We start from the raw sequence: 143,352 nt of genomic DNA on the forward strand, positions 1-143,352 counted from the left end.
TCACTGCATTTCTGGGATTAGTTCTCTCGGTATGGAAGCAAAATGAATTATTTCATCATCTTCTTGTTGAGGAACGTGCAGGATGGAAAACGTTTTCTTTTGGCAATATGAATGCTTTTACTATATGTTGTAATTACTGCTTTTCTCATACACTACATGAGAGGAAACCTAGTTTGTGTGTCGGTGAAATCAAGTTGGAGGAAAACTGCAATCAAACCTGGATCAAAGGCACTCAATCACTCACCTTGGAGGCAGTGGAAGGCTGAAAGCTTTTAATTCAAGTACCAGAAACATGAAATGATGTAGCAGGGTTCTGCAGAACAATAAGTGGAGATGCTGGGGATTGAACCCAGGACCTCATACATGCGAAGCATGCGCTCTACCACTGAGCTACATCCCCTCTGTGAGCTTTCACTCGTCATATCACCAACGAGCCGTTACATTAAGAGTCATTGCCTTTCTGAGCAGGACTACTTGAAACCATTGTGATTTAATGATTATCATTCAAACGTGTTGTTACATAATACATGGTCCTCTGTGATTGACTGGCGACCTGTCCAGGGTGTACCTCGCCTCTCGCCTGATGACAGCTGGGATAGGCTCCAGCCCCTCCCTTGACCCTTCACAGGACAAGTGGTGACAGAAGATGAATGAAAGCCTACTTTGGAAGTGAATTTTTGTGATTCTACACGATGGAAGCATAGTTACAACAAATGTTCTGCATAAAACTAATTTGGCTGCTACCCAGTCTCCAATTCCCAAGTGTCCCAAGGTGCTATTTGTGATTTGCACCATTTTTGACAAGCAAGGTACAAGAGTACCACTGTCTGTCTATAAAAATGGACAAACCCTCTGTGATATTACCCACAGGATTCCTGAAGAATGTTTTTAAAGCTCTGCGTGGTGTCTCAGGAAATTTCCTGGCGCCTCCTAGCTCCCTGTTAATTCAAAAATGGGCAAAGAGGTGGTGGGCTACCTGTCACTCAAAGCAGCCACGTCCTAGATTTAATTAAAAATGTGTACGTTAATAATTCTGCTCCTGTAGATAAATTGATCAGTCGTGAATTATGAATTAGGAAAATACATTCAGCGAACAAGCCTTGGGACATTTCTTCCTGGACAACCCGAACAAAAATACCAACCTTCATGCATCATTTGGGTGGAATGAAGCTAATCAAATGCTTTAACTGGAGCGTTGATCCAAATCTCTAGGCTTACCTGGGCTTAGTACAACAGTTCAGGCCCACTGCCTGGATCTCTTCCATCTCCGCCTTCAATGAAACAGCAGAACCCATTGTTTGGGGATTACTGGAAAAAGGTTTTAAGCTGTTTGTTCCATTTCCTCCACAGCAGAGGTGAGAGATGGGGGGTAAATCAGTTGGCTACCAACCAGCTGTGACACAAACACCAAGTAGTGGATATCACACGGGGTAGGGATCGACCCCGCGCTCTTCTTGTAATCTGGTTTATCCGGGGGGAAATGCACACATTCAGCAAAATATTTCCGCGGTATGTTTTTATGAGTTCCCTTCGACTGACAGCTTGATTGATAAACTCAGACGGAGGGAGGGAACAATCTGCACAGATGTTGCACATGAGATGGATTGGAAACAGGGATGTAGGGGCGAGGGAGGTGAGAGGGGGGACGCAGAGAGGGAGACGGTGTATTTTGGGTTTAATTAGGAAAATGAAAGCTGTTAACTGAATGAGTGTGTCTGTGTGTGAGTGCATGTGGCCCCGGTGCTCTTCAGAGCAGAAGTCCCCTGCCTTTTGTGACACCCCCCCTCCCTCCCTCACACAAGCTGTGACTAAATAAGCACTGAAACAGAATTAATATCCATGAGTGTATCCACTACTAACCCGGCGATTAGATCCGTCACAGGCTTGCTAGATTAGGTGCACGGACTTGACGCCAAGCAATCGGCTATTTTATTTTCTTTCTTTTAACAAAGTCACCTCCTCTGTCCGCGGTGATGTCCAAGGACAAGGTCAATGTCACGTGTGTGTGTGTGTGTGTTTGCCTGCCTGGCCCTAAAGCCGATCAACGAGCAGCTCCCTCGCTGATTCCGAGCCATATAATTGCGTTTGCTGGAGGAGGTGCCCCTCTGTCTCTACCCATCTCTTTCCTGCGTCTGATTTTCTTTCCTGTCACCCTCTTCCCTCGCAACAATCCCTCCAGCCTCGACCAGTGTCTCCCAACCCGTTAGTCACACACATGATGCGGCGCCAGAGAGAAAACCTTTTGGCCAAAGCCGGTGTCTGGTCTTGGCTGACACACACACATGCAACCACGCACATACGAACATATATTTAGAGACCACTATGTATAAACATGCATGCACGGCGACATACACATTAAGCGAAGGAGTGCAGGGTCACGGATTGCAGCTTCCTTACGTCAGGGTCTGAATATTAATGCGAGGGGACAGATAAGCAGCCGTGGCAATCCCTTTAAGGCCGTACTCCTCTCTGGTTGGTGCCTGTGCTTAATTTATGCCAATCTGTACTCCCAATTTATGCAAATGTTGTGCTTCTATTTGAGCCACTGTGTGCGGAGTGACTTGAAGGTTTCAGTCAGCGTGTCCTCATTTAATTTACTGATACCTGGAAGCAGTTATTTTTTATTTTTTTGCTTAGGAATCCCCATTTACTGTTTATTATTTGCCAGTATAATGCCGTGAACAAGTGTCTGGATGATAAATCAGAATTTGCTTCACCCGTCCAGAAATTTCAGCATCAGCCTCTTAGCATGTTTTATTCCAGATTGATTTCACTCGACGACCCAGACATGCATGCGGACCTCCACAGTGACAATGATAAATATCCTCCCCACCCAGAAAAAGCCATGGGTGGGTTCTCGTGAATCGCCCTCAGCTCCAAACGGCCGCTGCGGCCCTCGCTGATGAAGACATCCATTGTGATACCGAGTGACGTTTAGTCATTCAAAAGTCGTTGCGGCCGCGTAAAGATGAGACACGCACAGTGTGAGCTTAATCAGGCTCGATTAGAGACGGCGCCGCTCACTTCTTAGCTCCATTTGGCTTTCCTTTGACATCCCTGCCTCACCTCTGACCCCTGACCTCCTCCTCCTCCTCCTCCTCCTCGTCCGTCCGCCTCGTCTACCAAATCCTTTAATCCGGGCTCCTCTGTGACCCCTCCCTTTATCCCCAAAGTTGGGGTACATGTCTGCACCCCCGCCCCGTGAAATCGGTTGGTCGGCATCGCCGGCCTCTCCTCCTGGGGGATAAGAGCAGGAAGCGGGAAGGAGAGCATAAAATGGCTGCTGAACAGTTAATCAAAAGCATGGCTGAGCTTAAGAGGTTGTAGCTGATTGTTCCCGAAAATAACTCATCATCATCATAACAGTAAGCTTTCTGTGCACCAAGCCTGCAGACAAATGACCTCACGTCTACCTTTAATCATCTTTACTTTAGATGCCCCGCCCCCTTGTGATGTCAGATGTTTGACACGTGGATTAAGGAAGAGATTTAAAAAGGAGCAGAGCTGGAGCACATAGTTTAAACGTCCATGTACACACTTTGCATTTTTTAAACAGCCTGGTCTCATTTTCTTGTTGGAAACTGTACTGGATTGTGTGATTATTGTAATAACATGTTACACTTTAACTACAGGAGGCTTTTATGTCATTATATTACAGGGCAAACCCTGTCATTACTCCATAAACCCATCATGAGTGAAATAAATCCTTAATTCTGAGGAACATCCAATAAAAAATAATAATAATAAAAAAAACTGTGCGAAGATCGTAGTACATGTTCTGCTGAAGAAAACATAGGTGCGCACATGCACCTGTCTCTCCCGTCATTATCTTACCTGACTGTTCTGCCTCTTCCGGAAGGCGGGGCCGTACATGGCTCCCTTCTAACCAGCTCTCGCAGCCCTCCATATCACTGTGATCCTTCCTGCGCTCCGGCTCCACCGACAAAACGCGCGCCCTGGGATTGTTTTCTTTATTTTATTTTTAACGCGATCCCCCCCTGCTTTTATTTCCCCGTGCAGTTTAAACTGAAGAGCTTTGTTTCGAGGAGCGGGACAGGCTCGGCTAGTGACAGCAGGGCACAGAGCCACCGGGAGAGAGGAGCGAGGCTACCGCGGCTCATTATAGCCCAGGACGCCGGACGGTACTCCTGCACGAGAGAGGACGCCACTTTGGATTACTTTAGCGCGCAGTTTGTGACTGGAACACGGCACAGATGCCACTACCACAATTCAACCCATGCTTCTGAGCATGTCGCTTTTATTGACTGGATAATAAATCCCTCACATTTGCGCGGAGCGGAGGCGCGCACACTTCTTCTTCTTCTTCTGCGCTTTGTGCACATCGCAGCTACGGGGAAGCAGTAACCTGTAGCAGAATAACAAATTGGACGCGTTTATTTCATTTAGAAATAATCAGCGCAACGTATTTACTTATTTAAGAGGAGACTTGAGCTTTTTTTTTTTTTAAAAAAAACTCAGAGAAACCTGCGAAGCTCGGATCAAGATCAGGATGCAGCGCAGCTGAGAGCACGAGTTCTGGACTTTGGTGTTAAATCAACTCAAATCTGACTTCCACCTCTCCGGTACAGGACGGAAGCTAAATCAGGATGACTCTCGGCGGTGCGATGCTGATCCTGCTCCCGGTGTGCTGCCTGCTCTCCTCTGGCTCACTGGCAGCGAGTCTCGGCGGACTGGAAGGTGAGTGCAACCCGCAGGGTGGAGGAAAACAAAAAAAGTCAGGTGATGGATGATGATAATCAAACCTGCAGTGAGCTTTAAAAACAGATATCTATTTTTTAGAGGGGGGTGCAACATAAATCTGTCAGTGTGGGTCATGTCTCCAAGTAAAAAGGCATCTTTACAAGATTCAAAACACACACAAGAGGCTGGAGCTGCAACTTTAATGAAATTTGCTTTGTGATTTATGTCATGAACTACAACCACAAAGATGATGGATAAGCTTTTGCGGCAGTGTTGTGCCAAGAACACCCCAAGTTTAGCTGGCTCTCAGCCTTTGCTCTTTTACGCGCTCAGAGCGCGGTGCCAGAGCTCTGCCTTCTGCTGCTTTTATTGTTGCTTGACCAACAGTGATGCTGGCGAAACAAGCAGGTGCCAGACTTGGCCAACAACAAGTGCGCAGGCAGGGCAGAAACGCCGGGCTGAGCTGGTTCATCCAGACACGTAGCCGATCAGCTTTGAAATTTAAAGGGACAGTTCAGTCAAGTGGACTCTCTGCTGGTGGGACTGATGCATGTGGGGAATCTGCCTTTTTCATTTGCCCTCATCGGGAGAATGCAAAGGTCAGGATCAGTGGCTCAGCAGTGATTCAGCATCTTGCTCGGGGTCACTTCAGCAGAGGGGTCGCAGAGAGGAGATGTAGACTTGGATTGCTGAGCTCTGAAATGATCCTGCGTGCCAAAATTAGTAAATTTCTTTCTAATGTGGCAATGTGCATCGTGTTTGCCTCCATTTGTGTCATTTCTGTTTGGAGGGTTATATGGTGAGGAGGAGGAATTCAGCAGAACCAGACTCAGATTTAGTATGGCCATAAGTCAGAGCGAGGAGAGGACAAGCCCCGGCTCTCTAACAAGCTCCCTCTTTGTGCTGCGACCGCCGGGGTCAGCGGCGCAGACTTGCCAGCCTTCCTGTTTTCTGAGAAGCGACCGAAGACATAAAACGAGAGGAGACATCCATCACAACAAAATAATAAGTCCCGCAGAACTATGTTGTGACCCTGTGGAGATCGGGTTGCACTCTGCATATGCTCATACGCGTTATCCTTGTTGTTTTCTCCTCACTTGTGTTTAATGGTTCCATCTGTGTCACCACTCCTTTCAGTCCACATTCTTCCATTAATTTTTCAGTATTTTCTTCCTGATTATTTGCTTTTGGTCATTTCATTCCCTCTCTACCATGTGATGGTGTTTACACCCAGATGCAGCGAGGAGGAAAAGATTTAGAGGTTGCGTCACTCTGCTCATTGACCATTAGCCCGTACTCCAGTCACCTGACTGTTAATGGGCTTTGCCCCGCTGCTGCACTCTGCAGCGGAGCTTATTGTTCTTTAACCCTTTGTCTTTCCAGTCCGTGATCGACCTACATCTTGCACTTGCTTGCCGTGGATTCAGGCTTGTTTCCTGAATGAAAGCAGTGTCTGGAAGTCAGCTCCCTGTCCCTTTATTATTATTATGCAACTATGGCCTGTGGCATTCTGGCCCCGCGACGAATACAGTCAGAGCGAGAGCCAGTAAACCGCTATGAGAGAGAAAGAGAGAGGCAGATTGGGAAACCTCCCCACTCTTCTGCAAAGAGAGGTGGATCTCATTTTCACAATGATTCAGAAGCGCAAAAGTAGTTTGGATTTCTTTGCAGCGCTGCTGATTTTCTGCCCAGCCAGAAACATCAGAGATTGTAAGATATGCGAAAAGAGGCATAACTCCCAAACTGATTAAAATCACAACACCGTGTCGCTCGGAGAGTGAAAGTAGTCATGCGTTATAATAAGTGTAGAAAGCCTCTTATATAAGACAGAGGAGTTGCAGCCAGTCAGGTGACGTGTGTTTGTGTTGAGCTAGGTTTGGATGTTCAGTAACATAAAAGCAGCATCCTGATACTATCCTGCCTTCTGATTTTATTCTCCTAAAAGATTATAGATGCAGACTGACATTTAAGGTCTCCACGGAATGAATCCTAAACAATTATTACTTTTCATCTAGCTCGTTCTAAAGGTCAGAAATCCAGGCAAACACGGCTTTGGACCTTTGTTTTTGCATATGCTCCATATTCTCCATCTGTGTTGCATCAGAAAAGAGTCGTTAGCTTTTTCTCTGGCGCTCACGGCGCTTATGATACATCTGTTTTTATCGCCCTTGTGTTTATATTAACTGTTGGTGCGGCTAATTACACTGACGCGGAACTGTACCAGCTCCCCGGTTAAGTGTTTGGGGAAAAGTCATAAAGCTGCTCGGCTGAGTTAAAAGCGTCGGGATTTAATTTGAAGCAATCTCATACACGCCTGCTTTGATGGTCGTAATTCTTATCTTGCAGTAAATATTAAGGAAAAAACTTTACATTGTGTTTATGTATAGCAGCTTCTCTGCCACGTCCAGTCAGTTTCACTGGTCTAGCAGCAGTTTTAATGCCTCTCACGTGAAACTCATTAGGGTGTCGGCACACATCGGAGGGCGTAGCGCCTGCATGGATCAGGCTCCATTTACAGTGAGAGGGAGAAGAGCCGTGTCCAATTTGATTAGCTTGGTTAGTCAGAAACTATGCAGGCATATAGGCCACTCGGTGTCCACCTACTGCGCCACCTGCCCGTCTCGCCAAAACTATACTTTTTCTTTGTTTGCAGTCAACAAGAGCTTAACAAGAAGTCTGTTCAAACATTTCTCGCTCCAGCAGCTTTTAGTGATCGAAGATGTATTGCTCTATTGTAGTTTTGGTTTTCAGTGCTGGCATTTGCAGTTGGGCCGGCGGTGCAAACACAGTTTACGCCATCGTTTCATTGGAAACTGTTGTATGCGTCCGCTTCAGACATGGATGTGGTGAGGGTCAGATTAACCTAAAACTGGTCTGGTCGGAGGTTCTTTTGAATTCCGCATGCAAGATGTGAAACTACCGCTTTGCACCAAATGACAAGGAAGTGTTCAACTGTGGCACTTAGTGATGTGTGTGAAAAGTACAACTGTTGCCAGCCTTTTTTGGCTACCAAGCTTAAGTGGATTCCACGGTTTTCCTGCTCGTCCAGCTGCCCTACTTTTGAAGTCAGATTTAAGAGACATTGTAATCCAGAAGCATTTCTTGTGTGTTTGTTTATGTAGTCGGAAGGCGGTAAATTCAGAATATGTTCAAACTTGACACAGGTAAGTGTCTTCAACATATTCTGAATTTACTGCCTTCTAGTGATGCTTCCTTCGATGATTCAGGATGTCTTTTGCATGCATTCACAGTGTTGTATGTCATAAGATCTTTTCCGCGATTCTCAGGAATTGAGATTAAAATGCGTTGGAGGGATGAGGGGCCTTGTGACGTGCAAAATTCTCAGTATTTCAATGATTTCATGTCTGGGAAATGCCTGGGGATTTGGGTTGAGGCTGCATTGTTGTCTCCCACTGGGGAATATGACGCGGTTATGCAAAGACAAGAGAACAGCTTCCTCTTTCTCATCCGTGCATCCCATTGTCTATTTCTGTCATTGTTTTGCAGCCCCTCATCTATCTCTTTTTTGCCAAGTGTAGCTGAGAGGGGCCTTGCCGGAGTTGAGTGGTGCCATGGGACCGGAGAAAGGCATCCGAAAGGCTTTTAGCGCTTCTGTCACTTCCGTCTGATAACCCTTTGCCGTGGCCATAGCTTGAGTGCATTTATGGAAAGCTGCTGCTTCTCCTTATGCGTATCTTTCCTTATCTTCATCAGGAATACGTCAAGTGTTGTCTCTCCGTCGCTTCTTCTAAATCTTCCCATATTCACACCTAAAATGGGCTGTGTTTTGATCCGATACAGGGTGTAATATGACACAGTATTGTTGTGTTGTGATTCGATTCATGTTCACCGGGCAATTGAGACAGAACAGCCGAGATAAAGTTCTGACATGCCCTGAACGGTGGTACGTGCTTACCAACAGGTTTACGATTGCTCATCTTTTTGCAGGAAATTTGGAAATGAAGCATGAGCAGCGAGTGTGGGCGCTGGAGTTTATTGCTCTTTTGTGGTTCGTGTGCCAGTGTCCTTCGCCTGAACGTAATCTCCTTTTTTATAAATTTATGGATAGTAGTACCCATAAATTGGTGATTGCAGTTGGGTGGAGACCATCTTCTCTACACCCACCCAGTTGTTCTGAACGGAGTGTGATTATTGTGCCCGACCGGACCGACCTGGGTGGGGAACGCCCCCGGTTTCGCAAGAACAAAGTAGGTGTTCAAGCACCCTGAGCTAATGCTAAAGCTAAACGTCAAGCTAATCTAAAGCCTCTCTCAAAACAAGGCAACAATCAGGTGTGAGTAGGTTTTGCTTTTTTTAAAAAAACTGTCCTACATATTCCCCTGTAGCATTTATTGCTGCATTGGATATTCCTTGTATGGAAGGCGAAACCAGAACATTGTTTTGGATCGGCGCACATTTGATGCACAAAGTAGGAAAAAAACAATCGGTATTTGTTTGTTGCATTGCTTTTCTTTGAGCAGAAAGAGGCATGTTGACGTGGAGACGATGTGTGGGTTTTGAAACCTCACCTTCAAAGTAAATTTCTGAAATCAGAAATTCCCACTTGCCATTGAATGCAGCATTGGTTCCATAAAATCAGTGAAACATTCAACCAGAGAAAAGAATATTTAATTTAACTGAAACCAAGGAAGGGAGGCAATAGAAGAAAAGAGATGAGGGGTAAATTCCCAGCTGCCATCAGCCTCCTACAGAAAACGCTCTCTCACTCCTTCTTGCCTACATTCATCAGAAGAAGTTTGTGAGCTTCTCATACTCTTTGAGTCATAATGCCGCCTTTATGAAACTAAGACGTCGCCTCCGATTCAGAGAATTACATTAGCGGCTTGCACGTACGTAATTGTTAATGCGCGCCCTCGCATTGTTTGTCAATGGTCAGCCCACACGGGCCCTTCTGTGGCTGGAGTCTGTCAGAGTAAAGGTCAAAGCCAGTCAGATGTCAAAGGCCACACACACTCGCTCTGTCTCTCTCACACACACTCATAGATAGACTAAGGTTCACTTTGATCACCAAGATGATTTCATGATTCCTCTTGTCGTGCATCCCTACCTAGTCTGACCACCGTGAACTTTTAAAACTGAAAGGTCAGCAGCTTGGTAGGTGGATATTGTAGGCGGGTCAGTGGAATTCTCCTCCTTCTTCCATTCATTCATTCATTCATTCATTCATTCATTCATTCCTCCTCCCTGCCTTGTTCTCACTCCCTCGTTCAGAAAAATCCCGCGAAATGCGCCGTGTCACGTCGTGAAATTTTTTTTTTCGCAAAAAGCTGCTGAGTATTCTGGAGTTAAAGCCTGGGAAGCTTTAGCAAGGAGGGCATTAGTGCGTGTGTGTGTGTGTGTGTTACCTTCAGAGGGTTTTCAGTAGAAGAAGTGTCAGCGCACAGCTCAAGCATATATATCATCAACTCATTGGGATTCAAACCCACTTTCGCTCCTCATCTCCTGCCTCTTTAGCCCTCTGTTGCGTGAAAATCCCTCCTGATAGAAGTCAAGCTGGAGCCTAATATAAGGCATGGAGGATAGATTTCAGCATTTTAGACACATACAGAAGGGGTACACTTAAGGTGTCAATTTTTCTCTAGTACCTCTAATTAATTCCAAGCTGAAGCGAACCCTTTTTTTAATTTTATTTCCCCTACAGTTTTAATCAAAGCTAGACGAACCCAGAGGCATTATGCATTCTGCTGGAGGCCACGCTCTCCAATATTGCTGACTGCTGTCTGTGGCCGTCGTCAGTCATATAAATCAGTATTGATCGTATTGGTCACCAACTCAAGGTGAAGCAATAGAGAAGATAACCTAGAGTCAAGGAGAGGGTTGAATTTTACTAGAAAAGGACGCTATTTAAAACATGTGATACAAAAAGAGACTAATAGGTATTGATGAAATTAAACGGAGACGGAGGGAGTGATTGATCTGCCTCATTCGGGGTGAAACGAGCAGGACAGGACGGGACGAGATGGGACATCACAGGTTTAAGATAAGGTCAGAGATCGCGCGGGGTCACCTTGCACTACGTCCACTTAGCGTGCTAGCATCTTTGCACGCACACGGCCGCCGCGGCATTGAGATGTTTCCTCAGAGAGCGGGTGGCTGTTTGCTCAGACAGATTGGAAGTCTGGAATCAACAAAAGTCGTCCATCGATTGACCTGTCCATGCGTCTGTGTGTGTGTGTGTGTGTGTGTCTGCTGGCCTTTCTGTGCTTTCAGGTCAGCGAGTGCCGTCATTGATGGAATGAATGTGAAGACACGCTCCATCTATTTACCCCACTTCTTACATTCTGACGTACAGTAAATTCGGATTCAGGTGGTGATTTCTTGATAACGTGACGAGCTGGGACCCTCGTGTTACTGTGTTTACGTTGGGAGGTGATTGGTTTGAGCATGTGTTCATGTTGATGTGAGTGTTTTTTCCCTGTGCAGGATCTGTGTCAGCACTAAGGCTAAGGGACGAGTGAAAGAGGGGGGGTGAGGAAGGAAACACATGCACAAGCAGAGCAGGAGAAAGAGGGGGAGCGCTGTCTTTCTCCTCTCGAGCAGAATACTACACTTCCCTTTTCCTGCTAGACACACAAACAAACAAACAAACAAACACACTCCTCATCTCTTCGCGCTTCTCTCTGGCCTTTGATTTCCCACATCCAGTCGTAACTCGGCCCGGAGAATATCAAATATAACGCTACATGAGCGGTATGTTGCCGCCCCCCCTAGTGTTCGTGTCGGAAGACGTTTAAAAGGTGGACACATTAAACTCCCCCACGTCAGCTCCTGCAGTGAGGGGTCAGCTCTTTACAGATTTGTGCCTGCTGGCGTTTTTTTTTTTTTTTTTTTTTTTTTACTCCCAGTGACAGATGAAAGCTGGAGAAAGTCAATGCGTGGAGCGTTTGAGCGCAGAGGAAATGTCTCGTAAATTCCACTGCTGCTGCTGCTTCTTCACGTGGCTGCTCCATCTGCCTCTGAGCAATCAGGGTAAAAAACATTTTTACCAGTGACATGTGGGGCAATGTCCTGCAGAATACCGACCGTGCTAATGGGTTTGAAATGACTGGAAACTACTACTGTGCGGGTAAACTTTCTTCCAATCATGTACGGGGACATCAGGGTCTCTGCGGATATCACGTGTGGACCAGTGTCGGCTGCGTGTGTGGGCCGCCCTCCCCTGCAAGACTCTAATGGCAAATGTGGCTTGTTGACAGTGAATACAACGTTAAGGGAGCCGAAGAAAATCTCAGTAATCTGCCGCGTTTCAGACCTCTTGCAAATCTGTTTGTCCTGCAAACACATTGATTGCACGGCACTGGTGTCAAAACAGAAGTCACCTGATTGTAACTCGGGGTTCTGTGAAATAGCGGACGCATTAAGGTGCCAGATATTGGCCTAAATTTTGGATTACCAGCGACTTAACTCCCCCTCCAGGGTCTTCATGAATCCCTGAGACATCGCCCCACAGAGGAGCTGGTGGCAGGTAGTGTTACAGCGTAGTAAAACTAGTAAAAAAAAGAGCGAGCGAGGAATGAGTGTTAATAGAAGAGCAGCTGTTATGTGCGTTTAGCAAGCTGTATCATTAGCACTTAAGCGTAATGTATGCAGCACAGTCTTTATGAAGGTTATTAGCCTGGTGATGACTTAGTAAATATATGGCATACGTGGATAATTGCCCTCACTCAGGCGGGAGAACTGCACCATCAGGTCGGACCGGCCTACAGTAAACACGAATACCTTTGGTGCAACCAGTTTTCAGAGTAAATACGCGCTCACCTTAGGAGGTGTTTAGTGAATTCACAGCGCAGTGAAAGATGGTGAGCGTGAGAACGTATACACACATGCACGCTGCAGGGTGTTTGCCGTGTAATGCGGAGTAAGTTACCGCTCCTGCTATGATCAAGGTAACGCACCGGGTCGTAAAGCCGGCGCGGCGACTCCCGTCTGGGACGCACGCACTCGCAGCCTTCAAAGAGAAGCTGGGTAATGGATCTCATAAATGAAACGGCTGAAATGATAAGACTGTCTGAGGCTAGTGTGTGTGTGTTTGTTTGTGCGCTGAAGATACAGTATCTGTTTCCTCTCGGTGCATTGTGCTCGGTCTCTCCCCCTTGGCAGCCCGGTAAATCAAAGCACCTCTCTCTCCCTCCTTTTGTGCATGTGTGTGTCTTTTGGCAGTCTTGGCTGGCACACAACCACGGGGCCCATTTCACCCTCACACACACTTAGACACACACAAAAGCGGCCTGACAGGAAGGGCTACCCTGCTGTGCCTACTTTGTGTTTATTGATTGATAGTATCTTCCGCTGCTGAGAGTTTCTTTGGTATCATTTTCTGTGTGTGTCGGTCAGTTTTGAGAGCGCGTATCGACCGTCTCTCTCGCTCCGTGTTGCTGCCACGACTTGTTGATCTCCAGCTCTCCACGTTTTTTTTTTTTTTTATCATCCTTTTTCTGGCATATTGACCTTCTGTCTCTTTTTTTTTTTCTTTCCTGTGTGTGTGTTTTTTTTGTGTGTGTGTATATGAGGATGTGTGCATCTGTGCGCATGTGTTTATGCCGTTAACGAAGGCAGAGCAACTTTGGGAACCTTAATGGCAGGAAACGGGCCGGGGCAAACACAAAGGAAAAACTGTCAGCAGCCTCCTCTCCTAGACACACACACACACACATATATATACACAAACAAACACATGCACGTTTATGTGGACGTTTGCGCCGAATTGCCTGCAAATGCAAAGTTTTAAAAAACTTTTTAAAACTCATGCTTTGAAAAGCCTTTAAAGTCACCTGCATTGACTCCCAATTTTTAGTGTGTGTGTGTGTGTGTGAGTGTGTGTGTGTGTGGACAAACTTCTCATTAAATTCCCCCCCTCCGTCTCTCACCGCCGTCCTCTCTCTCCTTCCCTTATACCGCCCCTCAGCCTCCCTCCTCTGCTCTCTTTATTGTGGTTTCTTTTAATTGGAGTCTGAGGTGGTAATTACAGGGAGGGAGGGAGGGAGGGAGGGGAGTCTGGGAGAGGGGGAAGGAAACAGGAGGAGGGAGGAAGACAAGGAAAAGAAGGAGGAGGAGGAAGAAAGAAAAGGGACGGCGGGGCTGCGATGAAAGAGGTGCACAAGAGATGAGGGGTCGAGGCGCCTTTTCTAAGGGAGCAGTGGTTGAGAACTGACCCGGTGGTGTTTTCTCAGGTGAACCCTGTGCTACTTTACACTTTTATCTGCTGCATATTCTTGGCAGCTCTGTGACTCTTGATCTACTTCAATTTCCGTTCTTTAGTTGCTATAGTCTGAGCTGCTGCAGCACGTCTGGACCGATTTACAAACAGAAGCTTCTTGAGGCCTGTGTGCTTTTGAAATAACACCCCAAAGTCCTCGCGTGTCTTTGTTTTCTCTTGCTTTGTTTCTTTTTACTACTTTCTGCCGACGCGCACTGACTTCAGCACTTCTCGGGGGCCTCGCGTCTTTCTGTTCGTCCCCGTTTTCCTCTGCGTGTGCAGGCCTCCGCGTGCGTTTGTCCATAAAGGCCTTTGCGTTTCCCGCGGGGAGTAACCTGTGTTAAATGAGATACAGTAGCTGCCCCTCCTCTCCTGCTGTCTGGGACACACACACACACACACACACACACACAGAGCGACGTTGAAAGCCAGCCGTGCTGTAAGGTTACATTAATGCTGATCCGCATTATCATAATTGAGGTGTCTGCTGAGCCTGTTTGTGTACTTTGTGTGAGTGTGTGTGCTCGTCCAGGGGGAATACAGACAGAGAAAAGAGAGGGTCTTTAGAGCCAGACAGACACCATACTTTCATCTTTTAGCTTAACATCACAATGGAGGACACACTCCCACAAAATGTGTGTGTGTGTGCGTGAAACATTACTCAGACTGGAAAAGCCTCCTAAAAGCATTATCACACTGATCTGGGAGGCATGTCGACATTACAAAGCACTACAAGGACATGGATGGTGGCTTCGCAGCAAACGAGCGCACTAACTGGGCGCTTTGTTTTGAACCGGAGAGAGAGAGAGAAAGAGATGAAAGCTCAGACGACTGCCGCCCAAAAAAATGACAGAAAACAGAGGACGTCTGTCGGGACGCGATGTGAGACGGCTCCCGATATTAAACGGCACGGCGCTGAGCTGATCACAGGCTATAAATAAAAGTTCCCGGTGACATCACACCTCGGATTGTGCAGTCAGACGGCGTCATGACATCACGGCGGCCTCCGTCTCGGCCGATCTCATCAGCTTAAGTGCTTTTATATAACGCCCCCCCCCCCCCCCCCCCCGTCCACGTGGAGCAGGATGGATCCGAGATCCCGGCAGTCCAGATTAGATTAACATCGTGCTGCCTAATGTGTGACGAAGGCCCCGCGGAGACGTGCACACACACAAATGCGTGCACGGGGAAATTTGCCAGTTGAATCTGGAAAAAAAAAAAACTTGAAAATTGTTTAATCATGTAAGCATCAAGATGAATTTGTGTGAGTCAATGGTTCTCTTTTATATTTTGTTGGTTTTTAAGTGTTTTAAATGACATTTTAAAACGGCTATCTAATTTGATAATTTGCAAATCATTTCAGTCATTGACTAAGTGAGGGGTTTGGTACATATGGTTCAGAACTATTACAATGGATATTTGTTTCAAAGGAACTTCAGGATGAGATGCCCATGTCATGGAAATCGTCAGGGGAGTAAACGGACAGGGTATCTGTACTTTATGCTCTACCACTGAGCCACATCCCCTCTTCTACCTGCCTGTGGGAGCAGAACAGAGATGTGGTGGTTAGAACTGATGACTCACATCAAGAAGGTTCTGGGTTTGTGTGGAGTTTGCATGTCCTCCCTGTGTCTGCGTGCCCTGCGATAGTCTGGCGACCTGTCCAGGGTGCACCGCCTTTCGCCCGATGACAGCTGGCTCCAGCCCCTGTGCAAAGGGTCCTTATCCCTATCCCAGGATAGGCTCCAGCCCCCGCGTGACCCTTCACAGGACAAGCGGTTAGAAGATGTGCTCGTCATCTACCTATCTGACAAACTGAAGACAGCTCTGAAGCAATCATGAAGCAATTTTATGTTGCAAAATAAAAAACACAAACTGTACAGAAAGAAAAACATCCCAATATTTGGATATTTTCCAGCTGCTACGGTCTTGCTAAAACCGAACGGAACTGAAAGCGGACTGTAACGTAAACTATGGACCGCAGATGAAGTCTGCATGTCCGTGCGCTGTCGCTAGTCACTCTTTGGCCGTTTAACTCGCGATCGACTGCCAAAAAATACCAGATGCAAGAACAGAACATCTGCTAAGATGTTGATATGGTTTAAATACATTTCTGAATCTCATTCTTACACACTGCACCTTTAAGTGAGCCTAACGTACACATAGAGCGTTCTTTCTTTAACGTCACCGTGACAGTGTTTTGTCTACCGTCGGCTCTTATGCAGCTTTAAACAGATGCTACTGAACTAATAGAGAAGTGAATGGAGCAGTCTGTTAGTGGATCTGCTGGTGTGTGTGTGTGTGTGTGTGTGTGTTGAGTAGAGTGTGGCTGTCGCACTAATAGGGGGGTTGAAAGAAAAGACTTAATGCATTAAAGACACTAAGAGGTGATTTGGACTTATCCCACCCAAACATATGGGTTAAGTCAAACTGTGTGTGCCTAAGAGGGACTTCGGGGGTGTGACATGGGGCTAATAAGCTTGTAGTTTGGGACCTAATGTGAACTACTTTGGGGTCTTCTGAGACTTGTGTTTACTTTGATCTTAATATAGTGCTTCGGGTCGTACCAACGCGCAACCTTTTGTCTCGTTTTTGTGCTGGCAGGATGCTGTGGTGCGCTCATAAGCTAAATGTGAACAGGAAGTTAAGCAGGTGAATTATACGCAGTATCTCAGATGTGATAACAGTCTGTGTTGTGTTATTTGCCTTCAATTTCAAGTGTCAAATGAACGATTAGCAGCATTAGCGGCTCATTCGCGTGCACCAGGGAGGTGCACATTAACCTACCTGTGTAAACAATCTTCTCAGCGGCGAATAATGAGGCTCGCCGTACTGTACTGTGCCTTGTAACAGGATTTCCAAAGCTCCAAAACATCCCATTACTTCGCACAGCTTGCACATGCTACGTTTCGACAGGCGGAGGGGGTTTATTGCACGGAGAAGCTAGCGAGTGGAGACCAGCGAATAAAGTGATATCGACGGGAAACGTGAACTTTCCTCATGAATACTGTTAAACTAAAAGTGTTTCAGGTGCTTGAAGTTACACTTTAAACCAAAACAAGAAGTTAAATTCCTTCTCCTCCAGTCTCTCTGTCAATAATAAGTAAAAGCTTCCTGGTATTTTTTTTTTTAAATCAAATAAGGGCATGTTTGCTTTAGCAAGTGCACTTCACCCTTCCTCATGAGTCATTTTTATCACTCAAATATCCTGACACACATATGCAGCGGCAGTTGAAGGTGAACGACAGGGCATGCAAAGTGCCCGTTTAGTTTTAAAGGCGCAGTCCCATTAATAGCTGCTATAAATGTCACCTGAAGAGTTAGGGGGAGACGCCAGCATGCCAAACGAAGGTTGAACAAGGATTAAATGGACAAATTAATCGGTTAGCCCGAGTACGTTTTAAACTGCATTTATTTATTCGTTTTAAAGGGAGGTTTTGAGTTTTTGTTGCAGGTTCATGTGCTCTGACAGTGAACTGAAGCCAGCCTCCCAGAAATGTTAAGAATGTCCTATGCTGTTTTTCTTTCTTTGCTATACTGTACCTGTGTCACGTGTGTTTGCTTTAGTGTGCCTGACTGGTTTGCATTACGAATGGGCAACGAGTTTGCAAATCGTCACGTGCTGCTGCGCTCCAAACAGGGATGCACTCGGAGATACTTGCACACGCTCAAGCCAAAGAGCGAGACAGAATAGAACCGTTAAATAATGTGCAACAGTCTGCTTTTTAAAGTTGAACTCTGCAGGTTTGTAGTGAGAACGGAAAAGGCGAATGGTTGCCGAGCATCAACAGTCACACGTCTGACATAATCTCACACGCCCTGTGACTTATTTCAGAGGTTTGCAACTCTGTGCGCAGTGATGCAAAGAAAAGGTTAGTTCCTGTGAAGCCGAGTGGCAGTTATTCTTGTTCCTGAAGACTTTCCGTCTGCCAGAGAAGCATGTGACTGTCAAGTGAGTTGTCGACACGTTCAGCCGCAGTAAATGTGCCAGTAAGACAACACAACCTTGCAGAATACATGAAATATTTTAAAATGCTGTGTAAAGACTGCGGGTTAACAGGAGGAGGACGTGTAGACTGGAACATGCTGAGGCCGACATGAGGCAAAGAGGGAAAGCACTGGTCAATGATTCACTCCTAATCATTTTACCGTCTATTATTTTCTTACTATCGATTAGAATTATGTTTGCATGTCCCATATAATGTGTCCCTCATACATCTGTGAAGAGTCCCAATGATGAATGCATGAATAGATTTAACTGTGACCTTTGAGAAATGCAACTTGTGAATCATATTATTTATTCAATATAATAAATGTTGTGCGGCCTCTTGTTTGGACGCGTGTGTGCTTTGCTTGGGTGTGTGTTTGCAGACCGCCTTGTCACTTCGCCAACGCGGCCACTGTGGAGCGGTCAGCGCCATTACACTGGCCTCCGAGCTTTCGGTCACTTGATAAAGCTGTCAAACGACATGCACGGCTAATGTTATGAAAATAACTTTGCAGGGAAGAAGCGGCTTCACAGATGATTTATTTCAGACGCAGGGAAGTGAACATGAAATCTGACACGTATCCTTATAAGAGCACGTAGCTGATCCGAAATATTTGCACGTAGCAAATGTGCCACTGATGTCACTGCTCTGTAAATATATATATATATATGTATCTATATATAAATACTAATATACGATCTATGATTCTTCCTGTATTTGCACAAACACAGAGAAGCTGATCATCAGGTTGATGTGCAGCTAAAAGCCATTACACAGACAAAGCTTTCCTTGTTAGGTCAACGGCACACACACACACACACAAACGCACACATGCACACACAAACAGAGACAGTATTTGCCAGGAATGAGCTAAGGGTCATTAATCTTGCTTTGCTGGGAGAAAACAGTCCAGCTTCAACATGACACACGCTGAATATTCATGTACGTGCACACAAGCTGACACGCAAAGAAATAAAAAAACCACGCTTTCTCTCCCTTTTTATTTATTTTCTTTTAAATGCCTCCATCTCGTTTTTCTGGAGCCAAATTCTCTCTCGAGCTCCTCCCTCCAGGTGCGTGCCCACATTCAGGTGCAACCACATGTCTGCATGCTGGCTTGTGTTGCAATGTGTTAAACTAAAATCGACCCAGACTGGGCGGTGCAGCTTCGATGGAAAACCACTGGTTTTTGTTTTGGTCACACACACACACACATACAATAATTATTCCATCTCTAAATGTCTCCGCGTTATGAAACGTGTGTTTTGCACAAATGCGCACGCAACAACAAACAACGGCGACCGGATGGTTGTTTCGGCGGCAAACGGGGATTTTCTGGTGTGAAGCCACAGCAGCGAAGAAGAGGATTTGTGACCTTTTGAGTGATTATGGAAGCAGGGGGTACAGAGGATTAAATGAGCTCCCTCTTACTGTCTGTGCTGATTAAAAGCTTTTCTAATAACCACAAAACAATACATTGATGTTTTTTTAATGTACCACGGCCCCTGGTTAGTATTAGTGTTAGTATAGTAGTATATACTACCACTGATGGAGTAATATGTAAGCAGTTGCACAGGTTTATTTGATAGAGGCAGAAATAATTTTTACTACTCCATTTACTGTAGTGTAATCTGCACAGCAGGGGAGAGATTCATCATCAGCTGGCTTTATATTGCATTAATGAAATGTACTTGGTAGCTGTTATGTAAATAAAGTGGAGTAAAGTGACCCTAGGGTTAAGGTTTGGTTTAACTGACACTGGAGTAACTCAACACATTTAACAGATTTTTACATGTTTATGTTAAACAACTAACATGCAATATTGTTTTAAAGACATGCATGGAAAGAGTTTCCATATTTCTCAACTGAATTTGATTCAAACCTTGTGAAAAAACATAAATAAATGCATGTCAGCTAGTTTGCGGCGCAGTGGTATGGTGGCCTCACAGCAAGAAGGTTCTGGATTCGAATCTATCGGCCGACTGGTGCCTTTCTGTGTGGAGTTTGCATGGGATGTGTCTCCCTGTGTCCAGAGACATGCTCGTTAGGTTCATTGGTGATTCTAAATTGGGCAAACCTACGGTAGGTGTGAGCGCCGGGGCGCACCCCGCCTCTCGCCCAATGACAGCCGGTATAGGCTCCAGTCCCTCCCTTCCCCCGACCCTCCACAGGACAAGCGGTTGCAGGAAATGAATGAATGATGTTGTTAAAGACGTAAACGAAGAAATGCAAGGTTTCTAATGCATGCCGCAACGACCAAATGACAACGACGTGCAGCTTATGACGCACAGGAGAGACGTTTCTCCTCCTTGAGAAGCTGAAACCGCTGATCAGACACTTTGGTTTAACGTGTCTCTTAGGTGTTTTACCACATTCAATGAGCAAACCACATCAAGCGATAGTAAAACTTTTTTCCAAATTTTGCTGTTCAGTAAACTTTTTCTAATTCACAAAAAAAGAACCACGTCTATGGCGTCCTATACCCTGGAACACACAATCCTTATAGAAGACATGGACAGAAAATATGTTGAGCGTGCCTTAAAAGGATGAGACGAGGTGTTTCCAGGATTAGCCCGTGAGAGGAGAAGAAGAAGAAGAAGAAGAAGAAGAAGAAGAAGAAGAGAACACACAGCCAGGGGATGAAAGAAAATGAAAGAAACATTTGGGCTTGTTTTTCACTGGAATAAACCGGCGCTTGTGCCCCGTGTACAGAGGGAGGATAAAAGTAAGATGAAAGAAAGAGGTGAAAAGGACATTTTCTCATCAATGGGAGAAATATGAAAGTGGATGGGAAGAGAGGAGAAGGATGAGAAAGACGGGCAGGAAGTCGAGGCGAGCTGTCACGTCCTGTAAACTGATGGTAGCCTGAGAGGAGTTTTCTCTCTCTCTGTCTCCCCCTCTCCCTCCTCTCTCACACTGCTTGACCCGCTCTGCCTCTCCCTTTGGGTTTAATCATGCAGACAGTTGGTCCGACCCGATCCGGGGGGAGATTTATCACCAGCGGGTATTAATCTGTGTGACAGGGGCTTATTAGATGAGAGCGACCACCCCTGCTGGCTCGCACAGTGGATGGAGCTGGCCCTGACGGGGAGAGGCGGCTGGGCTGAGGGGAGAGTCGCACCGAGGCGACGGCAGAAGAAGCAGAAATGGCAGTTTGACTCCGGGAAGCTAGCTTCTCCCTCGGAGGCGAGGAGAAAGTGTTGTGTTTGCTGTGGCGTGAAAGAAAATTAAAAGCACGGGAGAGATGTGCCGCTTTTGTTTGGAAGGTCAGCATCCGCTTTATGTGCAGAGATGTCCATGTCAATATCAATACACAATCTGTGTGTGTGTGTATTCCAAGTATACACTCTGCACAGTGTCCTCACACATGAATGACTGATCTTTAGTGCTGATTACGTAATGACACAGCAGCTCTCCAGAGTTTTTTTTTTTTGTTGCAGCGCGGCGTCTCCTGGAGCGAAGGGAGGATGTAAGGACACCCTTCCTTTCAATACTTTATACGCTCCTGGCTGCTTCCACTTCTTGCACTTTTCAGACCAGCTGCAGCTCACCGCGCTCCCCCTCGCTTGAGAACTGTTGTTGTGCTGCAGAAGGCGGCCGAAGGGACCATAAATCAGCTGTGATGTGACGCCTCACCGTGCTGACTCACGCTTAATTATGCTAACGAAGGAGGGTGAACCGGTGTGACCAAGGACAGGGTGATCTGAAGAGTCGTAGCGTTCATCGCTTTAAATAGATTTGCGCTGTTGTGGTTTGATTGGTTGAGGGTAAAGATTCAGCGTCTGCTTCAGGGCACTTCAACAGGGCATGCATCCCCTCTTAAATTGTTTTATTTATGCTCTGTTCAGCAGATTTTAAATTAATTATGGTTCTTTCTCTTGGGTCTGTTTTGCCCTGAGTTTAGCCTGCGTGAACTCGCATAAGTTTTAATTTTTTGGGAGGGGAAAAAAGTGAATTTTTTTTGGCTTTGCAATTGTAATATTCTCCTAAAAGACCCTAAAAGTCATCAGAAATCTAATACATGCAACTACCATCTACACTGACTTCTATTGACCAATGCAAACCAGATTCTAAGAGGGGCTTGGTGTATGTGAACAACCACCTTTGCATCCTGTTATTAAGTTGTAATATAATATACATACTGTAACTACAGGAACTGACACTGGAGAAACGCGTGCCATGTTCAACGCTATCGGGGACGCAAATGCGAAAAACCTCAAACGGCTGAAACCTGCAGAGGAATGTGTGTCGGCCGCTTGGCTGTCGGGAGGAAACGTGTGCAGGATGTTGCCACTGTAAAAGCTGCATTCCAGGAAAAGACTCATGCTAATGCAATTACCTTATCCGACGGCCTTATACTACATCCCCACAGCCATAAACCGTCTGAACTCTCTCTCTCTCTCCCCCTCTCTCCCTCTCCCTTCCTTCCTTATGCTGTTGCTTGGCACTGCAACAAGCTGGCAGGTTGTGGCTGATGACTGACCCCACCGAGCTGACCCAATTTTAGTGTTTCATAACACACACACACGCGCACGCACACACACACATATACGTGCACGGTGCAGTAATAGAACAGGTCCTGCATGTTTGTGTGATTGGCAGGAAAGATGAGGGGGCGGGTAGTACCTGGGGATACGGGTTCTCCATAACAGCCTGGAGGCAAGTGTACAGCGTAGCATGTATCTCAAATCTCCTCGAATCTTATCTTTGTGAGTATGTATATATTTTACGGGTGGGTGGTTTTCTAAATAGATATATTTGGATTATGAAAACCTAAATTTCTGGTGTTAACAATACATTTTGCAATGCAGCTGTTGCACAGTTTACCTTTTCTTTCTGGGGTTCGTTTTAACCTTGTGTTACCGAGAACTGGGCAGAGCTTGGCGGAAATAAACACCGTTCATTTATGTGTTTTGGTGCACACACACACTGACGCTCCTGCATCATTATAATGTTTCTCAGAACATCCCGAGTAAACATATTTCAAGAGAAGCACAACAGACCAGCTAAACCCGTTTCCTGCTCCTATACCTGCGAAGATCACCTTACAGGAAGTCCATATGCTGCTTCCAGTGATGTGATTTGCATCTAACTGTCTGACTAAAATGCGTGGCAGAACAGTGATTACATGATTGGTATTGGTTCCGTATTTTTCACTTTCTCTGGATGGGTTGCGGTCAGTTGAAGACATTTAACTTCTGCTGTCTGACTGATTTCTGTAGCCACCTGCTCTTCAGATTTAGTTTTACTTCCTGCTGCGCGTGGAACTGCTCCCGCCGAACTTGCTCGGCCTCTTTGTTTGCATTTATGACTCCCGCTCACAAACGCAGCGGAGTTCATAAAACAGGGAAGACAAACACACACACACATTTACATACACGCGGGTTTGCCCGAGCCCATCCAAGAGCTTTTCCTGCGCTACTCTAAAACAGTGTGTGTCTCCATTGTATCGGAGACGGTGTCAGGAAGGAAAGCCCCGCCTCTTTATTTCCCCTTCTCGCCCAGAGTGACGACGACGTCACAGAAGACCCTGGAGCTGCGGGGCATCGTGGGAAATGACCCTTAGACCTCCGCGCATGAAGATGCACGCAGGCGCACAGACGTTTACATTGTTTGCGTGCATATGTGCAAGGGTGTGACCCACGAGAGCGAGGCAGAAAAAGAGAAAGAGATATATGAAATCAGATTAGAGGGGGGTTGGACTCATGGGACTCTCATCTCCAGACTCTGTAAAATTCTCCCCATGTCAGCAATTTGTCACTATCTGTGTGTGTGTGTTTGAGAGAGAGAGAAGGGGTGAGGGGACAGATAAATGGACGGAGGCTACCCCACTGACATGATTAACGACTAGACGTACTGTGTTCAAGTGTTTATTATGTGCTGCTACTGTGCTGCTGCTGCTGCTAACCTCAATCTGTATGTGTCAGGATCCTATTACCAATTATTGAAGCTCATGAAAATAAACTCCTGCTGTGCACAGCAAGCATCATCCACTATGTACGGAGCGGGATGGATGTGCTAAATGTACTCTTAGCTAAAGTGTGCATGAAAAATGGTTATTTTTCTCTCTTACGCTCTCTATTGATTGTAGCTGCCAGTCCTTTAATGTGTGACCAAAACGGCCGACCATTAACTTAGCACGTACGGTATTATCGCTATGTTTCAGAGACTTACTGCAGACGAGGCGATCAGTCACGCGTTTAGCGTCTTTTGGCAAAATGTGAAGCTACAGCCAGTAGACAGTGAGATTAGCTTAGCATGAAGGCTGGAAGTGAGAGAGAAGAAGGTGCTTCTGTCTGAAAACTGGGGTGGAAAAACATGTTTGTTTGTCTTTTAAGAGGGTTGTGTGTGTGCTGGGCTACTTTTTGGGCAGGTTCCTGGAGGTCCCACTGTTGCCTGGCAACCTCCTGGTGATGACAAGTCCTGTCCAAGATTTAGACCAGTACAACCACCCCCCCTTGAAAACATGTCCTTTTTCACAGAGTGTACAGCTCTAGAGGTGCTGGTAGATAGATTTTGTGTCCACAACCAAGCTAGTTCTTCTTACTCAAAGCTAAGCTAAGCTAAGCTAATTGTCTCCTGGGTTTAGCTTCATGTTTTGCATGAATGCACGCATGAGAGTAAAGGCAAATGAAAGTATTTCCCAAAAATGTTAAACAATTCTTTTGAAGTAGAACTCTGCTCTTGTTTGAAATGTTTAACTAGTGACCATACGAGACAGAGTCTTCTTATGTTGTTTTATTTGTTTTTATTCCAATTAAAATTCATTAATTTATAATGGATGAGAAGTTTGGTGTCAAGAGACGTACTGTTTTCAAATTCAAAACAATATATAGCTGTAATCTGAGCGTTTGAACCCGACTCTGACTGTGTTGCTCTGACTTTCAGGCAGGAGGAAGGTTAGAAACATAAAACAAAAAAGACACTAAATCACATCTGCAAGTTTAAAACAACCAAAGTCAAACTCATCTGAATGACACCTCCGCCGCTGCGTGTCCTCTGTGCTCAGTACGAGATGGATTGAAATGCACCTCAAGCATTTCAGCAGGGGAGTTGTTAATAAATTAGGTGACAGATGTATACGGCTCAGTTTGTGTGTCGGTGTGATTTGTTGGAAGCATTAAAACATTGCAAAGTGTGCAGAGGAAGATATGAACCTGTGTACAGGGTCTGAGTGTGGAGGAGGGAAAGAGGTGAACCCCACCACCTATCTAAAACACTCCACAGTGTGTGTGTGTGTGTGTGTTAGAGCCATATATATGCATATGTATATGCAGCTGATTGCATCTTACTCACTCCCTCTCAATAGCTGATATTTTGTAAATGTCAGGCCTAGATTATCTCAACCCTGCAGACAAATATAGCTTCTATTAGCTTCATTGTCGTATCGGTATTTTGCAGCTGAATGGGATAAAACGAAAGCATCCTAAAGGAGGCTGGTCACAAACACCTATGCATCTGTGGTATTTTCGAGCTCTCTCACTGTCAGATTCATGTCTCGAACTTACTATTGTTTAGTCAAGACTGTAAACGGAGCATGTGCATTCCACGCCGGGAGTAAATGAAGCACGCCTTGCTCTCTCCATCCACCCATATGTGGGAGTGGAGGTTATTGATTTCTGGTCATACGGAGGCCAAAGAGGGAGAGAGAAAGAATATCTTTGATTAATGGGATCGTTCAGACTCAAAGCATCAGAAAAATGTTTCAGTTTAAAAAGGGAAGGAGATGTGTTTTCCTAATATTAAGAGCAAGTATGAGCCTGGAGGCAACACAGGAGGATATTCATTAACTCGCTTTTAAGCGGCAAATCAGGGACTCTTTTCATTTCCGCTCTACGGTAGTTAATCATTTTTGAAGAAATGTTCATGAGGTAAATAATTACCTTCTTTGAGGTGGCAGCTGGAAGAGGAATCGTTTAAGACTCGTCAGATCAGTAGCGAATCTACGTGTCACGGTTCTGAACAGCAGAAGAACTCCACGGATATAAAAGCTGATTAGATATTCTGACACGGTTCAAGCCACAAAAACACTGAAGACTGTTTCTGAAAATGCAGCAGCATGTGTTGAATAGACCCTCAGTTTCTGGTTTAAATGCTCACACAGTATCAGTTAAAATAAATTGCTTGGGGTACCTTAAGTCAAACGCCACCTATACACGCGGTATAGTAAGGAATGTATTGCAAATTGGAACAAGCCAGTGGTCCGCTCCACTCTGATTTAATGTCCTCTTCCACTCCACCACCTCCTGAAGTGGCTTGTTTGCTGTTTCCCGGCTGGAGGCAGTTTCAGGCTGACATCTAATCAAAATGAGTGACAAGAGCTTTGAGCAGGAATCTGACAGACAGGTGAAGGTGGAACTGACAATGCTCCTTGTCTTTTTCTCAAGCTCTTCCTCCATCTTAGCGGTTGTTTGTGTGTAGGGTGGATAAACCCTCCGCTGAACCTCATGCATACAGCACAATATTACTTCCATTTGTCCCCCGTGCGTGTAAGAGGCCGGCGTGACGACGTTTCCTAAGTGTTTTGCTGCGCATCAAAAGAAAAAAACACTAATGTCGTTAACCTGGAGCCGCTCGCTCGCCAGCTGCAGGAGGCCCGAGAGCTGCGGCGCCGAGACTCCTAGCTGGCTGAACTTCATCTCCACTCCCTCGCCCTGCCTAACTCGAGAACTTTCACATAAACAATCTTCCATGACTTTTGCATCACCCTTTGACTCCCTAACCCCTCACCCCCATCCCCACCCCTCCCCTCCGCCCACCTCTGCAAATGCTCTGAATGCTTAAAATGTGTGCATGCCGTTAAATGTTTCAGTGGGACTTGCGTGTTGTGTGCATGTGTGTTAACCCATAAGGCTGTTTCTCAGAATGTGTGTGTGTGTGTAGTTCTTAGCCCTGACAGTGCAGTGAATCAGCACATGAACTTCAGTCATGTGGAAATAATACACATCATCTATTTTGCATCGACTGCGCTTGTGTGTGTGTTTTTAGGTTGCTGCAAGACGCACAAGTTCTTATCGCTGTATTTTAAAGGGCGCATATCGTGTGTTTTGTCTGTTTTTGGTGAGTTGCTTTCTCACGTGTCTACAATTACCATGCTTGCAAAGTTGACGGCTAAACAAAGGTACTCATGTCACATAACATCCTCTCGAACTGGAAAGCGTTCGCGCTCGCACGATACTTAGAGACAAAATGACGATGTGCAGTTTTTGTGACACCGTGGTGGCATTCGGATCTAATGCAAACATGAAAGGCTCGCAAAACAACTCTGTTCTCACGTAGACAAACAGATGTGTTCCCACAGAAAGGCTCGATGATAGTGATAACGCCTTTTGTGCACGTGCTTTATCAGAGGTAAACAAGGTGCAATTGATGATTGATGCCGGTTAGTTAGACATAGGGTGTCTGTTATGAGCAATTGTGCTGTTTTGCTGTTGTTGTTGAGCCTTTGTTGCAAATTAAAATTGGTAACGATCGATTTAACTCTGGTGCCGTAAACACTGTGAATGTCTGTGAATGTCGCACATTAGGAGATGAGTATGCTTGAAAGTGCACGCCTTGTCATCGGTTCATTGGAGAAAGAGGATCAAAACAGATTCCTCCAGTTACGGCTGAGTTTCTGGTCGTTACAGACCCTAATTTCAAGTTGGGGCCAATCACAGATGTTCCAAATGAAAACCTAAACTCTCCATCAGTCACTCAGGACTCGAGAAACCACTTGGATAAGTGGCGTAACATCACTTGTTGGGTTTCTCGTTTTTTTTTTTTTTTTTTCCCAGACTTTCTGACGTCTTTCCCAAAACGAACGCGTTAAGTTGGCATGTTTCTCAAATTCCTTTCAGACAGCCTAACATAAACTTTATTTGAGGCTCACTGAGGCGTTTCGCATGTGCATCGCTGCAGCAATGTGGGAACTTTGACCGTAACACACGGTGGCTAAATAAAAGCCTACTGTAGGTGATAGATATTTGAGGGCGCTCATCCCTGGACACTCTGCACTGATTTGTTGTTATGACGCATTGTCTCTCTCACACACACACACCCTGATCTTTGTTGTATCTATTGCATGACTGTGTGTGTAAGAGGTGTGTCTCCGCAATCTTTCAACTCTGACAACAGATCCAGGGTGGACAATGATTTGTGGTTGGAGATTCCTGCCTTCATTCAACTGCAAACAAAGGCAATCAATTATTAGCTGTTCCTCTTAGACTTAACAAGTAATCTTGTTTTGCTTTTCTTTTCGTCGCCTCCCTGGCGCGTGTTTTTTTTATTTATGTTTTCGCTTTAGCCGAGAGATTATATCATATAAGTTCCATAACCTCTGGGGACCAGAGCTGAATCCATCTAAAATTACATTTCCGCTGCGCTTGGTTGTGCAGCCAAATTAAAGGCTGTGTTTCATTAATGTCCTGGAAGGATGACATTTCCATCCAGCTGCACATTTTTCGTCTAATCTACACTAGACATTTAAAACCGAGCATTTGCTGTTCATCACCAGAAAAAGCACATTATACCTGTCACCTGTAACATCCATCATCAGGTGGTGGGTGTTTATAATTGGTTATTACGTCCTCATAAATCTTACAGCCCTGGATTTTGGAAGACTTTTTAAATAATTTTCCCCAGAAAAATAAGCCTCTAAGAGAGTGATGGCTGGAGCCGACGTTCATGATGTACGAGGCTCCATCTGCTGATTCGGTTTGGTCTCTGATGAGAGTTGCCTGCAGGACGGACAGAGGAATCAGCTCTGCAGACGCAGAGAGGACCTCAGCGCCCATTTCACAAGAACAGGCCACTTAACCCACTGACCTTTGCTGCTATATATCACTTACAAGCACACTGAACCACAGCAGCACTTTCGGTAAGATGAGGGTTCAGAAAACAGCCCTGGTTTCGTATGCTGGTTATCTGTCCCCCTTACACTTCCCGTCTCTCTCTCAGATACACGTTGATCAGATAAATATGAAATCTATTTGTGAAATCTATTTTCTTCTGTGCCTAGTGTGAGAATTAGAAGAACAATTAATTAGTTAATGTGTAGATGAAGCTCGCTGCTGATTGCTCTCATATGTAAGCTGTTAAATTAAAATCTGGGGTAAAAAGTGTTAAAACTATACCTCGGGAAACCCAGCTGGGACTCCAGGAAACTTGAATTGATTAGGTTTTGGTTATCCGTGGTCACCCATTCTTGTGAATGTGATTGATATGTCAGGATTTCCTTGAGTTAATGAGGTTCAGACATTCTCTCGGACTTGAAGGATGTTTAGAGTTCAGTGGTGAAAGGCCAGCGTCACTGTTGTATCCCACTGACGTGAAGGCAATGTCCGAAGAACGCCTTATGGGAATTTTTGGTCACATTTGGCACAAATGTCCACTTGGACCCAAGGTGAGGTGATGAGAATTTGGTGTTCAAAGGTCAAGGGTCAAGGTCAGTGTAACCTCAACAATTCACACTCTTATAATGACACAAATTAGGCGTAAATGTCAAGAAAAGGATAAGATAAAGTGACTTTTTTTGATTTTTTTTTTTAAAGTCTTATAGTTTGCAGAGCCACAAAACCACCAGCTGGTACTTCTAGTTTTTGTATGACTTAACAAACAAGATAATTACAGAGTTTTAGAGGCGCAACTTGGCGTATTTTCTTTTCTTCAGTCTTTTTTATGCTATCTGTCATTTAAAGCTGACATACAGAGGTGCATTATATAACAATAAGAACACTTAGCAATACCGCGTGTAGTCTCAGTAGGCTCTTAACAGTCTTCATTGCAAGTCTTGTAATTGGTTTGCACTGCCATTTAGTCATTTCAGATTACTGTTTTTACGTAACTTGTTAATTTCTTTTGCTGTTCATACCTAGACTTTTCCATCTCCCTCTCTCCATCTCTTCCAATTTCTACCTCTCTCTCACACGCTCAGTCAGTCTCTTCCCTCTTTCCTTTCGGTCTCTTTAGGGCCCTTATTTATTCAGATTCCCCAGTGCCTGCTCCTCTCCCTCGCTTTTAACTCTCTCTTTCTCCTCCCCTGTGGAGTTCCTGTTGTGTGATTTGGTGGTATGCTAAATAGCTTCTAAAACTGCTCTCTCCCTCTCTCTCTCCCACACACACACACACACACACACACACACACTGAGCGAGGGAGATAGCAAACTGCTAACAAATGCAATTTGAAGGAGCATCAAAACAAACCGGGATGCAACTGACCTTGATAATGCAGCCAAGTATGGAGGGAAGCACAGGTAGCAGGGAAGAGGATAAGGGTGGAAATAGAGCAAAAGTCGGGTGGAAGTGGGGTTTTGTGTTTCCAACAGGAAACATTTATTTCTCCCTCTTCCTTTCTGTATTGGTGCCTCTCTGTTTTGGAACTCTCTCCGTGTTATCACATTGTTTCTGTGCAGCTGGAAGGTCATTGTCCTCCCACCGCAACCCCGACACACACACACACACACACACACACTGCTGACGCTGATACTGATTCCAAGGCGTTATCATTTGCAGTAAAAGTGTGTGAAAGGATCAAACTGCATGGAGAGAGGGGTCACGGGTCAAAGAGGGTGCCATGTTTGTGTCAGTGTCTGGTGAGAACCAGTGGAGTGGAACCTCATATATAAATACAGCCGCATGGTGAGCTGTGTGTTTGTGTGATTTTAGCTGTGTGACATGGGTGAGCTTGGCCTGTACAGTGCAGGAGGAGGTAATTATTTTGGCAACGTGAGACAGAGGGAGAGCCACGGACACAATGCGCTCATTGTTCTTTACGCTGAATAAAAAATGAAAGGAAAGGAGTGGAGAATCGGGGCGAGGGAGCTGCTGAGGGCATCTCTCATCTACGAAGAGCACCAGCTACTCTACCTGATGAAAGGCCAGCGAATGACGGCGAGAGGAAACGGGAGACTGATTTACAGCTCTTGGATAATAAGACGCAACATTATAGCATATTAATAGACTTTTCGAGGGTTATCTAATCAGCATTTCATTCAACACTGACTTGGCAGCTTGTCCACAACGCAGTAATGAAGGATTCATGAAGCTCCCTTCCCAAACACATCCCCTCAGTTGATAGTGGTTAAATGTTAGTCGCTTTGATCCGTGGTCTGTGTCGGTGGCCAAACTCAATTCAGCACACTGGCTACTTTGTTCAGTACCAAGAATAGACATAGCCCCTGACACCATGAACAGAATGGGAGCTAAAATATGTTGCTGTCGAAGCCATCTTCTGCATAAAGAGAGTGCTGTTGTGGTTTTTATATCCCACTGTCCCAAATGGAATCATGTTCACACTGGACGCATTTTCATCTTTTATCTAATGTCTTATAGTGATGATCAATACCAGCGCATAACGTGGCTGCTCAAACCCAGAACAGCACACTGTCTACTTCTCCTTTTCACTGCTTCTCCTTTTCACGTCACAGATTTAACAGATTTGAATTCTGAATTATGCCTACAGGCACCAGAATCATACTTGAGTCCTGCAACTTTTCTTTTTTGCTTAGACCACATCCTTTCTCTAACTTTATCCAAGTGTTTTTGGTAAAATCGCCCAGTGGTTTTCAAACTAGACTGCAGGCCCCCTTTGGAAACCCCAGAACTGCTGCAAGGTGGGCTTGTTTAAAAAATATTTAGCGGAATGAATATGATTTCTGTTTGCCAATGTCACCCTGCGTGCCTTTACTTCATCTTTTTATATGGTTTAGTCAATTATTTGATAAAAATCAAATAGGTTTATCTTTGGTGCGTGGGCAGGAACTTTTTTTGGCTTCTGACGTTGGGCAACTTTAGGGAACTATTCTGCCTTAAACCAGGTATGTCTTTGTGAAAGATGGATATTGTAGGAAGAGAAACGCGAAAACCCAACTCTGATACATCCTCGCGGTGTCTGAAACAGCTTTCTAGAACATCTAAGGGGAACTGATCTTGATATTTTTAAAACTAAACTCAGGACGTACTGTTTTAGTCTGGCTTTTTAATTAAATTAGTTGTGTTTCATTTATTCACTATAAAAAGGTGCCGCAGAAATTAAGTCTGCGTAGCTGGTTCTTCAACGCTCATGTGGGGTTTATAGACATGGTACTAATGTTGGGTTTTCTAAATTGACGTGTAATGGAAATGTGGTCGGTAGAAACAGACTACTGCATTTAGCATTGTATAGGTCTGCGTGGAGGGTTAGGTTGTGGTGTCTAGGATGTGGCAACACTTTGTATATGCTTGTGGGTCTCTGTGGATTCTGTGGATGGAGCTGTTTTATTTTTATTTACCAGATGAGAGGTAGACATTTGCTGGTTTCTGCCAGAGGTAATGAGACATTTGCAGGACTGTTGCATGTCCTTGCGTTTCACTTCATTCTGTATTTTCATATCTCCGATCTCAGCTCAGTCATGTGCTTTGTCATTAGCCCTAGTTATTAAAAACATTGGTGTTAAATTAGTAAACAACTTTGCACTTCATCATAACACTTCCCTTTTTTTAACAAGTCACTGATATACAACGAGATCACTATCAATGTAGTGACCTTTTAGTTCTAGTTCTAGACTCTGGGCCCAGTGGCGCCATTAAAGGGGAACTACTGTTTTTTTACAACCTGGACCTTATTTCTGGCATAAAATATGATCGTTTACTCACCCATATAACTTTTGTGTAATTTGTATTCCTTCGGAAGATATTTACATCTGCGTATATCCATATAGTGGGAGTGACTGGGGCACCGAAACGCAGCCTCTAAATAATGCATTTTCTGCCGCAAAACTCGTTCTTTTCACCAATATTTTGTTATGATATGGTTCATCCACAACCTCAGAATCGGAATAATATTCAGCCATGTTGCAAAAAACTAGCAGTAGCAAATTACAGGTGAACAAGCCGACTGTCGCGGCTGCGCTCGGTGCTCAGAGATGACATCATCCAGGTCAGAAGACATCATCCGGTCAATCTATAGACCCCGGACGATGATAACAGGTAACTCCGGACTCAAAGGGGAATAGCACTAGCGTACGATAACAAAATATTGGTGAAATGAACGAGTTTCGTGGCAGATGATGCGTTATTTAGAGGCTGCGTTTCGGTGCCCCAGTCACTCCCACTATATGGATATATGCAGATCTGAATATCCCCCGAATGACTACAAATTACACAAAAGTTATATGGGTGAGTAAACGGTCGTATTTTATGCCATAAATAAGGTCCAGGTTGTAAAAAACAGTAGTTCCCCTTTAATGAAACAGAGAGGGTAGGGTGCATAGGTGAAGAGGGGAAAAAAGGAGAAAGGGAGATATTGACAGATAACTACTATGTAGAGAGAGAGATCAGAAAGCCTTTCTCCACTCCGCTCCTCTCAGCCATTGAGGCCAACAGCTAACTGATGTATCCATTATTGATTAGCTCCGTCTCTCCTCTCTATTAGCGCGTGTAGCTATCTGGTCCACTAATGGACGATGGATGCTAGGTGTGCCACTAAAAGCTGTTTTCAGGCCAAAGCCCGTCTCCCTTATTATGCTGTTGTCCTCACAGAGTCACAGGACGAACAGTCATGCAGCACTGTCATCATCAGCAGTTGACAGGAAGTTGGCTTGGTTTAATTTTTAAATAATTGTGGTCTTAGTCACTGTGGAGAGTTTACAAAAAAAAAAACCCTAATTGATTCCACCGAAACAAGAAGATCTGTTTTGAGGCTTTGCATGTCACTGTCTGTGCTGGTGGAGACCATTACTCAGAACATTTGGGTTTTCTGTCGTAAAACCAACATGGCCTTTTCATCGAAAGGAAGTGTGTGGTAATAGTTAGAGAATAACGTCACGACGGACCTTTGCTCAACGTTTAGCTTTTAAGTCATCAGCGTCATATACATCCAGGACCTGCAAACAACAGATTAAACTTTTAGAAATCCCACAGAAGAAGATAACTTTGATTAAGACTAATCTACGCCTGTGTGTGTGTGTGTGTGTGTGTGTGTGTGTGTGTGTGTGTGTGTGTGTGTTTCGTGTGCGCGCATATGGCTTTCGGTCCCATTGATTTTTGCGTCTCGAACAGCATGTAATTGCCGACCTTTAGCTTGTCACCCCAGAGGTCATCAGCGACGCTCGTGTGACGCTGACCATCTGTTGCACAAGTAGCATCAGCCCTCTGTGTGTGTGTGTGCGTCTGAGTGTGCCATCGCATGCGGCTGTGGGGCACAACTGTGTGGTTTCTCCAGTTTTAATGAGAAAACATGTGGGGCCTGTGTGTGGTTGTGCGCAGAGCGGATAAAGAGGCATAGTAAAGTTTTAAGGGAGAAGAACTGCAGGAGAAATGGCAGCATGGATTTTTCCAATTACACAGCGGCTAGTGGCCATTGCACACAGTCTGGTGGCAAAGGCAGACACACGTATACGGGCACCGCCAAATACATCAGGTGCGAAACATCTGTGTGTGGATGCATTTCTGTTTGTGTGTGTGCGTTTAAAGTTCCCCGTCGGCACAAGTGGGTTAATCTCACAGTGTTTGGGTTTCGCTCAGATGCCTCTCTCTTTCGCTTCTCTGCCAGTTTATCTTGGCTTCTTCCTCTTTGTCTCTTGTTGTTTTCTCTTCACCCAAGGGAAAACATCTGTAGCTGCAGTATTAGCCCGCTGAAAACACAGCACAAGTTTCGTGTTCATTCAGTCAGAAAGGAGAAAAAGCTTCCTCCTGTACTGCAACTCTCCGGGGGACGCAGTTGATTGCGAGCAGTGCTGTTAATTGTTTCTCACATCTTTTTAAGCGCTTCAAACGCCAAACACGTGGCTGATCCCCGTGCGGATGTTGTCTTTTGTATTAATCCCTGCACGGGAAGGTCAAAGGTCAAGCACAGCTGTAGAAAAGCCGCCCTTGAGCCGAGTGTCTTCAACTTCAACTCAGTGGACGCTGGTGTTCATTTACACTTGGACATAGTCCCGTGAATAAAGCCCACGGACCATACAGGGATAAATACTTAGCAGCAAATGGAAAGAGCTCAAGCATTGTTCTTCCCAGCTATAAACAATCTTCTTTCAGATGAAACAGTCTGAGAGGTAAACGATTACTTTGAGCCGCTCATGATTTACACAAAGGCCGTAGCTGGTTATGAGGCTTCACGCGTACCTTCTGCGTCACTTTGAGGGCTAACGAGCCGGAAAGACTCGGAGCAACGGCTCTGGTGTGACAGATATTATGGCTGCAGCCTGCTCTGTTTGGCTTCGGAGACACAGGTTCTCTCCTTGTTTAGTCTGAATCCACCGGCCCGAACTTAAACACAGCGAGCCAGGTGTGTCTCTGTGTGAAAGACGGCCCTGTGTTTTAGAGACAACAAAGGTTTCCAGAGAGATTTACCTACTGTTTAGCTCTTTGTTCATTGTACAAGGCCAGACTTTATTTTTACTTGCGTTAAGGAGCCGGTACTGTGCAGGTTCTCAATATAAATGTATAATTTCTTTAATAACATCTGTTCTTCTTCTCACAGAGGTAGTCTTTAAAAAAAAGTCCTGGCATTTCTCATTATTAAAAGATTCCTGACTGCACAGGATATTATACTGAGATACTTATTATATTATGCAAGGGGATACTTTTATTATATCTAGCGATACAGTCTTACTGTAAGATAAAAATAGCCAGATTCTGTTGATGCCATGACTCATTCATGAAACTTACTCTCTTTCATACACACTGGGTTTTATGTACACACACACACACCGCCTCCTGTGTGATGGCTGCTGAATGCTGCCGGCTTCAAAACCAACACACACACACACACTCTGCACACATGCTAATCCTGCAGGGCATGGACGAATTTAGGGCAAGCCTGATTAGTAGTGCTACTGCTTATCACCCAGAGCCAGAGAGAAGGAGAGAGAGAAGGAGAGAGAGGGAGACAGAGGTTGGGGGTGGGAGAGAAATTAGGAAATTGGGGAAGCGGAAGAGGTAGTGGGAGGCAGGGAGAAGGAGGCGAGCGAATTGAAGGTATAGCGACATGGATTCGCATAAAGGAATTTGTTTCTTAATGCCGTTCCTGTAAAATCATCCACATTTAAACACACAGCAAGAGACACCACAAGGAAGCGGCATAATAAAAAGACAATCAATCAGTCACCGCAACCTTGGACCCCCCCCCCCCCCCCCCTCCTCCTCCCTGGGTCTTTATATCATTTACTTCCTGATGCTTTCTTTTCTTCCTCCTACATCTTCTTCCGTCCTCCTTTTTCTCCCCTGTCAACCCTTTCTTTACACTTGGTAATCCTCCATTTCCCCCGGGGCCTTGACTTTGTGCGAGTGTGTGTGAAGCAGAACCTCAAAGACGAGGCCAGAGTCGTGCGTCGGGGTCATTTCACTTTTTTTTTTGATGTCTTCACCTCTCAGAGTGGAGAGGAGGACAGCCACAGAGGGGACATGCACCATAAAGGAGGCACCCCTCTCTAATAGGGAGCTGTACAAAGGGTTTATGAGTTGAAACTAATGGCTGCCCCTTGCACTCAAACATGTGTTGTGCTCATTGTTGCTTCACTGCAGAATGATAAATGTGCTGTTTTCTCATCAAATGAGGCTCGCCTTAAAGATATTATACATGGAATTTCCACAGTAAAACGTTTAAAAGCAACCAGATCAACGCTATACATTTAGTTCACTTGTGTGCCTGCATGTCGTAACCCAGAAGAAAGACGTGTTTCATTTTGGTTGCCTGTTAATGGCGTCATCTACGCCTCCCATGACCAAAAGTGGGGGTTGACAATAACTCCCATTTGAATTTAAATTGAAATTTTGTTCATATGGTATGAGAAGAATATCAGTCACCAGTCACGGTCCAAAAATACAGCTTGCACCACTGTGATATGCATTTACCCCGATCAGGCATAACATTATGACCACCTTCCTAATATTGTGTAGGTCTCCCTTGTTGCCTCTAAAACAGTTGTGACTCATCAGAGAATGGACATGGGTCTTCTGAGGGTGTCCTGTGGTGTCTGGAAACAGGATGTTGTTAGTGGGGGTCTTTGGGTCCTATGGGTTGAGGGGAGGGGCCTCTGTGGATCATCCCACAGATACTTGATCAGTTTGGGATCTAGTGAATTCGGAGGCCAGGTCAACATCTTGTGCTGTTCTTCATGTTTTTTTATAGTTGTTCCTAAACTGTTTTTGTGTGTGTGCCTGTATCAGACTGCATCCTGCTGGGGATGGCTGCTGCCATCAAGGAGTGTCATTGTTATGGGGTGGGGGTATCTGGTCTGGTCTGGGTGGGTGCTACATGTCTAAGTAACATCCACAAGAATTGATGCCAGGTCCAAAAGTTTCCCAGCAGAACATTGTATTGTCACAAGATGGTCAATGTTATTTATCTCATCTGTCAGTGGTTTTAATGTTGTGGCTGATTGGTGTATGCAAAAGTTCATGTTTTAATTGAAAATCTAATCTTCTATGTGAATGTGAAAACTTTTAACAGTGGACCGCTCGGGGCGTAGCGCCCGGGGGTTTGGTGCTCGCACAGCGGGGGTAATGCAATCCTGAAACTGTTCGGTTACAAGCTGCTTCTCTAACCACAGGAGACGGGAATTATTATAAAATTCTAAAAAATTTTATCAGGAAAGGTTTTGTGGCTTATAGGTTGTGAAATATCCCTTTGGTTTTAACCAAGGAGACCACTCCAGTGCACCAAAAACTAGAATTTTATATTCTTATATATATTATTATTATATTCTACTTAACTACTTTGGCTCTTTGCTAAATATTTTTTCTTTATTGTGGCTGGTTCCAGTTGATGTATTAGTAAATCAATATTTAACAAAGTAGTTCCTTACGAATCACAAGTGGTTTTCAAAGTGCCCCCTATTTGATAATGCGACTGCAAACAAACACTTTGGATCGTAACTTCTGTTGCCGCCTCCAGTAGTTTTCACATGAAATATTAACTGGTAGAAGCCTACTGCAGCGCTGTTAAACACACTCCATTTAATTTTTAAAGGTCCAGAGATGTTGTGGTTTCTCAGTAAACTGTTTTCCAACGAGGACAACTCTGACACTGAGCTGTGTGATGGGAACTGATTTTTCATTTAGACGTTCATTTCAGCGGCAGGAGTGGTTTTATGCTTTGTTATAGCAGCCATTTTAAAGGCCTTACGAGCCGTCGCGTTTGACTTGATGAAATTTGCAGACGGGCTGGCACACACGCCGCTCTTTGCTGTGGCTCTAATATAGCTAACACAAAAGACGGCGTTGCCACAAGACTCTATAATGAGTGAGTGAGCAGCTGTGGGTCGACAGCGACCTTGTTTTTCAGGCTCTTGCTTCTGGAAAGTGTCTTGAGACAGTTTTGATTGTTATTGGCACTAAATAAAAAAAAAAAGGGGATTGGAAGTGGATTAGTTTGTATGTGGCGAATGTGGCTGTGACACTGGTGTAAAATTAATCGTGATTTTTCATTTTGTTCTTGCAAAAAATGAAGCAGCGACTTCATAACGCATACTGCCTTTTCTGTCTGCAGCGTGTCTCTGTGGTGTTGTGACGGCTGGCATGCACACCAAACTGCTGCAAGCGCTTCAGCAAAATTAACTTTCCCGACTCAAGTGTGTCCGTACATAGGATGTGTCACAGCCGTTGTAGCTTTCAGCTGCGTTGCTATGTGATGACTGATGCCGAGAGGAGCTGAAATCATGACCAGCTTCTTTGTATCCCGCGAGCGCGCCGCTTTGATGCTTTGAAGGCTTTGTGAGGCCGTTTATTGACCAAAACGAGGCGCAAAAATTCACCATGACCACCATAATAGGAGGATTGTCAATCTCCCTTTGACCCGCTGTCTCTTGATGTCTGTCACACACACACATATACAACTTATCAGACCATGTGATGTCGATCCAACGCTGGAGACAAACGTGTAGTCTATATGAAGATGCAGCCAATCCATTAACACCTATTGCTGAAATCTCTGCCTCCCTCTCTTTTCCTTTAACACCCTCTAGAAACGGCTCTTGACACAGGATATGCCTGAATAGCTGACTTCTGTCATCAATCAAAGCAAAGACAATGAACCACTTAGGAACAATAACAAGGGGTTAACCAAACATTGCACACACACACACACAAACGCCATCTCAGTAGCCATTTTCATTGTCTAGACGCTCTAACAGACAGACACTGCACTTTTCTTGCTGTAAATTATAATATAAGTGTATAAAATAAATTATCGTGTCTGCAAAATTTAAGCAGAATACTGTAATCAGCCATTTCCAGTTATTGTCTCTGTATTTTAAGTGATGATAAACCTTCGGATATATTTGCCCATAACTACACGCTTGCACGCAGACGTTTACCATCTGCATGTGTCCGTTAGGGCGTTGGTCGTGTCCGTCCTCAGACGTTATTGTGACATTTGCCCGAGAGAGCATGGACACCGTGTGGCCGCATGTCTAAGTGTGTTGTAAGAAGTAGTGTGAATGAAATATGACCTCAACGTTGACAATTATGTCAAAATTCGGCAAAAAAGTTTCAACAAGGATTTGCAAACCTTGCTACGTTTACAAGAGCAGTAGTACTGAACTAAGTAACAGAATAATAGCCCGGCTCAGAAAAAAAAGGCATGATGTAACCACCTAAATTGGGACAGACTGGATCAGAAGCAGTTTTTTAATTAAGAGAGGTGGTGGTCCGTTAAATAGGGGAATATTAGATCCTTTATAGCCAGTCGTTTCTCTATGGTTGGAATAAATATGTTCTTTCTGCTCATTTGCCCCTCATGGAGTAAACATTAGGGGAGCTGATGAGTTTCCTGGAGGGACATGGCTGTAGCAAAATAATAAGGTTTAAAACAAGTGTTCACATAGATCAGTGATTCCCAATCTGGGGTACGCAAGGTGACGTAGGGAGTACGTGAAAGAGTTGATTCTGAACTCTGGCTAAAATGGATAGATTGCCCTTCCAGAGAGACCTCAACTACTACCACCAGTCAGCCCACAGGCGAAGATGCACACGCCAGTGACAACAACCCAGGCTATTCCTCAACTTCTAATATCTAACTTTGACCGGGATGCTAGAAGCAGTGCCGACGTGGCTAGCGAAGCTGCTAGCATAGCCACGGACAGCGATGAGGAGTGTGAAGTGCGTGAGAGTACGGGGGGTACAAGGCTGGAAGTCACAGAGCTGCCAACTCTCACGCTTTCGCCGTGTGACACACGGTTTTGCCTGTTTTCACACGCACTCACGCCACACATCCAATTTCTCACGCAGAAAAAAAAAAATCCGATCTTGGTCCGAGACTCTTCCGTTCCTTTTCAAACTCCACGACGGTAGATGGCGCTGATGAGCGCCCCTGAACCTTTGCGCTGCGCTACACCTGCAGTGCACCCCTTTACTATCTATGCCTGCACCCCGAAGTACACAGAAGAAGAGATACAGAGACCGCCAGGACAGCAGGAGAAACCAGAAACTACTTTGAGAAGTCTGATAAAGAAGAGAATCTGAGCTGAGACTAGGCCAGTATAACCATGCACACAGATCATAGACAAGGACTTTACCCAGCTTCTGATCTGCATCTGATACTGATTATGCCTCATTTTAGCTATTTTTTAATGCATTCATCAGTTTTATTGCTTTAAAAAGTTGTACTGTTTAAGCACTTTATTTGTTGCACTTTATTAGTCTCTGATGGACCGTGTGGTGGGAGACTTTGAATGAAGAATAATGTCCCTCCCTAACTAATCTTGTGTCGTTTTTGGCTGAACATAAATCATTAAGTGCTCTTAAGAATACATTGGTTAGGTTTTAGTTAAGAATTAGTTTAATACCATTTTAATCAAAATATCAATCAACCTACCGAGGTCAAATCTTAAACACTGATCTATGAATAAGGCTTTATTGTCATTTAGGCACACCGATAGTTTTCTGGTTGAATGTTCAGCTCAAGTCTACAGACTAAGACCTACAAGTCATGATGCCGAACATGAATCAGAATAAGTTCAGGTATTGCACATCTTTAGCAGACCGCCCAAAAATCCACTAGAATGCTGGAAACCACATCTACTTAATCCAAAATCTCCTGGGGGTGGACCTTCAGCTATGTCTGCTTCACAGAATGTAACCAATATTGTCCATCTTCAGTGGGCTGCCCCTATCAACAGCTTTGGACCTCCCCACAAACCACCAGAATGCAGGGTACAACATGGGTACAACATCAAATTAATTCCAGTTATTTTATATCTGAGCCACCAATTTGTGTGACTGCGTGCGCGGCCTAATTTTGGTCACCCACGACAAAATCTCACTCCAAGGTTTTTTGAAAAGTTGGCAGGTATGAAGTCAAATGTCTGAAGGGGTACGGGCAGTGAAAAGTTTGGGAACCACTGATATAGATGAATGAAAACGAGGCTCTGTCTTGGTCATCTTCTTTAATTAATTCACTGGAGGGTTCTTCTGTTAGAGAACCACTTTGCATGTTCTTAGCCTCTGTGTAAATAGTTCATTGGAGATCTGTCTGCTCAGAATGATTGCAAATGTAAACATAACGCACTCCAGGAATTTGTGGGTAAAAATCAGATAAAGGACATCACAAAACCTGAAAATTATGTTTAAAAAACTTTATGTGAAGCCATGTTTCTTGCAAAAAAATCAGTGTATAATTAATATGAGACAGCACAAAACAGTTTACATCTAAAGTAATTGCACAAAGAAAGAAAATGGGCTCCCTTATCTGAAATACTAAACCCTATTTCTTTTTCTATTGTCTTTGAAAACAAAAGCCCAGCTTTATAGCTGTGCATAAATGACAAGAAGATTTTCACCCTTTGGATGGCACTAGCTGTCTGCTGTCATTCACCATAATGCGTGCTGAAGTGTTAGCATGGAGTGGGGGAGCCTGCTAATGGACACGCTGTCTAACAGGACAATCTGCCTGGAGCTGGCGTATTCTTTTTAACCTGTGAGGTACCCCCGACCGCTGCAGAACAATTCAGAGGAAACAGCAGCTGGAAATATTGAAAAAAAAAAAAAAAAAAACGGCATTGAGTGGATGATGGCGCTATAAATGTGTGTGTGGGATTGTGTTGATCATGCAGCTGTGTCCTGTCTCACCGTAGGGCCTCTGTGTGTGTGCGCGCGCTGAGAGACCGTCTGGGTAGGAGCGCGTATGGGTGTGTGTGCGTGCGAGAGTGTGTGCGCGCCTCTCTGCATCTCTTCTCTCCATCCCGTCAATTTTGACTGACAGATGAAGGAGGGAGGTGTATAATTTATCACTTCCTGGTTGGTCCAATCCCACAACGCCCTGCAGCAAGGGACCAGGTTTGATCCCCCCCGAGCAAAAGTCAGTTTATTAAACCATTAATGGACGCTGCCCCCACCCAACACACACACACACACACATACACACATGCATGACGCGTGCACCCACACACACTTACAGACACACACACACACACAGACAGACTCTGCTGGTCTCCCTCCCAGGATGCCTCGCTGTCATGTTTAATGTATAATGAATGAATGATTCATGACAGGGGAGTGAATTTTATATTTTAGGACTACTTATTCATTTATACTCACACCAGTCGCCTTTTACTCTGGGTGTGATTTTTCATAGCATGTTTAAGGTCACCAGGTTTTCTAAACATATCATTTTTATTGTGCAGTATACCTCCATCTTCTCTATTGACCCAGTTATACCCATGCCAGCGTTTAAAAAGCATCTCACCTGGTAGCTTAGAGTAAATGTTTCTAATATTTACATGGACTAGGGAAGCTTATATTACTTATCCACGGTGCGCAGTAAAGGTTTACGAGGGATTCATGTCCTCTTACGCAGTGACACCCTGCTGCACGTTTACACTTAAAGCTGCTTTTACTCTTATTTTTATATTAATAAATGATCAAATCCTGCGCAGCGTGAAGTATGTTCCCCGTGGTGGCGGCGTAAACGCAATCATCACCCGATAATATGCTCCTGAGATCGGTTTGGTGTTCTACAGCATCCCGGCTCGATACCCTGCCTTTTCGTTGTGAAGCAACTCTCACACAGTTTCCAAACACAACAGGCTGCGTTGCAAATACAATAAAAGAGTGCATGTGAACGGGATTTGACCTGGTTGAAAGACTATATTGCCTCAAGTTAATTCAATCATATGCACTTAGTCTGTGCGGAAGCTGCAGAGCGGCTGGACATGAGACCCACTTTACTAACCTCTTGCCATGTTAATCTACTAATCTATTGTATTACACAGAGCATGGATTTGAAAGATTATATGCACAGCCTCCTGTTGTCTGCTGCAACATGTGTCCTCTCGGTAATGTTGCACACGGGCACGCTTTAAAAAAAGGCAGGCAGGCAAGGGGGAGGTAAGATCTGATACGTGGCGAGCTGCAGGCTCCTGCTGTCGCAGAGGAGGCATTTACCCAACCTGCAGAGCATCCCCTCTTCCCCTCGTGACGCGCGTCAAATCGAATTTATTCACAAAGTCCCTCGAATAAACAGCTGCGCGTGTCACGATGAAGATAAAAGACAAATGCTAGCTGAGAAGGAGTCGTCGTGCGTTATATTCCTTTAAGAGTCGTGCCTTTATTAATGTGTGCCTGGATGTGTAGGTTTAGAGGTGTGTGTGTGTGTGACTCTGTGACAAGGGCAGATGGTGTAGCTCTAGGATTCATCTCTCTACATTAGGGTGCACAGCAGGTGGTGGCCCCGTGTGCATGTGTGTGTGTGTGTGTGTTTGTCGTGTCCTACACAGCCAGTTTACAAGGACATCTCTGCAGACCTTGCCTTTGGCCTGTGTCACTAACACTCATGTCTTCTTTTACTGTACGTGCGCGTATCGGTCCGGCGAAAGGGAACCGGGCGGTAAAGTGGGTTAGAAGAGGTGGATGAGGCCGCAGGGCGACAAAAAGACGGATGTGTGACAGAGCAGATGAAGAGAAGTGACGAAGAAGACGACGGAGGGAATTGCCTCCCTTCACATCTCCTTCAGTTCTCATTTGAAGTCAGCTCTGACTGGCAGATTGAGGAGGAACGTGTTTATTTCACCAGCTCGGAGTGTGAAAGTGAAAGGACGCCACAGAACAAAAACTTTTAATCAAGGACAACATGGAGATACTTCACTGATATGACACCCATGATATCAGCAGCTGTGCTGTCTTTGAGGAACATTTAGAGAAACCCGCGCGCACCTCCTTCAGTTGTATTGATTCCGTCGCGTCGTCACATTGGCTGCTTTTCAGGAGGTGCCGTCCCTCTGCGAGCGAATCAGAGCCACTCTTGGTATTTGAGCGCCTGGAGGCTTTTAGCTGAACAGATGGCTCCTTAGTGAATGAGAAATGGCATCGACGTTGAAATGTTGCGGGAAAACAGGCACAGACTGACGGGATGGAGGCAGGGGGAAGAGAAAATGTCTGCGATTCTGTTACGGGCAGATGTCAGCGTGCAAAAAAAAACAAAACAAAAAAAAAAAACACAGGCGGACACACAGGCTGTGGCCCTAAGTGGAAAACCATGTCAGTGCCGAGTGCCATTTAGCCGAATGTCCTGACGTTGTCCCACCCACCGTAACGGAAACAGAGAGCGACTGTACTAGTTTAAATCTTTTAGTGGACGGCTGCCAAATTGGGGCTCATGCTCCCTCCTAACTTCATTTGTAATGTGTGTGTGATTTCATTTTAGGAGTATTTCTTTCATGCAGTTTGCGGATTTTATCAAGCCCTTATTTAGTTCTTATTAGACCGCCGTCTTCCTTAGGTCAGGTCGTTGTCATCTTGTTTGTTTTTGTCCGTTCCGCTCCTCGGTTACTGCGTCTCAGGGTCACCTTCTCAGCTCCACCTGCAGAATAATAAATGTATATGCATGTGTTCGGATTTGTATGCCTCTCTCTAATTTCCCGTGTTATTTCAAAAGGCTCAGAGGAATGCTGCCTGTTTCCTCGCCTTATGTTTATGGCGCTGTTAATCAGTTGGAAGCCCGAACATTAACGAGAAAAGGCTCCTTGAGCGACGAAGGATGAAACACCTTGAAACATGTCAAACATCTAACACCGACTTCCTCTTACACGTGAAAAAGTAGGATCCGTATTGGCACCAAAATGCAAACACTTGTTCCAGTCGATAGACGTGTGCAATCTTGTTGATAAAAGGCTAGGCACTGTTGGCAAACTTTAGATAGACAGTGACAGTCTGAAATCGCTAATCATTATATAAAACACTCATAGTAGTTGTACATTAGTGAGCAGGAGTTTTAAACACTTCTACATCATTGTAGTTTTGCATCGGACTGACAGGAGTCACGCTACTGTAATTTTTACTGGCTTTCTTTCATTCAGAGAGTTTGTGAAGGCACTATTAAGTGTATACATTGTAAATATTGTGCACAATTCAGTAATTTTTGGAGAGGCTGCCATGTTGTGTGTCAGTTTGCTGACATTTCTCTGGTTGTACTGGGGGTTTTAGTTTTGAGCGCTGTGTTCGCTGTGGTGATATTTAGCAATTCTAATCAACAAAAGGCACAACAACAAAATAAACAAAGCAATGAATTCACTTTTATATACCTCTGTGGCCGTAGGGAGGTCTGTTTGCTGCACACATGACTGAAGTTGTGAGTGGCAGTATTGAATACTGGCCACTGGTGGAATAAACAAATGTGGCACTGCAAGTCACATAATTCTGCAGACAAAAGCATCAAACTGTTGTCATTTTAATTACAAAGTCTGGCAACTACTGGCCTTTTTCCATCTGCAGGTTGCATAAGTGGGTCACCTCTAGAGGTTGTAGACATGCAGCTCTACATCTACTCCATTACTTCCTGCAGTATTTTCAGTTGTCTCAAGCTCGACACCATGGTCTTGTCTTGTTTTTTGTGCTGAGTTCACTGAAAAAAACAAAAAACAAAGTTGCATTTGCTGTACTCATTCATGATAAATGTCTGCTCGTGTTTTGACAGGAATGTTCGTTCTGCGTGAGCAGCAAACGTTGAAATTGTTTGATCTCTTGCCCGCAGATATGCGATTACATCCCAGCTGAATATAAGTCAAAATCAAACGTTTTAAGTAATTCATCTAATAATTATATGCCTCTTTGTGTGTGTGTTTGAGATGATTAACACGTAACTTAGTAAGAAGAAGCCCGTGTTGTTTGTCACGTGAACGAACATGGGCGTAGGCTCTTTTAGTAGTCACGGTTCATTAATTGTTTAATTGTGCAAATGCGTAATAAATAATATCTCTTTGTTAAATGGACATGCTTTACTCATCAGCATTTAATCTCTCCCCTGATCTGTCATCTGTGGCACAACATGTTTTCATCTTTGTTAAACGTGTGTTTGTGTTTGACTGTATGTGTGTGACTTCATATTTATTGGAAATGCGACTTTTGTTCTCTCCTCTGAACACGTTTCTTGACGAAGATAAAAAAAAACAACAACAACAAATAAATCAAATAAAACTAGCTAAAGGTTTGCCGAGTGAGAACACACAGTCTTTCAACAGCACTCTAAAGAAACTCAACACACAGCTGTGCTCTTTCCTCTCAGCTGGGACATGAACGCACACACACATGCTTTGTCCTGTAGTAGAAAGAGTAGGTGGGAGACTGACTGACTGACTGAGAAGGCAAACAAGAGCTGGAACACAATTCAAAGGCTCATGTGATATGTTTGAGTCCAAGAGACAGATATAGCTGATATTACACACACACACACCATGTATTATGAAAGGATGATTCATTCATTATATATTATGATGATACATCATTTACTTCCATTCTGTTCTCAGAAATGGTTCAGACACAATATTTAGTGTAGTATATATAGAGATATTTATATATATCATAGGATGGAGAGAGATAAACCATGAATCAGCCATGAGTTCATCTGTGGCTGTGACTGTGTTAGGGTGGGGGGCAGGGTGAATCAAGGGTCATCTTTATTCTCTCCCTCTTATTCCCATCACTCCATCCTCATGTCTTTAGTCCTTCTTCTGAGAAAACTGAATGTGTTTGATTGATCTCATCCCGTCAACTACTTTTAATCATAGTTATAAAGGTAAAAGAGGATGTAAACGCATGTATTTTCTTCAATTTTGTTTGCCAGCCTCAGTTCCTTGCAGCTGTCCGAGTGCTTCACTCAGAATCCCTTTTAGATCCTGTGACTGGCGGCTGCACTAACTTCTCTTGACTCTCGAAAATCTCACTCCCTCTCCGTCTCTCTCTCTCTCTCTCTTTGTCCACAGACATCGTTCTGGGTGGAGACACGTTCAAGGACGTGGGCAACTTCAGCACCTTCCTGCTGAACCGCTCATCCGGCATGCTCTTCCTGGGTGCCAGGGACACCATACTGGCCGTGGACACCAATAAACCGAAGACACCTCCACACGTGGTAGGAGGAGTGTACAAGTGTGTGTGTGCATGTATGAGTGTGTGGCTGGATTCACGAACAGAGGTATGGGATGTGTACACGTTCAGGACTCTGCGGGTGTCTTGTCTCTGTTGAGTTTCTATACCAATTATGTCTACAGGAAGCAGGAAGAGAAACTTTTAGGTGATGAATCAAACTAATTACTGATTGCTAATCAGCTACAGATGAACACCTGACAGTGACTTATCCAATTCTCTCTGTGTCTCTTTTTTGTCTGTTTCTCTAGATTGTTTGGAATGTACCAGATGAGAAGAGGGCGTCTTGTGTTGCAAAGGGAAAGACAGAGGTAAAAACTGTGTGCATGTTTCAACCATCGACAGTATAAAGATGGAGGGTGCAACTCCTCCTAAAAGGTGAAGCCAAAGCAAGTAGAGCTCCCCCTGGTGGCTGGCTGCAGTATAGGTCCTAAGCTCCACCTCCTCCATGTTGGTGGATGGGACTTGGCCCAGACTAAAACACTAAAATACACGTCAGTTTTTTATTTTATTTTTTTCAACGATGGTGTCTGTCATTTTATGTAGTGAATATGCATTTTTATGATTTTTTTTAAATTAGTTATAGAAACAGGATGTGACATAATGGCGACTACCAGTTGCCATGCTAACCACTCCATAAAGCGGTCTCGTGGGGGCCGTGAGAGTTTTAAAAAAAAAAGTTCCAAAGTCACAAGATGGCACCGCCCGTATCCCTGGGAAAATAGCGTCAGTTTGACCAATGCAAGGAAGTGGAGACGCATTGTACATATTTATATACAGTCTATGCTTTCAACCCACACACATTCTCTCTTTTGTCAAATTAAGGTCAAATAGTATAATCAGTTGGGACTCATGCAAACAAACTCGAACACACATTCATGCCCGTATGTTACAGTAGCTCTGCCTTTCATTATTCCTGTTGCAACCCAGGAACATCCTGAAAAGCACAACAAAGCACCAGTATACTGTACAGTATATCCAATATTCCTTCAAGAACCAGTTTTTGAGTAAAACGTGATTATAAGAGATTTAAATATTAAATTATTTATACTAGAAATCCCATAAAAGGAATAAATAAATAAAGTTTTCTCTGTGTATCCAAAGCCACCGGGCGCTAATCATAATATATTGCGGCGGCACAGTTTTCATTGTGTAAAATATGAGCATTTATTTATTAAAAAGACTAATTTATATGAAGAAAATATTAAATATCACCTGAGATAATATTTAGGTATGATTTATTAGATTCATTTAGCCTGAAACTTTAAATTATGAGATACATGTGCAGTTTATTGTGCAACAGCATGCATTTGTATGTGTGTGTATGTTTCACAACCCCATGCTGTTAAGCATTGGAGGAGAAGTTCTGGGACTAATGCCAAGGCTTCATCAAGGGTGTTTGAGTGTGTGTGTGTGTAGAGACGTAAAAACTGTTAGAGTAAAAGAGGGTGAGTGTGTGTATGAAGTCGCAGATGTCCAGTAACTGTCTATGGAAACTGATTAAATAGAGCGTACCGCACGCTCGAGCCGCACATCTCGTTCTGCCGTGGCTACAAACTAACTGTACGCTGGAGCTGTGTTTGTTGAGTTGTGTTTCGTTGGTTTTAAGAAGCACCGCCAGACTGAAAGCGCTTCAGCATCACAGTGGAGATCTGAGATTACTATAATGGAGGCGGGAAATTTCAACTATGTTTCCTCAAATGACCGGTTAATGCTCAAAAAGGCCGCAGTCCAGAAAAATGAGGTCAAATCAAAAGATAAACAAAGCCCATGGAAGGTCAGTGTTTCAATAAAAGGAAGTGCAATTAGATTTGACCCAGTTTAAACAACCGTCACCAGCATGTTTTTTTCTGCCCTCCACTGGAAAGAGGCGTAGAGGTGAAAGACTGATAACGGCAGGAAAGAAAAGGGTTGTGTTGATTACAAGATTTCAGGAGTGAGTCAGGAGGACTAAGGAGAGTCGGTGTGAATCATGCAGAGACCATAGACTATAGACAAATCTGGGTTAACTGGGTTACACAATGCTCCTCTACTATCAGCAGGAACTTGGTAAGCCCAGGAAATCAGGGATGTTGACATTATGAATAACATCTCACCGGGGTTTTCTACACTCACCGTGAGATGGAACAAAGCTTTTTACAAAAAAAAGAAAGAAAGTTGTCACTGGTACAGACAGATTAATCATACAGTTATCAGCCTTTGTAAAAAAAAAATAAAAAATCTGATATAGAAGTTCCTAAAGCATGCCCCATCGATGACTGGTGAATCATTTGAACTTTGATATGCTGCACTCTAGTTTTCTGTGGGTGGCGGTCATCAGTTCTAAGAGTGTTTAATGAAGATGGTGAGTTTAAGTTGAAGTTGTGTAGTGCAGAATCATGTTAAAATACACACTTTAAGGGGAACTACCATTTTTTTTTACAACCTGCACCTTATTTCTGGCATAAAATACAATCGTTTACTCACCCATATAACTTTGGTGTCATTTGTAGTCGTTCGGGAGATATTTAGATCTGCGTATATCCATATAGTGGGAGTGACTACTGCTGTGGTTCATCCACAACCTCAGAATCGGAAAAATATTCAGCCATGTTGCAAAAAACTAGCAGTAGCAAATTACAGGTAAACAAGCCGACCGTCGCGGGTGTGTGCGGCGCTCAGAGATGACATCATCCAGGTCAGAGGTTAGTAGATCAATCTATAGACCCCAGATGATGATAACAGGTAACTCCAGACTCAACGGGGAATAGCACTAGTATACGATAACAAAATATTGGTGAAATGAACGAGTTACACGGCAGATAATGCGTTATTTAGAGGCTGCATCTCGGTGCCCCAGTCACTCCCACTATATGGATATATGGATCTAAATATCCGAATGACTCCAAATGACACAAAACTTATATGGGTGAGTAAACGATCGTATTTTATGCCAGAAATAAGGTCCAGGTTTTAAAAAACAGTAGTTCCCCTATAAAGTGGCAAGCTCAAGGGTTTTCATTTAAATAAAAAGCTGTTAAGTGTCACCAAATGAGATAAAAGTGACTGAGCCTGGCCCAAAGATGAAAGTATTGCAAATTTTGGCTATTTGTACTTTTATGAACTGAGTGTCTGTGTTGACATTCCTGGGAAAATGGTAACGTTATCTCTCTAAACAGACACCTCGTTACGAATGCAGAATGTTGAGAGATTTCTGCCAACGTAAATTCCCAACAGCTGCAGCTTCAAAAAGTATTTAACTGGCAAAACATGTGCTGACTTCCAGTAAAAACAAGATCAGTTTGAAATATTGCAGGGAGTAAAGGAACCACGAGAACCAGCCGTGATAAGCTGTTAGATGAAGAGCTGCAAGCGACACGTTGCAGTCCTCATTTACAGACTCATTCCGTGCAGCACATTATCAGTTCGCGGCTGCTTACAGAAGGGTCCCAGCTGGGAGGGTCGCTGGGCGGCAAATTAACCAGGACTGAAAAGTTTGAGATTGCCACTTTAATAGAAAATAGCAGCTGGTTTGCTTGAAGAGTTTACATGTAATCTTTACTAACCAACTCTTCCAGTTTCTTGACTAGCTAGGTAGGTAGCGTACAAAGATGAAGAGCTAGAAAACACATCCTGAAAACCAAAACTGAGTTGAAACACAGTTAAACCGTTAACATTATGAGTACTGCAGCTCTGAAGGAAACAAAATCAACGTTACATCTGATCATAGCAATTAAAGTCTGCTTGTTGTTCTCTGGTAATATCACTTGCCATAGAAATATTTGGTGTTGAAGCAAAATGTGGTTGAAGAAAGTTCTGTGAGCAGTTAAGTTTGCAGGCGATAAAGGGGTCTGAGAGCGGAGCATTAGGTGAAGAGCAGAAAGTTTCGCCTTGTCCACACACATCTCTGTAATTACTGGAAAATTGCAGTCGGAAGGTAAATGTCAGCGAGCATGAAAAGCTTTTAGACGTTTTGGTGGCAGGACGTTTAATTTCCACGGTGAGCACTGAAGTCACGGAAGCTTTTAGCATAAAAAAAAAAAAGAAATGAGACATAATTATGATCAAGAACACAACAGAATCGAATAGAGCACAGCCAATCCATCAAACCCATGCCAGAGTGTGAATAAAGCTTATTAGTGTGAATGAGGTTAATTTGAGCCAATGGAATAGCTAATCCCAAGATGATCCCATTGTCACCAGCCTGAGCTCCCGTTCTCTCTCTGGTCGTGTCACGTGGAGTTGTACCAGCACGACGAGGGGGGGGCGGGGTTTGTGTGATGCAGGTGGGGAGGGATTATTTAGGTGACATGATCTGGGCAGTGGAGAGGATCAAGTCTCCGGGGGAGTAGGTGACTCAAGCCTGGAGCCGATCCAGGATGGCACGCAAAGCTGCACACACACACACACGAGCTTAATAAAAAATTGCTTGCGTCATGGTTTCATGGTAACCGCAGCGGGACAATGGGGGTGTTTTTTTCCATAAGAGTTGCTGACGGAATATATATACGTGTAAAAGAGAGGAGAGAGGAAAAACAATACTGTACATCACGTAGATTGTGTATCTGTGACACCCATTGAGAAAAATACTTATTTTATGTGCATTATATGTGTTGGTCTTAGCTTTCAGGAACTGTGTGTGTCTGAGTTAGTATAAGGGTGGTCTCTGCCAGCAGCCGGGGGGATCTCAAGTGTCACTGCCAGCAGTGGGGGTCTCCAATTTCCAGTCAGAATCATTGATGCTCCAGCTGTTCTCAGAATCTTCTTCCACCTTTCTCCAAAACCCCCCAGTGTGGGTAATTTAGGATTCTGAAACTAGATGTCTGGATGTTTTTCTGAAATCTACTAATATAGCACAACATAAATAAACAGTTTAAAAAAAAAAATCCACATGTGCGAAGGTATATACTGTAAAATTTTTGTTGATAAAGTATGTTTTTTTTAGATACTGTATAGTTTGATTGGAAGAATTAAACATACACTCTACATCTTGTTATAAACTTGAACCTGGATGTAAGACGCTTGCCGTAGCTTTATTTCTGTGTGTTTGTCTCCCCCTGCAGATTGACTGCAATAACTACATCCGCCTGCTGGAGTTTCTAGGAGACGGACGCATCTACGTTTGTGGAACCTACGCCTTTGACCCCCAGTGTGCCTTCTTGGTTAGTGCCTCCATCGTACCAGAGTTGGCTTTGTGTGTTCGTGCCGGCAGCATACGTGTTAATATCCTCTCACACGCTCATTCATACTGCCAAAAAGGGTTTTGCAAAACAGCACGGACTGACTGTCGCTCTCGTCTGTGTTGTATTATCTGCTTCTGTGAATTTATTCACATTTTTTTTCTTTTTCACACTTCAGTCACACATTTTTTTTTTTCAGGAGCTGTTAAAAACTGTCAAAAGATGTTTTGTTTCCTGTGCCGTGCACTATTAGTCCTAATGTCACTAATGCTTTCAGCATAGAAGAGGGCAATTAGTCAGTTATGGTGACATTTTAAGCAGCACAACTGCAACCTGTAAGAGATCAAATGCAAACTCAAGGCCTTTTAAATTTAAAATCAGTTGAGAAGAATGTCCTTCGTTGCCATTATTATTGTACCTATGCTTCTCTTTTCCTGTCGTCCTGCAGGATATGTCTTCCTACACCCTGGAGGAAGCCGAGGATGGAGGGGTGAGGATGGAGACGGGGAAGGGCAAGTGTCCCTTTGAGCCCAGTCAGCATTACACAGCTGTTATGGCAGGTAAGAACCGACTGATTCACTGAATGATTCGTTTTCTGGTTAACGTTTTTTTAAGCTTTTGTTTGATCTCATTGTGCGGCGCGTAAGTAAAACATATTTGTCTTTCTTTTGTGTAGGTGGCACCCTGTACACAGCAGCCACCAGTAACTTCCTGGGAACGCTCTTTGACATCTCCAGGGCAACGGGCCCCGAGCAGGATCGCATCCGAACCGAGCGATCCGGCAACTGGCTCAGCGGTGAGAAACACATGCACGCATTCACACGTGTTGACAGTTCAGTACAAAGGCACTTCCACCGTGACTAAGTGAAGCTGCGTGTCTGTGTTTGTCCAATCAGACCCAGAGTTTGTCAGCTCAGCCTTTATAGAGCAGTCTGCCGACAGCAACCCGACGGGAGACGATGACAAAATCTACTTCTTCTTCACTGAGGTGGCCAAAGAGTATGACCTGTACACCAAAGTCAAAGTGCCCAGGGTGGCACGGGTCTGCAAGGTAACCCAACGCCTTGATTTGAACGATTGACTGATTTCTGTATTTGCCTTCGCTGACTCCTCTTCGTCATGTCCTCTGTTTTTTCAGTCTGACGTGGGAGGAATGAAGACTCTGCAGCGACGCTGGACCACCTTTCTCAAGGCCCAGCTAGTGTGTGAGGACAAGCCCAGCGGTCAGCGCTACAACATCCTAACCGACGTCTTCACCACGCAGCACACTCCGGGCGACCCAAGCAGCACTCACTTCTACGGACTGTTCACCTCCCAGTGGTGAGCTGAGGGACAAGCAGGCCTGCAGCCCAAACCAGAACCAATACCTTATATACTTGCCTTAAAAGTACAAGAAATATAGCCAAGAGACAGTTAGCCTAGCAGCTTAGAGCCTTATAGTGACTGCACTAAAGGCAGGCTAGCCGTTTCCCCCTGTTTTCAGCCTTTATGCTAAGCTAAGCTAACAAACTGCATGCGTACTGTGCAGGTTATGAGTAGGTCAATGCAAAAACTATTCCTCTTATATTGATCTTAAAAAAATGATCTCTTGTTATGACTTTGACGTGTCGACATGCAGTAACGGCAAAATGTTAACACTTCTTTTCTTCTTCTTTTTTCATAGGGAGCGTGAAGAGTTGTCAGCTGTGTGTGTCTTCAGTCTCTCTGACATCAACAAAGTGATGGACGGTCCCTTTAAAGAGCTGAAGAAAACATGTGATGCCTGGATCAATCCTGAACCTGTCCCTACGCCACGGCCTGGCCAGGTACAACATGTGTGCTACCACATACCGCCTCCAAAGTCATACTAGTAATATTTAGAAGAACAAGCCATGACAAGGGCAGCTGAAGGAGTCCTTTGAATGAATAGGACGTCTTCAAGAAAACTCAGTTGCATTTGTTTTAGATCACTTAAACATTTTTCCTCCTTGTTTTCAGTGTTTGAACAGTGCATTAAAGGCTGAAGGATTTGAGTCCTCCCTCAAGCTTCCTGACAAAGTGCTCACTTTCGTGAGGGACCACCCTCTGATGGAGAACAGTGTTACTGCAGCGCCCCTGCTCGTCCGGAAGGGAATCAGATACACCAAGCTGGCTGTTACTCTGACGGACAGCGGAGATGAGCAGAGAGGAGCAGTGCTGCATCTTGGAACAGGTGTGTAGAGAATGAGATAAAACGAAGAGAACAGAGGAGGAGAGTGAGAACCGACGATGCAGATGGAAACGGCGGAACTGACATATACGGACGTCTAAAAATAAATTATAAATTCGGAAATCAATCCAAATTGACCTACACTGATCAAAGTGTTTAATGTGAACTAAACTGAATAAAATAGAAACAGAAATATATATGCTTTTTGATAAAAGATAAAATACCTTCTCTGTGTTTGTTACAGACCGTGGAGAGCTCCACCAGGTGGCAGTAGTGGACCAAAACACCACCTTACTGCAGGAGATTCCTCTGTTCTCGTCTCTGGAGCCCGTCAACAATATATTACTGCACCAGGTAGAGCACTGTATATTCATACACACGCAGCCATGCATACGCATTCATCTGCGGCGCCCTCGAAAATCTGTTTTATTGCTCGGCAAATCTGTAACTGTTCTCTGTGCTCCCAGGGCCGGGCCCTGGTGGGCAGCCCTCTGTCTCTGGCTCGTGTCCAGGCTGAAGGCTGCGCTCTGTATCGCAGCTGTGAGGTGTGTGCCAGAGCCAGAGGACTAGGCTGTGTGTGGAGCCCCAAAGAGGAAGCCTGCAGGCCCACTACGACACCGTGAGTATGACGGGAATATCAAAATGAACTGGAAGATATCCAAAAGTGAAAATCAAAGGCGGCCAGCAGACATTTAATAGACTGTCCAATTACTTGCAGACACTTAGAAAGCACCAGAGAGATTAAAGTAACTTATTAAATCCTCTATATCTGTTAAGTGACAATAGATACAACACAAGGACTAAATCTAGGCCAGAGTAAAGTGTGTTTAGTGTAACCACCAGCAAAACGGAGAGGAATACAACTATTAATGATGATCATTTTGTGTGCGTGCCCAGGCCTGGTCCAGGTGACGTGGTAGACAATGCCTTGAGGAAGTGTTCTCAAGAAGAAGGTAATTATATCCTATTTTTATATTTTACTTATGTTGATCTCAGACTAAGTTATCAAGCCTGTGTAAAGCGACTGAAATGGAAAACATCCCAGTTTTGTTTCTCCTTTTATTCAGCTCCTTGTTGTCTCTTTCCATGTCCTCTACTTTAGGGCGCTGCAGCCCATCCACCAGGGTGTTGCGGGTTTCCAAGGACCTGCGCCTCTTGTTGCCATGCGTCCAGCTGTCTCCCAGGCCCTGTAGCTGGGAGCATCCTCCCCACAGACACACCAAGCAGCACAACTCTGACTTAGAAGTGACTGTCACAGATGACAGTCTGGGAACGTACATCTGCACTTGCCAGGTACACAGGTCACACAGGCAGCTATTTCCTTGACCGCTTTTAGAACATTTTTACCTAACTGCAGAAAAGCATGGATTGTAGATGAAAATAACTTCTTCATGTGTGGCCTGTCTCTCTCCTCCAGGAGGCAGGGCCAGGCACCAGAGACCCCACTCCCTGCCGCAGAGCAGCCTATCAGCTGACACTGGAAGACCCCACAGTTGGAGGAACAGCTGCGACAGCAGGAGGTCGTCAAGTAGTGGCCATCTACATCCTCTTCTTTTTAGGAGGTGTAGCGCTCGGTGTATTCTTTCTCTACTTCGTGTCCCGGCGGCGTGCCATTGCCCACCAGGGCCACCACCTGCCAGATAATTCGCTGTCATCAGAGAAGGGGCGGGAATTGCTGGGCTCTTCAGCCACTCCGCAGTCCCCTAGCAGCGCTAGCCTTCTGTCCGAGGGTTTCCGGCTGGCAGAAAAACGAAACGGGACGGCAACCACAACCACAACCGCAACAACTCTCCTCAGCCATCAGGGTAATGGTGGTCACCATGGCAACAGTTACAGCGGCACCCTGATGAACAGTAACTCCAGCAACGGCCACGGGAACTCCATTTATGTCAACTGCAACACAGGTAGCGGGCTCAAGCTGGCCTCCGAATTTCTAGCCGCAGACCTGCTGGATGGAAGGACGGGGGAGCGGGAAAGGGTGAGGCACGAAGGAGGAGAGAGGGAGTTGGGGATCGGGGATGAAGTTGATCAGGGACTGGGGGATGGCTTTGGGGAAGGAATTAAACGACTAGAGGAGGAGATCGCCAGCTTCCCCATGTTCAAATCACCAGCACCACTGGCTCAGTGTGAAGAAAGTTCAATATGACGGAAATGTACTCTTGATTGCACCCTTTCGCATCCTCCACATAAACTGAATCCTACTGGAATGAATGCAAAGCGGCTACTGCCAAATGCCTTTGAATGGGAACTGTGGCATGATGAGAGACTACAGAGATTTATGAGAAATATATAATAAGTTAATCTAAGTATTTGAGAGAGACCTGTAATATATGGGAAGACCGGCGGCAAAGTAAACATTGTTGGGAACGACTGCTTAATATAAGTCACTCAGGATGAGAGCCACAGCTAAGTAACTGAGTCAAGTGTAAATAGAAGATGTAAATATAAACATGAAAGTCGCGTTATTTCAAATGTTACAAGAAAAAAAAATAATCAAAGATGAAATATCTACATGTGTAGATGTGGAAAAGCCATATTGTCCTTCTCTCGTTGTTGTCCGCTCTCTCGTTTTCCTGATGGCACTGCAAAGAATAAGTGCACTTTTCTCTCAGCACCTCTGTCTGTTTCTCACTATTTGAATTTCTCTCTGTGACACGCCACTCAAATCCCAAACCTTGATGGGTCCAAAGGCACCAAAGGACTACTGAGCCATAGACTGCCCAGTCAGACTGAACCGGTACTGGGCTTCAAACACGGAGATGTCACTGTCAGAGACTGAAGCAGCATAAATTCACTGCAGAGCCCTCGGATGGCCTACAGTGACTGTGACGGAGCTGTCCATGCCTACACTGCTGCAGAAATCAAAAGTCTGATAGGTTCAAGGTAAGGCATCAGATATGCGTCATGGAAAACTGAAGATGCCCGGCAGGTGCACAGATCCGTCACTGTTCACGTGTACCATTGCTGAGACGGAATATGAATTTCCCCTGAAGGATGTGAAATTCACAACAATGGACCTTGCCAAGCTGACATCACCTCATTTTGTGAGTGTGGATTTAAGTATAAAAATGTATTGTTTTTGTCATGTTGTTTTGTAATAAAAAAAAAGAAAATGTAAGAGTTGCTGCTATCCCGTTGCCATAATGTCTGGTGAGAAGCTGGTTATGGGAAAATTTAAAGACATGTAACTTATTTTATAGTTTTAATGTCAAGAATCACAACAGAGTCTTTGGGAACATCACACATTTCTTTGAAATAGTCTACACTGTCAATTTATTCATGGGTTTCACCAGGTCCCTTTCCACAGGTGTTTAAAATCAAGCACCTAGATTATGAATGTAAACTGCATGGTGCTTGATTAAAACACCTGTGGAAAGGGACCTGATGAAACCCATGAATACCAGGCTAAGCGAACTGCCTGACAGGGGTCAGTCACCCTATCATAAAAGGCTTGTGGTGCGATCTAATGTTCAACTAGAATTGACAAAAGTTTAATATTCTATTTTTTTTTTTTTTCGGTCTAAAAAAATCTGAAATTCATCTCAATCATCAAGCAATTCACTTGGCTTTCTATAGCCAAAAAGCTTGAAGTCTCCCTCATAGAGCTTGTACAGCTTCCTCCTGTCCTCTAGGGGCACTGTTCTGAACCAGTCCAACACAGATTCAGGAGAGGTCATGTTTTCGTAGGCAGAAGGGAATTTAATGTCGTGCTCCAACTTCAAGGTCTTCAGCAGCTCTTTAGCATCCTCCTGAAGAGTCTCCTGGTGGCCAACAAAATCATACCTGAGAAGAAAAAAACAAACCAACGTCAAATGATGATGCGTGATTAATGAAGTTAAATTAACTGCTAATTTGTGATACACTGCCTGGCCAAAAAACAAGTCACCACCTGGATTTCACTAACCAAATAGATACGAGCCTCCTATTGGATAATTACTGCATGGGTGATTATCTTTCAGCTGGCAACAAGTTACTTAACCCCAGCTGATGCAATGAGTAGCTTCTCATTTCTTAAACAACCATGTCTAAAGACACATCCTGTGGTCGTGGAAAAGATGTTAGTCTGTTTGAGAAGGGTCAAATCATTGGCATGCATCAATCAGAGAAAACATCTAAGGAGATTGAAGAAACTACTAAAATTGGGTTAAGAACTGTCCAACGCATTATTAAAAACTGGAAGGATAGTGGGGAACCAGCACATCAGAGTAAGAAGAGAGGCAGATGAAGTGATGCACCCATCATGCCTAGTGTCTACTGTACAAGCCTGTGGGGGCAGTGCTATGATCTGGGGTTGCTGCAGTTGGTCAGGTCTAGGTTCAGCAACATTATGTTGCACAAAGAATGAGGTCAGCTGACTACCTGAATATACTGAATGACCAGGTTAGTCCATCAATGGAGTTTTTTCTTCCCTGATGTTCACGGACATATTCCAAGATGACAATGCCAGGATTCATGGGACTCAAATTGTGAAAGAGTGGTTCAGGGAGCATGAGGCATCATTTTCACACATGGATTGGCCACCACAGAGTCCAGACCTTAACCCCACTGAGAATCTTTGGGATGTGCTGGAGAAGGCTTTGTGCAGTGGTCAGACTCTACCATCATCAATACTAGATCTTGGTGAAAAATGAATGCAACACTGGATGGAAATAAATCTGGTGACATTGCAGAAATTTATCGGAACAATGCCACAGCAAATGCATGATGTGATCAAAGTTAAAGGTGGTCCAGGCGACTTTTCTTTTGGCCAGGCAGTGTATATAAAAAAGCAGTTTCAAAGCTATTTTTGCGTCATTGATGTTGGCCTTTGTGGATGTTAACCTTCTAAAAAAGTGGTCTTACTCTATGAGGCAGGGGTGGCACAGGCGGTGCATTTGCCTCCAGTGCGGCTCCAAGGGTTGCTTCATTTCTGTCCGTGGATCCAATATGTACTGAATAAAATTGTGGAAGGAGGGGCGCACACCTGATGCAAACGCCTCATCCACCGTTAGTGGTGGATCAGGCTGGTTGCCATACAGACGCAGAATTTCCCTACCAAAGTTTTGGTAGTAATATTCATTATATTTCTGGAACTTGTTCCGGTAGGCAGAGATGAGACGGACAAATGGATCCCGAACGAACAGGAACTTGGTGTAGTGCTTGAGCCTTGCCTGTGATAAGCAAATAAGTACACATCAATCATCTGTCATATGAACACATGTCTGACTGAGGTCATTTTCAGGACACAGTTTGAACTTACCATCATCTCTGGTCTTGAGAAGTAGCTTAGGAGCGTGAACTTTTTGGGCAGGTGGACCACGTCACCAGGGATGGACATGGGGTCAGGATATGGCTCGCTTTGGTTCAGGGCCAACATAACCCTCTTCCAGTTGGTACATGCCACCTGTAGATACGAAAAAGCTTGTCAAAGCTTACTTGGACACTAAATGGAACTGAACCATCATTAATACACCTATGCATTCCCTGGTGTGACACATCAAAATGTCTGCGGCAAAAAAGGTTTATGAGCAGATGATAGGATTTCAATTAAAGTGGCAGGAACCAAATAAAAGTCAATTCATCATACAAGGCTCAGTGAAACACATCACTTTAGCACATTCCTGAAAGACAGCACTTAATGCCCAGACTGTGTACTAAAAGTGTCCTTCTGCTCAGTATCACCTTGGGAATGTAACAGTAGATGATGCCATGAGTGTCGTCCACAATGAAGTTCTTCAAGTCACTGTCTTCTAAACTGTGCTTCCCTGCAGAAATTGCCTCTTTGTCAACATCACACGTCTCTCTCAGCAGCCGCTTTCTCTGTTCCTGCCGTGGATTGAGGCTCTCTGTTATGACAAGAAAAACAATCAGACAAAAAAATAAATAAAAAATGGGCAGAACAAATCTCCCTCAGGGTGCCATTTTTCTTAAGATGGCAGGTATAAGTCAGAGGCCAAACCCTTGCTTTAGCAAAGCTCTTTCAGCTGAAGAAATTAACCGTGTTACATTAAAGCTAATGCATGATAACCCAAAAGTAAGCAGGGGTGGGGTTGGAGCTGCATTACGAAATACAACACCTATTCCATAGGCAGTGGAGTGTAAACTATGGACAGATCAGGCATCTGTTAAACAAAGCGCATTTGTTCTTAAGTAGAAACCGGATTCCATGCGGGCACATAGTGGTACCTTTCTTTTCTTGTGATATGTTCCATTGGTAAAGGGAGAGCATAACAAGAAGCACAGTTCCCAGAAATCCAAGGGGCAGGAATCCTCTGCATGCTGGCATGGCGTCTGGACCTTTACGATGTGCCACCCTGTACCGCTGCACCAGAAACAATGGACGTGCACTGAATGTACAAAATTCTAAGAAGGATAAAATATTTGGCAATCATTTCAAAATCCACATTTCCACACAATATTTCAAAGCCCTTCCTTTCAGAATAAATAATGACAACAAGCTCACCTGATTGGGTTCTCTCAGAGAAAATCAGTAATCAATGCCCTGGCCTACAGGAACATATCTGGATACTGTAGTCTGCTCTCCGAGTGCAGTGTGATGCGTGAGCTCCATAGAACAGACAACAAAACAAGTGTGAACATCAGAGGTGGAGCTGGGAGGCCTCACCCAGGCTGTACAGTCCTGCCACACCTCCTTTCTAATCTTCTGACTGTTTAGCCACATAAATGATGGACTTTATTTAGTACAGTTTTCAAATGATTGTAAAAAGAAACACACAAAAAAAAGCCAAACTAAATGAAGACCATATTGGGTTTCTCATGTTCTCCAGTCTGTCAATCAGCAGGTCATTCTGATTGTTTGAAGGATTCGATCAGCAAGGCATTTTTTACAGCTATAAGTCATCCCAGAGATTTTTATTAACGCCACCTAGTTGACATATATGTGGTTCAGAGTGCAGTCCTGTGGGATGGATTTCCAAACCATTGGCTACAGACAATAAGGTTCCCAGAGGATGAATCCATCTAGCTTTGGTGATCTGCTGACTTTTCTTCTTGTGCAACCAGCAGGTTTACATAAGTTAAATATCTGGACTGCTAAAATAATTCATACAGACATTCTTGTTTTCCACAGGATTAATCCTGCTGGGCCTTGGTTTGATCCCGACATCATAAAAATGGTCTACAAACACCCTGACTTTATTGGGTGGGTTTGGACCGAGAACAATTTCCAGTGGGGGTCGGTCACAAGGCTTGGAAGTCTTCCCATCCCTCAGCATCAGGACAGCGTAGCCATTTCTCAGACAGACATCAGTTTGTCCTTTTCTGTCAACTGTTTCCAAGGTGACCCCAATGTCCCATGCAACCTTGCCTTCCACTTGCACCTATGGAAAACACACACGTGACACTGCATTCGTATTCTAAACAGACATACACAGGACAAATCTGGAAACTGAAATACAACTGACCTCGAAGTAGAAGGCACCAGAGGAATAGCCTTCTTTACCCAGGACTCCAAGGAGAGTGTCAAACCTCTCTGGGCAATCTGGGAGTATCTGAGGAAAACCTTCATTTCTCACCTCTTTCCCATCATCAGACACAACAAGGAGACTGTTTGCTGTGTCAGTGTCCAATGTTACATCGACTGACAGGGATTAAAAGAGCAGCAGGAAGTTGAGTTAGCCTTAAGAACTATGAACAGAAGAGGACTCCTCATGTGTTTTTCAGTAAACTCATCAAATTTACCTGCATATTGCTGGATTCTCTTTATCTCTATGTTGGGATTCGTGAAGAAATAAAAGAAAATTGATGAACATATTCTCAAATAGAGCTCATATATATGTCCTCAGAAAATAACAAAACCTGCCTTTACCTTTTGAAACCAGTGCTTTCCTTTCTTCATTCACCTTGTCGCGAAGATCACTTAGCAGCCTGGTGACGCCGCTTCGCACAGTCCCCACCGCTGAATCACTGTAGGCACTGATCTCAGACCAGTCTTTAGTAATAGGTGGGTCACTCAGAGAGTGCAAACTCTGTATAAAGAATTCAGGATAAATAGTTCAGGTGGATGTGCACACGCAAGAAATGATTACAATGCCAACCAAAAAGGAAAAGACCTGTAGAAAGCGCAGGCCGTCTCCTATCTTAGAGAGATAATCCAGTTCATCTTTTCTCTCCTCCAGCGTAATGATTTCTTCTTGAAGGTTTTCTTTCATTGCCTCTCTGTGTTTTTCATTTTTTCTTTGTAGCAAGGCGAGGGCTGTCACAAGTCCTGACTCACTCGTCTGTAGCACACTTTTGAGTTGATTGAAGATCCTCCGGACGTCTGCAATGTCGGTCCTCACATTTTTCTGTGGTGGAATTATTCGAATCAGTCACAAATGTATAGTTTTCTGCTGCAATAATGTTTTTTGATGTGAAAGCGCTGTGGGATTAATGACAGAATTGAACACAGCACAGCGGAGTTACTATGTTCCTATCTCAAATTGTATACTTTCACTTACATCTGGTGTTTTGAGTGCATAAGTTTTCTGTCGCAGTTGAGCATAGCGCAATACAAATTTACATGCTCATCTACACGAAGTCTTTCAGAAGCCATCCGTATATTTGATTGGGTATACGTATTTAGCAGTCTTTAATGATTTAGCCCTGCAAAATGAAGCTGCAAATGCTACTAGCGTTGGCACTGTTGATTAGTCAGTGAAATGTTGGTATTGTCATTTCCTCCATTAACGCCTGAGGACAATATGTGTGCTGTTACTCTTGCATAGGAACATTTTTAGGACTTTCTTATTCTGTTGGGTTTTTTTTTTTTCTGTTGAAACATGTTACTGTTCACGTGTACCATTGCTGAGACAGAATGCAAATTTCTTCTGAAGGATGTGAAATTCGCAACAGTGGACCTTGCCAAGCCGACATCACCTCATTTTGTGAGTGTGGATTTAAGTATAAAAATGTATTGTTTTTGTCATGCTGTTTTGTAATAAAAAAATAAAATGTAAGAGTTGCAGCTTAACCGCTGCCATAATGTCTGGTGAGAAGCTGGTTATGGGAAAATTTAAAGACATGTAACTCATTTTGTAGTTTAATGTCAAGAATCACAACAGAGTCTTTAGGAACATCACACATTTCTTTGAAATAGTCACAAAGTTTACACTGTCAACTTGTATTTACACGAGGCTTAGCTAACTGCCTGTCAGGGGTCAGTTTTCCCCATCATAAAAGGCTTGTGGTGCAATCTAATATTCAACTAGAATTGACAAACTATTCTATTTAAGTTTAATATTCTTTTTTTTGGTCTAAAAAAAATCAGAACTTCATCTCAACCATCGAGCAATTCACTTGGCTTTCTATAGCCAAAAAGCTTGAAGTCTCCCTCATAGAGCTTGTACAGCTTCCTCCTGTCCTCTAGGGGCACTGTTCTGAACCAGTCCAACACAGAGTCAGGAGAGGTCATGTTTTCGTAGGCAGAAGGGAATTTAATGTCGTGCTCCAACTTCAAGGTCTTCAGCAGCTCTTTAGCATCCTCCTGAAGAGTCTCCTGGTGGCCAACAAAATCATACCTGAGAAGAAATAACGACTGATTAAGTTAAATTAACTGCTAATTTGTGACACACCGCCTGCCCGGAAAACAAGTCACCACCTGGATTTCACTAAGCAAATAGGTATGAGCCTCCTATTGGATAATTACTGCATGGGTGATTATCTTTCATCTGGCAACAAGTTATTTAACCCCAACTGATGCAATGAGTAGCTTCTCATTTCTTAAACAACCATGTCTAAAGACACATCCCATGGTCGTGGAAAAATGTTAGCCTGTTTGAGAAGGGTCAAATCATTGGCATGCATCAAGCAGAGAAAACAACTAAGGAGATTGAAGAAACTACTAAAATTGGGTTGAGAACTGTCCAACGCATTATTAAAAACTGGAAGGATAGTGGGGAACCAGCGCATCAGGGTAAGAAGAGAGGCAGATGAAGTGATGCACCCATCATGCCTAGTGTCTACTGAACAAGCCTGTGGGGGCAGTGCTATGATCTGGGGTTGCTGCAGTTGCTCAGGTCTAGGTTCAGCAACATTATGTGCCCAAAGAATGAGGTCAGCTGACTACCTGAATGTACTGCATGACCAGGGCATATTCCAAGATGACAATGCCAGGATTCATGGGGCTCAGATTGTGAAAGAGTGGTTCAAGGAGCATGAGACATCATTTTCGCACATGGATTGTCCACCACAGAGTCCAGACCTTAACCCCATTGAGAATCTTTGGGATGTGCTGGAGAAGGCTTTGTGCAGTGGTCAGACTCTCCCATCATCAATACAAGATCTTGGTGAAAAATGAATGCAACACTGGATGGAAATAAATCTGGTGATATTGCAGAAGTTTATCGGAACAATGCCACAGCAAGTGCATGCTGTGATCAAAGCTAAAGGCAGTCCAACGAAATATTAGAGTGTGTGACCTTTTTTTTTTTGGTGGCAACTTTTTTTTTTGGCCAGGCAGTGTATCTAAAAAAGCAGTTTCAAAGCTATTTTGCGTCATTGATGTTGGCCTTTGTGGATGTTAACCTTCTAAAAAAAATGGTCTTACTCTATGAGGCAGGGGTGGCACAGGCGGTGCATCTGCCTCCAGTGTGGCTCCAAGGGTTGCTTCATTTCTGTCCGTGGGTCCAATATGTACTGAATAAAATTGTAGAAGGAGGGGCACACACCTGATGCAAACGCCTCATCCACCGTTAGTGGTGGATCAGGCTGGTTGCCATACAGACGCAGAATTTCCCTACCAAAGTTTTGGTAGTAATATTCATTATGTTTCTGGAACTTGTTCCGGTAGGCAGAGATGAGACGGACAAATGGATCCCGAACGAACAGGAACTTGGTGTAGTGCTTGAGCCTTGCCTGTGATAAGCAAATAAGTACACATCAATCATCTGTCATATGAACACATGTCTGACTGAGGTAATTTTCAGGACACGGTTTGAACTTACCATCATCTCTGGTCTTGAGAAGTAGCTTAGGAGTGTGAACTTTTTGGGCAGGTGGACCACGTCACCAGGTATGGACATGGGGTCAGGATATGGCTCGCTTTGGTTCAGGGCCCACATAACCCTCTTCCAGTTGGTACATGCCACCTGTAGATACGAAAAAGCTTGTCAAAGCTTACTTGGACACTAAATGGAACTGAACCATCATTAATACACTATGCATTCCCTGGTGTGACACATCAAAATGTCTGCAGCAAAAAAGGTTTATGAGCAGATGATAAGATTTCAATTAAAGTGGCAGGAACCAAATAAAAGTCAATTCATCATACAAGGCTCAGTGAAACACATCACTTTAGCACATTCCTGAAAGACAGTACTTAATGCCCAGACAGTGTACTAAAAGTGTCCTTCTGCTCAGTATCACCTTGGGAATGTAACAGTAGATGATGCCATGAGTGTCGTCCACAATGAAGTTCTTCAAGTCTCTGTCTTCTAAACTGTGCTTCCCTGCATAAATTGCCTCTTTGTCAACATCACACGTTTCTCTCAGCAGCCGCTTTCTCTGTTCCTGCCGTGGATTGAGCCTCTCTGTTATGACAAGAAAAACATTCAGACAAAACAAAAAAATGGGCTGAACAAATCTGCCTCAGGGTGCCATTTCGCTTAAGATGGCAGGTAAAAGTCAGAGGCCAAACCCTTTCTTTAGCAAAGCTCTTTCAGCTGAAGAAATTAACCGTGTTACATTAAAGCTAATGCATGATAACCCAAAAGTAATCAGGGGTGGGGTTGGCGCTCCATTATGAAATACAACTCATATATCCACTCCCTATTAAATAATAATAATAATAATAAAATGTATAATTATTATTATTATTATTTAATAGGGAGTGGAGTGTAAACTATGGACAGATCAGGCATCTGTTAAACAAAGCGCATTTGTTCTTAAGTAGAAACCGGATTCCATGTAATCGATTTTAAACCCTGTTTTACCTGTACGGTGACCTTGGGCGTTCTGAAAGGCGCCGAGAAATAAAATGTATTATTATTATTATTATTATAGTCGCACCTTTCTTTTCTTGTGATATGTTCCATTGGTAAAGGGAGAGCATAACAAGAAGCACAGTTCCCAGAAATCCAAGGGGCAGGAATCCTCTGCATGCTGGCATGTCGTCTGGACCTTTACGATGTGCCACCCTGTACCGCTGCACCAGAAACAATGGACGTGCACTGAATGTACAAAATTCTAAGAAGGATAAAATATTTGACAATCATTCCAAAATCCACATTTCCACACAGTATTTCAAAGCCCTTCTTTTCAGAATAAATAATGACAACAAGCTCACCTGATTGGGTTCTCTCAGAGAAAATCAGTAATCAATGCCCTGGCCTACAGGAACATATCTGGATACTGTAGTCTGCTCTCCGAGTGCAGTGTGATGCGTGAGCTCCATAGAACAGACAACAAAACAAGTGTGAACATCAGAGGTGGAGCCGAGAGGCCTCACCCAGGCTGTACAGTCCTGCCACACCTCCTTTCTAATCTTCTGACTGTTTAGCCACATAAATCTTGGACTTTATTTAGTACAGTTTTCAAATGATTGTAAAAAGAAACACAAAAAAAAGCCAAACTAAATGAAGACCATATTGGGTTTCTCATGTTCTCCAGTCTGTCAATCAGCAGGTCATTCTGATTGTTTGAAGGATTCGATCAGCAAGGCATTTTTTTACAGCTATAAGTCATCCCAGAGATTTTTATTAGCGCCACCTAGTTGACATATATGTGGTTCAGAGTGCAGTCCTGTGGGATGGATTTCCAAACCATTGGCTACAGACAATAAAGTTCTCAGAGGATGAATCCATCTAGCTTTGGTGATCTGCTGACTTTTCTTCTTGTGCAACCAGCAGGTTTACATCAGGAGGTTAAATATCTGGACTGCTAAAATAATTCATACAGACATTCTTGTTTTCCACAGGATTAATCCTGCAGGGACTTGCCTTGATCCCGACATCATAAAAATGGTCTACAAACACCCTGACTTTATTGGGTGGGTTTGGACTGAGAACAATTTCCAGTGGGGGTCGGTCACAAGGCTTGAAAGTCTTCCCATCCTTCAGCATCAGGACAGCTTTCCTGAGACAGACATTAGTTTGGCCTCTTCTTGTGCATCTGGCAGGTTTACATATTAATATGAGTTAAATATCTGGACTGCCAAAAATAATTCATGCAGACATTCTTGTTTTCCACAGGATGAATCCTGCAGGGCCTTGGTATGGATATTTGTGGTTTCCAGGCAATGATTTGTAATAACTTTGATCCGTTGGTATGTGGCGTCATACCAAGGGATGTAAAGTAAAAAAACAAAACAAAAAAACGGTCGCAGTGGAACTGTTTATTGCAGATTAGCAACAATATAATACATCACACATTACTCCTTATTAATTCACAACACGCTGGTGTTATTATGGTGAGGTATTAGCATGCAGACGTTAGCACCACTACTTTTCCGCAGTAATGAGATTCATTATGCATAAACCCAGAATACAGAGAATGGGTTAGGGTTAGGGGTTAGGGGTAGGTTTGGGGACAAGGAAGTAACCTTACTCCTAAAGAGAAGGCTACTTATGCGCAGGCACAGGTTGTACCTTCTACAAGTTAGAACCGGGTTAGGGTTAGGGGTTAGGGTTAGGGTTACTGCAAGTAATTACAGTGTCTGCCACAGTCAACATATATGAGCCCAAGACCATATGAAACTCTATTAAATGAAGCCCCAGTTACAATTATTTAGCGCCCCCTCAGCAACCAGGATTTGGAGGAGATGAACATATCATGGTGTTTTAGTATTTCGCGACACAAATCACTGGTTGGAAATCGTAAACAATACTGATTAATGTTTTCTTTTACACACGTGCAGGATATCCCGTCATCTCCTGCATGGTAACAGGATGTTTAAAAATTTCCATTTGATCACTACATTTATTGCACAAAGAAAAATATATACCGTATATATAATCTTCATTCGTCTGTCATTCATTCGTCGTAACACTTTTTGCAGAATTTGTTACTTAAACCAGCTGTTTAACTAACAGGAGTGATTATCATTGGGGCGTTGTTTTCCTCATGGTGGGTGCAGGTGTTAAAATACGGGAGTAACTTCCTCTTAGGAAATCTGCAGCGAGTAAAGGAGTATATATGAGCCTTGTTCACCACATCATAAAAGCAGACCTCTCCCTCCTCGTGGTCTACAAACACCCCGACTTTGCTGAGCGTTTGGCTGAGAACAATTTCCACTGGGGGTCGGTCGCAAGCCCTGAAAGTCTTCCCATCCCTCAGCATCAGGACAGCGTAGCCATTTCTCAGACAGACATCAGTTTGGCCTTTTCTGTCGACTGTTTCCAAGGCGACCCCAATGTCCCATGCAACCTTGCCTTCCACTTGCACCTATGGAAAACACACACGTGACACTGCATTCGTATTCTAAACAGACATACACAGGACAAATCTGGAAACTGAAATACAACTGACCTCGAAGTAGAAGGCACCAGAGGAATAGCCTTCTTTACCCAGGACTCCAAGGAGAGTGTCAAACCTCTCCGGGGAATCTGGGAGTATCTGAGGAAAACCTTCATTTCTCACCTCTTTCCCATCATCAGACACAACAAGGAGACTGTTTGCTGTGTCAGTGTCCAATGTTACATCGACTGACAGGGATTAAAAGAGCAGCAGGAAGTTGAGTTAGCCTTAAGAACTATGAACAGAAGAGGACTCCTCATGTGTTTTTCAGTAAACTCATCAAATTTACCTGCATATTGCTGGATTCTCTTTATCTCTATGTTGGGATTCATGAAGAAATAAAAGAAAATTGATGAACATATTGTCAAATAAAGCTGATATATATGTCCTCAGAAAATAACAAAACCTGCCTTTACCTTTTGAAACCAGTGCTTTCCTTTCTTCATTCACCTTGTCGCGAAGATCACTTAGCAGCCTGGTGACGCCGCTTCGCACAGTCCCCACCGCTGAATCACTGTAGGCACTGATCTCAGACCAGTCTTTAGTAATAGGTGGGTCACTCAGAGAGTGCAAACTCTGTATAAAGAATTCACGATAAATAGTTCAGGTGGATGTGCACACGCAAGAAATTATTACAATGCCAACCAAAAAGGAAAAGACCTGTAGAAAGCGCAGGCCGTCTCCTATCTTGGAGAGATAATCCAGTTCATCTTTTCTCTCCTCCAGCGTAATGATTTCTTCTTGAAGGTTTTCTTTCATTGTCTCTCGGTGTTTTTCATTTTTTCTTTGTAGCAAGGCGAGGGCTGTCACAAGTCCTGACTCACTCGTCTGTAGCACACTTTTGAGTTGATTGAAGATCCTCCGGACGTCTGTAATGTCAGTCCTCACATTTTTCTGTGGTGGAATTATTCGAGTCAGTTACAAATGTGTAGTTTTCCGCTGCAATAATGTTTTTTGATGTGAAAGCGCTGTGGGATTTATGACAGAATTGAACACACAGCACAGCAGAGTTACTATGTTCCTATCTCAAATTGTATACTTACACTTACATCTGGTGTTTTGAGTGCACAAGTACAAGTTTTCTATTGTGGTTGAACACAGCACAGTACAAATCTTCATGCTCATCTACACAAAGTCTTTCAGAAGCCATCCATGTATTTTATTGGGTATGTTTAGCAGTCTTTATTAATTTAGCACCGCAAAATGCAACTGCAAATACTACTAGCGTTGGCTCTGTTGATCAGCAATTGAAATGTTGCTATTGTCATTTCCTCCATTAACACCTGAGGACAATATGTACGCTGTTTAGGGCTTTCTTCTTCTGTTTTTTTTGTTGAAACATGTTGCTCGTCTGGACAAACTATCTGGAAACAGCAGCAGCTTACCTTTCCAATTTCTCCTGCTCCCTCAATCGTCGCTAACATCTTCTTCCTGTCCTTGATCTCATCCTGCACCTCGTCCAGTTCTTTTTCTATCTTGGTCTGAACGTAATGAATAACAATTCACTGCAATTCAGATTTGAGTACCTTTTCAGCGGTATGGTCGGATATGGGAAGCTGTTAGAGTAGATTAGTCCTATTTCATTGTTGTACCTTTTTCCTTGTCAAGTGGCTCTTCAGAGGGACACACAGATGGTTCTGGTGGTTTGATTTGACGCACAACACACACACGCAAGTCAGATCCTCACGGCAAACCACTTCCAAAACTTTTTTGTGATTCTTACAAACCCTGGTGGAGAAATTAATTGTGGACACATAACATCTGCTCAACATAAAGTTGGTATAATGCTGCATGTTATATGGCATGGTTAGGGTTACATGGACCGTAACATCCCATGCCTTATAGTGTAGTGTAAAAGTGTTCTCATTCATACACCTGTCCTCACCTCTCCTTCAGTCTGCTGACAGGATCCAGCAGCTCATGAGTCTTCAGCTCAGCGTCATCATGGTGAGGTTTCACATGTTCACAACACAAAGACTGCTCACAGTCCAGACAGGATTTGGCTGCTATCGCCTTCTTCTCTCCAGCACACAAATCACACAAAATAGCTTGCGTTTGGTTCGTTTCCTCTGAAGCATTCTGGGTTTTAGTCTGTTTTTCTTCAATGAGATCTCTGAGCAGGATGTTAACTTTTAGTTGCAGCCCTTTCTTGAACTCTTGTTGACAAATCGGACACTGAATAATGTTTGTTGACTCCCAGTAAGTGTATATGCAGACTTTGCAAAAGTTGTGCCCACAAGGAGTGGAGACAGGGTCAGTGAAGTCGTCAAGACAGATGCAGCATTTAAAACTGGACTCCTGAGAAGTGGATGAGGCCATCACCTGTTCAAAGATAAGATCAATTTCTTGAGAGAATGTCTTAAAAGTGTCTTTCCTGTACTAAATCTGAACTGGTGGACATGTGTATGCCAAACCAGCAAAGCAGTTTGTACATTTTTCATTCTTTGCACTTGGTTTAACTCATCGATAAGCATGAAAATGCTAATTTCTATTTGTATTTCAGAAATGGTTTTGATGTTCAAAGGTACTTTATAGTACTATGAACTTGGGGTTGTAACGACCAGTCGACTTTACTGCTATGCCGTGATGCTTGAAGCAGGAAGTCGACTAGTAGTGACAATAACCATGACAAAAACAACATGGACGCCTCAGAGAAGACAGGTGAGGAGCCCAGTGGGTCACTGCAGCAAACTAGCAGCGGCTCATCAAGTGAGTGGAAATACTTCACTGAAGATGAAGCCCATTCTGCCGTGACATGCAGAATATGTAAGTCAGTCCTGAAATACAACAAAAGTACTACTACAATGCACACTCATCTGAAAAGGCATCCACTCACATTATCAGAGGAACCGTCCCGATCCTCTGAACAACTGTCAATATACAACTTCACCTGTGGTAACAGAGAGAAGGAGGCTGTAAAACAACAATTTGTTGGTGAATTTCATTGTCTAAAGTTATTAGACTTTTAGCTGCTATACACGGAAAAAGCTTTGGAGATATAGCGCTTTTTTTTATCCCGGCTACATTATCTTATCTAACAACACCCTGTGAAGTACTATTAAACACTATTGACGGTGCCAATTTATATAGGCTATACATATCGTCAGTGCACAGTATTGATAAACTCATGTGTTTATATTCAGTTCTGTTGCGTTCTATTAGTTGACATTGTTGCTGTGGTTGTAGAGCGTGTTTTTGTCCTTGATGTCAGTGAATGCACCGTGCAAGAGTCGGAAGTTATGGTAGAGCTGAGAGTTTGATGAGCGAGAGCGGCATATTAGAAATGTCAGACTGACGATGTTTATGGTGTTGATGTGGGCTACGGCCGACAGTAGCCTATGTTCAACCTTGCAAAAAAGCCTCTGTAGCTTCTTTTGTGTGAGACGCTGCAATATGTATCCAGGTCAAGAACATAGATTTCAGTTCTTGCAAAGCATTACTTTCTAGTGTGTTTTTATGTGTAACATCATCGACTAGTCGACGCTGACTCGAATTTCACCACATATTAGTCGACTTTAAAAAATCAGAAGTCATTCAAACCCTACTATGAACAATAATGGTAGCCTTTTGTTTATACAGCACTTGCACTTGCGATTAATTTTTTCACACTTCAAGTAGAATATTTGACAAAATATACAGCTTTTTTTTTTTTTTTGATTGACAGAAGTAGAAAGAGAAAGTAAATCATATGTTAATTCAGCATTTACAGCTGGCTGTAGCACATGCGCACAGAACATAAAGTTCCCAAGAGTTTCAGAGACCAAAAGACTTTTGGACGACAAGGCTGATTATCTCCCAGGTTGAATTAATCTGAGAGAACAGTGAAGTAGGGTGGATTTACTGTTAATATGAAGTCACATTAGATATCATTACATACACAGTTTGGATTTTACCTGAATATCATGGAAAATGAAAGAAATCCTTCAAAAAAAGAACCCAAACAGAAGAGAAGGAAGAGGAAAAAATGGTTAAGACTACGAAGAAGAAAAGTCAGTCATTCAGAAGACAAGGGAGGCGTTGAAGTTGAAAAAGAAAAAGAAATGAATGGTAATTGAAACTCATGTCATGGTATGGAGTTTTGAATGTTTTCTGTCATGATCTTGTGATTATTGGTACTTCTGTTTTAGTCCTGTCTGCTGTTTCCTTTTTTTATACTGTAAGCTTTTTTCTTTGTGTTTCATTTTTTTTCTTTGACTTCCTGTGTTTGCCCCAGTATTGATTGTTGGATTGGTTTCTCCTTGTGTGCTCCGCCCTCATTAGTTTCACATGTGTCTCGTCACCCCCTCTGCTCACGTGTGCTTATATAGTCCTGCCTTTCGCTTTGTTCTTGGTCAAGTCATCTGTTCTGTTACCCCTGTCATGTAGTCTGTTTCAGTTCCTTGTGCTTTCATGTTTTGTTGAGTTTTTGTTTAGCTTTTGGGTTTTAGGTTTCTGATCTGCTCTGATGTACCCTGCTTCATTACTTCTGTGCTTTTTGTTCTGTTTTAGTAAAGTTACTCTGCTTTCAAGAAAGAAATGGATGGGCCTACATTCAGAAAATTTTAGCGTGCCTTAAGCATCGAAAGAAAGATTATATGTGACAGGAGAAGGTAGCGATGACAAAAGCTTACATTCAAGAAAAGACAGACATCTACAGGATAAGGGAGCCTTGTATGCAGAGTGGCCGTTGAAAGAAAAAATTAACGATGAAACGCACAAACTGTACATTAGAAATGGTTTAAAATCTGCCACTTGCATCAAGTTCACTTGGAGCTTTGTTGAAACTACAGTTTGTACTGAACTAAACAGCTGATACTGAGAGGGAACTACAGTCCAACTGTAGACAGACACTCCTTAGAGGACTTTGCTCACACCACTGTGAAATGACAGCAACATGTAGGAGGCAATGAGTTTCTCCTGCAATGACAGCGGTGCCTCCACTGTGCTCCAACTAAAGGTTTAGACCCATTCAATCACAAAACATAGTTTGTGATATTAAGCAGGGGGACTTCCTGGTGCAAAGGTTTCACACTGACATCCTCTTTTTAAGTGTACGCTTTAAGTGGAGACATGAATCAGACATTTTTAAAGGAAATTAACTGTAAAATATGGTCAGGGCAAAAGTGAAAGTGAATAGATTTACACCTGCTCCTCGGTACAGAAATGAATCAGTATTGTGCAGGCACCAAAATATAATGAAGTACCGTAACCTTGATAATGTTAGAATAGTATATGGATAGTATTTATGTGATTGTGTTCCATATAATATCCTGTATGTGCTTTAATCAAATACATGACATGGCATTACTGTGCAGAGAGAAACTGACTGACAGATGAGGAAAGCACGGCAGAACAGAAGCTGAACAAAGTTGCATTTAAAAGTTTTATTAAATGATTTGTCCATAATTTCATAACTCACCTTGTTTTCCTCTTCTGTTTGTCCTCACCGTGTGTCTATATCTGGTGCTTTAGCACGACAAGAAGGAACAGGAAGCACTGATTCGCAAAAGAAGGTGTGGCCAGAGAACAGGATCATTCTTGAAACTGAAAGCACTCAGGAAAGTTTTTATTTTAGATTTATTATATTTATTTATCCATTATGTCTACATGCACCAGTACAGATATTTGCTATACTGTAGATTTCCTCAGTAGTGTGATACAACAACCTTACTTCATGATAAAGAAGTACTATGCAGTGGTGGGGGAGGAATGCAGAGACTGCTCCTTTAGAAATGAAAGATATTCAAGATTCCTTCCTGTGGTGTGGCACAAATGTTGAATCAAGTCACGAGAAAAAAACAACATAACGCCACAGTGGTGCAATGACACATTAATAGTGAGCTTAGAAGGAAATCACAAACTGTTTCCCTAAATTCGCAGCAGAAGAAACAATGCAGCTCCTTCAGGGTGAACGTGAAACCTCACCACGAAATTGTTTTAAATGTGACACGCGCAAAGAACACTCACAGGACTGACTACAAACTGTAACGGCTGAAAAACAGTATATCAGAGTCTCCTAAGTGGTTCATATCAAAGGGAAACTCTGTTACTATCATCATAGGCTGCCTCCATGTCTGTGGAGCGCAACTTAAAACGTGAATGAATTAGTATAATGTCATTGGTGGCTCCTGAAGCAGCCGTGAAATCTGTTTAAAAAGCAAACAACACTCAGCCATTGTTGATTTGGCGACACCTGCAGTTACAGGTGGTAACAGCACACGTTGTCTCACACGACAGGCCATAATATTTATATTATACGAAGTGAAAATGTTTGTTTTCTAAAATACGTCTGAATATGCTGCAAAAAAAATAAAAGCTGTGTATAAAACATTTCACAAGAAATACCAGTATTTAAATTTGTTTATTTTACATTGTTTTGCATAAATGTTGTTTCCATTTCTCACATTTTTAATTGTTACACACTAAGTATTGCCAGTATATCAACATATTTCACATCTGGGTGAATAATAAGGAATTCTCTAACATGTTTCCTTAATGTCGAACAACTAAAAAAGGAATTCATGAGTTAAAAGCTGCGTCCAGAAACATCATGATGAAGCTGCACCAATAGAAAGAGCAAGTTAAAGAGCCAACAGACATGGATGTTTACAATTCATCGTGCAGCTCCTCAAGAAATTTGATTAATTTTGCCTGTTTTCCCAAATCCTTGTCCAAGTCATCTATTTGTCTACCAAGCTCCTCTTTGTTTTTGTCTAGATAAGCTCTGAGGTTCTCCATGAGAACCTTAGCGCTCTCCAGATATGCGTCCATTGAGGGAAAGTCGTCAGGCAGTTCCTCCATAAGCATCTTCTGCAGTTCCTCCACAGCGTCCAAGAATCTTATTGCTTCGCTAATTTCTTCTGAAGTGTCGTCCATCATTGACTTGAAGTCAGCCTGAAGAGGAAAATATTATTTAATATACTGTATATATTATTATTATTACATCATTATTTATGCAATGGCACACACACTCAGTTTACTATTTGTTTCCTTCACTAAATGTAATCAGAGACATTTTATTGAAGTGACATTCAAACTGACCTTCAGTGTGTCCAATTGTTGTAGTGATTTCTCATGAGTTTCCTTCATCTTTTCCTAAAAAATACATGGTACACCATGACCTGTAGTTATACAGTATGACAACAGCTGTAATATAGTGAACATTTAACCAACTGGACATGAAGAAAATTGAAAAATTCAACTGTTAATTTGCCTGTGATGGCTTGCAGTGACATAGCTTTCCCAATTAATTTACCAGTTCATGCTTGTCAGTCAGGGAACTGGCAAACCCAACCAAACACAGCAGGCTGAAGATGAGGAACAGGCCTTTGGAGGTCCCGACTCTGCTTCTGGTGAGATCTGCTGCTGCCATCATGGGTCTTATTAAAAGTTATCTAAGAAAAAACAGAATTAAAAGAAAATGCTTAATTTCAAATATGCCAGCAACATTTTACTTTTTAAAATATGTTATGTTCTGTAGCATTAAAGGTATTGTTTCTGTACTTACCTGTGAGGTAAAATGAAGGTGATCAAAGAAAGAATGAAGTGATGACACACAACAGCATGCTTTATATACAACTGGTGTGACATTCCACATAACTTGACTTTTGTGTGTGCACGTAAATGGGCATGTAGGTAGGTATTTCCAATTGCGTGTTTCTTGGTTTCTTGGTATTTTGGTATGTTTATATACAGAGCAAATTTTCCCTTAGCTCCCAGCCTGCGTTGTAGTGACCTAAGGGTCTCTCCTTTGTTTCACTTTTGCTGAAATGGTATTGGTTTGTTTCACTTCACATCTTGACACCAACATCAGTTAGAGTTGCTACATATTGTAAAACACAAACTAATTCCTAAATCACAACCCCGGAATAAAGGTAATTAAATACTGTGCAAAATGAATTGCACAAAAATATTGAACGCCAAACTGAGATAATTGGAATATGTCCTAATTTACTTTACACTGTACATGAACAAATACTGAGACAGTACCAGAAACAGTATCACGGACAGAAAGGATCTACTTTCATCAACACCAGTCGTCTCAGTAGCACCCAAACAAGGTGTATGCATTTATGCCCCCTTTTTAAATATATTTTCATCTTTTTCCTCTGACGCGTTGGTATTCAGTGGCCTGGGTTTTAATAGTTAAAATGACAGAAGTTATGATATGACCATTTGTTAGATTTTTGTTTCAGGGGTATGTGTAAACCTTGCTAACATGCTCGTGTAAATTGTCTAGATATTTCAATCATGTCGGAGAATTCACATACAATGCAAAGATATCACGCAAAGTCAAAAGGAGCATTCGTGACAAACACTTGGGCAACACTCCAGTCCAGGAGCTTATACAACTTATCATGACAACAGAGATGTCATTGTCCATTGTGTTAGTCTTTTAATACGTTTTGTGCAGAAACAGTTAAACTTTCTGATAAAGAAGTTGCACCTGTAAAACCCTGTCCCAACACTATAAGACGGAGACAAAGGGTTACCAATAATTCTTCCAAATCAATGTTTGAATGAGAACACATGATGCAAACACATATTCTTCTCAATATCATTACACTGTTCCACAGATTTATAATTGTTGGTCATGGAGCGGTGTTCCCAGCAAGCAAGGGAAGACTGTAAGCTTTTCAGTGTCGGTGCATGTCGAAGTACACTATGCAGTATTCAAGCTTTTAATAAAAATGGACTTTCTAAATGTTTCTGTTTTCTAAAATACGTCTGAATATACCACAAAAAATATTGCATATAAAACATGTCAAAAGAAATATCATTATTTAAATTTGTTTATTTTACATCCTTTTGCAAAAACACTGTTTACATTTCTCACATTTTTTATTGTTACTCTCTAAGTATTGCCAGTATATCAAAATATTTCACATCTGGGTGAATAATAAGGGATTCTCTAACATGTTTCTTTTATGTCAAACAACTAAAAAAGGAATTCATGTGTTTAAGGTCGCTTCCAGAAACATTATGATGAAGCTGCACCAAAAGAAAGAGCAAGTTAAAGAGCCAACAGATGCAGACAGAGGGATTAACTGACATGGATGTTTACAATTCATCACGCTGCTCCTCAAGGAATTTGATTACTTATGCCTGTTCTCCCAAACCCTTTTCAATATCATTTATTTCTCTACCAAACTCCTCATTCTTGTTGTCTTGATAAGCTTTGAGGTTCTCCACATGAACCTGAGCGGCCTCCAGAAATGCGTCCATTGAGGGAAAGTCATCAGACCGTCCTTCCATAATCTTCTTCTGCTGTTCTGCCGTTGTCTCCAAGGATCTCATCATTTTGCTATTTGTTTCTGAAATCTCATCTATCTTTGATTAAATTGTTTATGCCATGGCACACACACAGTTTACGATTTGTTACCTTCACTAAATGTAATCAGACATTTTATCAAAGCAAGTGAGTGAAATTCAAACTGACCTTCATTGTGTCCACTTGTTGCAGTAATTTTTCATAAATTTCCTTTATCTTGTCCTAAAAAATACATGGTGCAACATGTCCTGTAGTTATACAGTATGACAGCAGCTGTGATACAGGGACGATTTAACCAACTGACCCTGCATGAAAATTAAGAAATTCAACTGTAAATTTACCTGTGATGGCCTGAAGTGACATACAAATAAATGTGACATAGCTTTCTACACAGGAAGGTTAAACTACAATTAATTTACCAGTTGATGCTTGTCAATCAGGGAACTGGCAAAGCCGACCAGACACAGCAGGCTGAAGATGAGGAACAGGCCTTTGGAGGTCCCCTCTCTGCTTCTGGTGAGATCTGCTGCTGCCATCATGGGTTTCACTTTTGCAGAAATGGTATTTGTTTGTTTCACTTCACATCTTGACACCAACATCAGTTAGAGTTGCTACATATTGTAAAACACAAACTAATTCCTAAATCACAACCCCAGAATAAAGGTAATTAAATATTGTGCAAAGTGAATTGAACAGCTCCAAACTGAGGCTACCCCATCTTCTGCTGTTATCATGAAAACAGTGCAGTCACAATATTTGGCCTATCAGATGTGAAATGTAACAACATTTTGGTCAAACCTTAATGGACCATCCCTCTTGTGGATTGTTACCCAAATGGAAACTGCAAAAACAAAATTCAGGCATACTGTCACGTCTAACTTTCTCTGTGTGACCAGCTGTTGTCTGTAACACACTGCATGTGTGTGATGATATAGTCAGATGTAGTGGTGGTTATAAAATCAGGATTTTACCAGTGAAGAGCAGCAGCCTGGAAGAGACTGCTGGTTAACGTAGTTTTAATAGGCCATGTTTCAGACACTATTTTATACTAACTCTGTTGTCGCACAAAATAAATAAATAAAAAAAAAACATCTGTAAATGAAAATACGTTTATTTGGAATTTATCTGTATTTAAATACAAATAAAGTGTATGTGAACACAAAGAGTAGGAAAGAAACAGACGGATGTGAAGTCTGGACACCAAGCAGAATTCAAATACGATGCAAAGATATCACGCAAAGTCAAAGGAAGCATTCATGACAAACAAACAAATGTGGCTAAGACTCTGTTTATTATTATCATCATTTCAGTTGATATCCATGTTCTCTAGACAGGGTTGTAGTTCTGCACAATATATGATCATTCCTTTGATTCATTCCTTTGAGTGATTTTGATAAATAAAGAGTAAATATATTTGTTCCCATGATACCGTGATTTAACCCAATACCATTTTTGGAAAGTTTGTCTAAAGGACGTATCTGAAGTGTAGCCAAAGTTAATTTAAATCAGATCTTGGAACATGGACATAGTATAGATTTCTTTTGAAGTGCTCCACCCTGAAGCTTTGTCCAGTGTGGAAGTGTCGGCCTCTTCACTTTCATTTCCTCTGAAATAGCATTTGTCAGGTGTCTGAATATACCACAAAAAATATTGGATATAAAACATTTCACAAGACATGTCAGTATTTAGATTTGTCATCATTTTGCAAAAATATTTTTTCCATTTCTCACATTTTTAATTGTTACTTTCTAAGTATTGCCAGTATATCAAAATATTTCACATCTGGGTGAATAATAAGGGATTCTCTAACATGTTTCTTTCATGTCAAACAACTAAAAAAGGAATTCATGAGTTAAAGGCCGCTTCCAGAAACATTATGATGAAGCTGCACCAAAAGAAAGAGCAAGTTAAAGAGCCACAGATGCAGACAGAGGGATTAACTGACATGGATGTTTACAATTCATCCTGCAGCTCCTTAAGGAATTTGATTAATTTTGCCTTTTCTCCCAAACCCTCTTCCTTTTTGTCTTGATAAGCTTTGAGGTTCTCCATGTAAACCTTAGTGGCCTCCAGTAACGCGTCCATTGAGGGAAAGTCGTCAGGCAGTCCTTCCTTAGCCATCCTCTGCTGTTCTGCCGCTGTCTCCAAGATGCTCATCACTTTTTCATGTATTTCTGAAGCGTCGTACATGTTTGACTTGAAGTAGGCCTGAAGAGGAAAATACTAAATTGTTTATGCAATGGCACACACACTCAGTTTACTACTTGTTTCCTCCACTAAATGTAATCAGAGACATTTTATCGAAGCAAGTGAGTGACATTCAAACTGACCTTCAGTGTGTCCACTTGTTGCAGTATTTTCTCATGATTGTCCTTCATCTTGTCCTAAAAAATACATGGTAGAACATGACCTGTAGTTATACAGTATGACAGCAGCTGTGATACAGGGACCATTTAACCAACTGACCCCTGCATGAAAATTAAAAAAAATCAACTGTAAATTTGTCTGTGATGGCCTGCAATAACATACAAATAAATGTGACATATCTTTCCACACAGGAAGATTAAACTACAATTAATTTACCAGTTGATGCTTGTCAATCAGGGAACTGGCAAAGCCGACCAGACACAGCAGGCTGAAGATGAGGAACAGGCCTTTGGAGGTCCCGACTCTGCTTCTGGTGAGATCTGCTGCTGCCATCATGGGTTTTAGTAATAGTTATCTAGGATAAACACAGAATTAAAAGAAAATGCTTTAATTGCAAATGTGCCAGCAACATTTTACTTATAAATTAAAATATGCTAAGTTCTCTGCATTAAAGGTATTGTTTCTGTACTTACCTGTGAGGTAAAATGAAGGTGATCAAAGACAGAATGAAGTGATGACACACAACAGCATGCTTTATATACAACTGGTGTGACATTGCACATATCTTGATACTTGTATGTGCACGTAAATGGGAATGTGGGTGTGTATTTGCAATTGGTTGTTTCTTGGTATCTGTTGAAATACAGAGCAAGTTTTACCTTAGCTCCCAACCTGCGTTGTAGTGACCTAAGGGTCTCTCCTTTGTTTCACTTTTGCAGAAATGGTATTGGTTTGTTTCACGTCACATCTTGACACCAACATCAGTTAGAGTTGCTACATATTGTAAAACACAAACTAATTCCTAAATCACAACCCCAGAATAAAGGTTATTAAATACTGTGCAAAATGAATTGCACAACTCCAACCTGAGGCTACCCCATCTTCTGCTGTTATCATGAAAACAGTGCAGTCACAATATTTGGCCTATCGGATGTGAAACGTAACAACATTTTGGTCAAACCTTTGTGGACGATTCCTCTTGTGGATTGTTACCCAAATGGAAACTGCAACTGTCACTTCTAACTTTCTTCTTTTACCAGTGCAGAGCAGCACCTTGGAAGAGACTGCTGGTTAATGTAGTTTTAATGGGTCATGTTTTAGACACTATTTTATACTAACTCTGTTGTCTCACAAAAGAAATTAAAAAACATCTGTAAATGAAAATAAGTTTATTTGGAATTTGTCTATATCCAAATACAAATAACGTGTATGTGAATGTGTATGTGTACGCAAAGTCAAAAGGAGCATTCATGACAAACATGTGGCTAACACTCTGTTTATTATTATCATCATTTCAGTTGATATCCATGTAGGGTTGTAGTTCTGCACAATATATGATCATTCCTTTGATTCATTACTTTGAGTAATTTTGATTTAAACCAATACCATTTTTCAAAGTTTGTCTAAAAGACGTACCAGAAGTATAGCCAAAGTAAATTTAAATCAGGTCCTTGAACATGGACATAGTATAGGTTTCTTTTGAAGTGCTCCACCCTGAAGCTTTGTCCAGTGTGGAAGTGTCGGCTTCTTCACTTTCATTTCCTCTGAAATAGCATTTGTCAGGTGTCTGTTACAGAAACATGTCATCATCAGATATAAACACTTGGGCAACACTCCAGTCCAGGAGCTTGTGCAACTTATCATGACAACAGAGACGTCATTGTCTCCCAGTGCCGCCCATTATCACATTCATATTTTCAAAAATAACATAACGCAACAGTGGTGCTATGACACATTAATAGTGAGCTTAGAAGGAAACATCACCACGGAATTCTTTTAAATGTGACACTGAACCTGAACAAAACCTGAACAGTGAAGGAACATTCACAGGACTCACTACAAACTGTAACAGCTGCAATAATAATAATAATAATAATAATACATTTATTTATAAGCGCCTTTAAAGACTCACAAGGACACTGTACAGAAACAAAAAGACACAAAACAAGACAGAATAAAAAAAAATGGAATAGTGCAATCACGGTGAATAATCATTCTGGAACAGGTGGGTTTTGAGTCTGGATTTAAAGAGAGGGAAAGAGTCAATGTTTCGGATGTCCGGTGGGAGTGAATTCCAGAGTTGGGGAGCAGAGCAACTGAAGGCTCTGCTCCCCATGGTACTGAGGCGGGCCGAGGGCATAGAGAGGTGGATAGAGGAGGAGGATCTGAGGGAGCGGGAGGGGGTGACAATATGGAGGAGATCCGAGAGATAAGGGGGGGCGAGGTTATGAATGGCCTTGAAGGTGTGGAGAAGAATCTTGAAGTCGATGCGGAATTTGACTGGGAGCCCGTGGAGATGCTGAAGCACGGGGGTAATGTGGTGAAATGAAGGGGTTTTGGTGATGATGCGAGCGGCTGAATTCTGGACCATTTGAAGCTCATGGAGGGATTTGTGGGGGAGACCGAAAAGGAGAGAGTTGCAGTCGTCAAGGCGGGAGGTGACAAGGCTGTAAACAAGGATGGAAGTGGTATGGGGGCTGAGAGAGGGGCGGAGACGATTGGAAATAAGCAGACCGGGTAACGTTATTGATGTGAGATTGAAATGATAGTGAGCTGTCAAGGATGACACCCAGACTCTTAACCTGGGGGGAGAGGGAAACTAAGGAACTGTTGATTGTGAGGGAAAAACTGTCAGCTTTGGAAAGTGTGGATTTGGTTCCCATGAGGAGGAGGAGTTTTGGAAAGTTTGAAGTGAACCAGGATTTTATTTCAGATAAACAGGTGATGAGGGAGGGAGGGAGGGAGGGAGGGAGGGTGGAAGTTGGTTTGGTGGATAGGTAGAGCTGGGTGTCATGGGTGTCACATGTTTCTTTTATGGATGTTTACAATTCATCCTGCAGCTCCTCAAGGAATTTGATTAATTTTGCCTGTTTTCTCAAATCCTTGTCCAAGTCATCTATTTGTCTACCAAGCTCCTCTTTGTTTTTGTCTAGATAAGCTCTGAGGTTCTCCATGAGAACCTTAGCGCTCTCCAGAAATGCATCCATTGAGGGAAAGTCGTCAGGCAGTTCCTCCATAAGCATCTTCTGCTGTTCCTCCACAGCGTCCAAGAATCTTATTGCCTCACTAATTTCTTCTGAATTGTCATCCAACATTGACTTGTAGTCAGCCTGAAGAGGAAAATATTAAATTGTTTATGCCATGGCACACACACTCAGTTTACTATTTGTTACCTTCACTAAATGTAATCAGAGACATTTTATTGAAGCAAGTGAGTGACATTCAAACTGACCTTCAGTGTGTCCAGTTTTTGTAGTGATTCCTCATGCCTTTCCTTCATCTTTTCCTGAAAAAATACATGGTCCACCATGACCTGTAATTATACAGTATGACAGCAGCTTTGATACAGGGACCATTTAACCAACTGGTCCCTGCATGAAAATGAAAAAATTCAACTGTAAATTTGCCTGTGATGGCCTGCCTGTGATGAAGGCCATCACAGGCAATTAAACTACAATTAATTTACCAGTTGATGCTTGTCAATCAGGGAACTGGCAAAGCCGACCAGACACAGCAGGCTGAAGATGAGGAACAGGCCTTTGGAGGTCCCCCCTCTGCCTCTGGTGAGATCTGCTGCTGCCTTCATGGGTTTTAGTAATAGTTATCTAGGATAAACACAGAAGAAAATGCTTTAATTGCAAATATACCAGCAACATTTTACTTATAAATTGAAATATGTTTTAAAATATGTTAAGTTCTCTGCATTAAAGGGATTGTTTCTGTACTTACCTGTGAGGTAAAATGAAGGTGATCAAAGACAGAATGAAGTGATGATACACAACAGCATGCTTTAGACTTAGACTTAGACATTAGACAGACTTTATTTGTCATTTTGATTTTCATCAAAAAGAAATTTCGGTACAATGGCTCTTAGTACATCAGGAATATTTAACAGAAACAGTATGTACAACAGAAACGTTATGTACAATATACAACTGGTATGACATTTCACATAACTTGACTCTTGCGTGTGCACGTAAATGGGCATGTGAGTAGGTATTTGCAACTGCATGTTTCTTGGTATTTTTGTATCCTTTTATATGCAAAGCAAGTTTTCCCTTAGCTCCCAACCTGCGTCGTAGTGACCTCAGGGTTTTTCCTTTGTTTCTCTTTTGCAGAAATGGTATTGGTCTGTTTCTCTTCACATCTTGACACCAACATCAGTTAGAGTTGCTACATACTGTAAAACACAAACAAATTCCTAAATCACAACCCCAGAATAAAGGTAATTAAATATTGTTGAACGCCAAACTGAGATAATTGAAATATGTCCTAATTTACTTTAAACTGCACATGAACAAATACTGAGACAGTGCCAGAAACAGTATCACAGACAGAAGGATCTACTTTAATCAACACCAGTCATCTTAGTAGCACCCTAACAAGGTGTATACATTTATGCCCCTTTTTTATATGCCATCACAGAAGAAAAAATCCATTGATAGAACAACCTGGTCATTCAGTATATTCAGGTAGTCAGCTGACCTCATTCTTTGGGCACATAATGTTGCTGAACCTAGACCTGAGCAACTGCAGCAACCCCAGATCATAGCACTGCCCCCACAGGCTTGTACAGTAGACACTAGGCATGATGGGTGCATCACTTCATCTGCCTCTCTTCTTACCCTGATGCCCTCATCACTCTGGAACAGGGTAAATCTGGACTCATCAGAACACATGACTTTCTTCTATTGCTGCAGAGTCCAATCTTTATGCTCCCTAGCAAACTGAAGCCATTTTTTTTTTAGATAGATAGATAGGTTTTATTTGTCACATGCACAGTTATACATAGTACAATGCACAGTGAAGCCTCACTGATTAGTGGTTTTCTTAAGACTACACAGCTGTTCAGTCCCAATCCATTGAGTTCCCTTCACATTATATGTGTGGAAATGCTCTTACTTTCACTGTTAAACATAGCCCTGAGTTCTACTGTTGTTTTTCTTCCATTTGATTTAACCAAACGTTTAAGCGATCAGCAATCACGATCAATCAGGATTTTTTTCTGACCACATTCTTCCTCTAAAGACGATGGTTCCCCACTATCCTTCCAGTTTTTAATAATGCATTGGACAGTTCTTAACCCAATTTTAGTAGTTTCTACAATCTCCTTAGATGTTTTCTCTGCTCGATGCATGCCAATGATTTGACCCTTCTCAAACAGACTAACATCTTTTCCACGACCACAGGATGTGTCTTTAGACATGGTTGTTTAGGAAATGAGAAGCTACTCATTGCATCAGTTGGGGTTAAATAATTAGTAATTATCCAACAGGAGGCTCGTACTTATTTGCTTAGTGAAATCCAGGTGTTGACTTTTTTTTAGCCAGACAGTGTACATCACTGCATATGGATGCAGTGATGTACACTGATTTAGAAATCAACCTCTATTTAGGCTACCCCATCTTCTGCTGTTATCATGAAAACAGTGCAGTCACAATATATTTCAGGCATACTGTCACTTCTAACTTTCTCTGTGTGATCAGCTGTTGTCTGTAACACACTGCATGTGTATGATGATACAGTCAGATGTAGTGGGAATGAAATCAGGATTTTACCAGTGCAGAGCAGCAGCTTGGAAGAGACTGCTGACTGCTACAAAGAGTAGGAAAGAAACGGATGTAAAGTCTGGACACCAAGCACAGTTCAAATACGATGCAAAGATATCACGCAAAGTCAAAAGGAGCATTTGTGATAAACATGTGGCTAAGACTCTGTTTATTATTATCATCATTTCAGTTGATATCCATGTTCTCTAGACAGGGTTGTAGTTCTGAACAATATATGATCATTCCTTTGATTCATTACTTTGAGTGATTTTGATAAATAAAGCGTAAATGTATTTGTTCCCATGATACCGTGATTTAACCCAATACCATTTTTGGAAAGTTTGTCTAAAAGACGTACCAGAAGTGTAACCAAAGTAAATTTAAATCAGATCCTTGAACATGGACATAGTATAGGTTTCTTTTGAAGTGCTCCACCCTGAAGCTTTGTCCAGTGTGGAAGTGTCGGCCTCTTCACTTTCATTTCCTCTGAAATAGCATTTGTCAGGTGTCTGTTACAGAAACATGTCATCATCAGATATAAACACTTGGGCAACACTCCAGTCCAGGAGCTTGTGCAACTTGTGACAACAGAGACGTCATTGTCTCCCAGTGCTGCCCAGTATCACATTCATATTTTCAGAAATAACATAACGCAACAGTGGTGCTATGACACATTAATGGTGAGCTTAGAAGGAAACATCACCATGAAATTCTTTTAAATGTGACATGCACAAACCTGAACAGTGAAGGAACACTCACAGGACTGACTACAAACTGTAACAGCTGAAATACAGTATATCAGAGTCTCTTAAATGCCTCATATCAAAGGGGAACTGTCAGGATTTCCTGTGTGTCTCTCTGATGTTTCTGTTTTCTAAAATACGTCTGAATATACCGCAAAAAATATTGCATATAAAACATTTCACAAGACATGTCAGTATTTAGATTTGTTTATTTTACATCATTTTGCAAAAATATTTTTTCCATTTCTCACATTTTTAATTGTTACTTTCTAAGTATTGCCAGTATATCAACATATTCACATCTGGGTGAATAATAAGGGATTCTCTAACATGTTTCTTTTATGTCAAACAACTAAAAAAGGAATTCATGAGTTAAAAGCCGCATCCAGAAACATTATGATGAACTGCACCAAAAGAAAGAGCAATTTAAAGATCCAACAGATGCAGACAGAGGGATTAACTGACATGGATGTTTACAATTCATCCTGCAGCTCCTCAAGGAATTTGATTAATTTTGCTTGTTTTCCCAAATCTATTTCAAGGTTATCTATTTTTCTACCAAACTCCTCTTTCTTTTTGTCTTGATAAGCTTTGAGGTTCTCCATGTAAACCTTAGTGGCCTCCAGTGACGCGTCCATTGAGGGAAAGTCTTCAGGCAGTCCTTTCATAGCATTCTTCTGCTGTTCTATCATTGTTTTCATGGAGCTCATTGCTTTGCTACTATTTTCTGAAATCTCATTCACCATTGATTTGTACTTAGCCTGAAGAGGAAAATATTAAATTGTTTATGCCATGGCACACACACTCAGTTTACTATTTGTTACCTTCACTAAATGTAATCAGAGACATTTTATCGAAGCAAGTAAGTGACATTCAAACTGACCTTCACTGTGTCCAATTGTTGCAGTGTTTTCTCATAAGTTTCCTTCATCTTGTCCTAAAAAATACATGGTACAACATGACCTAGTTATACAGTATGACAGCAGCTGTAATACAGTGAACATTTAACCAACTGGACATGAAGAAGATTTGCCTGTGATGGCCTGCAGTGACGTACAAATAAATGTGACATAGCTTTCTACACAGGAAGATTAAACTACAATTAATTTACCAGTTGATGCTTGTCAATCAGGGAACTGGCAAAGCCGACCAGACACAGCAGGCTGAAGATGAGGAACAGGCCTTTGGAGGTCCCCCCTCTGCTTCTGGTGAGATCTGCTGCTGCCATCATGGGTCTTATTAAAAGTTATCTAAGAAAAAACACAGAATTAAAAGAAAATGCTTTAATTGCAAATATACCAGCAACATTTTACTTATAAATTAAAATATGTTAAGTTCTGTAGCATTAAAGTTATTGTTTCTGTACTTACCTGTGAGGTAAAATGAAGGTGATCAAAGACAGAATGAAGTGGTGACACACAACAGCATGCTTTATATACAACTGGTGTGACATTCCACATAACTTGACTTTATGTGCACGTAAATGGGAATGTGGGTAGGTATTTGCAACTGCGTGTTTCTTGGTATCTGTTTATATGCAGAGCAAGTTTTCCCTTAGCTCCCAACCTGCGTCCTTTGTTTCTCTTTTGCAGAAATGGTATTGGTTTGTTTCACGTCACATCTTGACACCAACATCAGTTAGAGTTGCTACATATTGTAAAACACAAACTAAAACTAAATCACAATCCCAGAATAAAGGTAATTAAATATTGTGCAAAATGAATTGCACAACTCCAAACTGAGGCTACCCCATCTTCTGCTGTTATCATGAAAACAGTGCAGTCACAATATTTGGCCTATCGGATGTGAAACGTAACAACATTTTGGTCAAACCTTAGTGGACCATCCCTCTTGTGGATTGTTACCCAAATGGAAACTGCAGGAAAAAAAAATTTCAGGCATACTGTCACTTCTAACTTTCTCTGTGTGATCAGCTGTTGTCTGTAACACACTGCATGTGTATGATGATATAGTCAGATGTAGTGGTGGTTATAAAATCAGGATTTTACTGGTGCAGAGCAGCAGCTTGGAAGACACTGCTGGTTAATGTAGTTTTAATAGGCCATGTTTCAGACACTGTTTTATACTAACTCTGTTGTCTCACCAAAGGAAAAAAAAATAAATCTGTCAATGAAAAGAAGTTTATTTGGAATCTGTATTCAAATACAAATAAAGTGTATGTGAAAGAGAGTAGGGAAGAAACACACGGGTGTGAAGTCTGGACACCAAGCAGAATTCAAATACAATCCAAAGATATCACGCAAAGTCAAAAGAAGCATTCATGACAAACATGTGGCTAAGACTCTGTTTATTATTATCATTATTTCAGTTGATATCCATGTTCTCTAGACAGGGTTGTAGTTCTGCACAATATATGATCATTCCTTTGATTCATTCCTTTGAGTGATTTTGATAAATAAAGAGTAAATGTATTTTGTCTAAAAGATGTACAGAAGCGTAGCCAAAGTTAATTTAAATCAGGTCTTTGAACATGGACATAGTATAGGTTTCTTTTGAAGTGTCAGCCTCTTCACTTTCATTTCCTCTGAAATAGCATTTGTCAGGTGTCTCTTACAAAAACATGTCATCATCAGATCAAAACACTTGGGCAACATTCCAGTCCAGGAGCTTGTGCAACTTGTCATGACAACAGAGATGCCATTGTCCATTGTGTTAGTCTTTTAATGCGTTTTGTGGAAAAACAGTTCAGCCTTCTGATGAAGAATTTGCACCCGTAAAAAACCCTGCCCCAACACTATAAGACGGAGGAAGAGTGTTTAAAGGATTTCCAATAATTCTTCCAAACCAGTGTTTGACTGAGAACACATGATACAAACACATATTCTTCTCAGTATCACAAGATCACAAGCGGTGACAGAAGATGAATGAAGATAAATGTTTTATGAGAATTAAGGTCATTATATGTGTTAGATGTTAGTTGTTTCCATAAATTTATAGCAGGTGAAACAGTAGTAGTGTAAAGGAATGCTCCTTTTGGCTTCACATGATGTCTACGCATCGTATTTGCATCCTGCCCGTTGTCAGCTCTTTACATCTTTACATCTGTGAGAAACGCTCACAGGACTCACTACAGACCTTAGGGGCTGAACTGAATAACACAGACTGTGTCTCATGTTAAAAGGGAACTCCACTAATTTCATCATGGTCTGCTTACAGGTCGTTCAGAATATAACTGCATATGTGAATAAACTAGTATGAAGTAGTTTAAAGCTGTGTGAAATCTGCTTTGAAAAGACAAACTACTGTCACGTTGCATTATGGGAACTGTAAGCACCAATGTTTGATAAACAGGAAAGGAAGTGGGAGAAAAAAGGACAATATATCTGGATCAATTTTGATAATTTGTAAAATCCTCTTGGTGCAGCTTAGAGTGGATTGGTTGATTTGATGATACCTGCAGTAACTAATATTAATATACATACTGATAGAAGGTTTTTTAATACGACAGATCACACACTTCTGGGGGAGCAAGACACACTATTGTTGTTTTCTCATAATTGTCCCTTTTCCACTATTCTGTGAGAAACCATTATCTGATTTAACAAGCAAAGGAGCTCAAAGCAGATGTTAACTCACCAACATGGCATTGACTACAGAAAAAAACAAAAAAAGATGATCACAAAGTAAGAAGGCGATACACAAACATTTTATTAGATTTTTATTTATTAACATCACAAGCATTCTCTCCAAGTTAATTATGACAAAAGTAGCATAGTAATGTAGGCTAGAATGTATGTGACAGTACTTTAATGCGTTTATATCATCTTGCAGAAACACTTTTATTACCCTTCTTATTACTATTATTACCCACAAAGCATTGCCAATATATCAGAATATTTCACATCCCTATCAATAATATGTCCTTCTCTATCATTTCATGTCAAACAACTGAAAGTAGTTTATGAGTTAAAGGCTGCTTCCAGAAACATTATGATGAAGCTGCACCAAAAGAAAGAGCAAGTTAAAGAGCCAACAGATGCAGACAGAGGGATTAACTGACATGGATGTTTACAATTCATTGTGCAGCTTCTCAAGGAATTTGATTAATTTTGCCTCTTTTCCCAACTTCTTTTCCATGTCATCTATTCTTTTCTCAAGCTCCTCTTTCTTTTTGTCTTGATAAGCTTTCAGTTTCTCCAATTGAACCTTAGCGCTCTCCAGAAATGTGTCCATTGAGGGAAAGTCTTCAGCCCGTCCTTCCATAGCCTTCTTCTGCTGTTCTGCCATTGTGTCCAAGGAGCTCATTACTTTGCTAATTTTTTCTGAAGTGTCGTCCATCATCGACTTTAAGTCAGCCTGAAGAGGAAAATATTAAATAGTTTATGCCATGGCACACACACTCAGTTTACTATTTGTTGCCTTCACTAAATGTAATCAGAGACATTTTATCGAAGCAAGTGAGTGACATTCAAACTGACCTTCACTGTGTCCAAACCTTGTAGTGATTCCTCATGAATTTCCTTAAACTTTTCCTAAAAAATACATACATGGTACAGTATGACCTGTAGTTATACAGTATGACAGCAGCTGTAATACAGTGAACATTTAACCAACTGGATATGAAGAAAATGGCAATATTCAACTTAAAAATTTTCTTGTGATGCGTTATGTGATGCACACAAAATGTATAGTCACGTTTTATGTAATATTGGTTTATTTTATTGTGCAAGTAGTATTTCTGTAAGAGTAATATTCAAAAAATTTGCCATAATGGCCGTTTATTGTCTTTTGGTATAACTACAAGACTTCTTTCTAATAAACTGAGTTTCAGTTCTGCCAGCAGGAGGCAGTGTGGTGATTTCCTTCTCCCAATGTCTCTCGTTGATTTCTCAGTCTGCTGAGGGAAGCTGCACTGAATAGAAGCACTTGTCGCCTGTCTCATTCTTTCTTCTGTTTCTACGGGTTGGTGAGGTTTTAAAGTGCATAATTACATACACAGGTTGTTGGCATTAAATGTTAAGGGTGATTTTGTAAGGGTAACTCGCACATATGTGAAGTTGTAATGAAAATGTGCTTTTCCTTTGTGTTGTGCGTGATTTGTAATCTTTCTGTTAAGAGCAAAGGAAGGCTTAAGCATGATACAGTTTATGGCTCCGGTGCATTTGATTCTGGGTTAAATAAAATTTTGCTTAAGTTTGTTCCAAGTGTATATGTGCTCGTTTAACTTTGCAAGTCTTAAGCTCAGGCATCCTTACCTATGGAGTGAAATTAGTGTCAAAATGGTCACAACTGCGTGATCCACGCGTGGAACGTGAGATTCATAAATGCGTACAAAGATTGGTGTGTGAATTTGGGTACCGAGCAACCTGAACTTGTGTGATTGCAAATTCACAAATTTGATCTTTCAACTAAACAAAGGTCATCCTTTTCGTTTTCAAAAGGCTTCCTGTGGTTACGAGCGTCTAACCGTGTCTAACATTGACATGTAGATCGGACGGACCCATCAGGCTGAGTTTTGAGACTATTTTCATGCTGCTCAGATCTGCAGATCCACAGATACATGGTGCCTTTGTCAGTGCAGTTGTCGCCTGTCTCATTCTTTCTCCTGTTTTTACAGTACTCTTATCTGTCTATGGGTTCTATAGTCTACAATTAATTAATTTACCAGGTCATGATTGTCAATCAGGGAACTTGCAAAGCCGACCAGACACAGCAGGCTGAAGATGAGGAACAGGCCTTTGGAGGTCCCCCTGTTGCTCCTGGCCAGGTTTGCTGCTGCCGTCATGATTCTGATTAAAACCTATCAAACACCAACACATTATTGAAAAGGAGATGCTCACACTGGAAAAGCACCTGCAACATTTTGACTTGTAAATTACAATATGTAAAGGCCTGTAGAATGAAAGTTATGTTTCTGTATCTTACCTGTGAGGTGAATCAAAGATGATCTATGAAAGAAGGAAGAGCTGACACACAACAACATGCTTTATATACAACTGGAGTGACCTTGAGCATTTCGCAACTCCCGTGTGTGTGTATGTGAATGGGCGTGCAGGTTAATGTTTACAACGGTGTGTTTGTTCCTTATGGTTGTATTTGTTCCTCAGGGTGTCTCTTTTGTTTTGATTTCACAGAAATGGTACTTTTTGGTTTGACTTCACAGGAATAAGCCAACATCAGTTAGTGTCGGTGCATACTGTGAAACTCAAAGTGAATTCCTACCAACAACCCAAGATAAAAGATGGAGTGTGGCAGGAAAACATACAACAACCAAACAACCCAATTCATACCATAAAACAGTCCAGTACAAAACATAGAAACATAGATATAAATAATAAATGTCATCAGGTGCGTTATCATGACCACATATGTAGACAGTGCAAGGACATGTCTAACGCTTATTTAGAAACCCTACAGTTGAGGGAACAAATGATCTGAGATATCTGTTTGATTTGGCTCTCTTAGGGATGATATACCTCTTTCCAGACGGCAAAAGTTGGAAGTCAGCATACAGAGGGTGATGTGGGTCGACTAAGATTAGGTTTGCCCTCTGAATGGCTCTTGCTTGATTAACATTGTCAAGCTGCTGCAGGCTAGTGTCAGTGATTTTTGAAGTTTGATAGTACTCCCCAGCTGATTTTTATTAATGATGCTAAGGTTCCCGTATCAGCAAATCAGTGCAAAACTTAGGATTGACTCAATAAAGGATGAATAAAACATTTTTAAAAGTGCTCTGTCAACATTAAAATCCCTTACACTGTAAATTCTAACTAGTTCAGTTTACTTAAAAAAAGTCGGGAAACCGATTGAATCATTTTTTTAAAGTAAACTTCCAAGCCAAATTAAAGTTAAACTAATAAACAACTAAAAGTTAGGTGAACAGATTGTTTTTAAGTAAGTTTACACTTAGATTTCAAATAAGCTTACTGAATGACGACAAGTAAGTTTACTCTTATACCTTCATTTATCTTACTAAAGACAAGCTATGGTTACTTGGATAAAGTGAGGCAATCGGTTTCCCAACTTTTTTTAAGTAAACTGAATATGTTACAATAAGTAGCCACAATTAGCTTCAAATTTCAGTGGGTAAGCAGTCACAAAGTACAACCTTGAACTTTGACAAGAGTTTATTAACAAACAAACAGATGCATATGTGAACAACCTGTGCAGTGCTGTAACCAGTACAGTACATCAGGAAGTCCAATCACAGTAATAAAAAAAATCATAGAAGTAATAACCGTCTCTCAGTGTAACAGTGAGGTAGATAAAACATACAAATAGTTTGTTTTTTTCCCCTAGCTCCGTATACAAAAAGGATCAAATGCAGGTACCGTTAGACTAGAAGTTTCAATTGTAGTGCACCCAAATGGTGTCACCACATTTATGTGAATTTAATTTAGTATATGGGGAAAAAATATTTCCTTCTTTTTTTATTTTTAAGGGTCGAGTAAATTCCCCTGTTAAATATGTATTAATCACATTTTATTTACATATCTTGTGAGATATGTGGAAAAGGGATGCAAGCGGAACCTTTGTGACCGGAGCTGTTGCGGTTCGGGTGGTCTTAGGTGTGTATTTCCGCCCACATCTCAGATGCGTCCTGTACGCTAAAGTGAATGCTCCGCGTCTTCATTACCGCTGCATTATATCTGTTCCAACAGGTCAATACTTCAGGAAGAAATTATGTTTCTGAGCCGTAAGTTGTATACGTGTCTGCAGGCTGTGTATTCAGGCCATTTCAATGTGTTTCGTGATGTTTATGAGTTGTGGAAAAGTTAAAAGAACCGCGCTGCTTCGCGCGTACGTCTAATGTCGTTTTGCCCTGTGTTTTGTCGAGCAGGCGGGTAGGCGGAGGTGTTTTACACCGCAGATGCACTTACAGATCCTCACATTTTTGATTACTTACCTTGCAACAGAATTTTGTAAGCCGTTTGACAGAAATATAGTGATCGAGAGATTCAGATAAAATATGTTTGATTGTATTTCGAATCTGTGAAAAGAATAAAGATGCGACCTGTACGCTAAAGTGAATGCTCCGCGTCTTCATTACCGCTGCATTATATCTGTTCCAACAGAACTGTATTTGATACGTGGTCAAACACTGTGGGACCCGTAACACAATGCAATAGTAGATAGCTTTAAAAAAAAAAAAAAAGGTCTTGAGTACCGATGAATACTAACAAAACATATTTACAAAAAACGACAAAAAAAACTTCAAAAAGACCATATAAAAACTTCAGTTAGGTCCTATGTAGTGCCTTACAACATTGGAGCGGCAATGTTATTCTTCAACTTAAAGTAGTGCATTTGTTTGCAACAGCAGGTAGCACGATCACATTCCACTTATTTGGCGTGAACAATCTAAGTCAGAAGCAGGTTTTTCAGTGTTTGTAGTTTGGGTTTCAGAGACTTGCCTCCTAATGAAACAAACACCCTCTGAATAAATTCAAAGCTCTTCTGCATGGCCTTTGGATAGTCCAAATTCAGAGCATAGATCAAATCAAATAGGAGACATACAGCTTTTGGCAGATCTGGCAGACCATCGACGACAACCCGTCCCTCCAGAATGATGGCTTTTTCACCTTCCAAGTGTAAGGAGTTTGGAGTCAGGCCTGGTTCATCTTCCGGGATTACAGAGAGCACTGCAACTGCAAACTGGCTGATATCTGGATCTACATCGTCAGCCTAAGAAACGAAAAAGGATAGAAATCTGTTATCCTTCATGCACCAGGTCACCAATCTTGACACACTATTGTAATTTAAATATTCATTGGAGTAACCATGAATGTGCTTTGGCCTCCAACTTTTATTAGCACAACATCCTTGAATCACAGGTAAAACAATGAGATTTTAAATTTTTAAACCTTGGTTGTCTCGTTCGCGCTCAAAAATGTCGTTTCCTCCTCTTCGACAGTGTAAGCTGTGCATGGTCTGTGTGAGTCAGTACGGTCAGTACAAACGTGAAGACGAAGCTACTTCTTCTGCAGCTTCTTTAACTGCGATTTACCTCCATGAGGGGCATTATCGGCACCTACTGTTCATTATTCCAAGTGACAACTCAGACTCTGAGTAAGTTAACTTGAATAATACCATTTCTGTGAGATAGTGCCAACCTTTATGTTCACAACACTTAGCCACTGATAGTAAACTCAACATTTTGGTTAAAATCTATTAAACTTACTTTGTTATTTCTAGTAAAGTATACTATTTGCTTTTACAGTGTAGCTTCCTTAAAAAGAACAGTCCCGAGCTGTCATTCTTTTCAGATATAGTCTGTGTTGGCTTCAAAAGTTTGTCATTCAAGATTGTGCCCAAATACTTGTATTGACTTACAATCTCCACAGCTGTACCATTAATGAAAGTGTTTTTTGGGACAGGTGGAGTTTTTCGAAAATCGATTAACATTTCTTTAGATTTACTGACGTTTAGTTGTAAGCATGAATTATCGCACCATTCAATGAAATTGTCTATCACAGGGCCGTGCCCTTCTTCCTGGTCCTGCAGGAGGATGACAATAACCCAATCATCTACAAACTTTACAATGAACCTTGAATCATCTGTGCTCTGACAGTCATTCGTGTGCAGCACAAAAAGTAAAGGTGACAAGACACAGCCATGGGGTGAGCCTATAGAACGTGTCAAGGCATCAGACAGGGTGCCATGGACGCAAGTTCTTTGTGACCTCGTAGTCAGGAAGTTGACCAGTCAACATATAGTACCAGAGGCAAAGCCAGGTATTTCAGAGAACCTGTTAGCTAAAATATAAGGCTGCATACAGTTAAGAGCTGACGAGAAATCAACAAAACATGAACAAGCATGAGTCTTCATTCTTTCCAAGTTCCAACCACCAGATTTAGCAAAGTTGCTGTAGCATCCTCCACGTCTTTATGCTGTTGATTAGCAATTTGGAGAGGGTCAATAACACCCTGAGTCATCGACAAAATGCTCCGCTTCATGGTTCGTTCAAATCCTTTCATTGCTAAGGAAGTAAGTGTCACTGGTTGATAATCATTCAATGTTTTTTGGCACTGGGACCTTGGCCACAGGGACAACAATGGATTCTTTCTGTAACATGGGAACTTTCCGTAATGATAAAGAGAGCTGGAAAATGAATGTGAAAATCTTACTCAAAAATGGAGAGCAACTTTTGAATAGCTAATCCCATCAGGCCCACAACTTTTCCTCACGTTAGTTTTTTTAAACATTATTGTGACTTCAACTTCATCAATAAGGATCTGGCTGCACTGAAGCAACCCTGACTTCAGCCAATTTATCAGTGTTTATGTGTGTCAAATCTCACTTAGAATTGGTTTAACTCATCTGCCAGGACAGAGTCAGGCTTATCAGGATTGAAAAGTTCCCTTTTTTATCTTGCATTCTCACTATTGATTTAATTCCCCTCCAGGCATTGTGGGAGTTGCCACTCCTGAGTTCAACCTCTGCTTTCCCTTTAAATATCATTTTGGCCAGCTTCATTTCCTTCTTCACCCATCTTTGGGCCTCTTTTAGTTGGTGAATGTCTCCTTGGTGGAAAGCCAGCTTTTCCTGATTTAGAATAGTCTTAAGGGATTTAGCGACCCAAGGTTTATTATTTTGGTGTATTCTAATTGTCTTTCTGGGGATGATCATTTGTTCACAAAAGGAAATAGATCCAGATACAGTGTTCGTCAGCTCGTCTACATCAGCGCAAATTTCTTTGAAAACATTCCATTTCGTGCTGTTAAAACATCCATTCAGTTGGTGAACTGCACCCTCTGTCCTGCTTATCAGGGTCCAGAGAGCAATCAAGTACAAATACAAGACACTCATAAAAGACCTCATAAAATTTATGATGACTCCACGTAGTTAAAAGGTTTTTAGGTAAAGACGGATCAAATGCACACCTGTTGCTTGTTGCTGCTACAGAGGCAACGCTGTGTTCCTTTTCCTCATAATGTGGTGTGTCTAGGGCACCACATTGTGAATATATTTTGTTACTACTCATTGCATAATAGGATAGAACCATGAATAATGAAGGTTTACAACTCCTGACATCAGGAAGAAGACAGCCTACTAAAAGGATACAGCTTGTTGCACATCATTATATGAAGCTGCGCACACTCTTTACATCTTCACATCTGTGAAAAACGCTCACAGGACTCACTACAGACCTTTGGGGCTGAACTGAATAACACAGATTATGTCTCATTTTAAAAGGGAACTCCACTAATTTCATCTTGGTCTGCTTACAGTATAACTGCATATATGAATAAACTAGTATGAAGTAGTTTAAAGCCGTGTGAAATCTGCTTTGAAAAGACAAACTACTGTCACGTTGCATTATGGGAACTGTAAGCACCAATGTTTGATAAACAGGAAAGGAAGTAAGAGGAAAAAGGACAATATATCTGGATCAATTTTGATAATTTGTAAAATCCTCTTGGTGCAGCTTAGAGTGGATTGGTTGATTTGATGATACCTGCAGTAACTAATATTAATATAAATACTGATAGAAGTTTTTTTTTTTTTTTTTAATACGACAGGTCACACACTTCTGGGGGAGCAAGACACACTATTGTTGTTTTCTCATAATTGTCCCTTTTCCACTATTCTGTGAGAAACCATTATCTGATTTAACAAGCAAAGGAGCTCAAAGCAGATGTTAACTCACCAACATGGCATTAACTACAGAAAAAAAAAAAAAAAAAAAGATGATCACCAAGTAAGAAGCCAATACACAAACATTTTATTTGATTTTTATTTATTAACATCACAAGCATTCTCTCCAAGTTAATTATGACAAAAGTAGCATAGTAATGTAGGCTAGAATGTATGTGACAGTACTTTAATGCGTTTATATCATCTTGCAGAAACACTTTTATTATCCTTCTTATTACTATTATTACCCACAAATCATTGCCAATATATCAGAATATTTCACATCCCTATCAATAATATGTTTAACATTTTATGTCAAACAACTGAAAGTAGTTTATGAGTTAAAGGCTGCTTCCAGAAACATTATGATGAAGCAAAAGAAAGAGCAAGTTAAAGAGCCAACAGATGCAGACAGAGGGATTAACTGACATGGATGTTTACAATTCATCGTGCAGCTCCTCAAAGAATTTGATTAATTTTGCCTCTTTTCCCAATCTTTTTTCAATGTCATCTATTCTTTTGTCAAGCTCCTCTTTCTTTTTGCCTTGGTAAGCTTTCAGTTTCTCCAATTGAACCTTAGCGCTCTCCAGATATGCGTCCATTGAGGGAAAGTCAGGCAGTCCTTCCATAGCCTTCCTCTGCTGTTCTGCCATTGTGTCCAAGAAGCTCATTTGTTTGCTAATTTTTTCTGAAGTGTCGTCCATCATCGACTTTAAGTCAGCCTGAAGAGGAAAATATTAAATAGTTTATGCCATGGCACACACACTCAGTTTACTATTTATTACCTTCACTAAATGTAATCAGAGACATTTTATTGAAGCAAGTGAGTGACATTCAAACTGACCTTCAGTGTGTCCAAACCTTGTAATGATTCCTTATGATTTTCCTTAATCTTTTCCTAAAAAGTACATGGTACAACATGACCTGTAGTTATACAGTATGACAGCAGCTGTAATACAGTGAACATTTAATCAACTGGACATAAAAAAAAAATTTGGCAATATTCAACTTTAAATTTGCTTGTAATGGGTTATGTGATGCACACAAAATGTATGGTCACATTTTATGTAATATTGGTTTATTTTATTGTGCGAATAAGCCATAATAAGCCATAATAAGCCATAATGAGCCATAATGGCCACGTACTGTTTCTAGGTATAACTAAAAGACTTCTTTCTAATAAACTGAGTGTTTCAGTTGTGCCAGCAGGAGGCAGTGTGGTGATTTACTTCTCCCATGGTCTCTCGTTGATTTCTCAGTCTGCTGAGGGAAGCTGCACTAAACAGAAGCACTTGTCTGTCTCATTCTTCCTCCTGTTTCTACAGGTTGGTGAGGTTTTAAAATGTATAATTACATACACAGGTTGTTGGCATTTGCATTAAATGTTAAGGGTGATTTTTTAAGGGTAACTCGCACATATGTGAAGTTGTAAAGTAGAGAAAATGTGCTTTTCCTTTGTGTTGTGCGCGATTTGTAATCTTTCTGTTAAGAGCAAAGGAAGGCTTAAGCATGTTACAGTTTATGGCTCCAGGACATTTGATTTTGCTAAATATAATTTTGATTAACAGTTTGTTCCGAGTGTATGTGTGTGTGTCAGTTTAACTTTGCAAGTCTTCAGCTCCGACATCCTTACCTATGGAGTGAAGTTAGTCCCAAAATGGTTACAATAGCGTGATCCACACGAGGAATGTGAGATTCATAAATGCGTACAATTGGTGTGTGAATTTGGGTACCGAGCAACCTGAACTTGTGTGATTGTAAATTCACAAATTTGATCTTTCAACTAAATAAAGCTCATCCTTTTCATTTTCAAGAGGCTTCCTGTGGTTACGAGTGTCTAACGATCATGTAGATCGGATGGACCCATCAGGCGGAGTTTTGAGACTATTTTCATGCTGCTCAGATCTGCAGAGCCACAGATACATGGTGCTTTTAAGTATCACCCAGTAAATGGGAAATCTGTGCTTTGGGCGAAGCGAGCTATATTTTTTTTCCTGAAATGAAAAAAAATTAAATTTCAGTGGTTGGTAGTCGTCACATCACCCCGCCATCACAGGTGCTCTCTGAGGTTTAGCCTACTTTTAGCCTGTAACAACGACTTATTGAACCAAAGAAAAAAAAGAAAAAAGAAAAAAGAAAAGCAGCGTAATCTCAAAACTTCACAGCCTCACTGGTCCGTATCTGGTGATCTGTATATCAACACTCATAAGCACAGGAATTCTTTTGAAATCGAAAAGGATGAGCTTTGTGAAGTCAAATTTGTGAATTTGCAATACAATCACACAAGTTCAGGTTGCTGAACTAAATAAATGTCTGCAGGGTGAAGCTGCACTGAACGGAAGCAGTTGTCGCCTGTCTCATTCTTTCTCCTGTTTTTACAGTACTCTTATCTGTCTATGGGTTCTATAGTCTACAATTAATTTACCAGTTCATGCTTGTCAATCACGGAACTTGCAAAGCCGACCAGACACAGCAGGCTGAAGATGAGGAACAGGCCTTTGGAGGTCCACCCTTTGCTCCTGGCCAGGTTTCCTGCTGCCGTCATGACTCTGATTAAAACCTATCAAACACCAACACATCATTGAAAAGGAGATGCTCACACTGCAAAACCACCTGCAACAGCTTGACTTATGGCCTGTAGAATGAAAGTTATTATGTCTCTGTATCTTACCTGTGAGGTGAGTCAAAGATGATCAACGAAAGAAGGAAGAGATGACACACAACAACATGCTTTATATACAGCTGGTGTCACCTTCCGCATGTCGCAACGTCTGTGTGTGTGTATGTAGATGGGCGCGCGGGTGAATGTTTGCAACGGCATGTTTGCTCCTTGTGGTTGTGGTTACTTCAGGGTGCCTCTTTTGTTTCAATTTCACAGAAGTGGCACTTGTCGGTTTGACTTCACAGCCAACATCAGTCAGTGTTGGGGCATACTGTGAAGCACAAAGTGAATTCCAAACAACAACCCAAGATAAAACTGTATAAAATAATGTGCAAAACTAGGAAATTATCTGTAGTTTGCTATACATTAACTGATACTGTGCAGCAATAGTGGTGTACCCACTAAGATAACAGGAAACCATATTACATAATATGACTTAGACTTAGACTTAGACAGACTTTATTTGTCATTTTGATTTTCATCAAAAAGAAATTTCGGTACAATGGCTCATAGTACAGCAGGAATATTTAACAGAAACAGTATGTACAACAGAAGCGGTATGTACAATTTTCAGGAACGTATATACAGAATATAATAAATATAAATATCTAAGAAACTTGAAATGTCGATAAATATTATTGCACGTTTTTTAATTACAGGGTAATGGGAGTGGGTGGAGGGGGGTACTGTTTGTAGTGCGTTGAGCAGTCTTATGGCATATGGGATGAAACTGTTTTTGAACCTGACTGTTCTGCTCTGTAGGCTGCGAAACCTCCTTCCAGAGGCCAGCAGTGAGAACAGTCCATGTTGGGGGTGTGAGGGGGCTGAGGTGATGTTTTTGGCCCTTGTCAGACAGCATCTCTTAGCAATGTCCTGGATGGAAGGAAGTGAAGTCCCGATGATTTTCTCCGTTGTCCTCACCACCCTCTGTAGGGACTTCCTGTCAGAGGCACTACAAGCCCCTGACCAGACAGAGATGCAGCTGGTCAATATGCTCTCTATAGTACCTCTGTAGAAGGGGGTGAGAATGGGAGGGGGCAGGTTGACTCTCCTCATCCGTCGCAGAAAGTGCATGCGCTGCTGGGCCCTCTTTACAAGGGATCCAGTGTGTTCAGACCAGCTCAGAGTGTTCATTATCTGCACCCCCAGGAACTGCTGACGATCTCCACTGCTGAGTTATTGATGGTGAGAGGAGTGTGGCTGGACTGGTTCTTCCTGAAGTCCACGATCTCTTTAGTTTTTGAGACATTCAGGATCAGGTTGTTGGTCTCACACCAGTCCACCAGATGTTTCACCTCCTCTCTGTAAGCCTGGTCATCGTCGTTGCTGATGAGGCCCACTACTGTCGTGTCGTCTGCAAACACACCGGTGGATCAGAGAGGCGGTTGAAATCAGGAAGCGGGCCCCGGGGACTATCAACCGGGATGAAGGAGCCTACCAACTATCCCACACCTGGGACACAGTCCTACAGGGCCACCCCCGGATGTATGGAAAGCCACCAGACGGCAGAGGGCGCCCGCCCCCCCCACGGAGCACTCGAGGGGACACGGCCATCCCACCGCATCAGGTGGGATGGAAAGCTCCATATAAACCACACAGACGACGTCACACCAACATCACGTGACACCTCTGATGAAGGCTACAGAGACAGAGCAGCCGAAACTTGTAAGGTACAATTAAAATTCACTTTGTTTGCCTTTGAGAAAACGGGGCGGTGGGATCCCTCAAGAAACTGATTTCGCTTGTGTAGCGATCACTTTATATCAGGTACAGAATCCAGTGTTTTCCAAGTGTAATGTCTTGTGTATTTAGCATGTTTTTAACACGATGTCCAACAGATTTCTTTTCGGTGATTAGCTAGTTACGGTATTCTGCCATTATGACAGCGTATCTGTGACGAAGAGACACTTGCCCTTCCAGTGATGATGTGTTGGAATAAATGCATATAAGTTATCCCATATTTACTCTATTACCTAAAAGTATTACATTACCTAGAAGTATTACCACTGATCTATTTTAGTATGTGTGTGTGAGCAGCTTGTTTGTGTAAGAGTTGTTTCCTCAGGAAAGCAAAAGTAAGACGGTGCAACGGCTGAGGAATCATCAAGGAGTCAGATGTGCGGGAGAGCCCTGACCACAGAGCTGATGGAGACGGAACGAGCCGTTCCGAGGTCAAGGATAGAGCAACGTGTGCAGACAAAGATACTAGACATATAGATTGAGAAGTTGCAGCTGTGTGTCCCCCCTTTCCTGTAGTGCTGCAACTCTTCTTCTGTAACTAGGGACCACCCTAAGGAAATAAAAAGAGAGGAGACGGCTGAACATGCTTCAGAACGGCATGAGATTGTAACAGCGTGTCTCTGTCCGTTCTCCTCGCGAGTAAGAAATCTAACCCTCTTGTCTTTCTCTTCTTTGTGGTGTTTTGAATGTTTCAGGTTAATTGAACCAGGCATTAACTTTGTGTATAAGACTTTGTATGTCTTAGGCTGGTTGAACCTGACATGATGACACTGTTTTTAACCGACAAACTCCAAAGCTGGATCAGACAAATGACTGCGTCCATTTGTACCCCTCCAGGCTCTTGTATGCTTTCAGTGATTCTCCGGAGTAGGATGAAGGAGAGTTAATGAGGTAGTTATATCTGGATACTGCAGGTCAGGCACATTGTCCACTCTGGCTGTTTCAGTGCTCAAAAAAAATCACACCTGGGGCATGATAAGGGTCCGTGGTATCTAATCTGTCGAGTTTTGCCTTGTACTGGTCAATTTCTATTTCTTTAAAGTGTGCAGTAAACTCTGACGACCTGAAATCAGCACTGGCTCCATTCATTTTAACTCAAGAGTTTTGGCAGCGTCAACAAAAAAAATTCACGTGACGTCCGGAGCTCTATTCCTAGAGATGAGAGCAGCAGTCACTGATGTCATCTCGTCTAATCAGACTAGGGTTGCCCCAGAAAGTGTTCCAATTATCAATGAAGGCCACGTCGTTTGCTGGACACCACCTAGATAACCAGGGATGGAATGATGACATGCGACTAAACATGTCATCATTGGTCAGATTGGGCAGGAGTCCAGAGAAAAATACGGAAAGTTGATGTGAAAGCTTTCTCATATTATGCAGTGATACATTTTCTCTCTAGTGTGACCATTCTGATATTCTTGCAGGTGCAATATGAAAGTTCTCATATTGCCCATAACGACAAAGGTTTCTACCCATTGTAAATGCTTTGGTGATCATGCAGACTCCATATGGTGATGTGTTGAAGTGAAAATTCATCTCATATTGCTGACAGTGATTTAGTTTCTCTTTGCTGAGCAGGAGGTGTTGAGTTCTTACACTTCTTACACTGAATGAAAGCTTTCTCATACTGCTGAAAGTGATACTCTTCTCCAGGTCTGGAGTTAAATCGTGTTATTGTTGAGTTCATTGACCTCACACTGATCAAACTGACAGAAATGACAAATAAAGACACCTTGACCTTGAACTCCTTCTTCTTCTTTGGTTTAATGTCAGCTGAGAGAATTAGCGATTTTGAGGAGCTGAACTTCTACTATGTTAATGTTTACAGCTGAAGTTCAATATTCACTACAATGGAAAAATCATTAATCATTTTAATTTTTGTAGCAGATTGTCATCAAATAAAAAGTCTTAAAGTGACAGCGTAAAGGTTTGTCCACACTGGAAAAGACGATCAGCGATATGTCGATCAGAGAATGTTGATGAAACTGATTAAGTGATGTGAAGTGGGCGATACCAGATTGAATTAATGTCGACCAATGGGAACGACTAATCCAGCTCACTGAAATATGACTCAAACACAGAGTTCTTTAGACGTTGAGCTGAAGGAAACGCCTTTCACCACTTTGGTTCCTACCAACAAAATCCACCATGATGAAGAACTCGCTGTGTACACATGCTATAAACATTTTTATGTTCTGCTTGTTTCACTGGGGAATATACAAGAGGGTTACCTAGGCCAGTGGTTCCCAACCTGGGGTACGCGTACCCCCAGGGGTACGCAGAGTGACGTAAGGGGGTACGCGAAAGAGTTGATTCTGAGCTCAGCCTGATTACATTTTGAAACTGAAAAAACGGATAACGGGTTGTTTTCTCATAGGGCTGGGCGATTAATTGAATTTCGATTTTGATTTTGATTTTGGCTTCCCTCGATCATGAAAATATGATATCGTAATAAAACGATCTTTCTGCCGCACGACGTGTCTTGGTAAATGCAGCGGACCCTTCCATCTCCACCTGTGCGCTCCGCTCTGCCCCCGTCGGGAAAAAAAGTGTAGAAGAAGACGATAGAAGATGTCAGAAAGGCAGCCTTTGGTCGGGAAGAAAGGTAAAGCCAATTCTGTGGCGTGGAAACACTTCGGTTTCGAGGAGTCTGACTCTGAACAAACGAAGATATTGTGCAAGATATGTCACGCTACTAAGGCTGCCAACCGTCCGTTGAAAAACGGAATCGTTCCGTATTTACAAACAAAAGTACGTGTCTCGTATTAAGCTGTCACGGGACGCACTTTTTCCCGTGCTAAAATGTCAGTGGATTTAAGGAATAACCAGGCGATTTATATGAACATGTACGGTAAATTTATTCCCAGGCCGTCTCCTGCTCTGTGACCAATGAGCTGACAGCGGAAATCCCGCTCACCTCATTGGTCGAGGTACTGTTGCTTGTGAATCTTGCATTAAAAATAAATTGTTGGAAAAAAAATTCTCCATGCTGGCCCTGCCAAAGTCTGGGATAGTGTTTATTTTTTATTTTTACATATTATTTAATTAACTTTATTAATATATTTTTCTCTTATTTATTTGTATTTTTCAGTTCTTATTAAAAGAAATACCAGAGTTAAAAGTTCAATAAATGCTTCTCAAATCAATGAATAATCATCTTTAATAATCGTGATTATGATTTTTACTATAATCAAGCAGCCCTATTTTCACATTTTCTGATTCTCCACCTAAATGAAAAATCGAAAGACTGTTTTTCATGTGAGTCAAGTATGTTAGTAGCTGGATTGTAGGATAACTGACTTTGAAGCTATGTATCAGTTTGCTGCTAATGTAGCTAGCGCTAGGTCACCTAAATAACATTCAGTAATACACAGGATAAGATGTTATAATCCCTTGTGCCAAAATCCCAGGCAAAACACATTTAGAGGCCCTGTTCAGCTAAGAGACCCTACCAAACCTATGGTCATATAATATGACAATTAACCTATAATCTACATAAACTAAGTAAAAGCTGCTGGCTTGTAAGCCCATTGAGCAGCATAGTTCAGACATTGTAAAACATAAACTAACTAAACGCTGCTGGTTTGTATGGCCCGCTCAGCAGCTAACCATAGCTACCACGTAACAAGAAGACAACAGCAGTATGCAGCATGTCATTGGGGTTTTCAAGTGGGCACCTCCCTTCACCGATGTTTTGTTAAGTTAGGCCCACGACACCTCGAGAAGGCTTAACAGTGAATTCCAGCGTCCTGGAGTCACCCCCCTCCCATAAGAAAGACACAGATTCCCTGAAATGTCAGTGATTGGTGGGCAGGTGAAAATCTCCTGATGTTATAGCTATACGAAATAAATAGCTAAAACGAATAGATTGCTCTTCCAGAGACCTCAACTGCTACCACCAGTCAGGTTCACAGACATTTCTTTTTCTAGCTGCTACGTGCGTGAGAGTAGGGGGTACATGACTGGAGGTCAAATGTCTGAAGGGGTACGGGGCTGTGAAAAGGTTGGGAATCACTGACCTAGGCAACCAGAATCTGGGGTGTCCACTAGAGCAGCGGTTCTCAAACCTTTTTGGCCACGCACCCCCTCCCCTTCTATGTCCCAACCAGGTTGACACACCCCCAGTCTCCCACACCTTAAAAAAAAAAAAAAGAAAGAAAAAAAAAAAAAACGCAACAAGCTTTTTTTATAGCCATATTAAGGCGGCATGTTTAATCATGCTCAAATGACCAGAACACATATATAACAAAATAATCACAGCAATAGCAATTTGCTCTCGCATTTGAATTAAACTGAAAACACTGGAACATTTTCAATATTTAAAGAAAAAGAAATTTGTAATTCAGATATTCTAAAGATTGCTTAAGAAAACGTATTAAAGGTTTCAGCAAAATGGAATGAAAAGAAACAGGGCCCTTGATCGTGTATGTTGACATGTTGGAAGTGCTGCATTAATGTTACTCATGTTTAAGTAGCCTTTTACCAGCAGAGCTGCTTGTTAACGGCCAGACAGACAAAAAACTATGACATGTGATTGGACTTGACTTCATCTGAGGTTAACAGCAAATGTCCCTGACTCCAGGAGCCCTGTAACTTTTTCAGAGCAGAAAGAAAAATCACATGACTCTAAAGCTCATCACTATGTGGTCAGTTCTCTGAAAAGTGGGTGGAGCTCTGGAAGGACAGAGCAGATTTACTGAATGCACATCCTTCAGAGTCTCAGAATAATGTTTCATGTTTCAAACCTCAGCTTTCAAGTTTTCACAACTTTAAAAATAAAAAAAAAAATGAATGAGAAGCCGTCTTCAGATTTACTTTTCTCACAAAAATGAACCAGCAGAGGAAGAATCAGTCTTAAGGAGTTACAGTCAGTCTTTTGAGGTGACCCGAGACACCTTAATCTTAAATCTTAAATCTTAAATCTTAAATGTTTATCCTCCTGCTCAGCAGTGAAGCAGCTGATGATTTCTCCAGGATCCACATTCAGATGGAAGCAGGAAGAGATCCGGACGGAGCTGAAGATGTGAGGAAGTAATGAAACCATCTGGACACGCTGGAAATCCACAAACACTGATATGAAAGAAGAAGAAAGTGTTCAGCTGATCAGGACAAATATTTGGAGCTCAGCTTTCCTGATCTATAGTCTCTAAGACCGATGATCAACACTGATCCTTAAAGAGTCTTCAGACCAGGACTAGGAGCTGACAAAGCATCCCCCTCTCTTCATCCATCGTCCAGCAGATCATTCACTGATCAATAATCAAAGAACAACAACCTGATCAAACTGACTCATCAGCCATCAGACGAGACGTTACACTGTGGACCTGGACTCTGCCTGTGGAGGAGACACAAATCAAATCAAATCAAATCAAATCAAATTTATTTATATGGCACTTTTCATACCTTTTAAAAGCAATACAAAGTGCCTCACAGAGGCTAAAAACAGCAATGACAAAAATCCAACCCTCCCACCCCCATAAAAACACAGAGACACACACACCCACCCACCCCCTAACAAGACAGTTAGAGACAAAGAAAGAAAGAAACAAACCTTTGACTTTGAGCACCACTGTTTTCCATCTCACGATGTCTCTGTCCTTGTTGTAGACTCTACAGATGTATTCTGTACTGTCTTTCTCTGTGGGGTATTTCAAGGTCAGACTGAGGTCTCCAGTTTTCAGCAGGTCTTCATTCATCTTTGTTCTGTTTCTGTAAGTCTGGTGCTGGTCTTCAAGCTGGTCAGAGCCGTTCTGATACACATGGACCTTCCTGTGGTGTTTGTCCTTCCACTCCACTTTAGCATCTTCAGGCAGCTCTGTGGTTCTGAAGGGCAGCTGGACAGACTCCTCCCCCTCCTCCACCTCTACCTCACAGACTGAGAGGACAACAAATCACATCATCAGTTGTAGAAACAGCAGCATCAGGTTTTCATCACTTTATTGAATGATTATAGAGAAAGCTGAAGGACAGAAGCAGATGAGAGCAGAAGGGAACATGACAGAGCTCTAGAAAGGTGTTGATTAGAGTCTTGATGGTTGGTTATTTGTCCATGTGCTGCTTCATAGTAATGTCTCCTGTCAGAGTGGAGCTGCTGTCTGCTGCTTCTCTCTGTCACATTTCTATCTGTAGATCTAACATGTGACCGTGAAGAGAAGAAGAGTTCAGATCCTAACATGTCTTCAGTCTCTTTGTCTCTCTGTGGTGTCAATGAATCTCAGCTCCACGCAGCATTTCAAACACAGAGCCCTTCATCTCATCAAAATCTCAGCTCAACTCTACATTAGTGTTGGATCAATAACGTCAAACTCTGATCACGTTTGCTGCTGAAGGATCACTGTCAGTGTTTCTCATCTTCTCTCTTTCTATTGATGCCATTGATTAGAAAGTCTGGCTCCAACACTGACTGGACATCAATCAAACACTGCAGCTACTTCACCAGACTCCATTCACAATCCACTGGATTCAAATGGAGGACCTTCTCACATCAGAGAAGGAGCTTTCCAGCCTCGGTTCTTCAGAGAGCATTTAGGATGAGACTGGAATCAAAGTCTGATCCAGTTCACTGAGAACATGAATCCAAACCAATGACCTCACATCTACTTGGACTGATCTGACAACAGTATGAGATGGAAAAGCTCTTTCAGGACAATTTAAGTTCCTGATAAAGTTCAACAACTGTTAATTAAACTCTTAGAGAAACAGCGTGTGTGATAAGATGAAACTTCTTCATGGATTCAGTCAGAAGTTCATTTTCTTCATGTTTCCTTAACCACTAACTTTCCTCTCACAGCTCAAACACAAACACAAATCACTTTCTACATTAAACTCTCCTATGATCAGTCACACCAATGGTGAGGTTTCTCTGAGTCATCACCAGGAAGTGATCAAGACTTCAACATTTTACTGATGTCTGACAAGTATCTACAGTACTGATCTCTGACCTCTGACCTCTGACCTGTATCTACAGTACTGACCTTTGACACTGAGCTTCACTCATTTCATCAGGGTTCTTCCCTCCTAGTTGTGGAAGGAGCTAAATTTGGGAAACATCAATGAGGTAACTCACTGTACTGTAGTCATAGCAACCATTCAGATGGAGTGGCTACTCTGTTGCACAACTTTAAAGAGGAGGTGTTCAAGGTGACTGAGTCAAATGATGAAAGATACAGTATATCATTATTGCTATAAAGCAGGAAAATTATTGTTTAGTTTTAGGCAAAATGTATGCTGAGAAACATGACCTCTGACCTCTGCATGTAGCTACATCACTGACCTCTGACCTGTATCTACAGTACTGACCTCTGACTTTAAGCTGCACTTGGTTCTTCATCAGGATGTTTCCCTCGTTGTTGTACACGGTACAGGTGTAGATCTTATTGTCTTTCTCTGTGGGGTTTTTCAGGGTCAGACTGAGGTCTCCAGTTTTCAGCAGGTCTTCATTCATCTTCGTTCTGTTTCTGTAAATCTGGTGCTGGTCTTCAAGCTGGTCAGAGCCATTCTGAAACACATGGACCTTCCTGTATCTCTGCATCCACTCCACTTTAGCGTCTTCAGGCAGCTGAGCTGTGGTTTTGTAGTCCAGCTGGACAGACTTGACCCCTGAATCCACCTCCACCTCCACCTTGGGGACTGAGAGGACAACAAATCACATCATCAGCTGTAAAGACAGCAGCAGCTCTGAGCACATTGAAGAGAAATATTTGGATTGAAACATGTTTGACTGGTTCCAGTCTGAAATATGTCCCATTCTCCATTGAACAGAGACAGTGCTGTCTTTGGTGTCTGTCTATTTCTACAATCAGATCATGTACTACTTTTTAACGTTTGATGACTCCTACATGCGTTCTTCATGTGTTCTTAGCATCAAAACATCTCCAAGTGAGAGGCTTAAAACAGACTGAATATCAGAGTAAAAAGAAAAGAAAGGAATGATTGAAGATTCACACTGAACTCCAGGCTGATAGTGAACACAGTCTGAGACACATGTCCAACAACTGGAGTTGGTTCATTTGTTCAACATGGACAGAGACTGGAAAGTGTTCACTGTGGACCCACATCAGTTTCCTCAGTAAACGTTCAGTGATGTTCAGTTCAAGTCTTTGCTCCAACTTCCAGCCATGAGCATGAATGAATGAATAAGTGAATGACTGAATTATTTGTGTCAAGAAGAGCAGATGTATTGCAGCTTGGTTTGCTGTCAGGATATGTCTGCCCTCGGTGGAGAAGAATCTTAAAGTTTAAAGAAAAAGAAATTTATAATTCACATATTCTAAAGATTGCTTAAGAAAACGTATTAAAGGTCTTTTCAGCAAAATGGAATGAAAAGATCTTGAGAAACAGGGTCCTTGGTCGTGTATGTTCACATGTTGGAAGTGCTGCATTAATATTACTCATGTTTAAGTAGCCTTTTACCACCACAGAAAACTATGATGTGTGATTGGACTGGACTTCATCTGAGGTCAACAGCAAATGTCTCTGATTCCAAGAGCCCAGTAATTTTTCAGTTACAAACCAGAGCAGAATGAAAAATCACATGACTCTAAAGCTCATGACTATGTGGTCAGTTCTCTGAAAAGTGGGTGGAGCTCTGGAAGGACAGAGCAGATAAACTGAATGCACATCCTTCAGAGTCTCAGAATAATGTTTCATGTTTAAAAACTCAGCTTTCCATGTTTTACAACTTTTTTAAAAAACAAATGAGCAGCAGTCTTCAGATTTACAAGGTTTCAGAAAATGTGTTGGAGAAACTCTGTGAAGAGAAGAAAGAAAACTTGAATATGAAATAACATTAAGAGGTGGAGGAAATCCACACCATTTTTTTAAACAAGTTAAAATATTGTATACTGTATTCATTCATCTTCTGTAACCGTTTCCTCCTGTGAAGGGTCACTGGTGGCCTGGAGCCTATCCCAGCTGTCATTGGGGGAGAGCCAGCTGTCAGTGTTGGAGCCAGACAGACAGCCAGACTGACTGGACATCAATCAAACACTGCAGCTACTGCACCAGACTCCATTCACAATCCACTGGATTCAAACAGAGGAGCTTTTCACATCAGAGAAGGAGCTTTCCAGCCTTGGTTCTTCAGAGAGCATTTAGGATGAGACTGGAATCAAAGTCTGTGAATCCAGTTCACTGAGAACATGAATCCAAACCAATGATCTCACATCTGCTGGAGCTGATCTGAGAACAGTGTCAGATGGAAAAGCTCTTTCAGGGACATTTGAGTTCCTGATAAAGTTCAACAACTGTTAATTAAACTCTTAGAGAAACAGCGTGTGTGATAAGATGAAACTTCTTCATGGATTCTGTCAGAAGTTAGTTTTCTTCATGCTTCCTTTACCACTAACTTTCCTCTCACAGCTCAAACAGGGTCTGCTTCAACACAAACACAAACCACTTTCTACATTAAACTCTCCTATGTCCTATGGTTTCTCTGAGTCATCACCAGAAAGTGATCAAGACTTCAACATGTTACTGACCTCTGACCTGTATCTACAGTACTGACCTCTGTCCTCTGACCTGTATCTACAGTACTGACCTTTGACACTGAGCTTCACTCATTTCATCAGGGTTCTTCCCTCCTAGTTGTGGAAGGAGCTAAATCTGGGAAACATCAATGAGGTAACTCACTGTACTGTAGTCATAGCAACCATTCGGATGGAGTGGCTACTCTGTTGCACAACTTTAAAGAGGAGGTGTTCAAGGTGACTGAGTCAAATGATGAAAGACACAGTATATCATTATTGCTATAAAGCAGGAAAATTATTGTTTAGTTTTAGGCAAAATGTATGCTGAGAAACATGACCTCTGACCTCTGCATGTAGCTACATCACTGACCTCTGACCTGTATCTACAGTACTGACCTCTGACTTTAAGCTGCACTTGGTTCTTCATCAGGATGTTTCCCTCCTTGCTGTAGACGGTGCAGGTGTAGATCTTATTGTCTTTCTCTGTGGGGTTTTTCAGGGTCAGACTGAGGTCTCCAGTTTTCAGCAGGTCTTCATTCATCTTCGTTCTGTTTCTGTAAATCTGGTGCTGGTCTTCAGGCTGGTCAGAGCCGTTCTGATACACATGGACCTTCCTGTATCTGTCCATCCACTCCACTTTAGCATCTTCAGGCAGCTGAGCTGTGGTTTTGCAGTCCAGCTGGACAGACTCCACTCCTGAATCCACCTCCACCTTGAGGACTGAGAGGACAACAAATCACATCATCAGCTGTAAAGACAGCAGCAGCTCTGAGCACATTGAAGAGAAATATTTGGATTGAAACATATTTGACTGGTTCCATTCTGAAATATGTCCCATTCTCCATTGAACAGAGACAGTGCTGTCTTTGGTGTCTGTCCATTTCTACAATCAGATCATGTAGTACTTCTTAACGTTTGATGACTCCTACATGCGTTCTTCATGTGTTCTTAGCAGATGTTTGATGCTACACCTGGATAAGTCACGTAGCATCAAAACATCTCCAAGTTAGAGACTTAAAACAGATCAGAGTAAAAAGGAAAGAAAGGAATGATTGAAGATTCAAACTGAGCTTCAGGCTGATAGTGAACACAGTCTGAGACACATGTCCAACAACTGGAGTTGGTTCATTTGTTCAACATGGACAGAGACTGGAAAATGTTCACTGTGGACCCACATCAGTTTCTTCAGTAAACGTTCAGTGATTTCCAGTTCAAGTCTTTGCTCCAACTTCCAGCCATGAGCACAAATGAATAAACGAACGAATGAATGAATGAATGAATGAATAAGTGAATAAGTGAATGAGTGAATGAGTGAATTATGTGTGTCAAGAAGAGCAGATGTATGGCCGCTTGGTTTGCTGTCAGGATATGTCAGTTCTAGCTGGAGAAGAATCTTAAAGTTTAAAGAAAAAGAAATTTATAATTCACATATTCTAAAGATTGCTTAAGAAAACGTATTAAAGATCTTTTCAGCAAAATGGAATGGTAAGATCTTGAGAAACAGGGTCATTGGTCGTGTATGTTCACATGTTGAAAGTGCTGCATTAATGTTACTCATGTTTAAGTAGCCTTTTACCACCACAGAAAACTATGATGTTGGACTGGACTTCATCTGAGGTCAACAGCAAATGTCTCTGATTCCAAGAGCCCAGTAATTTTTCAGTTACAAACCAGAGCAGAATGAAAAATCACATGACTCTAAAGCTCATGACTATGTGGTCAGTTCTCTGAAAAGTGGGTGGAGCTCTGGAAGGACAGAGCAGAAAAACTGAATGCACATCCTTCAGAGTCTCAGAATAATGTTTCATGTTTAAAAACTCAGCTTTCCATGTTTTACAACTTTTTTAAAAAACAAATGAGCAGCAGTCTTCAGATTTACAAGGTTTCAGAAAATGTGTTGGAGAAACTCTGTGAAGAGAAGAAAGAAAACTTGAATGTGAAATAACATTAAGAGGTGGAGGAAATCCACACCATTTTTTTAAACAAGTTAAAATATTGTATACTGTATTCATTCATCTTCTGTAACCGTTTCCTCCTGTGAAGGGTCACTGGTGGCCTGGAGCCTATCCCAGCTGTCATTGGGGGAGAGCCAGCTGTCAGTGTTGGAGCCAGACAGACAGCCAGACTGACTGGACATCAATCAAACACTGCAGCTACTGCACCAGACTCCATTCACAATCCACTGGATTCAAACAGAGGAGCTTCTCACATCAGAGAAGGAGCTTTCCAGCCTTGGTTCTTCAGAGAGCATTTAGGATGAGACTGGAATCAAAGTCTGTGAATCCAGTTCACTGAGAACATGAATCCAAACCAATGATCTCACATCTGCTGGAGCTGATCTGAGAACAGTGTCAGATGGAAAAGCTCTTTCAGGGACATTTGAGTTCCTGATAAAGTTCAACAACTGTCAGTTAAACTCCCAGAGAAACAGCGTGTGTGATAAGATGAAACTTCTTCATGGATTCAGTCAGAAGTTCATTTTCATGCTTCCTTAACCACTAACTTTCCTCTCACAGTTCAAACAGGATCTGCTTCAACACAAACACAAACCACTTTCTACATTAAACTCTCCTATGTTCAGTCACACCAATGGTGAGGTTTCTCCGAGTCATCATCAGGAAGTGATCAAGACTTCAGCATGTTACTGACCTCTGACCTGTATCTACAGTACTGACCTTTGCTGTTCAGCTGGACAGTCTCCACCTCTGAATCCACCTCCACCTGGGGGACTGAGAGGACAACAAATCACATCATCAGATGTAGAGACAGCAGCAGCTCTGAGCACAGTGAAGAGAAATATTTGGAGTAAAACATGTTTGATTGGTTCCAGTCTGAAATATGTTCCATTCTCCACTGAACAGAGACAGTGTTGTCTTTGGTTTTTGTCCAATCATGTAAGTTCAGTAACGTGTTTACATCATTAATGTTCAGGAAGATACTCCCTCCCACCCCCCCTACTTTACCACAGCTGGATTAGCAGCGGACTGATGGACTTATTAGAACATGGGCATTATTTCTAAGGTCAGTCAGCTGATCAGTCTGTTGGAGAGTCATCACTTCATGGAACAGAATAGAATAGAACAGAATAGAATAGAATAGAATAACCTCTGACCTGTATCTGCAGTACTGACCTTTGACTTTGAGCTTCACTTGTTTGTTCATCAGGATGTCTCCCTCCTTGTTGTAGACTCTACAGATGTATTTTCCACTGTCTCTCTCTGTGGGGTATTTCAGGGTCAGACTGAGGTCTCCAGTTTTCATCTTTGTTCTGTTTCTGTAAATCTTGTTTTGCTCTTCAGGCTGGTCAGAGCCGTTCTGATACACATGGGCTGTGCAGTCTTTTGTGTCCATCCACTCCACTTTAGCGTCTTCAGGCAGGTCAGCTATGGTTTTGCAGATCAGCAGGACAGACTCCACCCCCTCCTCCACCTCCACCTTGTAGACTGACAGGACAACAAATCACATCATCAGCTGTAGAGACAGCAGCAGCTCTGATGGTAACAGGACATCTCTGTCCATCCAAGTCTTTGTGTCTCATGTTGGTGGAGGACTCAGTGTTCAGTTTGTTTGAAGACGTGGATCAACCAAGTGACCTGAGCTCACCTGATGTCTGTCACACCTCTGACACAAACCAGTGGAAACTAGTTTGTGACTGAACACCAGTTTTCTTCTTCAGGACATTTGGAACAGTTACCAAAGAAGACGTTAGGCACTAATGAGGAACCAGTCAGATGAATGGATGAGGAAGTCCTAACACTCTGCTCTGGTCTCACTCCACCACATGACTGAGCACCACTCAAGGAGTTGTCACCACATGTTTCCATGGTAGCAGTTTACAATCATAAAGAAGTATTCACACACACATTTACACATTGTTTAGTTCAGTCATGTTGCAGAGCTGCTCCACTGATCAGTGATTCAGTCTGAATGAGTTTCTGACTTCTGTAGCTGCTGGAACAAATCTCCTCCACAGGAGGGATGTTACTAACAGCATTATAGGTAGTGTAGTAGTAGAGACTCACCTGACATGAAGTAGTGTCGAAAATGAAACGAAAGACCCCCAGTGACACCAAGAACAACAGCAAAAAACAGGAGAACCAGGAGAACTATGGGCCAGATTGGAGATCGTTCTGTGGAGAAACATAAAGAACAACATGACCTCTGACCTGTATCTACAGTACTGACATCTGACCTCTGACCTGTATCTACAGTACTGACCTCTGACCTGTATCTACAGTACTGACCTCTAACCTGTATACCTCTCATATTCATTATGTAATCATTTAGTTTCTCGAGATGTTGTTACCTTGGTCTCCAGTACCACAATATGTCCTTTAATTCAAACATAAAACAAGTGAGCAGGACTGGTTTCTCTGACCTATGTGATATTGTCTGAATTAGGAACATCCTGACACATTCTGGTAGTTACATTATTGATTAGAGAAAGTATTTTCTGTTAATAGTTATGGGAATCATGCATGTGCTCAGTAATGTCATTGCTGTTGTAGTTCTGCAGTGAGACTATGAAACTGAAAAGTCTCAATAATAAAAACATTGACAAGACAGAAAAGTAGCTTCAACTTCAGTGTGTGGACAGAATGAGAGAGAGACTGAAGGAGTCTGACTCAGACAAAAAGGCTTAGAGATGGCAATCCTACAAATGTCAGCAGTGTGTGATTATACAGTATACTGCTGTTCATTCATCTTCTGTAACCGATTGTCCTGTGAGGGGTCATGGGGGGGGGGGGGGCTGGAGCCTATCCTAGCTGTCAGTATACTGCTGTTTACAGTGTTATTATTTATTGCTGACCTTTGACCTGCAGCTGTACGGCTGCCAGTATCCGTTCGTTCCCAAGCACTCTGATGGAGCAGATGTAGGTTGCGTTATCATCGAGGTTGGGTTTCGTCAGATTCAGGCTGAAGTCTCCAGTTGTCAGAGCGTCAGTCTTCATGGATGTTCGTTTGCTGTAATGCCGGTTTTGGTCTTTCAGTTGATCACCTGTCGTCTGACGCTGGTGGACGGTTGAAGGACTGAGGTCGTAGCGGTTCCACTCCACCGTGGGGTTGACAGGAACGGAAGAGACTTGACAGGGCAACCAGACTGATTCCGACCCCTCCAACACCTCCACGGCCAGGGTATGCTGGAAAACTGTGAGAACACAAGAGACAGAAACGTCAGTCAGCTGGAATAATAATGCTGCTGTGTGTGTGTCCTTGAGACTTCCTCTTGTAGACAAGAATGAAGTCCTGCTTGTTGGATGAGATCAGAAATATGTCTGTGACTCCAACAATGGAAAGACCAGGAACTGTGTGGCCTTCAGTCTTTGTTTTCCTGTGAAACCACATGTTGAGGTTTGTTTCTGACCTTCGACCTTTAGATGTACGTCTGTCACTCTCAGTTCTTGTGTGCCATCACTGATGGAGCAGGTGTAGTTGCCACTGTCAGAGAGGTGAGGTTTTCTCAGAGTGAGGCTGAAGTCCCCAGTGTCTAGAGCATCAGGCGTCATTGATGTCCGTCCACTGTAAACCTCGTTCTGACCTTCATCTTCATCTGTTTTTCGTCGTTTGTGGACAGATTTGGGATTGAGATCGTTCCGTGTCCAAATCACTGTGGGGTTGTCCGTAGGTAAAAAACCTGAGTAGTGGCAGGGTAGCAGGACAGACTTCACTCCCTCACTCACTTCCACCACACCTGCCAGGACATGCTGGGAAACTGAGAGGACACACAAAGAGAAACACAAATGAGCTGCATGTGGGTGTGACTTCACACGTGGCTGACTGTAGGTCACATTATCTGCAGGGACCAGAGAAACCAGTTTAACTGGTTTCAGTCAATGAAAAAAAAAATACAGATCATTGAATGTGTTTCTACAATTTTCACAGATTTGGCTGAGTAACGTCCTCTCTTGCATGAGTAATGACGTTTGTAAGATTGTGTTGATCAAATCTGTCCTCTACCAGTGTTGTCAGAACTCGCGAGACAAATAAGCAACCAGGCCTGTGAAAACAAGCCCAAAACAAGTGATTTTTTCTATGGAGCCCCTTTAGGTTATGGGGAGCGAAAAATCAACCGTGTGCATGGTTTTACAATCCGTGGGGACGGATTTTAAATTGTGGGCACTTATTGTCAATTTACATCCATGTGGACAGATTGGTAAACTGTGTGCAGTTTTGCAAAACTGTACCCACGGAACACAGTTTATTTATTTTTCTCCCCCTGAGCTTCAGGAACTTTCTCTTTCTCCCATTCTTTGTTATATTTCTTCCCATATTTGTCTCGGGCATTTGTTCCTCAAAAACTCTCCTATAGTCCACCATCATTCGCGTGTATTTTCATTTAAACCTCACTCACTGGCTCTGCCTCCGATTGGCTAGTACTCATTGTCATCTGGGTCCGAGCCAATTAGAAGCATGATGTGGGTGGGGAAAAACTCTGCTATGTCCTGTGTATATAGGAAAAGGGGAGGGACAAAGGGAACAGGCAAGACAAACTCCTACGTTTAAAAAAACATATAGAAAATATCTGCTTGACAACTTATTATGGAGTTGGGAACAAGCCCAAATTAAACAATTACACTTTAGAAACAAGCCCCCCCCCCCAAAAAAACGCGACCCACGAATACCAATGTTTGTAAGCGACCTTACAGAAAAACAAGCCCAAAGTCGCTTATAATAAGCGGACTTGGCAACACTGTCCTCTACTCCAGTCCTGTAACAGTTTAGAGTTCAGTGAACCAGAATGTGATTTTTAGCTCTAACTGATGAATGAATCTCTCAGGACTGATCTCTGCACTACACTCCATCAGCAAAAGGCCTCCTCTGGTCCTGATACTAACACAGAGACACATCTCTTCTTTAACAGCACAAATCACAAAAAAAAAACAACAACAGGAAACTGTCTCAATGTCCAAACTAGAACTCCAGCCGTATTATTCATGTCAAGTATTCAGAGATGGCTTCTTGCTTTCACAGATTTAGAAGTCTGAACACTAGGAAGCTAACATACAGCAAACACAGAGAGAAAATCTAGCAAGATGTCACTGAGAAACATCCTCCATGTTCATGGTCTGCTTGTCCATAAGGTCCAGGGGGGCTGGGTATAAATGAAAAGCTTCTTTCTTATTCACATTCATAATGTATTGTATTGTTGTCGATCTGTCCTAATATACCCTACTATATGAAACATGTCTATGTGGTAACATGTACATGTTTATTATATCAGAAGGTAAAACACACTGTCTGTGCTGCTATTATATTAAAAGACTGACGTGTTTTATCCATGCTGACGTTAACAAGTATCACGTGTTGGAAGGAGGATGAACCTCACAGATATGTCGGCCAAATAAACTCATGGTTTAATCTCCAGGATGTTTCTGAAAGGTTCTTGTCAAGCTGCATTTTAAGTTGTTTCCTCTTTATTGAAGGAATCTGGATTTAAGGAAAAGAAAGAAAACCAAAGCAGACGTGCTACACTGAACACAAGCAACCAGATGATGGACAGATGCTGACGTCCAGGATTTGATGATCTTCATGAATAAACTGAATATTTCACCCAGATCCCTGACAGTTCAACCTGAAGGTCTCAACACTGATCTGAGAGGCACATTCAATGGATAATAAAACATCTTGACAGGACGTCCTGCTGCAGGACAGAAAAGGCCATGGTCAGGGATGAGATGAGAAGGAACAACTCTGAGCTGCTAAAGTGGTTGAAAGGTAAACCCTGGAGGAGCAGGATATGATACTGTGATCAGATTATCAGATGAGGATAAACCAGGATGTGACACAGTGAATCCATGTTAATAACAATAAGAACGATAAGAACAAGAAAGCAGATGAAAACTAGAACCACCAGCACAGGAGTGACTCATTTTAGTGCGAGAGTATATTGGGTGATAGAAAATACATTTAATAAAATCTATTTTATTGTAGGCCTGCATCATCACATCTGATATATATAATAATCAGATGATATTACTAAAAGCAGCATGTTGTCAGTCTTTAGAACATGGGTGCCCACACGCTCTCAAACCGCTCTTTTTTGTTGCTTGTTCTCAGTAATGTCGCATCTCGATGAGGAAACTAGTCAGCATCTCCCCTGAAGAGGGCTTGTTGCCCCTGAAGAACTTAAGTCCTGACCTGCAGCCAGATCATCTAGCAGTTGTTTCCTCTGAGCTCACATTAAACAGAATTCCTTCTCTACGCTGCCTCTCACATTAAATATGTTTGATTCTTTGTTTGTTGATGTGATTTTAAACTAATAATGTGATGAACTATTAACAAAGTTTAAACAGGTCATCACTGAGAGACAGACGTGAGAGAAATGATGTCGGACTGAAGTGATAATCAGATCCAGAAGGAAGATATCTTACCCTGAACGAGGATCACAAACACCACCAACATCTTCATCTTCCTATCAGAAGTCAGAGGATTCAGTTGATGTGTTTGAACTCTTCTTCAGATCATGAGACATTTCTGACTTTCCTCCTCTCGTCTTCAGCTCAGACTGTTTCCACTAAAAGTGAAAGTGTTGAACAGGAAGAACGAGTTTTTCCGCTGCAGCAGCCACTAGTGTAACTGTCTGATTTCCATCAGCTAAAGTCTAGAGGGTGTGGAGTCGGTTTTTGACGTATGTCTAGAAACGTCAGCTGATGTTTATCTTTAAATATCAGGTGACAGGTGAGATATGTTGCTGTTCTCATGGAGATCATTTTTAGTGAGCAGAGCGTCTATTTACTTTCGTTTTGTTCTCATCACATTTCTTTATGATTCGACTACCACCCATCCCCCATCACTCCACGTGTTCACCTGTTCACCTGTTCCGCGTTCATGTGCATCTCTCTGTGACAGAGATTAAGCTGAAACTTGTCTGAGTTTCTGTCTGAACCAGGAAGTTTGAACAGAGAGAAGAGTTATTGCTCTGGAGCCACATCCTCTAACTAAAACTCTGATACATGCATAGCAACAGACTCTTTGGATTCTATGTCTGTTTGATTTATAAAATACAGATGGATCTGTGACTTTGTCAGAGGGAACAGAACTCAACACTCTAAATGTGACTCACATCTGCAGTGTGAACAGAGTGTGTCCAATGAGTTCTTCTACAGGAGACAGTGAATTTAGTTTAAGAAGATGCCTCGAAACTATTTGCTTGATGCTTTCCTGTTGCAGTCACACAGTACTCAGTCTGTTTCATGCATTGTTTCAGGTTACTGTGTTTTAAAAGCAAATACAAAGCCCAGCTCATATGAACTGAATCACTCCCAACTTCACTGGAACTGAAACAAAATCGCCTGGATGGCTGTCAGCTCAGACTCGCTGATGCGCTGGGCTGATTTTACCATCTATCTGAAGTGTCTGACTCTTTGAACTGCTGGTCCCTCAGTGTTGATAGGAGCGTATCAGGGAATGAATTCATGTAAGTTCAGGACAAAGGACCTTGTGGATCTACCCTGCATGTGTGTGGCTGTATATTCAAAGCCTCTGTCTGTTGTCCTCATGGTGCTTGGTTAGAAGAGAGGATTGCGAGACTCTGTATCTGGGTGGAACATCCCTCACTCAACACTCGTTACCCAATAACCTAATTACAAATGGCTGAACACATATTCCTGAGATAACTTCTCCGCCAGTACATGAGAGAGGACGCTACTCATAACTTTTGTTGTGTTAATTCAAGTACAAACATAATGAGGTTAAACCTTTAAGGTTGAACACATTTAGAATCAAAATAACATTTAAATTATTGGACTATGAATTGCATGCTTGCAGATTGAATGGTTTACTGTATTAGTTTGTATTTGGATTTATACACAAGAAGGATTCATTCCAGGAACTACATCTATAGACAGTTTTAGTTAAATGCTAAATGCTAATCCATTATCCACTCTACTGTCCACTGTTTAAATATGTGTCAGTAAAAAGAGGTCAAAAACTTCATGTACTGTAACTAGTAGAGTACTTAGATGAGACTTCTTTAACTCCATAGCTTAGTGACTGTGATGGAGGCTGCATCAGTATCTCAGTCTATGGTAGCCACAGGGCTGTGCCAGCCTGCTAGTTTTGGTAGGCTAACGCTAACTGCCTGAGATCAGATAGGCCAACACCCCTTCTATGACAGGGACGCACATTTTGAACCGACAAAGAGTTCACTTTGTTGTCTCAGTCTTCAGTCTTTTGAATTACACAAGGAAATATAAAAAAAGATTTAGTTTTGTTTCACCAAATAAAGACTGAGAACTCTCTGTCTATCTCTTTCTCACACACACAGAGATCAAAAGCTCTTCACTGCAGAGAGGTGCATATCGGCCATAACCAAAACGAAACAAGTCAAAATTTCCACCTGGCATCTTGGTGAAAACCACAGAACCACACGAGAACAGAACGAGGTCAAAGTTTTTAGTGTTACACTCTGCAATAAATTTACTGGTTACATTCCTGATTTATATTCATTTATTTAATATATTAATTTTAAAGAAGCAAGTGTACAAGAAAACCCTTTACTACATGCTAATATTTTCCACCCCAAAGACTGACAGACACGTTAGAGCTCCTCTTGAATCTCCTCTAGACATCTTATCACCTCCTCCATTTTTCTGATATCCTCTTCTTTATCTTTGAGTATTTCAACTCAAAGTTATAACTAAAACACAAATTGAAACCCATATTAAAATCCAATGACCCATCCATCCACCCAGTCTTCTCCATTACATAGGGTCATCTGACTTACTGCTATACGGCCACTAGAGGTCACTAAATAATATCTAACATAGGACAGCTGCTGACAAATGTAAAGATGACACAGTACGAATACTTTATATACTCCTGATGTCAACTCACAACACAACTCACGTGTGTGAGCTGCCTCTTAGCTTTAATTTTCTCGAACGTAGCATTTGCTAGGTGCCTTTTACATTAACATAGCAAAACCAGTTAGAGGAAACAACTAGACAGCATTCCTATGCTTCATGGTTATGGCCTTTCTGGGTGGAGTTTGCATGTTGTCCCCATGCCTGCCTCTGTGCCAGTGGCCAATAGGTAATTGGCACAATTCAAATAAAGTGACAGCGTAAAGGTTTGTCCACACTGGAAAAGACGATCAGCGATGTGTCGATCAGAGAATGTTGATGAAACTGATTAAGTGATGTGAAGTGGGCGATACTAGATTGAACTAATGTCGACCAATGGGAACGACTAATCCAGCTCATTGAAATATGACTCAAACACAGAGTTCTTTAGATGTTGAGCTGAAGGAAACTCCTTTCACCACTTTGGTTCCTATCAACAAATCCACTATGATGAAGAACTCACTGCGTACATACGCTATAAACATTTTTATGTTCTGCTTGTTTCACTGGGAAATATACAAGAGGGTTACCTAGGCAACCGGAGTCTGGGGTGTCCACTAGAGCAGCGGTTCTCAAACCTTTTTGGCCGCGCACTCCGTCCCCTTCTATGTCCCAACCAGGTTGACGCACCCCCAGTCTCCCACACCTTAAAAAAAAGAAAGAAAAAAAAAACACAACAAGCTTTTCTATAGCCATATTAAGGTGGCGTGTTTAATTATGCTCAAATGACCAGAACACACATACAACAAAATAATCACAATCACAACAACGCGGTCTCGCATTTGAATTAAACTGAAAACACTGGAACATTTTCAATATAATGCAATAAAGTTACGCACAAGCTTCCACTTTTAAGAGTAAAGAGGATGCATGACAGGCTCAGAGGCAGAAACAGATAAGTTCGGGGAAACGGTATAATATTTTCAGCCGTGTACAAAACAAAAATTGCAGCATCTTTAAATGATCATGGAGCTAACCCCATCTTTATAACACAGCAGTTATAAAATTAGAACGTCAGTAATTTGAATTAAATTGCAATAAAGTTACACATAACCCACAACATAAATAATAAAGAGCACAGGCTCGGGAACAGATTAAAAAAAGAGGTAAAAGAGATAACTTTTTCTCCACCATTACATTTTTCATCTCGCGCACACCCTAAAAGCAGCATCACACTTTTAACTGTCAGCTTTCCTCATGGGATGACAGTAACATTAATGACTTAATGATCCAGACACAGTAAAAGGATGACACTGTTCTTTTCTTCACAGCATTGAGACTTATGATTTGATATGATATGATCAGAATCAGAATCAGAATCAGCTTTAATGGCCAAGTATGTGTGCACATACAGGGACTTTGACTCCGGTAACTTTACTCTCTTGTACATAAACACACAAACTTAAATAACTTAACTATGTTAAAAATATAAAGTGACCAGTAGAAGTAGAAGGTTTTTTTTATATATATATAAATATGAGAGCTACAAATGGGGAGGACTGTGTGCAATTAAATTAGTTTGTAAACAGACGGATGAAATGAATAAATGAATGAAAATCACAGTCACCACATGTAGCAGAGGTAGACAGACATGGCAATGACAGAGTGTCCAGTAAGTGGTGCAAAAAGATATGTCCATTGTCTATTGTGTCTCCTGCCATCACTGAGAGCTGTTGTACAGTCTGATGGCCAGGGGGACGAAAGAGTTCTTCAGTCTGTTGGTGGAGCAGGATTGAGACAGCAGCCTGCCACTGGACACACTCCTCTGCCTGATGAAGGCGTTGTGCAGAGGGTGGTGGGCGTTGTCCAGTATGGACAGCAGTTTGTCCAGGGTCCTTCTCTCTGCCACTGTCACCAGAGAGTCCAGCTCTGTGCCCACCACTGAGCCAGCCCTCCTCACCAGTCTGTCCAGTCGAGCAGCGTCCCTCTTCTTGCTGCTTCCTCCCCAGCAAACCACAGCATAGAATAGGACGCTGGCCACCACAGACTGGTAAAACATCTGCAGCAGTTTTTTGCAGATGTTGAAGGACCCCAGCCTTCTCAGAAAGTACAGACGGCTCTGTCCTTTCCTGTGGAGTGTGTCCATGTTTGTAGTCCAGTCCAGCCTGTCGTCCAGCTGCAGCCCCACATACATGTGGATGGTCTCACACTCTATGACTGACTCAGAGTTCAACAGGGTGACAGCCCAGGGGAAGAAACTGTTCTTGTGGCAGGTGGTTTTGGCGTACAGTGCTCTGTAACACCGGCCTGAGGGGAGGAGTCTAAACAGGTTGTGACCGGGGTGTGAGGGGTCTGTGGAGATTTTACTGGCCTGCTTCCTGACCTTGGACAGGTCCTGGATGGAGGGAAGGTCAGTACCAATGATCCTCTCTGCAGCCCTGACTGTTCTCTGCAGTCTGTCCCTGTCATGCCTGGTGGTGGATCCAAACCAGACTGCGATGGACGTGGTCAGGACAGACTGGACTATTGCAGTGTAGAAGATTATCAGCAGCTCCTGAGGCAGGTTGAACTTCCTGAGCTGATGTAGAAAGTACAGCCTCTGCTGGGCCTTCTTCCTTACAGAGTCTATGTGGGAGGTCCACTTCAGGTCCATGAAATTGTGGACCCTAGGAACCTGAATGACTCTACTGTAGGAACTGTCCTGTTGAGGATTGTGAGAGGAGGGGTTGATGGGGGTCTCTTCCTGAAGTCCACTGTCATCTCCACAGTTTTGAGCGGGTTTAGCTCCAGGTGGTTCTGACTGCACCAGAGGACCAGCTGTTCTACTTCCCTTCTGTATGCAGACTCGTCGCCGTCCCAGATGAGTCCAATGACGGTGGTGTCGTCTGCAAACTTCAGGAGTTTCACAGAAGGGTCCCTTGAGGTGCAGTCATTAGTGTAAAGGGAGAAAAGCAGTGGGGAGAGAATGCATCCCTGAGAGGCGCCAATGCTGAGGGACCGGGTGCTGGATGTGAAGTTACCCAGTTTCACCTGCTGCCTCATTTACCTCTTCCTCTTCATTCTCAACAATAGTTGTTTTTAAATGTGTTTTATAAATTAACACTGATAATGAGAAAAAGAAATTTATAATTCACATATTCTAAAGATTGCTTTAGAAAACGTATTAAAGGTCTTTTTTTTAAAAAATGGAATGAAAACATCTTGAGAAACAGGGCCCTTGATCGTGTATGTTCACATGTTGGAAGTGCTGCATTAATATTACTCATGTTTAAGTAGCCTTTTCCCAGCGGAGCTGCTTGTTGACAGCCAGACTGACAGAAAACTATGACGTGTGATTGGACTTCACTTCATATGAGGTTAACAGCAAATGTCCCTGACTCCAGGAGCCCTGTAACCTTTTCAGAGCAGAAAGAAAAATCACATGACCCTAAAGCTCATGACTATGTGGTCAGATCTCTGAAAAGTGGGTGGAGCTCTGGAAGGACAGAGCAGATTTACTGAATGCACATCCTTCAGAGTCTCAGAATAATGTTTCATGTTTCAAAACTCTACTTTCAAGGTTTCACAACTTTTTTTTTTTAAAAAAACGAATGAGCAGCAGTCTTCAGATGTACAAGGTTTTAGAAAATGTGTTGGAGAAACTTTGTAAAGAGAGGAAAGAAAACTTGAGTATGAAATAACATTAAGAAGTGGAGGAAATCTGCACCATTTTATTTTAAACAAGTAAAAATACTGTATACTGTATTCAACAAGTTTTTACTTTTACTTTCATTGTTTGACCTGCAGTGACTTTATCTACTACTACTTTATCTGTGTGCATGAAACAACAGCACCACCTAGAGGCTGCACGATGGAACTCCTCACACTTGGACTTCATTCATCTTCTGTAACCGCTTGTCCTGTGAAGGGTCATTGGGGGCCTGGAACCTGTCCCAGCTGTCATTGGGGGACAGGACAGGTCCACAAATCCACACAGAAAGGCCCAGTTTGACCCATGGATTAGAACCCAGAACCTTCTTGCTGTGAGACATCAGTGCTAACCACCACACCACTGTGCCGCCCCACGCTTGATTTTGGTGAATCTTAAATGTTTCTCCTCCTGCTCAGCAGTGAAGCAGCTGATGATTTCTCCAGGATCCACATTCAGATGGAAGCAGGAAGAGATCCGGACGGAGCTGAAGATGTGAGGAAGCAATGAAACCATCTGGACACGGTGGAAATCCACAAATACTGATATGAAAGAATAAAGTGTTCAGCTGATCAGGACAAATATTTGGAGCTCAGCTTTCCTGATCTATAGTCTCTTAAGACCGATGATGACAACATGCTGATCAGCACTGATCCTTAAAGAATCTTCAGACCAGGACTAGGAGCTGACGAGGCATCCACCTCTCTTCATCCATCGTCCATCAGATCATTCACTGATCAATTATCAAAGACCTGATCAAACTGACTTATCAGCCATCAGACAAAACGTTACATCGTGGCCCTGGACTCTGTCTGTGGAGGAGACACAAGACAGTTAGAGACAAAGAAAGAAAGAAAGAAAGAAAGAAAGAAAGAAAGAAAGAAACAAACCTTTGACTTTGAGCACCACTGTTTTCCATCTCACGGTGTCTCTGTCCTTGTTGTAGACTCTACAGATGTATTCTGTAGAGTCTTTCTCTGTGGGGTATTTCAAGGTCAGACTGAGGTCTCCAGTTTTCAGCAGGTCTTCATTCATCTTTGTTCTGTTTCTGTAAAACTGGTTCTGGTCTTCAAGCTGGTCAGAGCCGTTCACATACACATGGACCTTCCTGTAGGATCTGTCCTTCCACTCCACTTTGGCGTCTTCAGGCAGCTCTGTGGTTCTGAATGGCAGCTGGACAGACTCCTCCCCCTCCTCCACCTCTACCTCACAGACTGAGAGGACAACAAATCACATCATCAGCTGTACAGACAGCAGCAGCAGCAGCAGGTTTTCATCACTTTATTGAATGATTGTAGAGAAAGCTGAAGGACAGAAGCAGATGAGAGCAGAAGGGAACATGACAGAGATCTAGAAAGGTGTTGATGATGATCAGAGTCTTGATGGTTGGTTGTTTGTCCATGTGCTGCTTCATAGTAATGTCTCCTGTCAGAGTGGAGCTGCTGTCTGCTGCTTCTCTCTGTCACATTTCTATCTGTGGATCTAACATGTGACAGTGAAGAGAAGAAGGGTTCAGATCCTAACATGTCTTCAGTCTCTTTGTCTCTCTGTGGTGTCAATGAATCTCAGCTCCATGCAGCATTTCAGACACAGAGCCCTTTATCTCATTAAATTCTCAGCTCAGCTCTACATTAGTGTTGGATCAATAACGTCCAACTCTGATCACTTTTGCTGCTGAAGGATCACTGTCAGTGTTTCTCATCTTCTCTCTTTCTATTGATGCCATTGATTAGAAAGTCTGGCTCCAACACTGACTGGACATCAATCAAAGACTGCAGCTACTGGACCAGACTCCATTCATAACCCACTGGTTTCAAACAGAGGAGCTTCTCACATCAGAGAAAGAGCTTTCCAGCCTTGGTTCTTCAGAGAGCATTTAGGATGAGACTGGAATCAAAGTCTGATCCAGTTCACTGAGAACATGAATCCAAACCAGTGACCTCACATCTACTTGGACTGCTCTGACAACAATATGAGATGGAAAAGCCTTTTCAGGAACATTTAAGTTCCTGATAAAGTTCAACAACTGTTAATTAAACTCCTAGAGAAACAGCGTGTGATAAGATGAAACTTCTTCATGGATTCAGTCAGAAGTTCATTTTCTTCATGTTTCCTTAACCACTAACTTTCCTCTCACAGCTCAAACACATACACAAATCACTTTCTACATTAAACTCTCCTATGATCACTCACACCAATGGTGAGGTTTCTCTGAGTCATCACCAGAAAGTGATCAAGACTTCAACATGTTACTGATGTCTGACAAGTATCTACAGTATTGACTTCTGACCTCTGACCTGTATCTACAGTACTGACCTTTGACACTGAGCTTCACTCATTTCATCAGGGTGTTTTCCCTCCTTGTTGTAGAAGGAGCTAAATCTGGGAAACATCAGTGGAGCAACTCACTGTACTGTAGTCATAGCAACCATTCGGATGGAGTGGCTACTTTGTTGCTCAACTTTAAAGAGGAGGTGTTCAAGGTGACTGAGTCAAATGATGAAAGATACAGTATATCATTATAGCTATAAAGCAGGAAAATTATTGTTTAGTTTTAGGCAAAATGTATACTGAGAAACATGACCTCTGACCTCTGCATGTAGCTACATCACTGACCTCTATTTACAGTACTGACCTTTGACAGTGAGCTCCATTAGTTTCTTCATCAGGATGTTTCCCTCCTTGCTGTAGACGGTGCAGGTGTAGATCTTATTGTCTTTCTCTGTGGGGTATTTCAGGGTCAGACTGAGGTCTCCAGTTTTCAGCAGGTCTTCATTCATCTTCGTTCTGTTTCTATAAATCTGGTGCTGGTCTTCAAGCTGGTCAGAGCCGTTCTGATACACATGGACCTTCCTGTGAGTGTCCATCCACTCCACTTTAGCGTCTTCAGGCAGGTGTGCTGTGATTTTGTAGGTCAGCTGGACAGACTCCACCCCTGAATCCACCTCCACCTGGGGGACTGAGAGGACAACAAATCACATCATCAGATGTAGAGACAGCAGTAGCTCTGAGCACATTGAAGAGAAATATTTGGAGTGAAACATGTTTGACTGGTTCCAGTCTAAAATATGTCCCATTTTCCATTGAACAGAGACAGTGTTGTCTTTGGTGTCTGTCCATTTCTACAATCAGATCGTGTAGTACTTCTTTATGTTTGATGACTCCTACATTCATTCTTCATGTGTTCTTAGCAGATGTTTGATGCTACACCTGGAGAAGTCATGTAGCATCAAAACATCTCCAAGTTAGAGGCTTAAAACAGACTGAATATCAGAGTAAAAAGGAAAAAAAGGAATGATTGAAGATTCACACTGAGCTCCAGGTTGATAGTGAACACAGTCTGAGACACATGTCCAACAACTGGAGCTGGTTCATTTGTTCAACATGGACAGAGACTGAAAAGTGTTCACTGTGGTGGACCCACATCAGTTTCATCAGTAAATGTTCAGTGATGTTCAGTTCAAGTCTTTGCTCCAACTTCCAGCCATGAGCACAAATGCATGAATGAATGACTGAATGAATGAATGAATGATTGAATGAATTGTGAGTGTCAAGAAGAGCAGATGTATTGGAGCTTGGTTTGCTGTCAGGATATGTCAGTTCTAGCTGGAGAAGAATCTGCTCATCATGGAGTCCTTCTCTGCAGAAGACAGAGCCATCCGAAATAAATTGTGGCCTTTAATGAAGAAAGCTAAAGAGAAGACAGGAAGTCTTCTTTGAGAGCTTCTTTACCTGAACGGATTGGATCAAATACCACTTCTCAGACATCAAATGATCCAACTGTCTGTAGAGGACTCTTCTCTAAAGACTCTTCACTCTACCTTTCAATGTGTTTCCTTCAGCCTGATTGTGGTTTGGTCTGATTTCATTAACAGGACGTTTCAGGCTCTTTTCCAACAGAACCATTCATCTGAGTGGGATGCTAAATTTGGGAGACGTCAGTGGAGCAACTCACTGTAGTCATAGCAACCATTTGGATGGAGTGACTACTTTGTTGCTCAACTTTAAAGAGGAGGTGTTAAAGGTGACTGAGTCAAATGATGAAAGATACATTCATTCATTCATCTTCTGTAACCGCTTGTTCCTGTGAAGGGTCGCTGGGGGGGGGGGGGGCTATCCCAGCTGTAATCGGGTGAGCGGCGGGGTACACCCTGAGCAGGTTGCCAGTCCATCGCAAGGGCTAATACAGAGAGACAGACAACCATTCACACTCACATGCACATCTACAATGACCAGTTAATGGGCATGTCTTTGGAAGGTGGGAGGAAGCCACCTGCCACCTGCAAACTCCACAGAGAAAGGCCCAGCCGGCCCATGGATTTGAACCGGTGACCTTCTTGCTTTGAGGCATCAGTGCTAACCACCTCTCCACTGTGCCACCCCCATGAAAGATACCGTATATCATTATTTCTATAAAGCAGGAAAATTATTGTTGAGTCTTAGGCAAAATGTATGCTGAGAAACATGACCTCTGACCTCTGCATGTAACTACATCACTGACCTCTGACCTCTATTTACAGCCCTGACCTCTGATCTGTATCTACAGTACTGACCTCTGACATTAAGCTTCACTTGTTTCTTCATCAGGATGTTTCCCTCCTTGTTGTAAACGGTGCAGGTGTAGATCTTATTGTCTTTCTCTGTGGGGTATTTCAGGGTCAGACTGAGGTCTCCAGTTTCCAGCAGGTCTTCAATCATCTTCGTTCTGTTTCTGTAAATCTGGTGCTGCTCTTCAAGCTGGTCAGAGCCGTTCTGATACACATGGACCTTCCTGTAAATGTCCATCCACTCCACTTTAGCATCTTCAGGCAGGTGAGCTGTGGTTTTGCAGGTCAGCTGGACAGACTCCACCCCTGAATCCACCTCCACTTGGGGGACTGAGAGGACAACAAATCACATCATCAGCTGTAGACAGCAGCAGATCTGAGCACATTGAAGAGAAATACTTGGAGTGAAACATATTTGACTGGTTCCAGTCTGAAATATGTCCCATTCTCCATTGAACAGAGACAATGTTGTCTTCGGTGTCTGTCCAATCATGTAAAATCAGGAAACTTGAAGATACTCCTTCCCACACCCTCTACTTTACCACAGCTGGATTAGCAGCTGACTGATCACTGTAGCTGATCAGTCTGATAGAGTGTCGTCAATTCATGGAATATGATAGAATAGAATAGAATAGAATAAACCTCTGACCTGTACCTACGGTACTGACCTTCAACTTTGAGCTTCACTTGTTTCATCATCAGGATGACTCCCTCCTTGTTGTAGACTCTACAGATGTAACCTCCATCGTCTCTGTCTGTGGGGTATTTCAGGGTCAGACTGAGGTCTCCAGTTTTGAGCAGGTCTTCATTCATCTTCGTTCTGTTTCTGTAAATCTTGTTCTGCTCTTCAGGCTGGTCAGAGCCGTTCTGATACACATGGACTGTGCAGTCTTTTCTGTCCATCCACTCCACTTTAGCGTCTTCAGGCAGCTGAGCTGTGGCTTTGTAGGTCAGCTGGACAGACTCCACCCCTGAATCCACCTCCACCTGGGGGACTGAGAGGACAACAAATCACATCATCAAATGTAGAGACAGCAGCAGCTCTGAGCACATTGAAGAGAAATACTTCAAGTGAAATGTTTGACTGGTTCCAGTCTAAAATATGTCCCATTTTCCATTGAACAGAGACAGTGTTGTCTTTGGTGTCTGTCCATTTCTACAATCAGATCATGTAGTCCTTCTAGATGTTTGATGACTCCTACATGTGTTCTTCATTTGTTCTTAGCAGATGTTTGATGCTACACCTGGAGAAGTCATGTGGCATCAAAACATCACCAAGTTAGAGGCTTAAAACAGACTGAATATCAGAGTAAAAATGGAAAAAAGGAATGATTGAAGATTCACACTGAACTCCAGGTTGATAGTGAACACAGTCTGAGACACATGTCCAACAACTGGAGTTGGTTTGTTTGTTCAACATGGACAGAGACTGGAAAGTGTTCACTGTGGTGGACCCACATCAGTTTAATCAGTAAACGTTCAGTGATGTCCAGTTCAAGTCTTTGCTCCAACTTCCAGCCATGAGCATGAATGAATGAATGAATGAATGAATGAATTATGTGTGTCAAGAAGAGCAGATGTGTTGGAGCTTAGTTTGCTGTCAGCAGTAGCGGTTTTAGGCACGGGCGAACCGGGCAGCCGCCCGGGGCGGCATTTTTTCATGACACAAGGGGGGCGGCACGAGCACTTGGAAAAAAATAAAATAAACAAATAAATCTGCGCCGCTACATGGTTTTCTATTATCTGTCATATCTGTGTATAGGGAATTGGCAAATTGGCGCCCCCTGCAGCTGCAGGCGCCCCTGCTGCTGAGAAGGTGCCGTGCACAGAAGCTGTGTGTGAGAAAGGGAAAGGGGAGGGGGGCGCGGGGGACAGTTCACCTCTGGGTCTATCCCAAATTGAACGGACAGGGGGGGGGGTCCACTGTATAAAAGTTAGTAACACCTTCACTTTCTTCCATGTAACGCACATTTCATTCATAATATAATAAATACAGGCCTATAATTCATGCACGTTTTGGTTTTTATGAATTGTGTGAAATGGCCAAATGAAAATAGGTAATTATGTGGTCACCAAGCTGAATTGGTTTAGTCTTGACTTCTGGTCGTGAGTGACAGCGTTGGAGGATAGGAATTCTGTTGATTGTCGAGTGTCAAATAAACGCAGAGATGGACAGAAAAAGGAAAGATAAGGTATGTTCTTTCTGTATGATTACAGTATCATGTCATGAATGAAGGGCTGTTAACTGGTGCTATACGTTTGTTAGACTTTTTGCTATGATGCTTGCAATGCTTATACAACAGTAATTCGTCTTAACAAACACCAGATCTAATTTCACCATAAGATTGTGCTTTGCAACAAAACTGTTCCAAGTTCAGTTATTATTTATGTCCATCACGTTGGGTCCTGTAATTAGTCAACGAAATTTTCATATCTGTAGGTAGTTACAAAGATGAACATTTACCATTTGCTACAACTCTATTTCGTGTCAAAACATAGTTTAACCAACCAAAAGTGTGCCAAGCATAGAATTGGAGGCAGTAACCAAGGAGCTAATTGTTCCTCCCTGAAAGATAGATTAATATAGCGTATAATGACAGACACTTTGAGTGTAAGGACATGGTTATTTAAATTAGCAATTCATGGATGCTCTTTTCTTTAAGTGCGCGCGTGCCGAGGGGGGGAGGGTTGGGGGGGGCCGGTCGGAGGTGGTCTCGCCCGGGGCGCAATACAATGTAGAACCGCCACTGGCTGTCAGGATATGTCAGTTCGAGCTGGAGAAGAATCTGCTCGTCATAGAGTCCATCTCTGCAGAGGACAGAGCCATCACGAATAAATTCAAGATTCAAGATTTTAGATTCAAGATGGGATCAAATACTGCTTCTCAGACATCAAATGATCCAACTGTCTGTAGACGAGTCTTCTCTAAAGACTCCTCACTCTACCTTTCAGTGTGTTTCCTTCAGCCTGACTGTGGTTTGGTCTGGTTTCATTAACAGGACCTTTCAGGCTCTTTTCCAACAGAACTATTCATCTGAGTGGGATGCTAAATTTGGGAAACATCAGTGGAGCAACTCACTGTACTGTAGTCATAGCAACCATTCAGATGTAGTGGCTGTTTTGTTGCTCAACTTTAAAGAGGAGGTGTTAAAGGTGACTGAGTCATATAATGAAAGATACAGTATATCATTATTGCTATAAAGCAGGAAAATTATTGTTTAGTTTTAGGCAAAATGTATGCTGAGAAACATGACCTCTGCATGTAGCTACATCACTGACCTCTGACCTGTATCTACAGTACTGACCTTTGACATTGAGCTTCACTTGTTTCTTCATCAGAATGTTTCCCTCCTTGTTGTAGACGGTGCAGGTGTAGGTGTTGGTGTCATTGTCTGTGGGGTTTTTCAGGGTCAGACTGAGGTCTCCAGTTTTCAGCAGGTCTTCATTCATATTCGTTCTGTCTCTGTAAATATGGTGCTGTTCTTCAAGCTGGTCAGGTTCCTTCTGATACACATGGACCTTCCTGCAGTAAGTGTCAATCCACTCTACTTTAGCGTCTTCTGGCAGCTGAGCTGTGGTTTTGCAGGTCAGCAGGACAGACTCCACCTTTGAATCCACCTTCACCTTGTAGACTGAGAGCACAACAAATCACATCAGCTGTAGAGACAGCAGCAGCTCTGATCGTAACAGGACGTCTCTGTCCATCCAAGTCTGTGTGTCTCATGTTGGTGGAGGATTCTTCTTCAGGAGATTTGGAGCAGTTACCAAAGAAGACATCAGGAACTAATGAGGAACCAGTCAGATGAATGGATGAGAAAGTCCTAACCCTCTGCTCTGGTCTCACTCCACCACATGACTGAGCACCACTCAAGGAGTTGTCACCACATGTTTCAATGGTATCATGCAGTTTACGCAAACATTTACACACTGTTTAGTCTAGTCATGTTGTTAAAGTTCCTCCACTGATCAGTGATTCAGTCTGAATGAGTTTCTGACTTCTGTAGCAGCTGGAACAAATCTCCACAGAACCGATGTTACTAACAGCATTATGGGTAGTGTAGTAGAAGAGACTCACCTGATATGAAGTAGAGTCGAAAATGAAACAAAAGACCCCCAACGACACCAAGAAAAACAAACAGGAGAACCAGGAGAACTTTGTTCCAGGCTGGAAATAGTTCTGTGGAGAAACATAAAGAACAACATGACCTCTGGCCTGTATCTGCAGTACTGACCTCTGACTTCTAACCTGTATCTACAGTACTGACCTCTAGATGTCGTTACCTTGGTCTCCAGTACTACCATGTGTCCTTTAATTCCAACATAAAATAAGTGAGAAGGACTGGTTTGTCTGACCTATGTGATATTGTCTGAATTAGGAACATCCTGACACATTCTGGTAGTTTCATTATTTTTTTTTTGTGACAAACTTTTTATTGAACAATTTAACATCATATTACAAACATAAAGCCTTGCCACTAAGGACGTTTAAGGAGACCAAAAAAAAAAAAAATAAATAAATAAAAAGGGGGGGGGGGGGGGGGGGGGAACGGTTGCAGACCCATCAGTAGGAACTCGATGCATTAGATGACAGAGAATCTTTCAATCAGACAACATAATTCACAGTAACACCTTATATACGAGTAAGCAATGTTATGTCAGAGAGAGAACTAATAAGAGCGTCCCAGGCCTGCACAGTGGATGCTCGCGCTTTATGTATGACAGCCAATGACCTTTCTAAAAGAGCAATGTCTCTAAAATGATTTAGCCATTCCTTTGCCGATGGGATGTCCGGAGAAAACCATGAATGAATTATGGTCTTCTTTGCGGCAGTCAATCCTGCAAATATAACTTTCCTCTGTGCCAACCTGGTATTGCCACTAAGAACGGAGTCATCATTGAATAGAAGTAGGGGGAGATGCATAGGAATGGGAAATCCTAAAATATTTTCAAGGCAACTATGCACCTTGGACCAAAGGCCAGACACTGAGGGACACTCCCAAAAAACATGAAGGTATGTGCCAACAATGTTCTGATCACATTTTGTACAGTTGGGATCATCTATCAGTTTCATTGTAAAGCGTCTGTACGGCGTGGCATAGTATTTGTGCATAAACTTGTAATGAATAAGTTGATGTGCTGGATTCTTTGATGAAATGGGAATGTTGGTCCATATATTGTCCCAGTCCAGATTATAACCCTGACCCTCAAGTTCACGGTTCCAAGAACTGATCACTCCCAAAGGTTTAACGCCTTTAGAGAGCAGTTCATTGTAGATGACGGACACTAATCCAGTAGGAGGTGTTCGAGAAGAAAACCAAGTGTCCAACGGATGAGAGGGCACAGGTGTATCCCATGGAACTCCATGGGCACGAATTGCAGATCTCAACTGGAAATACAAAAACCAAGGGAACCCAGGGAGAGAATAACGTTCTTTAAGCACTTGGAGTGAAACCAAACCATTTCTGTCATACAGATCTTGGAGAATGTGAATTCCTCTAGAAGCCCAACTGTCATTAAAATAGAGACCAGAATGCTGTAATAAATTGTAGTTATACCAAACAGGAGAGCGGTCACAGAGCCTTACGTTACATCCCATATGTTTCTGGACAGCAAACCAAATTTTCAAGGAGTTGCCTATGATTGGCCCAAACTTTCTACACACAGATCTAGGTTTCAGCCCACAAAACAATATGTCTGTCAACCTATGTGGTTTTACCATCTCTTTCTCTATCTGACGCCAGGGTGTGACAACATTCTCATTGCACCAAATTGTCAGTTGCTTTATTTGAAATGACCAGTAGTATAATTTGAAGTCAGGTACTGCCAAGCCTCCAGAGTGTTTTGGTCGCTGTAGCGTGCATAAGCGAATACGAGCCCTTTTATCCTTCCATATAAATTTAGTGGTCAGGGACCGTAGTTCATCAAAGTAGTCAGGTGGTGGAGGCATAGGGATCATAGAGAACAGGAAATTCAGTCGGCCGAGTATATTCATTTTCAGAATCGCAATTCTGCCTTGTAGTGACATCTTGAGATCGGACCACCTCTGAATGTCCGATGCAATCTCCGTTTTAAGTCTATTGTAATTTGCGTGTGCTATATTCGAGAAACTGGTTACAGTTATGCCTAGATATGTAAATGCGGAGTTATGCCATTGAATATGTTGAATGACTGGTAATGTGAGTTGTTTTGCAGGGGTATTTAAAGGAATAAGGAGGGATTTATCCCAATTAATTTTATAACCAGAAAATAGGCTGAACTGCGTGAAGACTTTGAGTATTTGAGGCAGAGATTTAGAAATGTTAGTAAAAAAAAGTAATACATCGTCCGCATAAAGCGAAATTTTATGTTGTGTACCTTGTATACTGATGGGTGAGATCTGCGGGTCTAATCTAATTGTCTGGGCTAGCGGTTCAAGTGACAAAGCAAAAAGGAGCGGGGACAGTGGGCAGCCTTGCCGAGTTCCACGCTGCAGAGGAAATGTTTTGGACAAAGTATTATTTGTTTGTACGATTGCACAAGGGTTGGTGTATAAAGTTTTGATCATTGATATAAATTTTTTGCCAAATCCGAAATTCTCCAAAACCTGCCACAGGTATATCCAGCTCACTCGATCAAAGGCTTTTAGCGCATCCAAGCTGAATATAGCTGCGGGATGTGTATCCAATTCTGATGCATGTAATATATGGAAAAGGCGTCGGATATTGTCTGATGCAAGTCTCCCCTTTAAAAAACCTGTTTGGTCACAATGAATTAATTTACCAACACATGGCTCCAGTCTTCTGACCAAAACTTTGGCAAAAAGCTTCAGTTCTGTTGTAATAAGTGATATCGGCCTGTAACTGCCACATCTCAAAGGTGGTTTATCTTTCTTGAGCAGGATTGATATGAGAGATGTATTTTGATCACGATGGAAGGAACCAGTGTCTAGAGCATAGTTAAGAGAATTTAAAAGCAATGGCCCAACGATATCCCACAGTTCCAAAAACAACTCTGGAGGCAGCCCGTCAAGGCCCGGCGATTTCCCTTTTTGCATCGAGCGCAATGCCTCTTTAAGTTCTAAAAGAGTAAGTGGTGTTTCAAGGCATTCTGCATCATTGTCAGTCAGTGATGGTAATTTAAGTTCTGACAGATACAATTTAAGAGCAGCCAAGTCAGGAGCAGGGTCTGCCGCATAGAGACGAGAATAAAATTCTGCAAAAGTATTATTTATCTCACCTGGGTCATAGGTGACAGGTCCAGATGATGTTTGGATTGCACTGATCGTGGAAAAGGATTCATTTTGTTTTAACCTGGCAGCTAAAAGCTTGCTTGATCTTTCGCTCTGATCATAATATGTAAGTCTCGTACGATGAATTATAAACTCAGCTTTAGCCTTGAGCAAATTATTCAATTCAAATTTCAGGGCCGAGAGAGCTGAATGGTTTTGTTCAGAAAACTGCTGTTTTAAGTCATATTCCAAAGTTCGTATCTCATCTTCTAATTGCGTAACCCTGCGCCTCCTGGTCGCCTTCAAATGGGAGGCAAATGACACGGCCTCTCCCCTTATAAAGCATTTAGTTGTTTCCCAAAGTATTTGGGGTGAGGCTGCTGTCTCCGAGTTAATTTCTAAAAATACTTTAAGATTGTTTCTCAGTTTTTTAACAAAATCTGTATTCTGAAGTAGTGTTGTATTGAAGCGCCACCTGTGTGTACCTTTACTGCGGGTCGGTAGGAACTTAAAGTTATATAACACAGGGGCATGATCTGATATTACCATAGGAAGGATATCAGTAGAATTGATGCAGTGATTCAGGGAGGCAGAAATGAATATGTAATCAATTCTTGAGTATGTCTTGTGTCTGGCCGAGAAAAAGGTATAATTCCTAACTAAAGGGTTCCTTAAGCGCCATGGATCAATAATATTAAGCTCAGAAATAAAGGTGTTAATCTCACGAGAGGAGTCCTGGGTTAAACTTGCACTTACAGATTTATCCAAATTTATGTCACACACCTGGTTAAAGTCACCCCCGACTATAAGCTGATGACCTGGAAAGTCTAAGAGAGTATTAGAGATTGTACTTAAGAAATTTGGATCATGGATGTTTGGGCCATATATCGATGCAAGACAAATTTTCATATTGTTAATGGTAACACAGACATAAGTCAGTCTGCCAATGTCATCGTTGCCTGAATTTTCCACCTCCACCCCTAGCTTCCTATTGAATAAAATAGCCACTCCCTTTGTCCTATTTGTCGCAGAAGAGTGAGCAACACACTTATAAAATCTATTCTGAAACCTATGAATATCAGTTGTTTTCAGATGTGTTTCTTGGATCAGAGCAATGGAGATCTCTTTACGTTTAAGGAATTCTAGGCATTTGGTGCGTTTTACTGGGGAATTTAAGCCCCGTACATTCCACGACATTACATTAAAGGTGTTATTCATATTCAAGTTTGTGTCATCTTATCAACTGAAGGGTATCACAAGTAGGTCTACACAAAATGCTCTTCAAATGTAAATCATGCAAATAAAAAAAAAACAAGTCTCTACATAAATGGCAAGGCTCTGGCAGCAAACACTGAACAATTTCAACAAAACATTCCATCCGCAAGAGATGATGAATGCTCTCTTAGGATGGAGAAGAAAATAAAGTAAAATAAGTAAAGGGTGGACTTTCTTATTGACTAACTGTGGCTTGAACGGTGATACACGTCTCCTGTCCAAGTCCGTATAGGTATCAGAAACATTAACTCAATCTCCCCAGAATCAATTTGCATTAACCTGAATTGTATACTTAAAATGACTTAATCAGTATTAAGAGGTAGTATGCTTGTATATATAAAAAAAAAAAGAAAAAAAAGAAGCGCACTTTCATTCCTCATGTGCCAAATCACTACTAATCAAAACTTTTGTCACAATGTCCGCAGTGACCTGTAATGACTTCTATAAAACATCAGAAGTGTCAGTCATACAGCCCTAAACCAGTAAAATAAAATCCTATACACATTACCTCTTTTAATAAATCTAGGTCAGATATTTAGTACAGTCGAGAAGAGAGTAAGCAGCATGAAACCTTAAGTAATCCGCCGTTTGGGTCAAGTTGGAGCAGGGAAAGTATCCGCCGAGGGTCCCTCGTCATCCGGTATAGTAGGAAAAGAGCCGCGGGGGGTGCCAGCTTCACTGGATGTCGAGCGAGGGCTCCGGTCGAGCGTGGCCATAAATGACTCCGCATCCGCCACACTTTCGAAAAAGTGCAGCGAGCCGTTGTGTCTAACCTTCAGGGTTGCTGGATATCTCAGGAACGGCCGCAGTCCTCTGTTGGCAAGCTGCTTTCTCACCGCATCAAAGGCTTTTCTCCTCTGCGCGGTATCGTTGCTGTAGTCAGGGAAAAACAGCAGCTTGGATGTCGATGTCCGCCCCTCGCTGGATGTCTGGTGTGTAGGCGCGGACGAAAGGGCTCTGGCTCCGTTGAGAATTTTCTCCCTGTCCTGGTAACGAAGTAGCCGGAAGATGAGTGTCCGCGGGCGGCTGGTCCTGTCCTGGGTGGCGAATATACGATGAGCCCGTTGAATTTCAATCTTGTCCCCGGCCAGGGAGGGGATCCACACGGGCAAATTATCTTGTAAAAATTGGATGGCATTTTCACCCTCCGCTGACTCTGGCAGGCCGACAAGTCGAAGGTTAGACCTCCGCGATCTGTCCTCCATCTCAGCGACTTTCTGGCGCAGGTTCAGTAGCTCTTTCTGGAGGTCACCAACATCGTGTTTAACCGTTCTGATGTTAGCTGCTTTAGCATCTAGCCTCCCCTGCAGCTTTCTACCGACCTCGGCTTGCTGTGCGATATCTCCGCCGAGTTTGGTCACTGCCGAGTTGGAGGCTTCAATCATAACTTTCAGGGCCTGGATTTCACCGGCAAGCATTTCCTCAACTGCCTCTCTCACAGCCAACTTAACTTTCCCGGTTAGCCTTTCTTCTTGCTCACGCAATGCTAACAAGATGGCTGCATTTGAAGTGTCCTCCGATTCTTTGCCTGAAGCTTTCTTTTTGCCCGCTGTCTCGTCCGTTGACGATTTATTCTTCGCTCCTCTCCCGCTCGACATTTTGTAGAATACTTTAGACGTAATTTAAACTAGAATAGTTTCTGAATTGTAGGATATTTCGTGTATTATCGGACTTTTGAGACGGAGCTCAGAACTACACGCGCATCACACCTGGGCAGCCACCGGAAGTCTGGTAGTTTCATTATTGATTAGATAAGATTTATTCTGTTAATAGTTATGGGAATCATGCGTGTTAGAGATTGCAACCCTACAAATGTCAACAGTGTGTGATTATACAGCATACTGCTGTTCATTCATCATTCATTCATCTGCTGTTTACAGTGTTATTATTTATTGCTGACCTTTGACCTGCAGCTGTACGGCTGCCAGTATCCGTTCGTTTCCAAGCGCTCTGATGGAGCAGATGTAGGTTGCGCTATCAGAGGGGCTGGGTTTCGTCAGATTCAGGCTGAAGTCTCCAGTTGTCAGAGCGTCAGTCTTCATGGATGTTCGGTCGCTGTAACGGTGGTTTTGGTCTTTCAGTTGATCACCTGTCGTCTGACTCTGGTGGATGGTTGAAGGCCTGAGGTCGTAGCGGATCCACTCTGCCGTGGGGTTGACAGGAACAGAAGAGTCTTGACAGGGCAACCAGACTGACTCCACCCCCTCCAACACCTCCACTGGCAGGGTATGCTGGAAAACTGTGAGAACACAAGAGACAGAAACATCAATCAGCTGGTTTAATAATGCTGCTGTGTCTGTGTCTTTGAGACTTCCTCTTGGAGACAAGAATGAAGTCCTGCTTGTTTGATGAGATCAGAAATATGTCTGTGACTCCAACAGTGGAAAGACCAGGAACTGTGTGGCCTTGAGTCTTTGTTTTCCTGTGAAACCACGTGTTGAGGTTTGTTTCTGACCTTTGACCTGTAGATGTACGTCTGTCACTCTCACTTCTTGTCTGCCATCACTGATGGAGCAGGTGTAATTGCCACTGTCAGAGAGGTGAGGTTTTCTCAGAGTGAGGCTGAAGTCTCCAGTGTCTAGAGCATTAGGCTTCATTGATGTCCGTCCTCTGTAAACCTCGTTCTGACCTTTAATTTCATCTTTTTCTCGTCGTATGTGGACAGATTTGGGATTGAGATCGTTCCGTGTCCAAATCACTGTGGGATTGTCCACAGGTAAAAAATCTGAGTAGTGGCAGGGTAGCAGGACAGACTCCGCCCCCTCACCCACTTCCACCACAACTGCCAGGACATGCTGGGAAACTGAGAGGACACACAAAGAGAAACACAAATCAGCTGCATGTGGGTTTGACTTCACACGTGACTGACTGTATGTCACATTATCTGCAGGGACCAGAGAAACCAGTTTCAGTTTCTCTTCACCAACTGGTTTCAGTCAATGAAAGTCAGTTAGTCAATGAAAATAAAAGTACAGATCATTGAATGTATTTTTCACAGATTCGGCTGAGAAACGTCCTCTCTTGCTCAAAGTAATGAGTAATGACATTTTTAAGATTGTGTTGATCAGGTCTGTCCTCTACCAGTGTTGTCAGATCTCGTGAGCCAAATAAGCAACCAGGGGCCTCATGTACGAAGACTTGCATGAATTTCCTTGTAAAACGTGGCACACGCTCTGATTTAGAAGCATTTTTCCTTTGTACATTCCGATCAAGCGTAACCAACCCCTCCCTGTCCACGCCCCTTTTAAATATGTAACTCCATGTCAATGCCCCTTTTAAATATGCAAATGATATTGCAAATTGGAGACGCTACTCACTGAAGTGGGGGTGCGCAAAAATGTCCTCATTGGCGCATCACGTATGATCTGTACATTGATCCCATGAAAATGTTTCCTGTTGACATTTACAAATTCATGCGATGGCGCTTTTATAGCAATGTGTGTGCAGTCAATAGCTCCGATTACATTCAGAAAATGGT

At 42.4% G+C, this 143,352-nt stretch overlaps 8 protein-coding genes and 1 long non-coding RNA gene across 11 annotated transcripts in view; 1 reads left to right on the forward strand and 8 right to left on the reverse strand.

The window, feature by feature from the left end:
- Positions 1 to 3,884: 3,884 nt before the first annotated feature.
- Positions 3,885 to 57,720, forward strand: sema4f (sema domain, immunoglobulin domain (Ig), transmembrane domain (TM) and short cytoplasmic domain, (semaphorin) 4F). The gene is made up of 15 exons (XM_084548613.1): positions 3,885 to 4,698; positions 47,061 to 47,206; positions 47,472 to 47,531; positions 52,263 to 52,361; positions 52,828 to 52,939; positions 53,056 to 53,175; positions 53,276 to 53,430; positions 53,518 to 53,699; positions 54,043 to 54,184; positions 54,357 to 54,570; positions 54,812 to 54,921; positions 55,035 to 55,186; positions 55,465 to 55,520; positions 55,670 to 55,860; positions 55,985 to 57,720. The coding sequence occupies exons 1-15, from the start codon at positions 4,608 to 4,610 to the stop codon at positions 56,711 to 56,713; spliced, it is 2,559 nt and encodes an 852-aa protein (XP_084404739.1). The 5' UTR covers positions 3,885 to 4,607; the 3' UTR covers positions 56,714 to 57,720.
- Positions 57,721 to 57,916: 196 nt separating this feature from the next.
- LOC311491430 (carbohydrate sulfotransferase 12-like) lies at positions 57,917 to 60,714 on the reverse strand (the record flags this gene model as incomplete). Its single annotated transcript, XM_084549359.1, has 5 exons — positions 57,917 to 58,350; positions 59,410 to 59,717; positions 59,807 to 59,950; positions 60,229 to 60,392; positions 60,705 to 60,714. The coding sequence occupies 5 exons, from the start codon at positions 60,712 to 60,714 to the stop codon at positions 58,110 to 58,112; spliced, it is 867 nt and encodes a 288-aa protein (XP_084405485.1). The 3' UTR covers positions 57,917 to 58,109.
- A 3,109-nt stretch (positions 60,715 to 63,823) lies between these two features.
- LOC311491441 (carbohydrate sulfotransferase 12-like) lies at positions 63,824 to 68,420 on the reverse strand (the record flags this gene model as incomplete). Its single annotated transcript, XM_084549369.1, has 5 exons — positions 63,824 to 64,064; positions 65,093 to 65,400; positions 65,490 to 65,633; positions 65,911 to 66,074; positions 68,393 to 68,420. The coding sequence occupies 5 exons, from the start codon at positions 68,418 to 68,420 to the stop codon at positions 63,824 to 63,826; spliced, it is 885 nt and encodes a 294-aa protein (XP_084405495.1).
- Positions 67,937 to 74,567, reverse strand: LOC311487206 (E3 ubiquitin-protein ligase TRIM21-like). The gene is made up of 10 exons (XM_084543392.1): positions 74,396 to 74,567; positions 71,834 to 71,887; positions 70,883 to 71,319; positions 70,590 to 70,725; positions 70,383 to 70,478; positions 69,658 to 69,891; positions 69,414 to 69,573; positions 69,287 to 69,313; positions 69,010 to 69,185; positions 67,937 to 68,925 (listed from the first exon to the last, which is right to left on the reverse strand). Exons 3-10 carry the CDS (start codon positions 71,314 to 71,316, stop codon positions 68,563 to 68,565), a joined length of 1,626 nt encoding a protein of 541 aa, XP_084399518.1. The 5' UTR covers positions 71,317 to 71,319; positions 71,834 to 71,887; positions 74,396 to 74,567; the 3' UTR covers positions 67,937 to 68,562.
- Positions 74,568 to 98,620: 24,053 nt separating this feature from the next.
- Positions 98,621 to 101,327, reverse strand: LOC311485460. Of its 2 annotated transcripts, XR_014698964.1 has the most exons (4): positions 101,176 to 101,232; positions 100,930 to 101,064; positions 99,349 to 99,402; positions 98,621 to 99,226 (listed from the first exon to the last, which is right to left on the reverse strand). It is a non-coding gene; the product is annotated as an uncharacterized lncRNA (long non-coding RNA). The 2 variants fall into 2 exon arrangements; XR_014698963.1 differs by having other exon boundaries at positions 100,930 to 101,327.
- A 5,794-nt stretch (positions 101,328 to 107,121) lies between these two features.
- On the reverse strand, positions 107,122 to 115,796 carry LOC311485360 (uncharacterized protein). Its single transcript, XM_084540720.1, has 6 exons — positions 115,505 to 115,796; positions 115,049 to 115,102; positions 112,770 to 113,093; positions 110,206 to 110,535; positions 108,458 to 108,781; positions 107,122 to 108,241 (listed from the first exon to the last, which is right to left on the reverse strand). The coding sequence occupies exons 1-6, from the start codon at positions 115,722 to 115,724 to the stop codon at positions 108,186 to 108,188; spliced, it is 1,308 nt and encodes a 435-aa protein (XP_084396846.1). The 5' UTR covers positions 115,725 to 115,796; the 3' UTR covers positions 107,122 to 108,185.
- Positions 115,737 to 120,873, reverse strand: LOC311485370 (butyrophilin-like protein 2). 2 transcript variants are annotated; one of them, XM_084540731.1, is made up of 5 exons: positions 120,746 to 120,873; positions 117,739 to 118,086; positions 117,184 to 117,522; positions 116,396 to 116,503; positions 115,737 to 115,784 (listed from the first exon to the last, which is right to left on the reverse strand). In XM_084540731.1, exons 1-5 carry the CDS (start codon positions 120,780 to 120,782, stop codon positions 115,753 to 115,755), a joined length of 864 nt encoding a protein of 287 aa, XP_084396857.1. In that variant the 5' UTR covers positions 120,783 to 120,873; the 3' UTR covers positions 115,737 to 115,752. The 2 variants fall into 2 exon arrangements, with proteins under 2 accessions (XP_084396857.1, XP_084396858.1); XM_084540732.1 differs by lacking the exon at positions 115,737 to 115,784 and having other exon boundaries at positions 116,230 to 116,503.
- Positions 120,874 to 126,212: 5,339 nt separating this feature from the next.
- LOC311491452 (butyrophilin-like protein 2) lies at positions 126,213 to 132,607 on the reverse strand (the record flags this gene model as incomplete). The annotated part of the gene is made up of 6 exons (XM_084549380.1): positions 126,213 to 127,657; positions 127,736 to 128,059; positions 129,481 to 129,804; positions 131,399 to 131,722; positions 132,061 to 132,387; positions 132,595 to 132,607. The coding sequence occupies 6 exons, from the start codon at positions 132,605 to 132,607 to the stop codon at positions 127,602 to 127,604; spliced, it is 1,368 nt and encodes a 455-aa protein (XP_084405506.1). The 3' UTR covers positions 126,213 to 127,601.
- Positions 132,608 to 135,223: 2,616 nt separating this feature from the next.
- Positions 135,224 to 143,352, reverse strand: part of LOC311485888 (V-set domain-containing T-cell activation inhibitor 1-like) — an 11,029-nt gene continuing 2,900 nt past the window's right edge. The window contains exons 2-4 of the mRNA XM_084541566.1: positions 142,330 to 142,677; positions 141,775 to 142,113; positions 135,224 to 135,569 (exon numbers count right to left, since the gene is read on the reverse strand). Of these exons, the coding sequence (XP_084397692.1) occupies positions 135,439 to 135,569; positions 141,775 to 142,113; positions 142,330 to 142,677 (818 nt within the window). The 3' untranslated portion in view covers positions 135,224 to 135,438. The remainder of the gene's footprint in view (positions 135,570 to 141,774; positions 142,114 to 142,329; positions 142,678 to 143,352) is intronic.

This window comes from Chelon labrosus, assembly GCF_963514085.1.
Source record: "Chelon labrosus genome assembly, chromosome: 1".
Lineage (NCBI taxonomy): Eukaryota > Metazoa > Chordata > Actinopteri > Mugiliformes > Mugilidae > Chelon > Chelon labrosus.

What these genes read in the sequence shown, in the direction of transcription:
- LOC311485360 (XM_084540720.1), bottom strand. Translation starts at nt 115,724, where the DNA reads ATGGACACAAAAGACTGCACAGCCCATGTGTATCAGAACGGCTCTGAC. An exon ending in AGTGCAGCTTAAAGTCAGAG is followed by an intron (nt 108,782 to 110,205) that starts GTCAGTACTGTA and finishes TTGTCCTCTCAG; the next exon opens with TCTGTGAGGTAGAGGTGGAG. An exon ending in AGTGGTGCTCAAAGTCAAAG is followed by an intron (nt 108,242 to 108,457) that starts GTTTGTTTCTTT and finishes TCTCCTCCACAG; the next exon opens with GCAGAGTCCAGGTCCACAGT.
- sema4f (XM_084548613.1), top strand. Translation starts at nt 4,608, where the DNA reads ATGACTCTCGGCGGTGCGATGCTGATCCTGCTCCCGGTGTGCTGCCTG. An exon ending in GGACTGTTCACCTCCCAGTG is followed by an intron (nt 53,700 to 54,042) that starts GTGAGCTGAGGG and finishes CTTTTTTCATAG; the next exon opens with GGAGCGTGAAGAGTTGTCAG. An exon ending in TGCAGGCCCACTACGACACC is followed by an intron (nt 55,187 to 55,464) that starts GTGAGTATGACG and finishes GTGCGTGCCCAG; the next exon opens with GCCTGGTCCAGGTGACGTGG.
- LOC311485370 (XM_084540731.1), bottom strand. Translation starts at nt 120,782, where the DNA reads ATGAAGATGTTGGTGGTGTTTGTGATCCTCGTTCAGG. An exon ending in CGTACATCTAAAGGTCGAAG is followed by an intron (nt 117,523 to 117,738) that starts GTCAGAAACAAA and finishes GTGTTCTCACAG; the next exon opens with TTTTCCAGCATACCCTGGCC. An exon ending in TCGACACTACTTCATGTCAG is followed by an intron (nt 115,785 to 116,395) that starts GTGAGTCTCTAC and finishes GAGGGGGTGGAG; the next exon opens with TCTGTCCTGCTGATCTGCAA.
- LOC311487206 (XM_084543392.1), bottom strand. Translation starts at nt 71,316, where the DNA reads ATGGCCTCATCCACTTCTCAGGAGTCCAGTTTTAAATGCTGCATCTGT. An exon ending in GAGAATCCAGCAATATGCAG is followed by an intron (nt 69,186 to 69,286) that starts GTAAATTTGATG and finishes AATCCCTGTCAG; the next exon opens with TCGATGTAACATTGGACACT. An exon ending in CTGGTGCCTTCTACTTCGAG is followed by an intron (nt 68,926 to 69,009) that starts GTCAGTTGTATT and finishes TGTTTTCCATAG; the next exon opens with GTGCAAGTGGAAGGCAAGGT.